The following is a 103,612-nucleotide window of genomic DNA, read 5'->3' on the forward strand; positions in this document are numbered from 1 at the left end:
TGCCAGCAGTCTGCTGAATCTTTCACACCCGCGGCCCAACGATGGTACTGGACCTGAAATTATTGGCCGTTTTTTTTGGAGTCTTTTAATGCTAAAATCAGTTCTTTAAAATCCATTTTCAAATGTTCCGAGCTAGCCCTGCTGATGTCGTTTGACCCCACATGGACTACGACAGTGTCAGCTCCCGGCATCTGTGGTAGAACAGTCGGAAGCAGCCTTGTTATGTCTGGTACTCTTTTGCCTTGGGAACTGAGATGTTTCTCACCATAGAGCTGCCTATGATGACAGCTGGCGATGTTGAATCGGCCGGTCTCTCAGGCAGCCTCACGGTTTGATGAGGGTGGGAGCTCTGAGGATATGAACCCGAGGTAGAAGCCACCGAAGAGGGAGACAGAACCGAGGCCGAAGACGCAGGTACCTCCAGATCCAATCTTGAATGTGAAGCCCCCAAGGAAGAAGGCGCCGGAACCTCTGGATCCAGGGCGGCAAAGCTGTTTCTGATCTGTGTTAAGTCCGGGCTCAACATCTCCATGGAGACCCCCGTTGCCACAGGATGCTTTCTTCGACATCCACAGCGAGTGATGTACCTCCATGGCTGGTTAGTTGGGTCAAGAACAGCTCCGTTCTCCAGGGAAGGGGGAGACGCCTTCGGGGATGGAACCCTGCCGAGCACTGGCCAGTCGGCTGTGGAGAGCCGACACGGCGGCAAAATTTCCGCCAGACCAGAGCGGAGTCCGGCTACTGGGGTGGAAGAAAAATAAAAAGTAGGTGGGCGTAGGTTCCCCAGTAGCTTGTGTAGGTTTGCTACTTGTTTGCTAAGAGTAGCCACTTCACTCCTGTCGTCCTCCGCAAGCAAGCAGTTGCTACATTGAAAGTCAACACGGTCCACATTGTCCTGGAACAAAGCAAAGTAAACACAGCTCCTGCAGCACTGGAAACGTCCAATAGCGACCTCCATTTGAGCCCGCCGAGCCAGCTAAGCTAATTGGGCTTTTGTGTCTCTCCCCCTATGCGGAATCTGGCAGGATCCCAGGACACACAGAGGGAGCTCACAGCAATTTAGCCCAACAGAGCCATAGGATCCAAAATAAAATAAAAGTATATAAAAACACTGTCCGCTTTTAAACCAAGGTCTTTAGTTCAGGTTTTGTTAATTAGCAGTACTGCTTGACTGCTTGTGGACAGACAGCTGGACGGACCCAGGTGATACCAGTTTAGTGAAATCAGGTGACCACTCTTAGCTGGGTTTATGACCTGGGGAAAGAGTGACTGAGGTTTGAGCCACCTAGTCATAGACTAGGCCAAAAGGCTCCTTAACAGCTACCCCCAAGCCATAAGACTCCTGAACAATTAATCAAATGGCCACCCGGACTTTTTAAATTGACACGCCCCCCCATTTGTTTTTACACTGCTCCTACTTGCTGTTTATTATCTATGCATAGTCACTTTACCCCTACCTACATGTACAAATGACCTCGATGTCACAACGTCCACAGGTGGCGCCTCTCCCCGTTCGTTCGGCGTTCGTTGTCGCCGGCCTACTAGCTGCCACCGATTTCCTCTTCTGTTTTCGTTTGGTAATGTCTGGTTAGGGTAGCACCTGTTTTGTGTTTAGTAATTAGTGGGGTATTTAGTCTGTCTGTTTTGTGTTTGTGCGGGGTTGTTTCGTGTCTGTTATTGTAGGTTGGAGGATTTTCTTTTCTGGTCCATTATTATTTTAGCGTTTTGGCGTTAGGGTTGCTGGGCTGTGTCCCGATATATTCAGAAGACTGTGTTAGTCTTCCTCTGTTTGAATATTTTTCCCTGGCCTTTTCGGCATGTTATTTTGGACTGGGTTTTCCTTCATTAAAGTAACTACGTGTTTCACGTACCTGAGTCTCCTGCGCCTGACTTCACCCCTCCTGCAGAACTATTAGCTGACACTCGACTAACCTGTACCCCCGCACATTTACCTGGTACCAGTACCCCATGTTAATGGTCTCATTTAATGGTATTTTATATTGTTACTTTATTAAAATATCTATATTTTTTTACTTTAGTTTAACTCTATTTTCTTAAAACTGCATTGTTGGTTAGGGGCTTGTAAGTAAGCATTTCGCGGTAAGGTCTACACTTATTGTATTTGGCGCATGTGACAAATACGATTTGATTTTGTTTCAACTTGTGTGACAGCAATCCTAATTTAACCCCAGACCTGTCTCATTCTAAGTAATTAATATAATCCTCAAAATATTTTGTTGGGGACTTTGTCCCTGACCTAACCTCTGCCAATACCTCTCAGGCATTAGTAATGGATAAGAAGGATAAGGATAAGTAGATGACAACGCAATCAGATTGGTCAGTTCTGAAGAAAACCGCAACCCAACTTCATAACAGAAATGTAAATGTACAGTACCAGTCAAAGTTTGGACACACCTACTCATTCAAAGGTTTCTTTATTTTTACTATTTTCTACATTGTAGAATAATAGTGAAGACATCAAAATGATAAAATAACACATATGGAATCATATAGTAACCCAAAAAAGTGTTAACCTGTTTTGGATAGGGGGCAGTATTTTCACGGCCGGATAAAAAAACGTACCCGATTTAATCTGGTTAAACATATGACTATTTTACACCATTTTAAAGACAAGACTCTCCTTTATCTAACCACATTGTCCGATTTCAAAAAGGCTTTACAACGAAAGCAAAACATTAGATTATGTCAGGAGAGTACACAGCCAGAAATAATCACACACCCATTTTTCAAGCTAGCATATAATGTCACAAAAAACAAAACCACAGCTAAATGCAGCACTAACCTTTGATCTTCATCAGATGACACTCCTAGGACATTATGTTATACAATACATGCATGTTTTGTTCAATCAAGTTCATATTTATATCAAAAACCAGCTTTTTACATTAGCATGTTTTGTTCAGAACTAGCATACCCACCGAAAACTTCCGGTGAATTTACTAAATTACTCACGATAAACGTTCACAAAAAACATAACAATTATTTTAAGAATTATAGATACAGAACTCCTTTATGCAATCGCTGTGTCCGATTTTAAAATAGCTTTTCGGTGAAAGCACATTTTGTAATATTCTGAGTAGATAGCCCGGCCATCATGGCTAGCTATTTTGACACCCACCAAGTTTGGCACTCACCACACTCAGATTTACTATAAGAAAAATTGGATTACCTTTGCTGTTCTTCGTCAGAATGCACTCCCAGGACTTCTACTTAACACCCAATGTTGTTTTGGTTCCAAATAACGTCATGAAGCTGGTTGAGAGAATGCAAAGAGTGTGCAAAGCTGTCAAAGGCAAAGGATGTGTAACGTGTGTCGTAATGATCAGACCAAAACACAGCGGGAACGTGTATACTCATCTTCTTTATTACTCAAAAGAAGGAAAAAACTAACAAATCACGTATACAAAACAAACGAACGACACTAACAGTCCTGTCAGGTGCTCAGACACTAAACAGGAGACAACTACCCACCAATACCATAGAACAAACACCCCTCTTAAATAAGACCTTTAGAAGCAACGAGGAGCAGCTGCTTCTAATTGAAGGTCAACCCCATCAACTAAACATAGACATAGAACGACTAGAACTAACATAGAAGTAAACTAACAAGAACATAGCCCAAAAACCCCGGAACACTCTAAACAAACACCCCTCTTACATAATCACATAACCCAACAAACCCCGAACCACATAAAAAAAACACCCCCTGCCACGTCCTGACCAAACTACAATAACAAATAACCCCTTTACTGGTCAGAACGTGACAGGGTGGCTACTTTGAAGAATCTCAAATATAAAATATACTTCAATTTATTCAACACTTTTTTGTTTACTACATGATTCCATATGTGTTATTTCATTGTTGTGTTGTCTTCACTATTATTCTACTGTAGAAAATAGTAAAAAATAAAGAAAAACCCTTGAATGAGTAGGTGTGTCCAAACATTTGACTGGTACTGTACATTTTTTCCAGGCTAATCTTTGTTTAACCAGCTAAACAGCTGGAAAATGTTTAGAATTACCTTTCTAGCTAATAGACTAATGTTGGAGTTTACACTCCCTCTTTCAATTATAATGTGGGGAGATCAAAATAATGCAATTATCTACCAAACCTATTAATTTTAAAATGTTGATTACTTCCCCTTGCCATTGTCATTCACCTGATAAGACAAGACACGTGACATTTTTTTTTCTTCCGTATGCTGTGGGTGCTTGAATCACCGGTTTACCAGGGAGGTGGTCCCTGGGGGAAAAAAGTGTTGAAGATCGCCGTTTTTAGATTTATTATCATCTATTGGGTCCATTATTTTAGATGTACTTTCCCTCCACAATCTATTCAATAGAGACCGAGGAGAAAACTGCTTCTTTGATCCCAACAGGATGAAACTATTGGCCAGAATGGCCTCTTTCTCTGGGTAGAGAATTAAGTAAATAGAGGACACAGAAATACAAAGACTTTCAGTTGGGTTCATTCTTTTGCTATAGGAGGCAAGAGTTAGATACAAACCACTCTCAATCTTCAGTGTTTCGTTCAAATATTTTTTATTGAACACACACACAAGAATGGTGTATAGGTATAAAATACAGATTTACAGTTCTTATCTAAACATAAGAGAACAGACATTAACCACAAGACCCAGAGTTCTGGGCACAAAACAAATATTACAAAACAAGACATACAGAACAAGGACAGGTAGAAAGAAAAAGGGTAGATGTAACCCCCCACTTATACCCCCCTTTATCCCCCCCTTATTCCACCCTATTCCCCTCCCAACTGCTCGGGTGGCGGGGCCAGCACATGCTGCCCAAAGGTAGATTACCATATGACAATTGAGAGTGTGTTAAAAAGTGCAAATTCACAGCGCCGACTGGTCCAAGTAAGAGAGGAAAGGCTGCCAGATTTGATCAAATGTTGATAATTTATTGTTCAGAATATATCTAATTCTTTCTAAGTGTACAGTGTTTGCCAATTTGCTGAGCCATAATTTGGTAGAGGGCGCTTCCCTCCTTTTCCAAAACAACAAGATACATTTCTTTGCCGAAATGAGACTGTAAGAGATAAATTGTTTTTAGGAGTTGGTTAATCCGTTTAGGGAATCGGACACTCCCAGGATTATCAGAAGCGGGTCTGGGTCTATTGAAGTCTCCAGAACTTCAGAGAGGACCCCAAAAATTCCACACCAATACCCATACAAGTTAGAGCATAGGGCAAAGCAGTGGAGTAGTGTACCCTGCTCTGCCTGACATTTATCACACATAGGGGATGTACCAGGAAATATCCTATGCAGTTTGGTTTTGGAATAGTGTAATCTGTGTAATACCTTGAATTGTATGAGACGATGTCTGGAGTTAGTGGAGCAGGTGTGGATATACTCCAAGCTATCTTCCCAGTCTGCCACAGAAATATCAGTCCCTAATTCTTCCTCCCATTTTGCCTTAATGGCATCAGTAGAGGGTGCGCTAACAGATTGAAAAGCGTCATATATACGAGATATCAGTTTGTCTGAGGTGGGGCATATTTTTATGCATCCGTCAAACATGGAAGGTTTAGCATTCCCAAATGTTGGGAGGTGTTTTCTAACATACTCTCTAATCTGTATGTATCTGAAAAAGTTACTTCTGGGAAGATTATAAGTTTCCCTCAGCGATTCAAAGGAAGCAATATATATATATATATATATATATATCCTATATATAAATCCCCTATGGTACTTATCCCCAACTCTCCCCATCGCTCAAAGGTGTTATCAAGGTTAGAGGGGGAAAAGGAGGGATTCCTGGCAACAGGAAGCATGAATGATATTGGTCTAAGCTCAAAGTGGACTTAAATTTGCTTCCAGATTCGGACTGTGCTATGTATAATAGGATTGTTACGGTAAAGTGACATCTCCAGATTGACAGGTGACAAAATCACAGCACCAATAGAGAAGGGGTGACACTCCTCTCGCTCCATACTAAGCCAGCTGGGTGGCGGGTGTGCGTCATCCAGCAAAATATACAAAAATATATATACACTGCTCAAAAAAATAAAGGGAACACTTAAACAACACATCCTAGATCTGAATGAAAGAAATAATCTTATTAAATACTTTTTTCTTTACATAGTTGAATGTGCTGACAACAAAATCACACAAAAATAATCAATGGAAATCCAATTTATCAACCCATGGAGGTCTGGATTTGGAGTCACACTCAAAATTAAAGTGGAAAACCACACTACATTTTTCTGAAGATAGCTTAACTGGAAGATGTTCTAGCCAGGAGGTGTTTTGCATCCATATGGGCATTAATTCACTCTTGTTCCAATTTATTCTGTATCCCGAAAAGGTACCAAACAAATGAATCACCTCAAGAATAGCTGGAATACTATCTTGGGGTTCTGTTACATAGAGCAGAATGTCATCTGCGTATAGGGAAATCTTATTTAGAGTATCTTTAGTATTATAGCCGTGTATTGCTGCATGAGATCTGATCGCTTGAGCGAGAGGTTCAATAATTAGGGCAAAGAGCATAGGCGACAGCGCACAACCCTGCCTTGTCCCTCTGTAAAGGTTAAATTGGGGCGACAATGATTGGTTAGTGAGTATTCTCGCACAGGGGTTCCTATATAAAAGCTGGATCTAATTTATGAACCCATCTCCAATATTACATTTCTGTAGGACCTTGAATAGATAGGGCCACTCAACTTAGTCAAAGGCCTTTTCGGCTTCAAGAGATTTAACGGCAAGGTCCACGTTAGGTGACCTCTGAGAATACATAATGTTGAATAGATTGAAGAATGAGTTTCTGTTAGGGATAAAGCCGGTCTGGTCCGAATTCCCAATTAAAGGACCAATTTCCCAATTAAAGTGCTAAGCCTGTTAGCCAAAGTTTTTGCTAAAATCTTTTGGTCTGAATTAAGGAGGGATATTGGTCTGTATGACCCTACCTCTTCCGGATCTTTACCCTTCTTACGTATAATTGTAATAAACGCCTCATCCAAAGTGGATGGGCGAGCTCCATCCTCATTGGCCTGAACCAACATTTTGTGTAGGTAGGGAGAGAGCATGTTGCTGAATGTTTTATAGAATTCACCAGGGTATCCATCTGGGCCTGGGGTCTTGCCACTCTTTAGAGATTTTATTGTTTCTCTAATTTCTTCAAGAGATATTTCCTTATTCAGGAAGTTAGAGTCTTCCTGGTTCAGGGCAGGAAGATTACAGTCCTCCAAAAAGTTTTGCATAATTAAGGGGTTAGGATCCGCTTTAGATGTATATAAAGTCTCATAAAACTGACGGAATCTGTCATTGATGTCTTTGGGGGAAGAGAGTAATTCCCCAGATGCAGATTTAACTTTGTGAATCATTCAGTCACTCACATTTTTTCGAAGTTGTCTGGCGAGTAATTTGTGTGGTTTGTCACCAAACTCAAAATATTTTTACTTGGCATAGAAAAAAGATTTAGCAATTTTAGCAGAGAGGATCTGATTGTATTTACATTTTAAAGACATCATTTTTTAATGTTTCTACCTAGATGGGTGTCTAGCATTCTCCCTATCCAGTAAGTGAATTTGTCCCTCCAGTTCTACCAATTCTCTTCTGTTTTGCCTACTCCTGGCAGTCTGAAAGGAGATGATACAGCCCCTCAAATAAGCCTTCAGCATTTCCCACAGTAATGCTGGGGAAGTCTCTGTGTTGTCGTTGGTATCAAAGAAAAATGGAATTTGGTCTTTAAGATGTTCACAGAATGTTGGTTCTGTGAGGAGCTGAGGATTCAACCTCCAGACCCTCTCGTTTGGTACGATGTCACCCAATCTCAGGGAGAAGGTGAGTGGACTGTGGTCAGAGATTATAATATCATGATATCTCACATTACAGGTATAGGGGAGTAGTTTAGCATCAACCAAAAAGTAGTCAATTCGAGTTTAAACATTGTGAACATGAGAGTAAAAGGAGTATTCCCTACCCGTAGGGTTAGAGATCCTCCATATATCAAATATGTTTGAATTTTTATGTAGGTATTCAAGAATTCGCTTGAGTAGGAGGTAGGGGTTCGCCGGATAGAGGATCTATCCAAATATTGGTCTAGTACACAGTTGAGGTCCCCTCCAATGACCAGGTTAGTATGGGAGATATCTGGAATCAGGGCAAGGACTCTTGAAAAAAGAGGGGTTATCAATGTTTGGCCCATAGATATTTAGTAGAGTTACAGAAGTAGAGTGAATCTCTCCTATTATGATCACATAACGACCCTCTTTGTCCACAATAGTGGTTTTATGTAGAAAGGGAATTCCTTTCCGTACCAGAATCGCTGTGCCTCTCGTTTTGGCAGAGAAGTTAGAGTGATACACTTGCCCCACCCACTTACATTTAAGTCTGTTATGAGAATTGTTTTTCAGATGGGTTTCTTGCAAAAATATAATATCAGACGAGAGTGCTTTCAAGTGGGCTAGGACCTTGCCTCTCTTAATTGGTTCGTTTAAACCCTTGACATTCCAGGAAGTGAATGTAAGCCCCGCCCTCCTCTCATTTGTAGTTCCTATGGTGGCCTGCATAACATGTAAGTCACTAAAAAGGTAAGAAAGCGCACCAAACCATCACGATCAGCGTATGTAGCACCTACACCCGAGCAGTATCCAACCCACCCCTCCCACCTTGCCGGCACCTTAACTCTCCACCCTGTTCCCCTACTTTCCCCAACATTTACCCCTCCCATCAACCCACATTTAACAGGCATACACAAATAGGAGAGAAAAAAATATGAAAATAAAAATAATAAACACACTGTCTGGCCGATGCCAAAAAAGCACGGCGCGACCTCGAACAAGAGATAAAATAAAAATAAAATCCCAACTATACGTTCACCTCTCACTATCCTAGAACTTCTACTAACATCTGAACTGAGGAGGCTCCCGCGATTAAAGTGTTCAATTAGCATCTATTAAACCTAAACAGAATAAGTTGCAACTTAAACATATTGTGCACTTAATAAATCCTCATGGGGCTAGGGGGCAGTATTTTCACGGCCGGATGAAAAACGTACCCAATTTAAACAGGTTACTACTCTGGCCCAGAAAATAGAATATGCATATTATTAGTAGATTTGGATAGAAAACACACTGAAGTTTCTAAAACTGTTTGAATGGTGATCCCTTGAAAAACTACAGTGACATAGGATTTACGTTGCACCTCCTAAGGCTTCCATTGGCTATCAACAATCTTTAGGAACTGGTTTCATCCGTCACCTGTTACCGGGCAGAAAATTATGGCTCAGTCAATCACTGGCCAGTCTGAGGACAGGTGTCTCGTGACGCACCTGCACGTGACTTCGCTGTTTGTTATTATTCTTCTGGGATGAATACCTATTGCCCGGTTGTAAAATTATCGCAATTTTACATAAAAAAATACCGTAAAGGATTGATTGTAAACATCGTTTGACATGTTTCTACAAACGGTAATGGAACTTTTGAACATTTCGTCTAATGGATTTGCGTCCACGCCACATGGCATTGTAAAGTGTTCTGGATGGGTCAACAAAACGGACGTATTTGGACATAAATTATGGACTTTGCAGAACAAATGAACATTTCTTGTGGAAGTGGGAGCCCTTCCGAGTGCATTCCGCCGAAGATCAGCAAAGGTAAGAAAATATTTAGAACATAGTGTAACGACCCTGGGTTTATAAGCGCGGAAATCGACTCTGCCGCTTGAGCATGCTTTTGCGGCACAGTCGATAGCGCACCGGACCTCGGGCTAGGAGGTCGAGGGTTCGAGACCTGCTCCCTGCTGTTTCATTACAATATTTTTAGAGAATCGGTATTTTTGGACGCCGATTTGGACGCCGATTTATACATTTAATTTTGTATTTTTTTTAAAGACCTTTATTTAACTAGGCAAGTCAGTTAAGAACACATTATTATTTTCAATGACGGCCTAGGAACGGTGGGTTAACTGCCTTGTTCAGGGGCAGAAAGACAGATTTTTACCTTGTCAGCTCAGGGATTCAATCTTGCAACCTTTCGGTTAACTAGTCCAACGCTCTAACCACCTGCTTTACATTGCACTCCACGAGGTTACGTGAATGCAGTAAGAAGCTAAGGTAAGTTGCTAGCTAGCATTAAACTTTTCTTATAAAAAACAATCAATCAATCATAATCACTAGTTAACTACACATGGTTGATGATATTACTAGTTTATCTAGCCTGTCCTGCGTTGCATATAATCGCTTAGGTACACATTGCTCCAACCATAAACATCAATGCCTTTCTTAAAATCAATACACAAGTATATATTTTTAAACCTGCATATTTAGTTAATATTGCCTGCTAACATGAATTTCTTTTCACTAGGGAAAATGTGTCACTTCTCTTGCAGAGTCAGGGTATATGCAGCAGTTTGGGCCGCCTGCCTCGTTGCGAACTGTGAAGACTATTTCTTCCTAACAAAGACAGCCGACTTCGCCAAAGCGCATTTGCGAAAAAAGCACAATCGTTGCACGACTGTACCTAACCATAGTAGGCCTCCGATGTGGATTTATTGTCCTTTGGTCGCTTATTACTTGGCATTTTCACATAGAAAGTTCCAATATTGTATTAGAAAGAAACGTTTGTTGTAAAAAGTGCTATAAAGTACGTTAGGTTAGATTATTTCGCAAAAAAGTTGCAGGAGCCTCTCACACACAGCCATTCACTCCAACATGCTAGCTCCGCCCACCCAATCTTCAGTGTTTGAGGTAGTGTATAGAAATGATGTGGTCAAGAAACAGAAAGAAAACTCAGAAACACTGAAATAATAGTGTTAAAGCCCAGCTTAATCACAAAACTGACCAGATACATTGTCGTCGTTCATTAAGTTTTTGCAGCTTTATTAAGAATGGAACACAACAGCAGGACAGGAAGTCATAACACCAAAAAAAGGGATTACGCCCAATCAAATATCAGAAGAACCATATGCATCATGAATCATTGCATCCTACCCGTCACATATTGGAGCCGGGCAAAGATTGGGACTATTGACCACCGAGCAGATAACTTGGTAAAGTTTTGTCCCAGTCCGCAGTATTTCGATCTATCCTATTCCATCTAGATTAATGGGTCTGTTTTAGTTGTTATTTGAGAGGGCGATGCGGAGTACATGACTGGGTCATGACTGGTACATGACAAGGCTCAGGTATCAATCAGATACCAGTCAATAACAAACAAACAAACACCACAGTATTTACAGTACAGAGAGAGGCAATCAAAGGGTTACCTTCGTTACTTTTGATCGTAAGAATGGTATATAAAACAAAAAGGTATTACATTGCCTCAATGGATTATGTAAAAAAAACAACAAAAAAAACATACTGTATATTAACTTGCGAAGAGTCCATAATAAATAGTGACATTACATGAAGAGATAGCAAATATTAAAAATGGCATGTAAGTTGAATAATAAAACAGACCTGCTATTCAGGAGTCCTAAAGAAACATAACAAGTACAGTACAAAAGCTCTGGGTTATTTGAGACTGAAAGCTAACTAGCTCACTTGCATTAATTACATTTGTGCTTTATAAACAGAATACTAAAATGAGTATGTTCTGAGATGTAGAACAAGCTTCAAACTTTGCAGAACACATACACTCACATAGCATAGACACCCTGACACACACACACACACACACACACACACACACACACACACACACACACACACCACTGTCTTTATGTTTAGACAGTGAGAATAGGTTATCCATAGACATTCCAAGGATTTTCTGTTTCTAAGATATTAGCGACCGTGTTAGCGAGATAACAAGTATTACTGTTGTAATGGACCTGGGGTAAACAAAATCAACAACAAAGGAACAAATCCTAACTTTAGATATGTACGTGTGAACAATTCACTTTTTTTGCACTGATGTCAATAGGTCATTTGCATGAAAGTTTTGCACACATACAGTATCTCAAGTGAGATTTTAACCCAAAGAGACGGACTGAAATAGGTCAGGAAAAAATAAATGTCAACTATTGTTGATTGTGAGTCCTGAATGGTTGATCCACTCAGTCACAGGATATGTCAGGGGGTCCGGCACAGGGCATTATGGGAGGTGTAGTATTTGGTTCAGTAGTGGCTGTGTGCATCCTCTTCCCTCTCCATGTGTGCCTCTCCTCCATGTCTCCTGTGGTTCCTGCGCTCCCGGCGCTGGCCGTGGTGGTGGTTGCGGCGGTACCGGTGGGATCGCTGAGCTGACGGAGGGGAACACAGAGGGTACAGTGACAACATTTACCATCCTGTTTCTTATTGAGCCCATATTAGAGGGAATACACAAATGTTTATGGCTGACCTGGGTGAATAAAGGTTTGTTATCAAAAAAAGGTTGCATAACATAACCACTGTGTTTTTTTCAGAACAAAATCTGGTGTTTGTCACTCACACTTTGTGCAGATGATCTTGGGCCGGTCCCAGGTGCCGTTGGCCCGGCAACGCGCAGTGGGGATGTGGCGCTGGTAGAAACCTTCAGTACACTGGTAACGCACAACAGCATGTATGTCATAGTGGGACCGCCGACGGCCAATCAGATGGGCGTTCTCCATGGCGGGTGGGATTCCACACAGCACTGTCAGACGGGCCGACAATAACAAAAAAGTCTGTGTTGAGCAACAAAGCAAAAGCACAAGATACTGTATGTAGCTACAGATGTAGGATCTTAATTTGATGACCCTGTTGCAGGAGAATGCAATGCAGGAAAAGGCTTCTGAAGTTTGTAATTTCCACTTTGAAAAATGCATCAGCCCCTAAAACATTTCCATTAATTATAATACACATAATAATTCACATTTCCTGTTGATGCAGGATTAATTTCCTGCTGTTGGAAACTGGCTCAAATTAAGATCCTACATGTATCTGTATGGTATCTTGCTTGCAGTTCCTTTCTTCTCTCCCTAGGTTGCACTATTGCTACTGAATCCTACCTGAAGACAGTTGGCAAGATTGAGTGCTGCCCAAAGGGAGAAACTGGGTGCTCTGCAGTTGGTATGGAGCAGTGCCAAGTAATAGAGAGCCAAGACAGCTCCCATATTTTCCCCTCCCTCTTTCTCACTCTGCCTCTCCATCTATTTCTCTCTCTCTCCCTCGCTCTCTGCTCTGCCTCTCTCTCTTCCACGCTCTGTATTCAAGGAGCTAGGCTTCAGGCTATCTCATAAATCCTTGCTCCTGTTCTCATTCCACAGTGTCACAATTACATCAGGGTAACAAAGAGATGCATTTTGGGACTTCGTGGGCAGATCCGAGGGCAAAACAGTCACTGGCAATTTAATGCCAGCTTTATACAAGATGGCAAATGGTGGCTTTGTAGACCAAGTAATTATCCGTAGGGTGAGATAAAATGGCAACAGAGAGAGATGGAGTTTTCTGTTTAGATCAACTGGGAGTTAAAAAAGAACCATGCAATTCAGACTTCTGTGTTATATGTTTGTTTGGAGCTTTATACACAAGCATCTTTTCCCACATTTAGGCCTAGATTCAATCAGTTCAACCGTTAACTGGCGATAGCAGACACCTGCATAGCGGATGTTTTGGCGGTGTCGCAGGTGGAACTGTGTTGGAGCCGTCAAATCGGTGAGCAGCTGCCCCTGCGGTCATTGTCACGAAGCCACACCTGCCCCACTCCAGATAGAAGTTCAGAACGAGAAAGTGTAGGCTATATACAGTAGAAATAATTACACTCAAATTTTAAAATAATTAGATGAAATAATGAGGATTTCTATCAGCCTAATCTAGGTGTAGATTACATCTCATATTCCAGTGTTTGAATTTGTAAAGAAGGCTGCATGGGATTTCTGTTAATGTGACTCCGTGCAGCATGGCAATGTCCGCTTTAGGTATAATGCCGGGAGACACTTGGGATTTCAAATCCAATCAAATGTTATTTGTCAGATGCGCCGAATACAACCGTTGTAGCCCTTACCGTGAAATGCTTACTTACAAGCCCTTAACCAACAATGCAGTTCAAGAAATAGAGTTAAGAAAATATTTACTAAATAAACTACAGTGAAACAAAAACAAACAAGCAAACCAAAAAAAATCTAAAAGTAACAAGAAAATTACATAACAATAATGAGGCTATATACAGGGGGTACCGGTACCGAGTCAATGTGCGGGGGTACAGGTTAGTCGAGGTAATTTGTAAAGTGACTATGCATAGATAATTAACAGCGAGTAGCAGCAGTGTAAAAACAAAGGGGGGGTCAATGTAAATAGTCCGGGTGGCCATTTGAGTAATTGTTCAGCAATCTTATGGCTTGAGGGTAGAAGCTGTTAAGGAGCCTTTTGGTCCTAGACTTGGCGCTCCGGTACCACTTGCCGTGCGGTAGCAGAGAAAATAGCCTATGACTTGGGTGGCTGGAGTCTTTGACCATTTTTTGGGCCTTCCTCTGACACAGCCTGGTATATAGGTTCTGGATGTCAGGAAGCTTGGCTCCAGTGATGTACTGGGCCGTACGCACTACCCTCTGTAGCGCCTTATGGTCAGATGCCGAGCAGTTGCCATACCAGGCGGTGATGCAACCGGTCAGGATGCTCTCGATGGTGCAGCTGTAGAACTTTTTGAGGATCTGGGGACCCATGCCAAATCTTTTCAGTCTCCTGAGGGGAAAAGGTGTCGTGCCCTCTTCACAACTGTCTTGGTGTGTTTGGACCATGATAGTTCGTTGGACACCAAGGAACTTGAAACTCTCAACCCGCTCCATTTCAGCCCCGTTGATGTTAATGGGGGCCTGTTCGGCCCTCCTTTTCCTATAGTCCACGATCAGCTCCTTTGTCTTGCTCACATTGAGGGAGAGGTTATGAAACAATATTTCCAAAATCGTTATTTGCCGTGATGACTCAACTAAAGCCAAATGAACATAACATCCTGTTTCTAGCCACAGCCCAGTCGAATGCCACTATCCAATTGGAACCCGCTGTTTCAAAAACCCTTACTGAGGACGTTATTGCCATGTAAATGCATCATTGTTGTTTTTTACCTGTGCCTTTCTTACAGATGTAGGGCAGGTTATAGTTGCAGGGCACGTCGTTCCACTTGCCGTCCTCATGGGCGATGGTCACCACACAGTCCTCCCCGCCCGCGAAGAAGTTATCAGGCTGGTTCTCTCTCCAGTTCTGATATACCTACACAATACCACACAATTATGTTACATTGTAATCATTTTCTATTATACTGTAGTCATGCTAAATTGGCTTTAAATCTGTTATAAACTAATAATCACCCAGTTATACATCTGGAGTTACACTTTACACATATTATTCCAACTGTGAGGATCAAGTACAGATATATATCACATATATTCACAAACTGAGCATAATATGACGTATTATTGACAGAGAGGAATATCGAATCTCACCAGGTCATTGACATCAGTCCACTGGAAGTCCTCCTCCACGGTGCGGTCATTCAGGCCAATCCAGGCGTTATCATGGCCCAGACCATTGATGAACTCCTGCTCTGTTACTGAGGTGATGCTACTAAGATGGGCGCTGTGCACTCTGCAGTCCTTCTCTGCATCCTCCCAGGTGTGTCTGTGAGAGAAGTACCTGAAGTGAAGAAACAGGTAGATGTCATTTCAATAGAATAACATACAAGAAGATATTATTGTTATTATGTTGAGAGGTTTCTCGTGAGTAAGCATTTCATAGCAATGTTGCACTGTTTACACCCTGTTGTAACCTCTGTACAGTGCATTCAGAAAGTACTCAGACCCCTTGACTTCTTCCACATTTTGTTACCTTACAGCCTGATTCTAAAATGGATTAAATCGTTTTTTCCCCTCATCAATCGACACACAATACCCCATAATGACAAAGCAATGTTTTTTACATTTTTGCAAATGTACACTACCGGCCAAAAGTTTTAGAATACTTACTCATTCAAGGGTTTTTATTTGTACTATTTTCTACATTGTAGAATAATAGTGAAGACAAACTATGAAATAACACATATGGAATCATGTAGTAACCAAAAAAGTGTTAAATCTAAATATATTTTATATTTGAGATTCTTCAAATAGCCACATTTTGCCTTGATGACAGCTTTGCACACTCTTGGCATTCTCTTAACCAGCTTCATGAGGTAGTCACCTGAAATGCATTTAAATGAACAGGTGTACCTTCTTATAAGTTCATTTGTGGAATTTCTTTCCTTCTTAACTCTTACATCTAGACGTTCCACTAGCGGAACACCTGCTCCAATAGCCAATGATGGGCGTGGCGCAAATTACAAATTCCTCAAAAATACAAAAACTTCAATTTTTCAAACATATGACTATTTTACACCATTTTAAAGACAAGACTCTCCTTTATCTAACCACACTGTCCGATTTCAAAAGGCTTTACAACGAAAGCAAAACATTAGATTATGTCAGCAGAGTACCCAGCCAGAAATAATCAGACACCCATTTTTCAAGCTAGCATATAATGTCACATAAATCCAAACCACAGCTAAATGCAGCACTAACCTTTGATGATCTTCATCAGATGACACCCCGAGGACATTATGTTATACCATACATGCATGTTTTGTTCAATCAAGTTTATATTTATATCAAAAACCAGCTTTTTACATTAGCATGTGACGTTCAGAACTAGCATGCGCCATGCGCGCGACCCTTCTTTACCATTCGGATAGTGTCTGGGACGCACGAACAAAACGCCGCTATTCGGATATAACGATGGATTATTTTGGACCAAACCAACATTTGTTATTGAAGTAGCAGTCCTGGGAGTGCATTCTGACGAAGACAACAAAAGGTAATCAAACTTTTATAATAGTAAATCTGATATTGGTGAGTGCTAAACTTGCCGGGTGTCTAAATAGCTAGCCCGTGATGCCTGGGCTATGTACTTAGAATATTGCAAAATGTGCTTTCACCAAAAAGCTATTTTAAAATCGGACATATCGAGTGAATAGAGGAGTTATGTATCTATAATTCTTAAAATAATTGTTATGCTTTTTGTGAACGTTTATCGTGAGTAATTTAGTAAATTCACCGGAAGTTTGCGGGGGTATGCTAGTTCTGAACGTCACATGCTAATGTAAAAAGCGTTTTTTTTAATATAAATATGAACTTGATTGAACAAAACATGCATGTATTGTATAACATAATGTCCTAGGTGTGTCATCTGATGAAGATCATCAAAGGTTAGTGCTGCATTTAGCTGTCTTCTGGGTTTTTGTGACATTATATGCTAGCTTGAAAAATGGGTGTCTGATTATTTCTGGCTTGGTACTCTGCTGACATAATCTAATGTTTTGCTTTCGCTGTAAAGCCTTTTTGAAATCGGACAGTGTGGTTAGATAAAGGAGAGTCTTATCTTTAAAATGCTGTGAAATAGTCATATGTTTGAAAAATTGAAGTTTTTGTATTTTTGAGGAATTTGTAATTCGCGCCACGCCTATCATTGGATATTGGAGCAGGTGTTCCGCTAGCGGAACGTCTAGATGTAAGAGGTTAAAATCAATTTTTATGCCATTTTTCTCGTAAAAAAGCGATAATATTCTGACCGGGAATCTGCGTTTAGGAAAAAAGACGAAAGAAAATAAAGCATGGGGTCGACTCGTGCACGCGCCTAAGCCCATTGTCCTCTGATCGGCCACTTACCAAAGGCGATAATGTGTTTCAGCCAGAGGCTGCCTCGATATCATTCAGCTTTTTCCCGGGTTCTGAGAGCCTATGGGAGCCGTAGGAAGTGTCACGTTACAGCAAAGATCCTCAGTCTTCAATAAAAAGAGCCAAGATGAACAAGAACTTGTCAGACAGGTCAATTCCTGTATGGAATCTTCTCAGGTTTTTGCCTGCCATATGAGTTCTGTTATACTCACAGACACCATTCAAACAGTTTTAGAAACTTTAGGGTGTTTTCTATCCAAAGCCAATAATTATATGCATATTCTAGTTTCTGGGCAGGAGTAATAATCAGATTAAATCGGGTACGTTTTTTATCCGGCCGTGAAAATACTGCCCCCTAGCCATAACAGGTTAATGCGTTAGAGCCAATCAGTTGTGTTGTGACTAGGTAGCGGGGGTACACAGAAGATAGCCTTATTTGGTAAAAGACCAAGTCCATATTATGGCAAGAACAGCTCAAATAAGCAAAGAGAAATGACCATCCATCATTACTTTCAGACATGAAGGTCAGTCAATACGGAAATATAAAACATTTCGAAAGTTTCTTCAAGTGCAGTCGCAAAAACCATCAATCGCTATGATGAAACTGGCTCTCATGAGGACCGCCACAGGAATGGAAGACCCAGAGTTACCTCTGTCGCAGAGGATAAGTTCATTAGAGTTACCAGCCTCAGAAATTACAGCCCAAATAAATGCTTCAGAGTTCAAGTAACAGACACATCTCAACATGAACTGTTCAGAGGAGACTGTGTGAATCAGGCCTTCATGGACGAATTGCTGTAAAGAAACCACTACTAAAGGACACCAATAATAAGAAGAGACATGCTTGGGCCAAGAAACACAAGCAATGGACATTAGACTGGTGGATATCTGTCCTTTGGTCTGGAGTCCAAATTGGAGATATTTGGTTCCAACCACTGTCTTTGTGAGACGCGGTGTGGATGAACGGATGATCTCCGCATGTGTATTTCCCACCATAAAGAATGGAGGAGGAGGTGTGATGGTGTGGGGGTGCTTTGCTAGTGACACTGTCAGTGATTTATTTAGAATTCATGGCACACTTAACCAGCATGACTACCACAGCATTCTGCAGCGATACACCATCCCATCTGGTTTGGGCTTAGTGGGACTATCATTTATTTTTCAACAGAACAATGATCCAACACACCTCCAGGCTGTGTAAGGGCTATTTTACCAAGGAGGAGAGTGATGGAGTGCTGCATCAGATGACCTTGACTCCACAATCCCCTGACCTCAACCAAATTGAGATGGTTTGGGATGAGCTCTACTGACAATTCCTTCGACCTCATGGCTTGGTTTTTGCTCTGACATACACTGTCAACTGTGGGTCCTAATATAGACAGGTGTATCAAATCATGTCCAATCAATTGAATTTACCACAGGTGGACTCCAATAAAGTTGTAGAAACATCTCAAGGATGATCAATTTATTTATTTTATTTATTTCACCTTTATTTAACCAGGTAGGCAAGTTGAGAACAAGTTCTCATTTACAATTGCGACCTGGCAATCAATGGAAACAGGATGCACTTGAAGTCAATTTCGAGTCTCATAGCAAAGGGTCTGAATACTTATGTAAATAAGGTATGTTTTTAAAAATAAAATTTACAAACATTTCTAAAAATCTTTTTTTGCTTTGTCATTATGGAGTATTGTGTGTAGATTGCTGAGGAAAAAATATATATTTAATCCATTTTAGAATAAGGCTGTAACATAACAAAATGTGGAAAAAGTCAAGGGGTCTGAATACTTTCCGAAGGCACTGTAGATGACAAATAAACTTTGATTTGATTTGAAATGAATGTTTAGAGGCTTGTCGAAGTTTGAAGTAAAAGCTTTTTTAGAAGTTTGTAGAACGGTCTTATTTTCTCACGCACCTGTAGCAGTGGCCATGGAACTTCCTCCATCCATGTTCACAATTCTCAACGTCTAAGAGTAGAGGGAGAAAGGAGAGAGGTGGAGGGATGAAGGGAGGAGAGAGGGATAGGCGAGAGAGGTAAGTGTATGGAAGATGGGAGGGGGCAAAGAAAGACCGATAAAGGAGGCAATGAAGAGAAAAAGAGATTGAGTGAAAGAGATAGGGGAGGGAAAGAGATGAAGGAGAGTAGGAAGATAGATGAAAAGAGGGACAGAGTGAGAGGTGGATCAAAGGGAGAGAAGATTATTCTCATACCCTTTCAACCTTTCATCCAGTATTGTACCTCTCAGGACCTGCAAGGACACATATTAATGGTGTTAAAATCCTGTGAGAGTGAATGAAACACTAAACCTGCAATCATGGATTATGCATTTCCATTCTCGGCACACGTTGTTCCTTTCTCTGCATGGGGAGGACTCATTATTGTGCATTATGAGGACTCATTAATAACTAAGTGTTATGTATTCATTAATCCTCATTGCTATTAGTGTTTCTGCACACACGGGGGAGGACAAATGAGGAGTTGTGGGCGGCTGTCTGACTCTGAAGCCAGTGAGGTGTGTGTGTGTGTGTATGCACTTGTTTGAGTGCGTGTCTGCGCTCGTTTCAGTGTGTGCGCGTGCGTGTGTTTCGGTGTACATATATCAGGCAGCTCTCTGCAGCACAGTGACAGGTACAGATACAATGCCTGATAGCCGGTGAGTGATACTCCAGGGGTGCGAAGGTGAATGGCAAGGCACTGGAGCGACGAACTGCCCTTGCTGTCTCTGCCTGGCCAGCACCCCTCTCTCCACTGGGATTCTCTGCCTCTGACCCTATTACGGGGACTGAGTCACTGGCTTACTAGTGCTCTTCCATGCTGTCCCTAGGAGGAGTGCGTCACTTGAGTGGGTTGAGTCACAGACGTGATCTTCCTGTCCGGTTTTGCGCCCTCTCAGGCTCGTGCGGTGGAGATCTTCGTGGGCTAAACTCAGCCTTGTCTCAGGGTAGTAAGTTGGTGGTCTGTTGATATCCCTCTAGTGGTGTGGGGGCTGTGCTTTGACAAAGTGGGTGGGGTTATATCTTGCCTGGTTGGCCCTGTCTGGGGGTATTGTCGGACGGGGCCACAGTGTCTCCCGACCCACCCCTGTCTCAGTATCTATGCTGCAATAATCTATGTACCGGGGGACTAGGGTCAGTCTGTTGTATCTCGTGTCCTGTGTGAATTTAAGTATGATCCCTCCAATTTTCTCTCCCTCCCTCCCTCCCTCCCTCCCTCCCTCCCTCCCTCCCTCCCTCCCTCCTCCCTCCCTCCCTCAGGACCTGAGCCCTAGGACCATGCCTCAGGACTACTTGGCCTGATGACTCCTGACTGTCCACAGTCCACCTGGTCGTGCTGCTGCTCCAGTTTCAACTGTTCTTCCTGCGGCTAGGGAACCCTGACCTGTTCAATGGATATGCTACCTTGTCCCGGACCTGCTGTTTTCAACCCTCTCCTCCTCTCTACCGCACCTGCTGTCTAGACCTCTGAATGATCGGCTATGAAAAGCCAACTAACATTTACTCCTGAGGTACTTATTTTTTTTCACCTTTATTTAACCAGGTAGGCTAGTTGAGAACAAGTTCTCATTTACAACTGCGACCTGGCCAAGATAAAGCAAAGCAGTTCGACACAAACAACACAGAGTTACACATGGAATAAACAAAACATACAGTCAATAACACAATAGAAAAAAGTCTATATACAGTGTGTGCAAATGAGGTAAGATAAGGGAGGTAAGGCAATAAATAGGCCACAGTGGCGAAATAATTACAATTTAGCAATTAAACACTGGAGTGATAGATGTGCAGAAGATGAATGTGCAAGTAGAGATACTGGGGTGCAATGGAGCAAAACAAATAAATACCAGTATGGCGATGAGGTAGTTGGATGGGTTATTTACAGATGGGCTATGTACAGGTGCAGTGATCTGTGAACTGCTCTGACAGCTGGTGCTTAAAGTTAGTGCAGGAGATATGAGTCTCCAGCTTCAGTGATTTTTTTCAATTCGTTCCAGTCATTGGCAGCAGAGAACTGGAAGGAAAGGCGGCCAAAGGAGGAATTGGCTTTGGGGGTGACCAGTGAAATATACCTGCTGGAGCGCGTGCTACAGGTGCGTGCTGCTATGGTGACTAGTGAGCTGAGATAAGGTGGGGCTTTACCTAGCAAAGACTTATAGATGACCTGGAGCCAGTGGGTTTGGCGACGAATAGGAAGCGAGGGCCAGCCAATGAGAGCATACAGGTCGCAGTGGTGGGTAGTATATGGGGATTTGGTGACAAAACGGGTGGCACTGTGATAGACTGCATCCCATTTGCTAAGTATAGTGTTGGAGGCTATTTTATAAATGACATCGCCGAAGTCAATCGGATCGGTAGGATAGTCAGTTTTACGTGGGTATGTTTGGCAGCATGAGTGTAGGATGCTTTGTTGCGGAATAGGAAGCCGATTCTAGATTTAATTTTGGATTGGAGATGTTTAATATGAGTCTGGAAGGAGAGTTTACAGTCTAACCAGACACCTAGGTATTTGTAGTTGTCCACATATTCTAAGTCAGAACCGTCCAGAGTAGCGATGCTGGATGGGCATGCAGGTACGGGCAGCGATCGGTTGAAGTGCATGCCTTTAGTTTTACTTGCATTTAAGAGCAGTTGGAGGCCACGGAAGGAGAGTTGTATGGCATTGAAGCTCGTCTGGAGGTTAGTTAACACAGTGTCCAAAGAAGGGCCAGAAGTATACAGAATGTTGTCGTCTGCGTAGAGGTGGATCAGAGAATCACCAGCAGCAAGAGCGACATCATTGATGTATACAGAGAAAAGAGTCGGCCCGAGAATTGAACCCTGTGGCACCCCCATAGAGACTACCAGAGGTCTGGACAACAGGCCCTCCGATTTGACACACTGAACTCTGTCTGAGAAGTAGTTGGTGAACCAGGCAAGGCAGTCATTTGAGAAACCAAGGCTGTTGAGTCTGCCGATAAAAATGTGGTGATTGACAGAGTCGAAAGCCTTGGCCAGATCGATGAATACAGCTGAACAGTATTGTCTCTCATCATTGGCGGTTATGATATCGTTTAGGACCTCGAGCGTGGCTGAGGTGCACCCTTGACCAGCTCGGAAACCAGATTGCATAGCGGAGAAGGTACGGTGGGATTCAAAATGGTCGGTGATCTGTTTGTTAACTTGGCTTTTGAAGACCTTAGAAAGGCAGGGTAGGATAGATTTAGGTCTGTAGCAGTTTGGGTCTAGAGAGTCTCCACCTTTGAAGAGGGGGATGACCGCGGCAGCTTTCCAATCTTTAGGGATCTCAGACGATGCGAGATCCCTAAAGGTTGAAAAGGCTAGTAATAGGGGTTGCAACAATTTCGGCTGATCATTTTAGAAAGAGAGGGTCCAGATTGTCTAGCCCAGCTGATTTGTAGGGGTCCAGATTTTGCAGCTCTTTTAGAACATCAGCTATCTGGATTTGGGTGAAGGAGAAATGGGGGATGCTTGGGCAAGTTGCTGTGGGGGTTGCAGGGCTATTGACCAGGGTAGGGGGGCCAGGTGGAAAGCATGGCCAGCCGTAGAAAAATGCTTATTGAAATTCTCAATTATTGTGGATTTATCGTTGGTGACAGTGTTTCCTAGCCTCAGTGCAGTGGGCAGCTGGGAGGAGGTGCTCTTATTCTCCATGGACTTTACAGTGTCCCAGATCTTTTTGGAGTTTGTGCTGCAGAATGCAAATAAAATTTCTGTTTGAAAACGCTAGCCTTTGCTTTCCTAACTGCCTGTGTATACTGGTTCCTAACTTCACTGAAAACGTGCATATCGTGGGGGGCTATTCGATGCTAATGCCTTACGCCACAGGATGTTTTTGTGCTGGTCAAGGGCAGTCAGGTCTGGAGTGAACCACGGGCTATATCTGTTCCTGTTTAAAAGAAAATTGTGAGGAAAGCACTTTTAAAGAATAACCAGGCATCTTCTACTGACGGAATGAGGTCAATATCCTTCTAGGATACCCGGGCAAGGTCGATTAGAAAGGCTTGCTCGCTGAAGTGTTTTAGGGAGCGTTTGACAGTGATGAGGGGTGGTCGTTTGACCGCAGATCCATTACGGACGCAACCAATGAGGCAGTGATCGCTGAGATCCTGGTTGAAGACAACAGAGGTGTATTTGGAGGGCAGGTTGGTTAGGATTATATCTATGAGGGTACCTGTGTTTACAGATTTGGGGTTGTACCTGGTAGATTTATTGATAATTTGTGTGAGATTGAGGGCATCAAGCTTAGATTGTAGGATGGCCGGGGTGTTAAACATGTCCCAGTTTAGGTCACCTAACAGCACGAGCTCTGAAGATAGATGGGGGGCAATCAATTCACATATGGTGTCCAGGGCACAGCTGGGAGCAGAAGGTGGTCTATAGCAAGCGGCAACGGTAAGAGACTTGTTTCTGGAAAGATGGATTTTTAAAAGTAGAAGCTCAAATTGTTTGGGCACAGACCTGGATAGTAAGACAGAACTCTGCAGGCTATCTCTCGCGGTAGAATAGATTCAATGCATAATGAACAGACAAAGGTATGGTAGGATGTGAATACAGTGGAGGTAAACCTAGGCATTGAGTGATGATGAGAGAGGTATTGTCTCTAGAAACATCAATTAAACCAGGTGAGGTCACCGCATGTGTGGGAGGTGGGACAAGAGGGTTAGTGGAGGCATATTGAGCAGGGCTGGAGGCTCTACAGTGAAATAAGACAATCACTAACCAAAACAGCAATGGACAAGGCATATTGACATTAGGGAGAGGCATGCGTAGCCGAGTGATCATAGAGTCCAATGAGTAGCTGGACGGGCTGGAGACATGGCGATTCAAACAGCTAGCGGGCCGGGGATAGCAGGCTAGCAGAAGGGCCATAGAGGGAAGTCGCGATGGAAGAAGTCTGTTGTAGCCCCCTCGTGCGGTTACGTCGGCAGATCAGTCGTGGTGGATCAGCAGGGGTCCGTGTAGTAAAAGGGTCCAGGCCAATTGACAAAATGGGTATAGTAGCCCAAGAAATTGACTGATGGACCACTTCAGCTAACAGGTAACAGACCTGTTGCACCCTCTACAACCACTGTGATTATTATTATTTGACCCTGCTGGTCATCTATGAACGTTTGAACATCTTGAATAACAATCTGGCCTTAAATGGCCATGTACTCTTATAATCTCCACCCGGCACAGCCAGAAGAGGACTGGCCATCCCTCAGAGCCTGATTTCTCTCTAGGTTTCTTCCTTGGTTCCTGCCTTTCCAGGGAGTTTTTCCTAGCCACCATGCTACTACATATGCATTTCTTGCTGTTTGGGGTTTTAGGCTGGGTTTCTGTATAGCACTTCGTGACATCTGCTGATATAAAAAGGGCTTTATAAATACATTTGATTGATTGATAGATAGTGCACTGTGATGTTAGGCGCTGATACAGCTGTAAGCCGATACTGCACATAACGCTGATCAAGATGATCTGGATCACAGCCGGCTGCTGTACACTGCTGATAGCAGACAGGCAACATCATCCTGAACCCTGTAGATACTGTATCTAGGTATTTACTGTCGACACGTTTATAGAGCTAAACAAAAAACAGCAAAAACAGCAAAAACAAAACATCACAAATTGAGATATTATTTTCCATAAGGCTTCATGGTTAAATGTAAAACATGCCCCTATATAATTTGGAGAAGTGTATGTTAGATGAAAGTGTCTCTCTCTCCGTTTAGGCTGTGTGTATTGACTATAGTGTGTTTCCATGCTTGTGACATGTGTTGATCAGTGTGTATTCACTGTCTTACCCTTCTCACAGGTGTCTCCTGCGTAGCTGGGCAGACAGAGGCAGACAAATGAGTCGATCTTGTCGATGCAGGTGCCTCCGTTTAGACAAGGATTGGACTGGCAGTCATCCACGTCTGTTAGAAAAAACACACACAACACAGGTTGGAGAGTCCTAGAGTAACCATCCACTTTAAATCAAATCAAATTTTATTAGTCACATGCGCCAAATACAACAGGTGTAGACCTTACAGTGAAATGCTTACTTAGGAGTCCCTAAACAACAGTGCAGTTTAAAAAAATACGGATAAGAATAAGAGATAAAAGTAACAAGTAATTAAAGAGGAGTAGTAAAAAATAACAATATATACAGGGGGAGTGCCGGTACAGAGTCAATGTGCGGGGTCACCGGTTAGTTGAGGTAGTATGTACATGTAGGTAGAGTTAATTAAAGTGACTATGCATAGATGACAACAGAGAGTGGCAGTGGTGTGGAGAGGGGGGGGGGGCAGGCAATGTGAATAGTCTGAGTAGCCATTTGACTAGATGTTCAGGAGTCTTATGGCTTAGGGGTAGATGCTGTTTAGAAGCCTATTGGACCTAGACTTGGCGCTCCGGTACCGCTTGCCGTGTGGTAGCAGAGAGAACAGTCTATGACTAGGGTGGCTGGAGTCTGACAATTTTCAGGGCCTTCCTCTGACACCACCTGGTATATAGGTCCTGGATGGCAGGAAGCTTGGCCCCAGTGATGTACTGGGCCATTCGCATTACCCTCTGTAGTGCCTTGCGGTCGGAGGCCGAGCAGTTGCCATACCAGGCAGTGATGCAACCAGTCAGGATGCTCTCGATGGTGCAGCTGTAGAACCTTTTGCGGATCTGAGGACCCATGCCAAATCTTTTCAGTCTCCTGAGGGGAATAGGTTTTGTCGTGCCCGCTTCACGACTGTCATGGTGTGCTTGGACCATGTTAGTTTGTTGGTGATGTGGACATCAAGGAACTTGAAGCTCTCAACCTGCTCCACTGCAGCCCCGTCGATGAGAATGGGGGCGTACTCGGTCCTCTTTTTCCTGTAGTCCACAATCATCTCCTTTGTCTTGATCACGTTGAGGGAGAGGTTTAGACTAGTTCACGCAAGTTCACTGGCTATGCGCACAGACCTTGCACAAATACTTTTTCCGTAAATCAAGCATTTGACGACAGTGGGCGATTTGTGGAAAAATTTCAGCTAAGCTTGGTCTAAAGTTGATGATTGGGGATAGAGTAAAGAGAACAATGTCCACAGCTCTGACATTCTCCCAGAGGTGATTCATTGGTGTAACACAAAGGAAAGATTTTTCCTAGGTTTTCTATGTCCATCAACTGCAGCAGTGGTTGCTGTGGGTACAACACTTTTATTTGATTTATTTAACTAAGCAAGTCAGTTAAGAACAAATTATTATCTACGATAATAAATTAGCCTGGACTACGCTGGGCCAATTGTGCCTCGCCCTATGGGACTCCCAATCACGGCCGGCTGTGATGCAGCCTGGATTCGAACCAGGTACTGCAGTGACACCTCTTGCACTGAGATGCAGTGTCTTAGACCACTGTGCCACTCTAACTAAATTCATATCACCAGGAAATTGTATCCAAATCCTACCATTTTGAAGACCACTCTTGACCTTGTCTTTAGCCTAGCAGTAAAGAGCGTTGGGCCAAAGTCGAAAGGTCGCTGGTTCAATTCCCAGAGATGGCTAGGTGGATCACGATAAGGCAGCCCCCCGCACTTCTCTGGGGGGCTGGGTTAAATATGGAAGATACATTTTGGGTGAATGCATTCAGTTGTGCAACTGACTACGTATCCCCCTTTGCTTTCTTGCACTAACACGTGTCTTTTCTTACGAGCACTGACTTTGCCGATAGTAACTTTTACTCAATAAAGCAGCTATGAATGGACTGACTGTAAGTGCTTCTGGATAAGAGCTTCTACAAAATTACTAAAATGTAAAGGTAAATGTTTTGTAAGGGAGGAGGATAATTTAATTCTCAGCATGGCAACTCAAGATTACTGTGGATGTTTCTGTTTTCCTCTTCTTTGTCCCTTTCCTTCCTACTTCACGAATCAGGGCGCCCTGAGAGTACTTCACAGCCAATTCACTTATTTCATTATTCCTGTGCCAAGCTCAAGGTAGCGAGAGCCATCTCTCTCTCCCTCTCTCGCTCTCTCTCTCTAAATTCAATGGGCTTTATTGGCATGGGAAACATATGTTTACATTGCCAAGCAAGTGAAATAGATAATAAACAAAAGTGAAATAATCAAAAATGAACAGTAAACGTTACACTCACTAAAGTTTCAAAGAAATATAGATATTTCAAATCTCATATTATGGTTATGTACAAAAGGGAAAATAAATAAACATGAATATGGGTTGTATTTACCTCTCGTCGGTTTTGTGTTCATGTTACCTGATGAAATTGATGTACAATATGATCTTGTTTCCATCTGATGCACATTCAGATGTCATAAATCAGCACTGCAGAGCTCTCTCTGTCCTCTGCCGTGCCTTGATTGTATTAATGCTGATGATATCTGGTAATGTGCATGTACACCCTGGCCCATCTACTGTTGCTAGCCCCAATCCTGCTCTGATATCTGCTTCACTGATTTCTGCTCTCGTAAAAGCCTGGGTATTCTGCACGTTAACACTTGAAGCTTATTACTTAAAATGGATCAATGGAAGGTGTGGGTTCACAGCTCCAATCCAGATGTGTTGGTCGTTACTGAGACGTGGTTAAGGAAGACTGTTTTGAATACTGATGTTAACCTTTCTGGTTATAACCTTCTTCGTGCAAAACAGATCTTCCGAAGGTGGGGGAGTGGCTATCGTTACCAATGATCACCTTCAGTGCTCCGTTGTCTCCACCAAGTCTGTCCCCAAAAATGTGATTTGCTGGGTTTAAGCATTAAACATTCAAATAGCTCTTTGTTTACTGTTGCTGGGTGCTATCGTCTTCCATCAGCGCCGGCCTGTACCCTACCTGCCCTAAGCACTCTCCTGGCCACTTACACTAAGTCTGAATTTGTTCTGCTAGGTGACCTAAACTGGGACATGCTTAAACCATCTGACCAAGTCCTAAAGCAATGGGATTCCCCAAATCTCTCAGATTATTACCAATCCCACAAGCTATGACTCCAAACACCCAGAAAAGGCTACTCTCCTTGATGTTATCCTCACAAATAATCCTGATAGGTATCAGTCTGGTGCTTTCTGTAATGACCTTAGTGATCACTGTTTTACAGCCTGTGTTCGTAATGGCTGCTCAGTGAAACGACCTGTCCTGATTTGTCATATACGCTTGCTAAAAAACTTGAATGAGCAAGCCTTTCTTCATAAACTGGCGTCTGTAAATTGGTATAGAATCAGCTTGATCCCCTCTGTCGAAGACACTTGGACCTTCTTTTTTTATATTTTCAGTGGTATTGTTAACAAACACACCCCCATAAAGAAAATTAGAATAAAAAAAACAGGTTCAGCCCCTGGTTAGACTGTGAACTAGCAGAGTTACTCCACCTCAAGAATTGCATTTGGCGAAAGGCTCGGCACACACATACTCAGTCTGACTGGCTCTTGTTCAGGCAAATGAGAAATAAGTGCACTCAGGCTATCGGAAAGCCCAAAGTTTAGTTACTTTATTTTGTGTTAAATGCTCTACAACAAAGCTTTCTTAGTGTCCAAAAAGCTTTCTCTACCCTTAACCTTTTTCTAAACACCTCCAAAACAAAGGTCATGTGGTTTGGTAAGAGAATGCCCCTCTTCCCACAGGTGTTATTACTACCTCTGAGGGTTTAGAGCTTGAGGTAGTCACCTCATACAAGTACTTGGGAGTATAGCTAGACGGTGCGCTGTCCTTCTCTCAGCATATATCAAAGCTGCAGGCTAAAGTTAAATCTAGACTTGGTTTCCTCTATCGTAATCGCTCCTCATTCACCCCAGCTGCCAAACTAACCCTGATTCAGATGACCATCCTACCCATGCTAGATTACGGAGACATAATTTATAGATCGTCAGGTAAGGGTGCTCTCGAGCGGCTAGATGTTCTTTACCATTTGGCCATCAGATTTGCCACCAATGCTCCTTATAGGACACATCACTGCACTCTATACACATCTATACTTACTCTATACTGGTCATCTCTGTATACCAGTCACAAGACCCACTGGTTGATGCTTATTTATAAAACCCTCTTAGGCCTCACTCATCCCTATCTGAGCTATCTAATGCAGCCCTCATTCTCCACATACAACCCCGTTCTGCCAGTCACATTCTGTTAAAGGTCCCCAAAGCACACACATCCCTGGGTCGCTCCTCTTTCCAGTTCGCTGCAGCTAGCGACTGGAACGAGCTGCAACAAACACTCAAACTGGACAGTTTTATCTCAATCTCTTCTTTCAAAGACTTAGCCATGGACACTTACTGACAGTTGTGGCTGCTTTGTATGATGTATTGTTGTCTCTACCTTCTTGACCTTTGTGCTGTTGACTTTGCCCAATAATGTTTGTAGCATGTTTTTGTAGTGCTACCATGTTGTGCTGCTACCATGTTGTTGTCATGTTGTGTTGCTACCATGCTGTGTTGTCATGTTTTGCTGCCTTGTGTTGTTGTCTTAGGTCTCTCTTTTTGTGGTGTTGTGTTGTCTCTCTTGTTGTGATGTGTGTTTTGTCCTATATTTATATTGTATTTATTTTTTTAATTCCAGGCCCCCGTCCCAGCAGGAGGACTTTTGCCTTTTGGTAGGCCTTTTCCCTTTTGGTAGGCCATCATTGTAAATAAGAATTTGTTCTTAACTGACTTGCCTAGTTAAATAAAGGTTAAATAAAATAAATACAAATGTACAATGGTGTTCTTCACTGGTTGCCCTTTTCTTGTGGCAACAGGTCACAAATCTTGCTGCTGTGATGGCATACTGTGGTATTTCACCCAATAGATATGGAAGTTTATTTTACATTTACATTTAAAGTCATTTAGCAGATGCTCTTATCAAAATTGGATTTGCTTTGGAATGCTTTGTGTAATCTGAGGGAAATATGTGTCTCTAATATGGTCATACATTTGGCAGGAGGTTATGAAGTGCAGTTCAGTTTCCACCTGACTTTGTGGGCGGTGTGCACATAGCTTGTTTTCTCTTGAGATCCAGGTCTGCCTACTGCTGCCTTTCTCAATAGCAAGGCCATGCTCACTCAGTCTGTACATAGTCAAAGCTTTCCTTAATTCTCTCTCTCACAGAACTGGGTTCAAATACATGTGTATTTGAGTAGCTGGTATTTAATATACAGCTCAAAACAAGTACTTTTATTTCAGTATTTGAATTGTATTTGTAAAAACCAAATAATCTGCCAAATTGTATTTGAAACCGTGTGGCTCAGTTGATAGAGCATGGTGTTTGCAACGCCAGGGTTGTGGGTTTGATTCCCACGGGGGACCAGTACGGAGAAAAAAAAATTGTAAAATGTATGCATTCACTACTGTAAGTCGCTCTGGATAAGAGCGTCTGCTAAATGACTAAAATGTAAAAATACACTCCCATGCATTTAACCCAGGTGAATAGTATTTGAAATAAGTATTTGAAAATACTGTTTCCAAATACATTAAAATATTCAACAAATAAAACATCTGAATGCTTACATTTAAAAAAAATAAAAAATATTTAACCTTTATTTAACCAGGTAGGCTAGTTGAGAACAAGTTCACATTTACAACTGCGACCTGGCCAAGATAAAGCAAAGCAGTGCGACACAAACAACAACACAGAGTTACACATGGAATAAACAAGTGTACAGTCAATAACACAACAGAAAAAAAGAAAGTCTATATACAGTGTGTGTAAATGGCGTGAGGAGGTAAGGCAATAAATAGGCCATAGTAGCGAAGTAATTACAGTTTAGCAAATTAACACTGGAGTGATAGATGAGCAGATGATGTGCAAGTAGAAATACTGGTGTGCAAAAGAGCAGAAAAGTAAATGAAAACAATATGGGGATGAGGTAGGTAGATTGGGTGGGCGATTTACAGATGGGCTATGTACAGCTACAGCGATCGGTTAGCTGCTCAGATAGCTGATGTTTTAAGTTAGTGAGGGAAATATAAGTTTCCAGCTTCAGCGATTTTTGTAATTTGTTCCAGTCATTGGCATCAGAGAAGTGGAAGGAAAGGCGGCCAAAGGAGTTGTTGGCTTTGGGGATGACCAGTGAGATATACCTTCTGGAGCACATGCTACGGGTGGGTGTTGTTATCGTGACCAGTGAGCTGAGATAAGGCGGAGCTTTACGTAGTATAGACTTATAGATGACCTGGAGCCAGTGGGTCTGGCCGCGAATATGTAGCGAGGGCCAGCCGACTAGAGCATACAGGTCGCAGTGGTGGGTGGTATAAGGGGCTTTGGTGACAAAACGGATGGCACTGTGATAGTTTGCTGAGTAGAGTATTGGAAGCTATTTTGTAAATGACATCGCAGAAATCGAGGATCGGTAGGATAGTCAGTATTACGAGGGTATGTTTGGCGGTGTGAGTGAAGGAGACTTTGTTGCGAAATAGGAAGCCGATTCTAGATTTAATTTTGGATTGGAGATGTTTAATATCAGTCTGGAAGGAGAGTTTACAGTCTAGCCAGACACCTAGGTATTTGTAGTCAGAACCGTCCAGAGTAGTGATGCTGGACGGGCAGGCGGGTGCGGGCAGCGAACGATTGAAAAGCATGCATTTGGTTTTACTAGCTTTTAAGAGCAGTTGGAGACCACGGAAGGAGTGTTGTACGGCATTGAAGCTCGTTTGGAGGTTAGTTAACAGTGTCCAAAGGGCCGGATGTATACAGCAGCAAGAGCGACATCGTTGATATATACAGAGAAAAGAGTCGGCTCGAGAATTGAACTCTGTGGTACCCCCATAGAGACTGCCAGAGGTCCGGAAAACAGGCCCTCCGATTTGACACACTGAACTCTGTCTGAGAAGTAGTTGGTGAACCAGGTGAGGCAGTCATTTGAGAAACCAAGGCTGTTGAGTCTGCCGATATGGATATGGTGATTGAGAGTCAAAAGCCTTGGCCAGGTCGATGAAGACAGCTGCACAGTACTGTCTTTTATCGATGGCGGTTATGATATCGTTTAATACCTTGAGCGTGGCTGAGGTGCACCCGTGACCAGCTCGGAAACTGGATTGCACAGCGTAGAAGTTACGGTGGGATTCGAAATGGTCAGTGATCTGTTTGTTAACTTGGCTTTCGAAGACTTTAGAAAGGCAGGGCAGGATGGATATAGGTCTATAACAGTTTGGGTCTAGAGTGTCACCACCTCTGAATAGGGGGATGACCGCGGCAGCTTTCCAATCTTTAGAGATCTCGGACGATACGAAAGAGGAGGTTGAACAGACTGGTAATAGGGGTTGCAACAATGGCGGCGGATAATTTTCGAAAGAGAGCGTCCAGATTGTCTAGCGTAGCTGATTTGTACGGGTCCAGGTTTTGCAGCTCTTTCAGAACATCTGCTGTCTGGATTTGGGTGAAGGAGAAGCTGGGGAGGCTTGGGAAAGTAGCTGCGGGGGGTGCGGAGCTGTTGGCCGGGGTTGGGGTAGTCAGGAGGAAAGCATGGCCAGCCGTAGAGAAATTCTTATCGAAATTCTCGATTATCGTGGATTTATCGGTGGTGACAGTGTTACCTAGCCTCGGTGCAGTGGGCAGCTGGGAGGAGGTGCTCTTATTACACTTTACAGCATCCCAAAACCTTTTGGAGTTAGAGCTACAGGATGCAAATTTCTGTTTGAGAAAGCTAGCCTTTGCTTTCCAGACTGACTGCGTGTATTGGTTCCTGATTTTCCTGAGAAGTTGCATATCGCGGGGACTATTCGATGCTAGTGCAGTCCGCCACAGGATGTTTTTGTGCTGGTCGAGGGCAGTCAGGTCTGGAGTGAACCAAGGGCTATATCTGTTCTTAGTTCTACATTTTTTGAAAGGGTCATGCTTATTTAAGATGAGGAAATTACTTTTAAAGAATGACCAGGCATCCTCGACTGACGGGATGAGGTCAATATCCTTCCAGGATACCCGGGCCAGGTTGATTAGAAAGGCCTGCACGCAGAAGTGTTTTAGGGAGCGTTTGACAGCGGACCCATAGCGGATGCAGGCAATGAGGCAGAGGTTGCTGAGATCCTGATTGAAAACAGCAGAGATGAATTTGGATGGCAAGTTGGTCAGGATAATATCTATGAGGGTGCACATGTTTACGGCTTTTAGGGTTGTACCTGGTGGGTTCCTTGATAATTTGTGTGAGATTGAGGGCATCTAGCTTAGATTGTAGGACTGCCGGGGTGTTAAGCATATCCCAATGTAGGTCACCGAGCAGAATGAACTCTGAAGATAGATGTGGTGCAATCATTTCACATATGGTGGCCCGGGCACAGCTGGGAGCTGAGGGGGGTCTATAACAGGCGGCAACAGTGAGAGACTTATTTCTGGAGAGATTCATTTTTAAAATTAGAAGCTCGAACTGTTTGGGCATAGACCTGGAAAGTATGACAGAACTTTGCAGGCTATCTCTGCAGTAGATTCCTTACAACTCCTCCCCCTTTGGCAGTTCTATCTTGACGAAAAATGTTGTAGTTGGGGATAGAAATCTCAGAATTGTTGGTGGCCTTCCTTAGCCAGGATTCAGACACAGCAAGGACACCAGGGTTGGAGGCGTGTGCTAAAGCAGTGAGTAAAACAAAATTAGGGAGGAGGCTTCTGATGTTAACATGCATGAAACCAAGGCTTTTTCGGTTACAGAAGTCAACAAATGAGAGTGCCTGGGGTAACCTCCACATCACCCGAGGAACAGAGGAGGAGTAGGATGAGGGTACGGCTAAAGGCTATCAAAACTGGTCATCTAGTGCGTTGGGGACAGAGAATAAAAGGAGCAGATTTCTGGGCATGGTAGAATAAATTCAGGGCATAATGTACAGACAGGGGTATGGTGGGGAGCGGGTACAGTGGAGGTAAACCCAGGCACCGAGTGATGATAAGAGAGGTTGCATCTCTGGACGGGCTAGTTATGCTGGGTGAGGTCATCACATATGTGGGAGGTGGGACAAAGGAGGTATCTGAGGCATGTTGAGTGGGACTAAGGGCTCCGCAGTAAACTAAGACAATAATAACTATCCCAAACAACAGTGTGCAAGGCATATTGACATTTGAGAGAGACATAAAGCGAGGCATAAAGCAATCACAGATGTTGTTTGGGAGAGCTAGCTAAGGCAACAATGGGTAAGACAACAGCTAATCAGCTAAGACAACAACAACAACAGGTAAAATGGCGATGAAAGGGCAGAGGGTCGGTTAACTACACACAGGGACTGAGTTGGGGCCGACAAATAAACAAAAAATAAACAAAATGGAGTACCGTTATTAATGAACAGCAGGCATCAGCTATGTAGCCAAGTGATCATAGGGTCCAGTGAACAGCAATAGATGGAACAGGGAAGCCGCAGGGTAGTCGTTACTACGCTAGCACGCGGGAGACATGCCGTTTAAAGTTAGCAGGCCGGGGTAAGTAGAAGCGTCTGCTCCGATGTCCGGCGAAGGCCGTTTGAGGGCACAGTGGATGGAGTTAAGTCGGCGGACCAGTCGTGGTGGTACGCCAAGTCGACAAAGGGTCCAGACCAGATGGCGAAAGAGGTATTTGTAGTTGTGGTAATTTTGTTTGCTAGCCGGGAGATGCGCCTGACTCACGGCTAACTGGTGCTAGCTTCGGGGCAGGGGCATTAGCCACTATAGCCACTCGGTAGCAGTGTTGATCCGATGCACAGGTCCAGAGCTTACGGCAAGGATCCGGCGGAGTGGTGGATTCTAGCCGTGTTGAGGTAGAGTCCGGAAGGCATCGGCTGAGTAGCCGGATGGTGGGAGGTGGGCCTGCCTCAGGGATAGCTTCGGGGCTGGGTCACTCAGTGGCAGGTAGCTGTGATGATCAGAAGTAATGGTCCAGGGTTTACGGCAGGAATCCGGCGTTGTAGTGGAGAAAACATTCCGATGCTGGCAAGTATTATCCAGGCAAAAAAAAAACGTCTGGTGTCTGTGCAGTAGGAATGGCTGCTAGCAGTGTCTAACAATGGCTAAATAGCTAGTAGCTAATTAGCTGACTAGCTTCTGATGGAGGTTCTGGTTATAAGGTCTAAAAAAATAGCGGATCCGTGTCACATTGTTGAGGCGGGTTACCGGAAGGTATATTTAATTTAAAAATGGAAAAGAGATTGAAAATAAATTGAAATATATACAAAAAAAGACGAAAAATACAAAAGTACACGAGGACGACAAACCACGTCTGCACTGCTATGCCATCTTGGAAATCATTGAAAATCATTGAATGTATGTGAAAGTAATGAAGATATTTTAGTATTTAAACCCAGGTCTGCTCTCTTTCACTCCCTCTTGTCCCTGTTTCACTCCAAGAGGGCTTGCTATGACCCCTCAAATCTCTTCACATCGCACACAAACACAAAAGAGATATTTTGTTCACATTCAATAACAAATTCTGTATTCTCCTGAGGGCTGAGCTTTCTTGAAGAAAAAAAAAGAAATGTAATTGTATTTATTACATTTACTTGACAGGGACAATTCTTGGTCTTTATGTTACTACACATTTTGATGGTGTGGTCCTGTGTGGCTTGTTGGTGGAACATGGCACTTGCAGCGCCAGGGTTGTGGGTTCGATTCCCACAGGGGCCCAGAATGAACAAATATAAAAATCTATGCACTCACTACTGTAAGTTGCTTTGGATAAGAGTGTCTGCTAAATGACAAATGTAAAAAGGGAGGTTTTCTGACAGTAAGAAGAATTTCAGAAAATGAGAATAATGGCCCACAATATACAACTTCTCCTGTAAATCTATAGTATAATACTGGCAGCAGAGTTGCTAGCTAAATACAGTAATTTAGCTTCACAGCAGCGATGCTGTAAAAAAAAATTTTACTAAAGGAAAACAGTGCTGTATTATACAATACAGCATTATACTGTAAATGAGCCTACTGTAATCATTACAGCAACACAGCTGTATTGTATAATTATAGTAATTTGCAGGCAACTCTTACCGTAAATAGTTTTATGGTACCAATAATTGTACTGTAATGTGTATGGTAATTGAAATGAATGTAAGAATTAATAACATTGATTGAGGGGAGGCGGGGTTTGTATTTTACAATAGTTTACTGTAATTACATGGGATTGGTGCAAGCAGGTTGGCGGCTTGTTTTATGGTAACTTACTGGCAGCAAGTTACCTGTAAATTACTGTAAAAAAGTAGAGCATGTTACTGTAAATTCCAAATAACTTTAGTTCAACAGTGCTTTCTTTACAGTAGTGTACTGTTAAAACGCATTTTATTTGGAATTTACAGTAACATACTGTACTTTTTTACAGTAACTTACAGGTAACCAACTGGCTGCTGGTCAGTTACCATATTAATAAGTTCCAGTTTTTACAGTGTATGAATTACCTGCACTTCTAGAGGCCTTAAAAAAGGCTTCCAAACTTGCACCCCTATTACATTTAATTGTAGAGCCACTACTATAACATATCAGTTAAATTGGTACTGCACATCCACTCACGGGTACAACAAATGTAGCCTCTTACAAGCACACTTCAAAATATGTTAATGAGCCAGAAACAACAATACCATGCGCCAACTGGTGGTCAAAGGGTTTTTGGTGCTCCAGAAATATGGTAGGGTACTGTATTCTGTAGGGTGGAATTACAGTACACAGTTTTTTATGGAAACTCACTGGCAGCCATTTTTTGGGTGAAAAAAAAGGTACATTATGTTACCGTAAATTCCAAACAAACTTTGGTTTAATAGTGCATTACTGTAAAGAAAGCACTTCTTTACAATAATTTAACAAGTTATGTTTTTTACACTGTACCATTTAAAATACAGTACTTCTAATAAGGTATTGTTAAACCAACGTTTCATTGGAATTTAGAGTACAATTTACCAGTTACACCTAAAATCACCCAGAGTCCATTGCAATTTACTGTAAATAATTAATATGGTACATTGCTGTTAGATTTGTCTACTAATGTAAAACCCCCCAAAAAACACTTTGCGCCAGTAATATGGGTCAATTTGGGCTAGAAACAAGCTGTTTTCCCTTTAGTAATGTTGCAAACATATCAAATATGCTCTCAGTTTATTCAATATGGCACCCAGAAGCTGCAGTAAAGTGAAGCCTAATCATTGCAAAATAAAATACTGGGGTGATTTTACTCCTCTTCTTTTTTTTTTTTACTAAATTAGTATTTGAATCTACAGTAGGCATAAGTTATTTTTGTAAAGAAATACAGTATGTTAGGGTCATTTTTACAGAAGACTTCCAATTACAGTTAATAGCAGTTTTTCAGAATTTTACCCACAATTCAGTGTAATCTACAGCATTAATTCTGTAAAATAAAGTTACGGGATTTTACTGTGCATTCTAGTGTTTTACTGTTGAAATTGCCGAAAAGTCTTACAGTGCAAGTCTGACTCATAACACCATCTTCTTTTCTCAATTATGAATAACTGATCCAAACACACTGTCTATTACTGTATAATGGCTCAACTCAGAACATTAATTTCAATTCATCCTTCAATTCAAGGTTGAAAGGCACCAAATTGTGCTTTCAAAGTCACTTCAAGATATCGTATGTTCTGAGAGTTGATAAGGGCTTGAAAACGAAGTAAAAAAAAGCCCTCGGGAAGAATGTTGCAGAAAGGTTGTCAGACAAATCAAATCCAGACAGTCAAGACCTTCTGATGGGACCTTTGAACCATTAACCCCCAGTTCTGCATGTCTGGACAAACATAGCACATGGGCTTTGAATTCCACTGACAGGTTCTAGGCTACATAAAATAGAAATTAAATGTAAAGAACTGTCACTACACTCTTAGAAAAAAGGGTTCCCAAAGGGTTCTTCAGTTGTACCCATAGGAGAACCCTTTTGGTTCCAGGTAAAACCATTTTTGATTCCAGATAGAACCCTCTGAGGAAAGGGTTCTACTGTACATGGAACCCAAAACAGTTCTACTTGGAACCAATAGGGTTCTACTTAGAGCCAAAAAGGGTTCTTCAAAAGGGTTCTCCTATGGGGACAGCCGAAGAACCCTTTTAGGTTCTAGATAGTACACTCTTTGAAAAAAAGATATCACCAGAAAGTTGTTTTGCAGTACATACTTCCATGACTGTTCTAGGGGTGCATCTCAATAGTCTAAAATGGCTTCTGCTCTTCGTCACTTGTCCTTCATCAGAACTTCAATTCCATAGGCATCACTGTCTTTTGTCTCTGGTGATCACTTCACCCCAGCATGAGCTTGAACATCTCTTCCCCCCTGTAACCTTTCTCTCACCTCCAAGTCAACATTTGCCAACATACTGTACAGTATCAACCCACATGCATACACACACCTTGTCTCAAAACACACAACGCTTTTGTTCCATATGAATGTTTAATCCTGGCATGCGTAATGCAGAGGAGTTAGGGCTCCTGACCACTGGTGGAAAAAGTCGCCCCATTTGTCATACTTGAGTAAAAGTAAAGATACCTTAATAGAAAATGACTCAAGTAAAAGTGAAAGTCAGCCAGTAAAATTCTACTTGAGTAAAAGTCTAAAAGTATTTGGTTTTAAATATACTCTAGTATCAAAAGTTAATGTACAAGTATAAATTATTTCAAATTCCTTATATTAAGCAAACCAGACCGCATCATTTTTACATTCTTATTTATTTACAGATAGCCAGTAGCACGTTCCAACACTTAGACATAATTTACAAACAAAGCATGTGTTTAGTGAGTGTCAGATCAGAGGCAGAAGGGATGACCAGGGATGTGTGAATTGAAGACCATTTTCCTGTCCTGCTAAGCATTCAAAATGTAACGAGTGCTTTTGGGTGTCAGGGAAAATGTATGGAGTAAAATGTACATCACTGTCTTTAGGAATGTAGTGAAGTAAAAGTAAAAGTTGTAAAAATATAAATAGTAAAGCAAAGCATAAAAAACTACTTAAGTAGTAATTTAAAGTATTTTTACTTAAGTACTTTACACCACTGCTCCTGAGAGAGATAATACCGCAAATACTGATGCACACGCACACACACAGCCCTGCCTTGGCATCATGCTCTAAGCCCATTCTCTGTCTCACAGCTTTAGAAGCCAGCAGTACCCAGTTAGGCAAATATACTATATATACACAAAAGTATGTGGACACACCTTCAAATTAGTGGATTAGGCTATTTCAGTGTATAAAATTGAGCACACAGCGATGCAATCTCCATATACAAAAATTGGCAGTAGAATGGCATTACTGAAGAGCTCAGTAACTTTCAACGTGGCCCTGTCAAAGGATGCCACCTTTCCAACAAGTCAGGTCGTCAAATTTCTGCCCTGGTAGAGCTGCCCTGTAAGTGCTGTTATTGTGAAGTGAAAACGTCTAAGAGCAACAAACGCATTCTCTGGAGTTGTGAATCACGCTTCACCATCTGCCAGTCTGACGGACGAATTTGGGTTTGGCGGATGCCAAGAGAACGCTACCTGACCGAAAGCATAGTGCCAAATGTAAAGTTTGGTGGAGGAGGAATAATGGTCTGGGGCTGTTTCATGGTTCGGGCTAGGCCCCTTAGTTCCAGTGAAGGGAAATCGTAACGTTACAGCATACAATGACATTCTAGAGAATTCTGTGCTTCCAACTTTGTGGCAACAGTTTGGGGAAGTCCCTTTCCTGGTTCAGCATGACAATGCCACTGTGCACAAACGAGGTCCATACAGATATGGTTTGTCAAGATTGGTGTGGAAGAACTTGACTGGCCTGCACACAGCCCTGACCTCAACTCCATCAAAAAACTTTGGGGTGAATTGGAACACCGACTGCAAGCCAGGCCTAACTGCCCAACCTCACTAATGCTGTTGTGGCTGAATGGAAGCAAGTCCCTGCAGCAATGTTCCAACATCTTGTGGAAAGTCTTCCCAGAAGAGTGGAAGCTGTTATAGCAGCAAAGGGGGGGACCAACTCCATATTAATGTCCAAGATTCTGGAATGAGATGTTCGACGAGCAGGTGTCCACATACTTTTGGTCATGTGGTGTACCTCACCACAGCAGACAGGTAAATACAATGACTGTCTGGCGCTGTCTCATCTCACGGGTATTTACATTGACATTTTAGTCATTTAGCAGAAGATCTTATCCAGAGCAATTAGGGTTAAGTGGCTTGCTCAAGGGCACATCGAGAGAGCCTTGTCAGCTCGGGGATTCGAACCAGCATCCTTTCAGTTACTGGCCCAATGCTCTAACCACTAGGCAACCTGCCGCCCTGTTGCTATAAGATGGGAGATGATCCTGCAGGGTTTGTGAGTCTGGGTCAGGGCTGAGGTAGAGATATTAGTCAATCTTATGGGAGAAAGTCACTGAGATTCATAGTCACACAGACACTGTGGAGTGTAAAGTAATAAAGGGAAGGAAGTCGTATGACAACTGACTTTCTAGCATGACTCCTATAGCCAACACGTTCCTACCTAAAGTAGTTCATGTCCTGACAGTATTCTGACAGTTGCTGTAAGCTAAAGTCACCACACTGATAAACAACAGGAGTTGGTTTAGTTGGTGTTTCTGATCTAACCTTTCATTGTGTGTGTGTAACAAAGCCTTCCAAGTGAGAGCCAGCAGGCACAGAGAGGAGATTGACCTTGACAACCACAACAATACTTCTGACCCCTAGCCTCTAACCTCTAACCCCCAAACCCCTGTCTAAAGGGTGATGGAGAACTTGACCTTAGACCTACCACTAATATATTTTAAGGCTCAGTTACACACAAATACATGTGTGTGTGTGTGTGTGTGTGTGTGTGTGTGTGTGTGTGTGTGTGTGTGTGTGTGTGTGTGTGTGTGTGTGTGTGTATTGTAAACTCACCGATCTCACAGTTCTCCCCTGTGAAGCCTTGTGGGCAGTAGCAGCTGTAGCCCTTGCCCTGAGGTAGACACTGCCCTGCATGCAGACATGGGTTGGTCACACAGGGCTCCCCCACACCTGAGAGAGAGGAAGAGGGGTGGGGGGGGATTAGATGATGGAGAATTAAAATATTTTTCATTCATTCATTTTTAGATGCATGCAAGACTTGTCACTCTCGGACAGTCCTCACTCCTCAGAAAGGACATACCTAAATGGATGCAGATTCACAACTACAGAGGACAGAAGTCTACTGACATCATCAGACTTCATTCACTTTGGCGTACTGTCACGGTTTAAACACAGCTTCTTGACTCTATGGGGGGGACAACGCATTTGGTGAAAACGACTCAATATGAAATAGTAGCTGTCATCCGAGTCCACTTGGAGATAGTAAAGCACAGGAGAACTTAGCATATATATCTCCTGGATATCTTCCTGAAAGAGAGGAAGGGCAGTGCAGCTGAAATGACCATGGCAGCTTTCCTATTCTAATTTCAGTGATAAGCAAGACACCTGGTTTAGCTATCTAAGCACAACCAGACGAGGTACAGCAATTTCCTAAGGCAGTATGGTTGCGGGTCAAACAGTGTGCATTTAGATCTATGTTTTTACCATGCTGTTGTCAGATATAAGGTATTGAGATATCCTTAGACTGGAGGGCAGCACTCTTTTTCACAATAACCATCCTCAAGAGCACATACATGCATCTAGTAGCAACTAAACGTTGCCAAGAGCACATACACTTCTGATCCACCCCTTTCTCTCTTTCTCACTCCATATAGATTTGTTTCTCTTTCTGTAATCTGTACAATATATCGGCCCATAGCCTTCACAGTACACACACACACACACACACACACACACACACACACACACACACACACACACACACACACACACACACACACCTCTACGTAAAATTACTGAGCCATGCAGTTCATGCAGCTCTCTCCCTCGCTCTCTGCCAAATCCATTGACCTCTGCTATGCTAGACAGGCAGGGAAGTGCAACCTAACCACAGTGCTCTGCCGAGTCTGCTGTTACTGGGTTAAAACTCCACTGGCACCAGGAAGGACAGTCACACAGTGCATTGTGGATAGAGTAGTGATGGGAGTTGAGGGTGGTAGTGAACAGTCATGATCTGTATACACAACCATTCTGGAGTAATGCTGGTAGTGTGGGCATTACCATAACTATAACCAATGCTTCTACATAAAGATCTATTTTCCTGTTTCTTCTGAAAGACACTATGCCTAGACCCAAACTTCAATCACCCATCACCTTTCTCCTTGTCTCTGTTGTCATGGTTACCATATGGAATGTGATCCTTGGCAAAGAAATGGTATGGTACCAGATGTGGTATGAAGAATAGAGAACGGAACAGACCACCTACTGATCTCTCAGGCCCCCCTATAATTCATCCAATCATTGTTCACAGGATAATTAATCATTTCCATATCAACGGTCGCCATGACGCCTGGTTGTCCCCTAAGCAGCTCGTTAAGGAAGCTTGAGGTCTTTTGAAGGTACCGACTCACCCGCTAAGAATGTTCTGTTCCCGCCCTCTGACACCTAGGAGTGTGTGGATCTATGCGTGTATGTGTGTGTGTTCTTCCTTACATTGTGTGTGTGTGTGCGTGTGTGTGTGTATAATCAAAGTGGTTTGAATTTGCATTATTTTTATGCTAATTTCCATCTTGTCTCATTATGTCTGACGCTAAATAGCTCATCACTTTTAAACTGCTGATATGAATTATGATACAACATAATCATGATATATTGGAACGAACGGTAGAGGTTGTAGACAGCACAATGTTGTGGGTGTGTGTGTGCGCACATGCGACGTGCACATGCATGTGTGTGTGTGTGTGTATAAGAGACAGTGTGTCTACATGATTGTGTGGGTGTGTGTGTGTGTGTGTGTGTGTGTGTGTGTGTGTGTGTGTGTGTGTGTGTGTGTGTGTGTTTACCCATCACACAGAGGGTAAAAATCAATACCTAGGCTAGAGCTGGAACAATAAACCGAAAATTATTGACACCGACTACACCGACCACTTATCGTGGGCATTTTTCTGAAATCGTTCATTATGATAAGTAGCCTTTACTAGAGAAATGTGAAGTTTGAATGAAAATAAGTTTGCTAATATAGGTGATTGTTAAATGGGACAATTAATAGCTACAGCATCCTTGTCCATATCGCCCAGGCTATGTTAGCCTGCAGCCTGATTCCATCTTCTACATAGCAGACGTCTCTTAAAGACATCCTCACAATAATCATCATGCTGGCTATTCGTTAAGGCCAACAATACGAGACAGATAAACGAAACATCCAACAGGAGTAAAATAAAACACCACCGCAGTTTGCCATAGGAACTGAGTAAAGTAAATCCATGATATGAATGTGTATTTGGTCCATGAACATAGCCACTGTCCAGCTGTCGTTCTGCCTCTGGTTGGGTTAAAAGTAGAAGACACATTTCAGTTGAATCCATTCAGTTGTACAACAAACTAGGTATCCTCTTTTCCCTTTCCCTGTGCTACTGTACGCTTTGGATTATAGATGTATTTTCGCATTTCATAGCGATTGACCCACTGCGTTTATCCTTCTAAGGTCAATTTCGTGCTGAGGTCAGGTGCTAAGGCTAGCGATGTGTTGCTGCTACCGTGCCACTAGTATATTGTTCTAACAGTCAAGGTCAAGACTAGCCATCACAAACATCACTGTTTGGAGCCTTTATAATAGCCAGAGCACCAAGAAAATACTTTAGTGTGTGTGTGTGTGTGTGTGTGTGTGTGTGTGTGTGTGTGTGTGTGTGTGTGTGTGTGTGTGTGTGTGTGTGTGTGTGTGTGTGTGTGTGTGTGTGTGTGTGTGTGTGTGTGTGTGTGTGTGTGTGTGTGTGTGTGTGTGTGTGTGTGTGTGTGTGTGTGTGTGTGTGTGTGTGTGTGTGTGTGTGTGTGTGTGTGTGTGTGTGTGTGATTGTGTGATTTGTGTGTGTGTGTGTGTGTGTGTGTGTGTGTGTGTGTGTGTGTGATGTGTGTGTGTGTGTGTGTGTGTGTGTGATTTGTGTGTGTGTGTGTGTGTGTGTGTGTGTGTGTGTGTGTGTGTGTGTGTGTGTGTGTGTGTGTGTGTGTGTGTGTGTGTGTGTGTGTGTGTGTGCGTGTGCGTGTGTGCGTGTGCGTATAACACAGATTAGCCTACGGTGGCAGGTTGTTCATTAAAGTGAGTGGAGCAGAGAAATCAACAGGGCAGAGAATGAGCTGACAGGCTATGCCTTCACCTTGCGCCTGACACCAAGACATATGCACCAAAACACCAATAGACAAACAGACCAACCGACTCAGAGAAGCAGCTTGTTTTGGCCTACAGCTCTTTATGCAACTCTTGCTTATTCCTAGCCACAGTGAGAGAAGGGAGAGGGATAGAGAAATGAAGAGCAAAGGAAAGAGAGCTGTGAAAGCCTGAGAGAGAGTAGGAGAAAAAGAGAGAGCTAGAAAGAGAGGTGAAAGGTTGAGTGAGCGAGAGGGGAATAGGTTGAGAGAGACAAGGAGAGAAAGAGAGAATGTGTGAAGGTGTGAGAAAGAGATAGAGGATGTGATAGAGTTTGGGATAGAGAGAGAGAAGGGCCCTTGAGGCTTGTATATAAAACATGAGCGGCCTCTCCTGCAGCCCCTTATTGATTACACAGCCTGATGAGGTCCACTCTGATCCAGTCAGCAAAAACAAACATTATCCACCTCTCTACTCAGACAGAACACACAGAGAGAGAGAGACAGAGAGAGAGAGTGAGAGACCCAGTATCCCATGAGCTCCTCAATAGATTTTTTCTGCTTGTGTAATGGGGCTGCTAATGTACTGTATGGGATGGAAATAAGGAGTTAATACAGGTCAGTAAAGTGGCCCAATGCTTTCCTAGCCTCCTGAGGCTATCAACTCAATGAACAATACCACATAACATTCTCTGAAGTCCCTGTCAATACTATGCACTGTTATAACCCATAGTCTTTGGTTACATTTACTCATCACATCTCAGCCTCTGAGGAATACACAGCATATCTACCAATGATGTTTATAAACCCTAGATCGCGTATGCTATGTAATGGCCATTGAGAGGCTTTGAAGCCGCCAGTCGGCCATATTGGCACTCCCCAGTAGGAGCAGTCCTCTATAGGAATCAATGGAATTATACAGTATTTAAATGTAATGTTTCAAGGACAAAATTACATGTATTTAAGTATTTGTGTTGTTGTAGTGGGGACAGTAACATTAGTAATCTCAAAAAATGCTATGTTCATTTTTTTCTTTCTGTTTAGCTCACATTATATAATTTAACAGTATGCATTAAGGTGTCTATAATATAATAAATGTCGTATAAAATTTTTTAGACATGAATAAATGCATATGCTATAGCTTCCAAAATATATTTTTTTACAACGGTGGGTGAGTGCCAAGATGGAGACACGGTGGCTTCAACACAACACCCACTATCAGTCATCCAGTGTATATACAGTACCAGTCAAGAGTTTGGACACACCTATTCATTCAAAGGTTTTCTTTATTTTTACTATTTTCTACATTGTAGAATAATAGTGAAGACATCAAAACTATGAAATAACACATATGGAATCATGTAGTAAGCAAAAAAGTGTCAAACAAATCAAAATAGATTTATATTTTAGATTCTTCAAAGTAGACTCCCTTTGTCTTGATGACAGCTTTGCACACTCTTTGCATTCTCTCAACCAGCTTCACCTGGAATGCTTTTCCAACAGTCTTGGGAGTTCCCACATATGCTGAGCACTTGTTGACTGCTTTTCCTTCACTCTGCGGTCCAACTCATCCCAACCCATCTCAATTGGGTTGAGGTCGAGTGATTGTGGAGGCCAGGTCATCTGATGCAGCACTACCTCACTCTCCTTCTTGGTCAATTAGCCCTTACACAGCCTGGAGGTGTGTTTTGGGTCATTGTCTGTTGAAAAACAAATTGTAGTCCCACTAAGTGCAAACCAGATGGGATGGTCTATCGCTGCAGAATGCTGTGGTAGCCATGCTGGTTAAGTGTGCCTTGAATTCTAAATAAATCACCAACAGTGTCACCAGCAAAGCACCCCAACACCATCACACTTCCTCCTCCATGCTTCACGGTGGGAACCACACATGCGGAGATCATCCATTCACCTACTCTGAGTCTCACAAAGACACGGCAGTTGGAACCAAAAATCTCAAATTTGGACTCATCAGGCCAAAGAACACAGTTCTACCAGTCTAATGTTCATTGCTCGTGTTTCTTGGTCAAAGCAAGTTTCTTATTCTTATTGGTGTCCTTTAGTAGTGCTTTCTTTGTAGCAATTCAACCATGAATGCCTGATTCATGCAGTCTCCTTTGAACAGTTGATGTTGAGATGTGTCTGTTACTTGAACTCTGAAGTATTTATTTGAGCTGCAATCTGAGATGCAGTTAACTCTAATGAATTTATCCTCTGCAGCAGAGGTAACTCTGGGTCTTCCTTTCCTGTGGCGGTCTTCATGAGAATCAGTTTCATCATAGTGGTTGATGGTTTTTGCGAATGCACTTGAAGAAACGTTCAAAGTTCTTGACATTTTCCAGATTGACTGACCATGTCTTAAAGCAACTGTCACTTATCTTTGCTTACTTGAGGTGTTCTTTCCATAACATGGACTTAGTCTTTTACCAAATAGGTCTATATTCTGTATACCATCCCTACATTGTCACAACACAACTGATTGGCTCAAATGCATTAACCTGTTGGGTCTAGGGGGCAGCATTTGCACGTCTGGATAAAAAAAATGTACCCGATTTAATCTGGTTACTAATCCTACCCAGTAACTAGAATATGCATATACTTATTATATATGGATAGAAAACACTCTAAAGTTTCCAAAACTGTTTGAATGGTGTCTGTGAGTATAACAGAACTCATTTGGCAGGCAAAACCCTGAGACATTTTCTGACAGGAAGTGGATACCTGATGTGTTGTATTGACTTTAAACCTATGCCATTGAAAAACACAGGGGTTTAGGAATATTTTGGCACTTCCTATTGCTTCCACTAGATGTCACCAGCCTTTACAAAGTGTTTTGAGTCTTCTGGAGGGAGATCTGACCGAACAAGAGCCATGGAACGGTGATGTCCCATTAGACACCTGGCGCGCTAGTTCATGTTGGGTACCCTCGTTCCAATACGTTATAAAAGAGTATGCATTCGTCCACCTTGAATATTATTCATGTTCTGGTTAAAAAAGGCCCTAATGATTTATGCTATACAACGTTTGACATGTTTGAACGAACGGAAATATATTTTTTCCCCTCGTTCATGACGAGAAGTCCGGCTGGCTTACATCATGTGCTAACGAGACGGAGATTTTTGGACATAAATGATGAGCTTTTTTGAACAAAACTACATTCGTTATGGACCTGTGATACCTGGAAGTGACATCTGATGAAGAGAATCAAAGGTAATGGATTATTTACATAGTATTTTCGATTTTAGATCTCCCCAACATGACGTCTAGTCTGTATCGCAACGCGTATTTTTCTGGGCGCAGTGCTCAGATTATTGCAAAGTGTGATTTCCCAGTAAGGTTATTTTTAAATCTGGCAAGTTGATTGCGTTCAAGAGATGTAAATCTATAATTCTTTAAATGACAATATAATATTTTACCAATGTTTTCTAATTTTAATTATTTAATTTCTGACGCTGACTTGACTGCCGGTTATTGGAGGGAAACGATTTCCTCAACATCAATGCCATAGTAAAACGCTGTTTTTGGATATAAATATGAACTTGATAGAACTAAAAATGCATGCATTGTCTAACATAATGTCCTAGGAGTGTCATCTGATGGAGATTGTAAAAGGTTAGTGCATCATTTTAGCTGGTTTTATGGTTTTGGTGACCCTGTCTTTGACTTGACAAAACATTACACACAACTCTTGTAAATGTACTGTCCTAACATACTCTAAATTTATGCTTTCGCCGTAAAACCTTTTTGAAATCGTAAAACGTGGTTAGATTAAGGAGATGTTTATCTTTCAAATGGTGTAACATAGTTGTATTTTTGAAAAATTTGAATTTTGACATTTATTTGGATTCAAATTTGCCGCTCTTGAAATGCACCTGCTGTTGATGGAGTGCACCACGGGTGGCACGCTAGCGTCCCACCTAGCCCCAAGAGGTTAAGAAAGAAATTCCACAAATTAACTTTTAACACCTGTTAATTGAATTGCATTCCAGGTGACTACCCCATGAAGCTAGTTGAGAGAATGACAAGAGCGTGCAAAGCTGTCATCAAGGCAAAGGGTGGCTACTTTGAAGAATCTCAAATATAAAATATATTTTCATTTGTTTAACACTTTTTTGGTTACTACATGATTCCATATGTGCTATTTCATAGTTGTGTTGTCTTCACTATTATTCTACAATGTAGAAAATAGTACAAATAAAGAAAAACCCTTGAATGAGTAGGTGTGTCCAAACTTTTGACTGGTACTGTATAAATCATTGATTTCTAGCACTGTTGACAACATGAACCGTTGCAAAGAGAGCAAAATAAATCACCACAGAAATGTGTAGTGCAGGAATGCCTAAGGGAGAGGTTATATCCAGCTACAAGCCTCATTCATTATCAGGTGAGAAATGGCTCTGGAGAGAGAGACACTAAAGCAGGTGCTAGATTTACAAAACACAAACCTGCCTGTGAACTTAATCAGGGCTGTATCTATGGAGGCATGACTACCTTCCTAGTCCCTAGTTGGAGTACATATAGGATGGGTCTGGTACGAGGTGTATTGTAGGTGGAAACGCAACACGGTATTATCTCTGAATTGAAAAACAGATTGAATAACAGCAGCGAAGAAACAGCCGTGAGGATTGTACAGAGATCACCCTGACTGAGGCCATGATGGACAGAAATGGGAAAATATGTTGGTGTTTTGTTCAGCTTTGTGTGGAATTTTGTTGATAAAAAAATGTCAAATAATAATAGTGATAATTATATGAGTAATAATAATATGCTATTTAGCAGACGCTTTTATCCAAAGCGACTTACTGTTGTGCATGCATATGTCACGATGTGGCCCTTTGTGGGTGTATATCGTGGCCCCCCCCCCCCCTCTCTCACTCTCCCCACCACAAGTTTTATGACTTTACGACAGGTCATAAATACCTGGTAGAAACTGCCATGCGGTATTGAGGGAGAGAGTCTACCACAGGGCTGCCCAACCCTCTTCATGGATATCTACCGTCTTGTGGGTTTTCAGTTAAACCCTAATTTAACACGCCTAATTCCACAAATTTTCTGCTCAACAAGACCTTAACTAGCTGAATCAGATATGCTAAATTAGGGTTGGACTGAAAACCTACAGGACAGTAGATCTCCAGGAAGAGGGTTGGGCAGCCCTGGCATACCAGAACAAAGGCCTTCTCTTAGTTCAAAACTCCTATTCCACAAAATGGGAGAATGAAACAATATTTCTACTTTGAGAATGTGGGAATGGTCCGTGGACACTTAAGGGACAGTCATGACGAGTTTCATTTGGTGATCTCATGAAGGACAGGAAACACACATAACTGTATATTTTATAGTGTACATTTCCCAGCTGTCAGGTTTACATCTAAATATTGTGAAATGGATGTGATTAAACATGAAACTATTTGTGAAAAGATGTAATGTGATGTTAACCTTCTAAATCAGAGTATGGATTTTCATATAAAGATGAACTAGTCAGTCAGTGGCCACACCCCGTGAGCCCAGAAATCACATTAGGCATCATAGAACCGCCCCTTCTTCCACGAGTATAAAACACCATCCTAAAAAATATACATTAAGTCAGAATGCCAGGACGGAGTTCCCACGTTGGAATGGTTACAATTCTATAGGCCATCGGAGACCATACAGCTGTAGTTTTGGCGAAACGGCTGGAAATGGTTAAACTCTGAGACTATCGATCACTACAGAATAAGAGGAAACCTTAGACCTATAATTACTGGTCTGCAACTAGAAATTACGTAAGTCTAGAACGAGAATACCGACAGCCGCCGAAGCATCTATTCTTTGAGAACATTTCCGAATGGTACTCTGAAGTATAACCACCGACAACCATGAAAGACATTGTGACTTCTGGGAAAGTTAACCAGAGATTGATGAACTCTACAGGATGATTGAGGATTCCAACAGAGAAGACAACAACGACATACGAGCAGACATATATACATTGCAATTATTCTCGAATGAGCGGCCGTTCATGTGCGAAGGATTAGCATTTCAATGAACATAATTATCCACTGTGTAGTGAATCCATTTTGTCTTTCCCGCTCTCTCAGTCCCCACCCCTTTCCTTTGTCTACCAAGCCGTCATATCGGCTTAGCCCACTAGGGACTTTTCTATCATTGTTAGTAACCAATATCTACTGTTATGTATTTCTGTGATTAGTTAGTTAGCCTGTTAGGGCTAGGGGGCAGTATTTGCACGGCTGGATAAAAAATGTACCCGATTTAATCTGGTTACTAATCCTACCCAGTAACTAGAATATGCATATACTTATTATATATGGATAGAAAACACCCTAACGTTTCTAAAACTGTTTGAATGGTGTCTGTGAGTATAACAGAACTCATTTGGCAGGCAAAACCCTGAGACAGATTCTGACAGGAAGTGGATATCTGATGTGTTGTATTACCTTTAAACCTATGCCATTGAAAAACACAGGGGCTGAGGAATATTTTGGCACTTCCTATTGCTTCCACTAGATGTCACCAGCCTTTACAAAGTGTTTTGAGTCTTCTGGAGGGAGATCTGACCGAACAAGAGCCATGGAACGATGATGGCCCATTAGACACCTGGCGCGCGAGTTCATGTTGGGTACCCTCGTTCCAATACGTTATAAAAGAGAATGCATTCGTCCACCTTGAATATTATTCATGTTCTGGTTAACCTGTTAGGGCTAGGGGGCAGCATTGACACGGCTGGATAAAAAACATACCCGATTTAATCTGGTTACCACTCCTACTCAGTAACTAGAATATGCATATACTTATTACATATGGATAGAAAACACCCTAAATTTTCTAAAACTGTTTGAATGGTGTCTGTGAGTATAACAGAACTCAAATGGCAGGTCAAAACCTGAGAGATTCCTTTACAGGAAGTGGCCTGTCTGACCATTTCTGGAACTTCTTTGCCATCTCTATCATTTACTAAGGATCTCTGCTCTAACGTGACACTTCCCACGTCGTCCATAGGCTCTCATAGCCCGGGAAAAAGAGAATGTCGTCATTCCAGCCCCAGGCTGAAACACATTATCGCCTTTCTCAAGTGGCCCATCAAGAGACACTAGCTTATGCGCGTGACCCCGACCGCCCCCGCCTTTGGGATTTTTTCCTCTGTTTGCCGAAAAGGAGATTCCCTGTCGGAATTTTATCGCTTTTCTACGAGAAAAATGACGTAAAAATTGATTTTAAACAGCGGTTGACATGCTTCGACGTACGGCAATTGAATACTTTGAATTTTATTGTCAGGAATTGCGCCAAGCGCGACACTTCTTTACTATTTCGAATAGTGTCTGGAACGCATACGAACAAAACGCCGCTATTCGGATATAACGATGGATTATTTTGGACCAAACCAACATTTGTTATTGAAGTAGACGTCCTGGGTGTGCATTCTGACGAAGACAACAAAAGGTAATGACATTTTTATAATAGTAAATATGATTATGGTGAGTGCTAAACTTGCCGGGTGTCTAAATAGCGAGCCCGTGATGCCTGGGTTATGTACTTAGAATATTGCAAAATGTGCTTTCACCAAAAAGCTATTTTAAAATCGGACATATCGAGTGCATAGAGGAGGTCTGTATCTATAATTCTTAAAATAATTGTTATGCTTTTTGTGAACGTTTATCGTGAGTAATTTAGTAAAATGTTAGCGAATTCCCCGTAAGTTTGCGGGGGGTATGCTAGTTCTGAACGTCACATGCTAATGTAAAAAGCTGGTTTTTGATATAAATATGAACTTGATTGAACAAAACATGCATGTATTGTATAACATAATGTCCTAGGGTTGTCATCTGATGAAGATCATCAAAGGTGAGTGCTGCATTTAGCTGTCTTCTGGGTTTTGGTGACATTATATGCTGGCTTGAAAAATGGGTGTCTGATTATTTCTGGCTTGGTACTCTGCTGACATAATCTAATGTTTTGCTTTCGTTGTAAAGCCTTTTTGAAATCGGACAGTGTGGTTAGATTAACGAGAGTCTTATCTTTAAATGGCTGTAAAATAGTCATATGTTTGAGAAATTGAAGTAATATGATTTTGAAGATTTTGAAAATCGCGCCACAGGATGGCAGTGGCTGTTACGTAGGTGGGACGAATTCGTCCCGCCGGTCCCATAGAGGTTAAAAAAAGGCCCTAATGATTTATGCTATACAACGTTGGCCATGTTTGAACGAACGTAAATATATTTTTTCCCCTCGTTCATGAAGGAAGTCCGGCGGGCTTAGATCATGTGCTAACAAGACGGAGATTTTTGGACATAAATGATGAGCTTTTTTGAACAAAACTACATTCGTTATGGACCTGTGATACCTGGAAGTGACATCTGATGAAGAGAATCAAAGGTAATGGATTATTTACATAGTATTTTCGATTTTAGATCTCCCCAACATGGCGGCTAGTCTGTATCGCAACGCGTATTTTTGTGGGCGCAGTGCTCAGATTATTGCAAAGTGTGATTTCCCAGTAAGGTTATTTTTAAATCTGGCAAGTTGATTGCGTTCAAGAGATGTAAATCTATAATTCTTTAAATGACAATATAATATTTTACCAATGTTTTCTAATTTTAATTATTTAATTTGTGGTGCTGACTTGAATGCCGGTTATTGGAGGGAAACGATTTCCTGAACATCAACGCCACAGTAAAACGCTGTTTTTGGATATAAATATGAACTTGATAGAACTAAAAATGCATGCATTGTCTAACACAATGTCCTAGGAGTGTCATCTGTTGGAGATTGTAAAAGGTTAGTGCATAATTTTAGCTGATTTTATGGTTTTGGTGACGCCTGTCTTTGAATTGGCACAACATTACACACAACTCTTGTAAATGTACTGTCCTAACATACTCAAATTTATGCTTTCGCCGTAAAACCTTTTTGAAATCGTAAAACGTGGTTAGATTAAGGAGATGTTTATCTTTCAAAAGGTGTAAAATAGTTGTATGTTTGAAAAATTTGAATTTTGACATTTATTTGGATTCAAATTTGCCGCTCTTGAAATGCACCTGCTGTTGATGGAGTGCACCACGGGTGGGACGCTTGCGTCCCACCTAGCCCATAGAGGTTAGTAAATAAATAATTAAGCCAATTTGTATATTGCTGATTCATTATGGAAACTAGGGTTGGTGCAGATATCCAAGGGTTTGCGATGTTCAGTAATGAGAACTGATGAGGTAACAAATAATTAATAGAAGAGTAATTGATCAGATATGAAAATATCTGTAGAGTTATATTCAGAAAACATTTTCTGTGGTGCCCCGACTTCCTAGTTAATTAATGTTTACATGATTTGTTTAATCACGTAATAATTAAACCTAGAGAACTGATTTGATATAAATAAGTCTTCACATTTAATGATAGTCCAGACACGACACATTGATTTGTTGTATGGGTGGCCCCAACAAGAATCAAATCCACAACCATTGGTGTTGTAAGTGCCATGGTCTACAGACAGACAGAACTTACCAGCTGAGCCCAGAGTTCTGTTCCTTCGGTTGAATCCCGCACTCCTGCCACCCTCCTCGTCCAGGTTGCTAGGCAACCCGGAGCCCAGTGTGTGAGACCAGGCTGTATCTTCTTCCACTGGGGGTCCGGAGGGCAGCGCCAAGGGCCCACTTTCTGGACCCTCACCTCCCTGCTCTCCAGATCTCTCCACTGAGACCGAGGAGAGGGACGATGAGGCCTCACTGGAGCTTCCTTGGATGACTGAGGCTGATGGTGGAGGGGCTAGAACTCCAGTACCTGGTCTGGATCGAGGGGAAGAGTCTCTGCTGTCTGACCCAGCTGTGGAGCTGCTGACTGGGGGTTGAGTTGTGCTGCAATGGGCCCCTGACTGCTCCTTCCTTGTGGTTCTCTCGTTGGATGGAGGGACTCTGATTATGGGTTTGCTGGTTCCAACGGGGAGACGGGTGAACTGGATCTCCCCTCTCGCGTCTTCGGAGGCCTCCTCAGCACTCCCCTCCTCTTTCACTATCCCTCTCTCTCTCCCAACACTGGCCAGGCCATCTGCTCTAGTCGGAATAGTGATAGCATCTCCCTTTCTCCTATAATCCGGCTGGGGCGAGATCTCAACTTCTGATGGGGCCACACGTACCAACGTCCCCCCTTTGGGCCGAGTGGTGTCTGGGACAGCCTCCCATCCTCCAGGGGTGGAGGAGGAGACAGAGGACTGGCTCTCTGAGGCTGGGGTAGAGGTGAGCAGGGCTGGGGAGGACGAGGGCTCACCAGTGGGTGGTATATCATCTAGTTCCCCCAGCCCTAAGCTATCCCACCACCCACGACACCATGAGAGTAAACCTGCAGGGGGAAGAAAGAGAGGAAGTTAGAGGAGGCAGTGGGAGAGATAGAAAGGAGAAAGGAATGAGAAGAGGGAAGAGGCAGGAGCTGTAAGAAGAACAAGAGAGAGATCCTGCCAGAGCATAGCGGAAAGCATATTGTGTATTCACTGTTCTCCCTGAGATACAAAACCAATACCTCTAAGCCTTTGTCTTCTATTGTGCTGCTATTTATTTTATAGTTTTACCATCATTACAAGAAAAGGCTTAAATAATGCAGACAATAATGCCTAAGGTTCCCTTCTCTGTTAAACATGTATGCCTTTGGGTTGAATGGGGCCAGAGAACATACCTGTATTAATGAAGCCTAGACTACTGAAAAGGGCAGAAAGACAGTTTCTGACCCAGACTAACATGCAAGCACACACTCACAAACACAGTCTCTCTTTCTCTCTTTTCTTTCTCTCTAGCTGTTTGTCTCAGTATCACAACCAAAATAAAGCAAAAAGTCTGCACTAACCTGGAGCAGGAGAGCCAGGAGAACCGGTGGGCACAGTCCTGCTCTCAGTCAGAGTCCCCTCCGTAGTTCCCTTTCTCTCCACCTCCGGACTGCCTGTTCCTGTGGTACCTTCTGTCACCCCTGCCAGGTAGTTCCACGGCTTCCACATGGACTTCACTATCTTGGCCATCACCTTTAGACAGAGACCACAATACAGCCAATACAATGAATTTACTGTAATACAATAAACAATACTTGAGCCACAAAGTGCCTGTATGCCAAAGTACCCTGATGATACAGTACATGTAATCAACCGATATTGTAAAAATGTAGCAACCTTTCTGTCAGTGGGGGCTGAGGTAGAGGGTGATAACTCCTCTTTCTGTGTGGTAGAACTTGGACCGTGGCTGGGGGTGGCTGGAGGTCTGAGGAAAACTCCAGAGTTAGGGTCCATGTCTCCCAGGTCTCCCCAGGCTAGAGAGCTCTCTCCTGGGCTCAGCTGCAGGGTGACATACCCCTCAGAGGACTCTGAGGACCAGGGGTCTGAAGCTGAGAAGATCAACACATTGAATTACAGTAACAATAATCATCCAAAACCAGGTGCTTTGGTCAAAAGTAATGCTCTATATGTGCAACAGAATATAATTTAGATGTGGTTAAAGTTTCTTACAAGAGCGGGCCTCTTCCTCCAGATCAACCAATCCTGACCAGTTCGAAGGTGTGAGGTCATCAGAAGGTGAAAGGTTACGGCTCCCTGTGAAGATGGGAGAGAAGGGAGGATTATTAATAAAACCTTCTTGCCATTCAACCATGTTGAAAACCCATTACTCTACATCTATCCATTCATCTCCACACCCACCTGTGGTCGGGGGGCTGCCGGTGGTCTCAGTAGCCAGGGAAAGGCTGTCTGTTCCTGGAGTGTCTGTGTCGCTGGAGCCGGTCAGGTAGCTCCAGGGCTTCCACAGAGACGCGTAGATCTTAGAGATGGGGCCTGGCTTCTTTACATTCCCTGATGAAACCATAAGGAATTGAGGAGCATGCATGTGCAGGAGATGTTACAACCCAATGAATGAACAATGACCGAGGGTTCATGGTCAGTATGTGCAATAAATTCCTGTCTAATGAATCATCTCTCTCCTCCTCTCTCTTAAGCTCTCTTCCACTGCCTAGAAGTCTATCCAGCAGTTCCAGTATAACAAAGGTTAAGACAAGAGGATTCTAATATCCCATAACTCTTTGCATAAATTAGGAATAATTCTAACAAAGGGACCAGCTATGCTATAGTAGTTTGCAACAGCGGTGGTCTCATGAATCAAATTATTTTCCAAAGATTCCTCATGGAATTATTAGGTTGCCTTAACCAGTGTTGCTATAGTTACGTCCTTGGCAACGCATGTCATGGTGGGCAACAGCATCGTCATGCTTACTTCACAAACCATCAATTTCAATGACATGGCGATTCAGTAGAGATGGTTAAGTCATACAGTAGCTACACCTCTAACAATAATTTAATCACTGAATGGGGGAAAGGTCTTGGATGTTTGATCTCTTGGACTCCAGATCTGGACTTCATTCTCACCTCTGTAGCAATAGGCATCATAGAGCGGCGTGGGCTCCGGAGCATTGGCACATCCGCTGCTGGTTGTGGTTTCATTGGTGTTGGGTACGACGGTCCAGACCCCTGGCTGGTCCCCTCCACAGCCCTGCCTGGGCTGGGTGATAGGGTAGCGGACACTGCCATCAGAGAGCCAGCCTGGAGCACAGCTGTCCAGCCCAGCCTTCCAGGCCAGGTAGAGCTGCCCCACCGTGGCCAACTGTCCCCCCAGGGAGATGCAGCGTTCTGAGGCAGAGGACAGAGTCAGACGCCCTGGGACCCATGAGTGGAATACCTCACCTGGATAGAGAGAGGTGAGGGGGGAGGGAGAGAGAGAGAAGGAGAGAGAAAGAGAGGGATCGAGAGAGAGGAGGTTCTGACTCAGATATCTTTATTGTCCTTTCACAAGCCTACAAATTCACAAGGAAATTTTATTAAAGTGACTCAGGAGTGGAAGTGAGATGTTTCTGTGTGTGTGTGCCTGTGGACATGTGTATGCGTGCGTACAACCATGCGTGCGTGTGTGTCTGTCTCACCGTCCAATTCCCTGGCGAAACAGTAGACATCAAACAGCTCATTAGGGTCTCTCTTCCCATAATTCCTCACACCAGCCGAGTACTCCCGTTGTCCATAGCAACCACGCTCTGGTGACTGGATAGGATAGCTGTGGAGATAATATTAATAGGATCAGAGTCAGAAAACTAGGCTCTGTGTTTGCACCAGATGTTCAAAATATCAAACTATGGCTGTCCTCTAAACAGTATATCTGTTTGTATTGTTGTATTGTAAGGGAGTGTTTGGATGTGACAGGGGTGACTGGGCCAGCTCTGAGAGTGTGTGTGTGTGTGTGTGTGTGTGTGTGTGTGTGTGTGTGTGTGTGTGTGTGTGTGTGTGTGTGTGTGTGTGTGTGTGTGTGTGTGTGTGTGTGTGTGTGCCCTCACCGGACAGTCTGGTCGGAGAGCCATCCGGCAGCACAGTTGGCATAGCCATTGTAGAACACTGCCCACAGCTGGGTCGGCGTGGCGATGAGGGCGGAGTTCTCCTGACAGGCCCACTGGGCGTCATCGAATGAGAGGGCATAACGGTCGCTAGGAGACCGGTAGTGGAACACCACACCTGAGAGGAGAGACACGGAGGTGAGGTGACTGACAGACACATTCTCTCTCTCTCTCTCTCTCTCTTGTACTTTCCTCTTTCTTGATCAACACCGCAAGGACACACACATACAGCACACATATTCACAAAAAAAAAAACAAGCACTCAATTTGAGCAGCGTACGACACAGCCACACACAGGTTTGGGTTGTGATGCCAAGTGTGTATTTGTCTCAGACAAACAGATGGGAGCTTGTACAACCAATTAGATCATTAGGATGTTCATTCACTGATGAAGGTCACCCAATGAAATGTTACTCTCCGTGTGGAATTGTAAGACACTAAATGATTATGCTAATATTAACATGGGAATGTAGAAGATGTTTTTTCTAACTTTTGTTCCCTCCTCTGCATCTGCAGTAGAATATCGGATGTCCGTGATATAGCCCTACTTTGATAGATTATACAGATGCACTGGTTGGCAACCAAATAGGTTCACTGTCCCCATTCTGAACAGATCAATTGGAAAACCTCTGTTCTTTTAGCTGCATTTCATGGAAGAGCAGTCACAGGGTACTTGTCATTGGTATTCAATCCATGCACTTAATATTAATTACAGTGTTACGGACTGTTAGTCTGTTAATATGAATCCATAATGAAAACACAAACAGAAGCAGAGAAAAGTAAGACTGGAGAAAGTAATTGTGATATTGATATGATGAATCAATGCAATTAGTGTTGAATAAGATAAAGGAGGCTTTGTCCCAACACTCAATGGGAAGGACCAATGGTCATTAAGTAAAAGGTCACATTTTCACACTGAGGTTTCTAAGACGCCATTAATGATCATTTGAAGGGACAAAGAGCTTGGTTATCCACCGTATGGATTTGTCTAGCTTTCAGAAATATAATAAGTAAGCTTTTTCACTATTGATGAACTCTACTCCACAACTGTAAAAATGAGAAGTGATTCACAAAACACACTAATTAAATAATTCAAAGATGATACTTCTTGTAATTGTTGCAAACAAAGATATACTGTATTAAATCGGAGAGAAAAAAAGGTCTCAACTTCAATTACAACAGCATACAGTCAGTTACAGTATAAACTCCTCACCCATGACCACAAGGGGCAATACGTCTCGCTCGTAGTTGTCTCCCATGACAATCTGGCAGTGGTAGGTGCCTGTGTCGTTGCTACGGAGGCCTGAGATCTCCATGGTAGCATTTAGGTTGTTGGCAGCGTATCCAAGCAACCTGACCCGCCCAGCGAAAGCCTTATTCACCTTCACCACGTCACCTTTGGCAAAGAGTTACAAAATATTCTTTTGTCTATGAAAGTGTATACTCTACATAATTTGGTCATAATGAATGGCCTGTTTATTTCATAGTGTATTACACAAATCCAAATGTGGCATGTTTAAGTGTTGATTGAAATTAACATCCTGCTGGTTGAAACAGTCTACGACCATGTTGGTTGAAACACTATCATTGATTCATTAGCTTTAATTTAAGACTATTGTTACTTTCTTTACCTTTGGCTGAGAGTACCATCTGCTCCAGGGGACCCCCCTTTCCTCCACGTGGTACCCAGGTTTGGGTCCACTGGATATGGGGAGGCTGGCTGGAGGGGCTGGGCTCACTGGGCTCGTGGGTGAAGACACAGGGGAGGTGAGCGAACCCGGCCAGTGGCTCTTGTACGGTAGGGTGGATGACTCTATGCATGTTCACTATGGAGGCTGCCTCGCTCACGCCTATGGAGAGGAAGAAGAAGAGAGACAGGGTCATGAGGGAAAAAGGGATGAAGAGATCAAATGTACTCCTATGCGTTCACTCAATATGGCGGCCGATCTACCCATCATTGACTTGAATGGTAATTCTATTTCTATGTAAGATCCTGAAGTAAGCTAAGACAGACAGGAGTAAAGGTTAGTGTGACAGCGACATGTTCCATCAGTTTGGTCTATTAGAGCCAAGCCAATTATCTATTGAGAGAGCAGAAGAGGAATGAGAGGAGCTGACATTCCAGGGAGCCATCTGATACTGAACCAGACCTCTGGGATTCATTACCAGCGTAACACTCAGAACGTTCCGGAACCCAACTCGGTGAAACTCCATTCCAGCAGAGGTGACACAACAGCGCTGTGTAGAGTCTCACACACATACACACACTTGCAGATGCACACGGCACGCACGCACACACACAGGCACACACACACTTGACACTTGGCTGGGTAGACGGATAATTAATTCCAATTTCAGTATGCTTATTTCATCACATTCATATCTGCATTCATACACCTGCTTTCCCTCTCTCTTTCTCTGTCCCCAGATCCCTCTGTTTCTTTTCCCCCTCTTTCATTCTCTCCCCTCTCTACCACTAACCTCTCTGTCCCCCTTTCCTCTCTTTTTCTCTCCCTCACTCCCTCTCCCCTCCCCTCTCTATGATTTGATTGGCTGTAAAAGTGTCGGGACGGTGTTTTCCGCACAAAGGACAGGGTTCATCAGTCTGCAGGTGGGCATCAGTAGTTCTCTCACTCCAGATGCCGTGAGATACAGCCTCAGGGTAACCATGGAAATGGGAATACCGGTAAAGGCCAACTACAAGGCTAACCCAGTAGATATCTCCGATCTCCATTTAGATTGGAACGTTTTCACAAGTGGAACCCCCTAGAGAGAATCCCCATGTCAGTATTCTAAAAATCATACCGCTTTATCCCCAAACCAGAAGGAATCACAAACACTGTTTGGTACGTGGAGAGAGAGAGAGACAAACAGATGAAGACAGATGACTGTGAATGGAAAAACATATGGAATTGACAGCAGAAAAGAAAGGAGGGAGACTTCTAAAAATGGAAACAAGGGTGGAGATGACATGGAGGACTTTTATTGTCATCAACAGAAGCCGCTCTCCTATTGTATGCTTGTCAGAGTGGCAAACCATGTATAGAACTTGCCAGTATTAGGCCTATGAAGTGTCCTTCAAGGATGTATTGTTCATATAATTTGGCTCATTCTTGTCCCTGCCTATTACTAATGGTTGACAAGTTTCATGCAGTGTAGCTCTGACATACAGGAGCCCTGACAGTGATATGAGAGAGAAGCATGTTATTCAGTTGTGTCTGTTCTGCTACTGCATAGCCGTCTTCACTTGTGCCGGGCTAGTCAAATCAGATGGTTCCTCAGCTTCATGTCAATAAGTGATAGATATACAATCACACACACATCATAGCCCAGCAGAGTCAAAGACCTCGAGGCATTCTCTCCCAGCAAATGCATGCCTTTCCATCCACCAGCCATCCATCTATTAGCTGGGATATCCATGGCAACAACAGCTGGAGGATAGTGTCCAGGTAGTGGTGTGTGGGGAGAGGTTAGGTAGGAGAGTGATATACCGTAACCTGTGAGTGGCCTCTGAGACCCTTCGCCCATCTGAGCAACAGAGAGCCATAACACACACGTACATGCACGTGTGCACCAGACACACAAGCACGCACGCACACACATATACATATCTAAACACACACACTTAGAGACACTCTCTCACACTCAAGTACATTACAGTATCTGCTTTTGAGCCAAAATCCCATTAAGTTCTTTCAAATAATGTAGACCATGAAGGAGACGAAACGAGGAAAGAATGGTAACTACAGATGTAGGGTCTTAATTTGATCACTCTTTTGTTGCTGAGAATTTTCCTGCATGGCAGGGAATGCAAACCTGTAATGTATTAGAGGTTCTAAAGGGCTTCTAAAGTTTGTAATTTCCACTTTAATGTCAGACTTGATGTATCAACATTTTTTATCAACTCCTACAAAAAATAATCCACATAATAATTCACATTTCCTTTTGCTGAATGATTATTTTTCTGCTGTAGCAAACTGGGTAAAATGAAGATCCTACATCTGTATCTAAGCCTATTGGGACACAGTCAGTTTGTGGTTCCTCTAACATCATAGGTTTTAACCACATGCTTAGATAGACTTCCAACACAGAGTCATGCTGTCTTCGTTGCTCCAGCACAGTACAATTTGACGCAGTGTAATTGAACAGACGGTCAACTAAAGTACCGTCAATGGGTTTGGAACAGTTCCAGTACAGTCCCACAGAGCCTGTCTGCAAACATCCACAACATGTTTCTCAGTTACAACATTCAAACTACACAATAAAAAAGTAGTAGTAATCAACATTACTACTGATCCGAAACTTGTTAGCCGGGGCGAAATGTTCGGCTTCTATTTTCTGAAAATGTGCCTGGGATTTCCAGCAGCACTTCATGTTGATGTGTTGTCCACCAGCTTCCCAGAAACTGAGGGCTGAAACCAGTGTGCATGTCAGACTGAAGGATGAGCACCGATAAGAGCACTCACCTAGGCCAGCACACAGAAGCAGCAGCAGAGACAGGACAGCCTGTCGACCAGCTACATGCACAGCCACTGCCATCCTGGACCTGCAAAGAGAGAGAGGGGGGGGTGAGAGAGAGGGGGTGAGAGAGAGAGAGAGAGAGAGAGAGAGAGAGAGAGAGGGGGGGTGAGAGATAGATAGATGGAAAGAGAAGGCGAGAGAGAGAGAGCGAGAGAGAGAGAGATATGGAAAGAGAAGGGGAGAGAGAGAGAGAGAGAGAGAGATGGAAAGAGAAGACGAGAGAGAGAGAGAGATAGATAGATGGGGAGAGAGAGAGAGAGAGAGAGAGAGAGAGGGGGGTGAGAGATAGATAGATGGAAAGAGAAGGCGAGAGAGAGAGAGCGAGAGAGAGAGAGAGGGGGTGAGAGAGAGAGAGAGGGGGGTGAGAGATAGATAGATGGAGAGAGAGAGAGAGATAGATGGAAAGAGAAGGCGAGAGAGAGAGAGAGAGAGAGAGAGAGAGAGATGGAAAGAGAAGACGAGAGAGAGAGAGAGAGAGAGTGAGAGAGAGAGAGAGAGATAGATGGAAAGGGAAGACGAGAGAGAGAGAGAGTGAGAGTGAGAGAGAGAGAGAGAGAGAGAGAGATAGATGGAAAGAGAAGGCGAGAGAGAGAGATAGATGGAAAGAGAAGACGAGAGACAGCGAGAGAGAGAGAGAGAGAGAGAGAGAGAGAGAGAGAGAGAGAGAGGGGGTTGAGAGATAGATAGATGGAAAGAGAAGGCGAGAGCGAGAGAGAGAGAGAGAGAGAGAGAGAGAGAGAGAGAGATAGATGGAAAGAGAAGGCGAGAGAGACAGAGAGCGAGAGAGAGGGGGTGAGAGATAGATGGAAAGAGAAGGCGAGAGAGAGAGAGAGAGAAAGAGAGAGAGAGAGAGAGAGGGGGGTGAGAGATAGATAGATGGAAAGAGAAGGCGAGAGAGAGAGTAGGGGGAGAGCGAGAGAGAGAGAGAGTGTAGGGGGAGAGCGAGAGAGAGAGAGAGCGAGAGAGAGCGAGCGAGGGAGAGAGAGAGAGAGTGAGAGGGAGAGAGAGAGAGAGAGAGAGAGAGCGAGAGAGCGAGAGAGAGAGTAGGGGGAGAGCGAGAGTAGGGGGAGAGCGAGAGAGAGAGAGTAGGGGGAGAGCGAGAGAGAGAGAGTAGGGGGAGAGCGAGAGAGCGAGTAGGGGGAGAGCGAGAGAGCGAGAGAGAGAAACAGATAGATAGATGGAAAGAGAAGGCGAGAGAGAGAGAGAGAGAGGGGGATAGACAGAGACAGAGACCATTAAGATTCACGTTGCATGGTTAAAGTAGTATTTGTCTGTGAATCTCTCACTCTCTCTCTTCCACTTCTCCCCAGGTAGACACATTCTGTAGGTCAATGAGCTATGAGCATGTACACTGCGTGTTCCGTGTGTCCTGTCCTGTATTTATTATACCTCATGTTGCATCCCCTCACCAAAGAGTGAGCTGCATAGACATTAAAAAGCTTATTTTGTCTCCATTCTTCTATTGTATTATGCAAGAGGACGGAGTCTTTGTGGTACGCCCTGTTGAGCTGCTAGATCACTTTCAATGTGAGCAGACATGGCGACCTTTGACCTATCCTCCATGTTGGAAATCCTGAGCCACATGAGGAATGAGCCTCTGGCAGACAGGGAGTCATGCAGAGAGCCTGGCTGCGAGCCCAAACCCTCTCAGTCAATACAGAAAGACAAGACAGAAGTAGCATTGACAGTAGAGCATCTAAGAATGGCCGAGGGGGATGGAGTATTCAAAGAAATGGAATGTGAGTTTGGTATCTTTGTGGTATAGGAGTTTATGTGCAAACTGACAAAAACGTTTTATTCCATCTTTCTCCCATTCCTGAAAATATGTCGCCTCTTCGCCTACTGTACAACCACGCAATAAAATCAGCTCTGAATTTAAATGGTTTAGAGGACATTTCCATAGGATGAATAAAATCAGCATTCAAAGGGTGTATAGACAAGATACGTAAAGATCAAGTGATTTGTGCTAAGAACTGGCAACCAGGAAATCCTGTGTTCAGACGGTTTTGCATTTACCAGGGTAACTCCAGTCATGTCCAATGAATTTCTGCTGCTCTGAGGTGACTGTAATTGTATTTCGGCAACCCTTTCAGAGTGGGCCTGCCATCAAGAGGGTAAAGATAAAGGTATTTCGTCATGGATAGTAAAGTATTGTAACACATTCCACATTTAAGTGTCATTCAAAAGCGACTGTCCTTTATGTAACAGAGTCCTGGTGGTCTGTGGAACCCTAGGCAGGGGTTGACTGGTATTGGTGAGACCCCACGGTGCCAGACACTCAAGTTACACTAACACAGCATTTCCCAAGCCATGGATCGGGACCCAAATTGTGCACCATTGCAGATTCATCTCGAGGCACATCTTCAGTTTGGGGTCCTGGTTAGAACTGTTGGTTATGCTCACTGGGTGGACCACGGGTCATGATGATGGCACAAAATAGGATGCACCATGTCCGCTCTAAGCAAGGTTAGAGACGAGGCTAGAGAGCAACAGTAGAGGGTATATGAAAGGCCTCGTAACGACAGCCACTGCAGTCACAGCCAGCATACTGAGCAGGAGAGTATGAACATCACTATAGATACCATACAACTCTCCCCTCCTATACACGGCCCACTCAAGCCTTTGGTTCAAGGGATTTTACAACTCACAGTGATCCTTGTGGACCTGAACGCACCAACTGTGTACTAACCAGCCTCACCCTATTGACTACAGCCATTGGATGTTCTTAACGCCTTCTTTTAAGACTCCTTTCTGCAAGCCTTCCTTTATTTCACATGCAGAGTTGTTTTAGGCGGAGAAAAGAACTCAAGGAGGCTCTAGAATGTGTCGGCGAATGGGGCTGTCCATTCCGTCCATTCTGATTGTATGGGCTGAATACAAGACAGTCTAAGAGGGCCGACAGAGCATGTAGTAGAGATCCAACCAGGCAACCACCACTGTGATAGACAGGTCTGGGAGAAGGGAGATACTGTCTTGCTCTGTGTTGAGCTGCTGTCCATCAGTGCAGAACAGCAAAGGCCTTCACTATCATTACTTCAGTAGGAAAGGAAGCCTAGCCCTGTGCCCCCCTCCGCCTCAAAGCATTGACAGTAGAGCATCTAAGAATGGCCGAGGGGGATGGAGTATTCAAAGAAATGGAATGTGAGTTTGGTATCTTTGTGGTATAGGAGTTTATGTGCAAACTGACAAAAACGTTTTATTCCATCTTTCTCCCATTCCTGAAAATATGTCGCCTCTTCGCCTACTGTACAACCACGCAATAAAATCAGCTCTGAATTTAAATGGTTTAGAGGACATTTCCATAGGATGAATAAAATCAGCATTCAAAGGGTGTATAGACAAGATACGTAAAGATCAAGTGATTTGTGCTAAGAACTGGCAACCAGGAAATCCTGTGTTCAGACGGTTTTGCATTTACCAGGGTAACTCCAGTCATGTCCAATGAATTTCTGCTGCTCTGAGGTGACTGTAATTGTATTTCGGCAACCCTTTCAGAGTGGGCCTGCCATCAAGAGGGTAAAGATAAAGGTATTTCGTCATGGATAGTAAAGTATTGTAACACATTCCACATTTAAGTGTCATTCAAAAGCGACTGTCCTTTATGTAACAGAGTCCTGGTGGTCTGTGGAACCCTAGGCAGGGGTTGACTGGTATTGGTGAGACCCCACGGTGCCAGACACTCAAGTTACACTAACACAGCGTTTCCCAAGCCATGGATCGGGACCCAAATTGTGCACCATTGCAGATTCATCTCGAGGCACATCTTCAGTTTGGGGTCCTGGTTAGAACTGTTGGTTATGCTCACTGGGTGGACCACGGGTCATGATGATGGCACAAAATAGGATGCACCATGTCCGCTCTAAGCAAGGTTAGAGACGAGGCTAGAGAGCAACAGTAGAGGGTATATGAAAGGCCTCGTAACGACAGCCACTGCAGTCACAGCCAGCATACTGAGCAGGAGAGTATGAACATCACTATAGATACCATACAACTCTCCCCTCCTATACACGGCCCACTCAAGCCTTTGGTTCAAGGGATTTTACAACTCACAGTGATCCTTGTGGACCTGAACGCACCAACTGTGTACTAACCAGCCTCACCCTATTGACTACAGCCATTGGATGTTCTTAACGCCTTCTTTTAAGACTCCTTTCTGCAAGCCTTCCTTTATTTCACATGCAGAGTTGTTTTAGGCGGAGAAAAGAACTCAAGGAGGCTCTAGAATGTGTCGGCGAATGGGGCTGTCCATTCCGTCCATTCTGATTGTATGGGCTGAATACAAGACAGTCTAAGAGGGCCGACAGAGCATGTAGTAGAGATCCAACCAGGCAACCACCACTGTGATAGACAGGTCTGGGAGAAGGGAGATACTGTCTTGCTCTGTGTTGAGCTGCTGTCCATCAGTGCAGAACAGCAAAGGCCTTCACTATCATTACTTCAGTAGGAAAGGAAGCCTAGCCCTGTGCCCCCCCCCTCCGCCTCAAAGCATTCGACCAAGTCTTTCAGTGGGATTTTCCCTTAAAGTTTGCTTTGGAGGATTTTCGGCACTTCCAAACCTAAATGGAAATCGAAGGATGAAACTGCTATGCTCCACAAGAGAAATTGAAAACCAGTGAAATACACAGCATTGATCCATCCAGCTTTCCAGCCCATGTTTGACTCCCTACGATCGCATACATCTTGTGGGCATGAGCTCTCTCCCCGGCCTGCTCTCATTACCACAGATATGAGCAGGCTTGTGTGTGTGTGTGTGTGTGTGTGTGTGTGTGTGTGTGTGTGTGTGTGTGTGTGTGTGTGTGTGTATATCTACAGTATATCAACGCCTTCCAACTCATAACATAAATAGAGTCAGCAGTGACAGAGGGCCGTTAAGTCCCTTTAGTTAATCAACCCACTAGCTGCTCCGGTCTCGATTCATGATACCCAGGCACCTCAGAGCACTTCATCTGTCTCAGTGACACACACACAAACACACACAAATTACCACCAGCCCAGTCAGAATGCTCTTTCTCAGAGGGGGCAAAAAAAGAAATGCGCGCACACACACGCCATGCTGACACACGTCACACATACAACACGTAAAAACCCTGCATGTTCTTCGTTGGATCTGCTGTCCCCTCTACCTGGCCTTGGATAGAATATCGCTCGTCTCCTCCCACTGGCAGAGGACCTACAGTGCCTTCAGAAAGTATTCATACCCCTTGACTTTTTCCACATTTTCTTGTGTTACAGCCTGAATTGAAAATAGATTAAATGTAGATTTTGTGTAACTGGCCTACACGCAATAACCCATAATGTCAAAGTGGAATGATGTGTTTTTAGATTTTTTTTTACAAATGAATAAAACATGAAAAGCTGAAATGTCTTGAGTCAATAAGTATTCAAGCCATTTCTTATGGAAAGTCAAAATAAGTTCAGGAGTAAAAATGCTTAACAAGTCACATAATAAGTTGCGTGGACTCACTCTGTAGTGCAATAATAGTGTCTTTAACATAATTTTTGAATGACTACCTCATCTCTGTACCCCACACATACAATTATCTGTATGGTCCCTCAGTAGAGCAGTGAATTTCAAACACAGATTCAATCACAAAGACCAGGAAGGTTTTCCAATGCCTCACAAAAAGATAAAAATACACTGAATATCCCTTTGAGCATGTGAAGTTATTAATTACACTTTGGATGGTGTATCAATACACCCAGTCACTGCACAGATACGGGTGTCCTTCCTAACTCAGTTGCCAGAGAAGAAGGAAACCGCTCAGGGATTTCCCTATGAGGCCAATGATGACATTAAAACAGTTACAGAGTTTAATGGCTGTGGTAGAAGAAAACAGAGGATGGATCAACAACATTGTAGTTACTCCACAATACTAACAAATGACAGAGTGAAAAAAAGGAAACCTTTACAGAATATTCCAAAACAATCCTGTTTGCAATAAAGCGCTACAGTAAAACTGTAAAAAATGTGGCAAAGAATTTACTTTATATCCAGAATACAAAGCGTTATGTTTGGGGAAAATCCAACACAGCACATCCCTGAGTACCATATTTTCAAGCATGGTGGTGGCTGCATTATGGGTATGCTCGTCATCGGCAAGGACGAGGTTATTTTTTTTGGGGGGGGCTTGGGGGGGGGGGAATAGAGCTAAGCACAGGCAAAATCCTTGAGGAAAACCTGGTTTAGCATGCTTTTCAACAGACACTGGGCGAAATGTTCACCTTTCAGCAGGACAATAACCTAAAACACAAGGTCAAATATACACTGGAGTTGCTTACCAAGACAACATTGAATGTTCCTGAGTGGCCAGATTACAGTTTTGACTTACAGTGCATTCGGAAAGTATTCTGACCCCTTCCTTTTAAAAAAAATGCTGTCATCTTACAGCCATCTTCAAAAATTGATAAAATATTTTTTTCTATCATCAATTTACATAAAATACCTCATAATGACGAAGCAAAAACAGGTTTTGCAAATGTATTAAAAATAAAAAACTGAAATACTTTATTTATATAAGTATTCAGACACTTTGCTATGAGACTCAAAATTGATCAATGTTTCCATTGATCATCCTTGAGATGTTTCTACAACTTGATTGGAGTCCACCTGTGGTAAATTCAACTGATTGGACCTGAAGCCATGAGGTAGAAGGAATTGTTCGTAAAGCTCCGAGACGGGATTGTGTTGAGGCACAGATCTGGTGAAGGGTACTAAAAAATGTCTGCAACATTCAAGGTCCCAAAGAACACAGTGGTCTCCCTCATTCTTAAATGGAAGAAGTTTGGAACCACCGAGACTCTTCCTAGAGCTGGCCGCCCAGCCAAACTGAGCAATCGGGAGAGAAGGGCCTTGGTCAGGGAGGTGACCAAGAACCCGATGGTCACTCGGACAGAGCTCTAGAGTTCCACTGTGGAGATGGGAGAACCTTCCACAAAGACAACCATCTCTGCAGCACTCCACCAATCAGGCCATTACGGTAGAGCGGCCAGACTGAGGCCACTCCTCAGTAAAAGGCAAATGACAGCCTGCTTGGAGTTTGCCAAAAGGCACCTAAATGACACTCAGACCATGAGAAACAAGATCCTCTGGTCTGATGAAACCACGATTGAACTCTTTAGCCTGACTGCAAAGCATCACGTCTGGAGGAACCCTGGCACCATCCCTACCGTGAAGCATGGTCGTGTCAGGACCTCAGACTGGGGCGAAGGTTTACCTTCCAACAGGACAACGACCCTAAGCACATAGCCAAGACAAAGCAGGATTGGCTTCGGGACAAGACTCTGAATGTCCTTGAGTGACCCAGCAAGAGCCCGGACTTGAACCCGATCAAACATCTCTGGAGAGACCTGAAAATAGCTGTGCAGTAACGCTCCCCATCCAACCTCACAGATTTTGAGAGGATCTGCAGAGCAGAATGGGAGAAACTCCCCAAATACAGGTGTGCCAAGCTGTAGCATCATACCCAAGAAGTTGAGGCTGTGATCACTGCCAAAGGTGCTTCAACAAAGTACTGAGTAAAGGGTCTGAATACTTATGTAAACATGATATTTACGTTTTTTTATTTTTAAAGACATTTGCAAAAATTTCTAAAAAACAGTTATTGCTTTGTCATTATGGGGTATTGTGTGTAGATTGATGAGGGGGGAAAACAATTTAATCAATTTTGAATAAGGCTGTAATTTAACAAAATGTGGAAAAAGTTACGGGGTCTGAATACTTTCTGAAAGTCTGTCTACGCAATGATCAACAACCAACTTGACAGCAGTTAAAGAATTTTTAAAAGGATAATGTGCATAGTGTGCAATGTGTATTGCTGCAGAATGCTGTGGTAGAATTCTGGTTAAGTGTGCCTTGAATTCTAAGTGTCACCAGCAAAGCACACCATAACACCACCTCCTCCATGCTTTACGGTGGGAAATATAAATGTGGAGAGATGTGTATTTTACTTGAACTCTGAAGTATTTATTTGGGCTGCAATTTCTGAGGCTGGTAACTCTAATGAACTTGTCCTCTGCAGCAGAGGTAACTCTGGGTCTTCCATTCCTGTGGCAGTCCTCATGAGAGCCAGTTTCATCATAGCACTTGACGGTTTTTGCGACTGCACTTGAAGAAACTTTCAAAGTTCTTGAGTTGTTCCGTATTGAAATGTCTTAAAGTAATGGATGGACTGTCATTTCTCATTGCTTATTTGAACATTTTCTTTTTACTTTGTCATTATGGGGTAGTGTGTGTAGATGGGTGAGAGAAAAATCAGGCTGTAACAACAACATTTGGAATAAGTCAAGGGGTATGAATACTTTGTGAAGGCACTGCAAGTCTCAATGCCTCCTGGGAAAAGGAGGTCAGTAACTATTCAATAGTGTTTCATGAGTTAATTAAGAGGACACTTTCCTTGACAACAACAACCTGGGGAAAAGTTGCAAGCCCCAGTTGATGCAACAGACTATTAAACTTCCCTTGATATTTCATTACATGTCAATCTAGGAAGAGATGAACGAAGAGAAACAAAGAGGACGACAATGGAATGTTCAGTCATTATGACTGTGTGTGTGTGTGCGCGCGCACGTGTAAGTGTTTGGCTTTTATAGAGCAAAGCATTGTTTTATAAAGAGAAACTGTTTCATAAAGCAAAACTGTCAGACGTTGCTTCATGTTTTTTTTCTCTCACTGGGGATCTGGCAGCTGAAAAATGACTTTCCTCTCTTTCCTCCTCCTTAATCATGTCTTACAAAAACAATTACCTCTTCAGAGCGGCGGAGGGCTCCAAATGATGGACAGACTAAGTGAAGGGTAGAGAGCTGAGGCGAAGGCCACTTTAAAACCAACTAGTAAAATAATGCCAAATCGAACTGCCAATTTGAAATTTAAAAGCTCTTTGAAAATGGACAGGCTGGCACAGGTGGTAACCTGGCATAATGCTATTCGCATTGCTATGATACGGTGTGGACTGGGGCTGTACCTCACAGGTGGTCTTGCACTTTGACATTGTGGATGGGTTTTAATTGCTATACTCTGTCTTCTAGGAACAGAACATTGTTTGTGCCATAATCTTGAGTAGGTAATGTGCTAGCTAATATTTTATCATCTGTGAGAACATTATTCTTATTCCCTATAGGTTCAGCATGGCATTGTGACATAATAACAGGAAAGACAAAATGACTCAGCAACAGAAAAATCTAAGTAATGGGTACATTTGTCTAGGAAATAGGAAGTAGACAGAGAATTGCACAGTAATTACTTAAGACATTATCAGAAGTAGCTACCAGACTACAACCCTGCAGAGGACAAGTTCAACTCTTTGTTTCTGTCTAAAGTAACTAGACCGTTTGTAAGTATCATACGCCTTGGAGGTGCTCAGAAATACAGAGAGTACGTTTCGTATGGCTCTGAGACCAGGCTGAGAGGAAAGGAGAGGAGAGTAGAGAAATCAGAGAGGAAAGGAGTCAGAGAGGAGAGGAATCAGAGAATTAAAAAAAATGTACAATGCTTCTGATATGATGGAGGGAGAGTTTAGTTTAATTGAATCCCCATTAGCTACTGCACATGTAGCAACTACTCTTCCTGGTGTCCACATAAAACGTACAAATACATGACAAAGTACAGAGCAGTTATATACAAATAACAACATAAGATATTACATTAAATAAAATACTAATACATAAAATAATTATGTATAGGAAAGACACCAAGAGACAACAAAAATACTATTTACACACTAGTTATATATATATACATATTTGTGAGAGAAAAGAGGAGAGAAGGTGAGAGGAAAGATAAGAAAAATAATTAAGGTTTAGGACAAAGAGAGAGAGTTAGACAATTATAATTACAAAAAGATGCTATCGCAGAAAAAAAAGGGTTCCAAAAACATTCTCCAGCTGTCCCCATAGGAGAACCCTTTTTGGTTCCAGGTAGAATCCTTTTGGGTTCCACGTAGAACCCTCTATGGAACGGGTTCTACATGGAACCGAAAAGGGTTCTCCTATGGGGACAGCCAAATAACCTTTTTAGGTTCTAGGTAGCACCTTGTAGATGCAAAATGACTGCCAAACTGATGTGGAAAAGAGACATCGCAGCTAGGCAGTAAATCTTTAAAATGGCATCAATCACAAGTAGGTCACATAAGTGATGATTTCCATTGGGCTTGATGATTATTGGAGTAAATAGCCTGGGACCATGCAGCAGTAAGCCCCACAATATTGAGGTTACCGCCCAGAACATAAGCATGACAGATGGTGGTTGATCAAGCCATCTACAGTAAGTCTACTCAATCATACTGTACTAACCATACTGTAACAGCTTACCAGCCGTCCATACCCCTCTTTCTGTCTCCCATGTCCTCACATCTTAAGTGGGGGGAGTGAATGGGACTACTATATTTAACTTACTGTTAGTCTATACAACCATATGGCTCTGCAAATAAAATATATTATTATTATTGCTACCCAAACAAAGACCATAACCCTCTGTCTCCTTACATCTTAAGTGGGGGAGTGAATGGGACCACTGACTAACCTACTGCAACATCCTCTTGTCACCGATCTTATGAGATGAGGTTCAAATGAAAGGCTAAGATTTGGCCTAGCTGCGTGCCAGAGACAGACACACAGTAACCTCATCTGTCTAGAAGATGGTCCAAAGACTGCCACGTCTAATGACTCTGAGGTCATTAAGATTTATAATGCTTCATATCATTACTGAGGAGCAGGAGCCTAATTACAGCGTTATCACATTACACAATGCCTACAGATACAATACCATATTGATCATATAAATATGGAGATATATATATATATATATATACACACACTCAACATACTTATCAAATAAGTATTGCTATATATAGCATAACTGAGCACAGTGCTTCTATATGACTTATGTGCAATAAACCCTGGTGTGCTTTACTCAGGTGCTGCGAACCTGAGAGAGATACAAAGGCATAGTGGTATAGAGCCCCTTGTGGAGCTATACAACTGCAATGGAACTATAAACATTTCATTTATCAGTGGAAGACTTTCATGCAGTATGTGTGTTATTGTGTGTGTGTGTGTGTGTGTGTGTGTGTGTGTGTGTGTGTGTGTGTGTGTGTGTGTGTGTGTGTGTGTGTGTGTGTGTGTGTGTGTGTGTGTGTGTGTGTGTGTGTGTGTCTTCACTGACAGCAGGGAGCTGTCAGTGAAGACAGATGCAAAATGCACTCAATCAACGCAGCTCAATCAACCTATGTACTGGATTTGTGTTAAAAAGCAAGTGTAACCAACTTTGTAACGCTGTGTGAGAGATGGTGATGAAGACAGAGAGAGAGAGATGTGACAGAAGGAACAGTCACAATACAAATGAATAGCAGCAGATACAGTTGAAGTCGGCTGTTTACGTACACATAGGTTGGAGTCATTAAAACTCGTTTTTCAACCACTCCACAAATTTCTTGTTAATAAACTATAGTTTTGGCAAGTCGGTTAGGACATCTACTTTGTGCATGACACAACAAATTTTTCAAACAATTGTTTACAGACAGATTATTTCACTGTATCGCAATTCCAGTGGGTCAGAAGTTTACATACACTAAGTTGACTGTGCCTTTAAACAGCTTGGAAAATTCCAGAAAATTATGTAATGGGTTTAGAAGCTTCTGATAGGCTAATTGACATCATTTGAGTCAATTGGAGGTGTACCTGTGGACGCATTTCAAGGCCTACTTTCAAACTCAGTGCCACTTTGCTTGACGTCATGGGAAAATCAAAATAAATCAGCCAAGACCTCAGAAAAAAAATTGGAGACCACAAGTCTGGTTCATCCTTGGGAGCAATTTCCATATGCCTGAAGGTACCACATTCATCTGTACAAACAATAGTACACATGTATAAACACCATGGGACCACGCAGCCGTCATACCGCTCAGGAAGGAGACACGTTCTGTCTCCTAGAGATGAACGTACTTTGGTGCGAAAAATGCAAATCAATCCCAGAACAACAGCAAAGGACCTTGTGAAGATGCTGGTGGAAACAGGTACAAAAGTACCTATATCCACAGTAAAACGAGTCCTATATCGACATAACCTGAAAGACCGCTCAGCAAGGAAGAAGCCACTGCTCCAAAACCTCCATAAAAAAGCCAGATCACGGTTTGCAACTGCACATGGGGACAAAGATCGTACTTTTTGGAGAAATGTCCTCTGATCTGATGAAACAAAAATAGAACTGTTTGGCCATAATAACCATCGTTATGTTTGGAGGAAAAAGGGGGAGGCTTGCAAGCCGAAGAACACTATCCCAACCGTGAAGCACTGGGGTGGCAGCATCATGTTGTGGGGGTGCTTTGCTGCAGGAGGGACTGGTGCACTTCACAAAATAGATGGCATCATGAGGGAGGAAAATGATGTGGATATATTGAAGCAACATCTCAAGACATCAGTCAGGAAGTTAAAGCTTGGTCACAAATGGGTCTTCTAAATGGACAATGACCCCAAGCATACTTCCAAAGTTGTGGCAAAATGGCTTAAGGACAACAAAGTCAAGGTATTGGAGTGGCCATCACAAAGCCCTGACCTCAATCCTATAGAAAATTTGTGGGCAGAACTGAAAAAGCATGTGCGTGCAAGGAGGCCTACAAACCTGACTCAGTTACACCAGCTCTGTCAGGAGGAATGGGCCAAAATTCACCCAACTTATCAAATCAAATGTATTTGTCACATACACATGGTTAGCAGGTGTTAATGCAAGTGTAGCGAAATGCTTGTGCTTCTAGTTCTGACCATGCAATAATATCTAACAAGTAATCTACCAATTCCACAACAACTACCTTGTACACAAGTGTAAAGGAATGAATACGAATATGTACATAAAAATATATAAATGAGTGATGGCCGAACGGCATAGGCAAGATGTAATAGATGGTATGGAGTACAGTATATACATATGAGATGAGTATTGTAGGGTATGAAAACATAAAGCAGCATTGTTAAAGGTGGCTAGTGATACAATACATCAGGATGGCAAGATGCAGTAGATGGTATAGAGTACCGTATATACATATGAGATGAGTTATGTAGGTTATGAAAACATTATATAAAGTGGCATTGTTTAAAGTGGCTAGTGATACATCTAATTACATCAAGATGGCAAAATGCAGTAGATGGTATGGCGTACAGTATATACATATGAGATGAATAATGTAGGTTATGTAAACATTATCTAATATAAATAATATAAAGTTGCAAGTGATAAATTGATTACATCAATTTTCCCATTATTAAAGTGGCTTGAGTTGAGTCAGTATGTTGGCAGCAGCCACTCAATGTTAGTGATGGCTGTTTAACAGTCTGATGGCCTAGAGATAGAAGCTGTTTTTCAGTCTCTCGGTTCCAGCTTTGATGCACTTGTACTGACCTCGCCTTCTGGATGTTAGCGGGGTGAACAGGCAGTGGCTCGGGTGGTTGCTGTCCTTGATGATCTTTTTGGCCTTCCTGTGACATCGGGTGGTGTAGGTGTCCTGGAGGGCAGGTCGTTTGCACCTGATGATGCGTTGTGCAGACCTCACTACCCTCTGGAGAGCCTTCCGGTTATGGGCGGTGCAGCTGCCGTACCAGGCGGTGATACAGCCCAACAGGATGCTCTCGATTGTGCATCTGTAAAAGTTTGTGATTGTTTTTGGTGACAAGCCGAATTTCTTCAGCCTCCTGAGGTTGAAGAGGCGCTGCTGCGCCTTCTTCACCACGCTGTCTGTGTGGGTGGACCATTTCAGTTTGTCCATGATGTGTACGCCGAGGAACTTAAAAACTCTCCACCCTCTCCACTACTGTCCCGTCAATGTAGATAGGGGGGTGCTCCCTTTGCCGTTTCCTGAAGTCCACGATCATCTCTTTTGTTTTGTTGACATTGAGTGCGACGTTATTTTCCTGGCACCACACTCCGAGGGCCCTCACCTCCTCTCTGTAGGCCGTCTCGTCGTTGGTAATCAAGCCTACCACTGACCCAGGGTTTCGAGCTTAATTCCTCTCATCTGCAAACTTGATGATTGAGTTGGATGCGTGCATGGCCACGCAGTCATGGGTGAACAGGGAGTACAGAAGAGGGCTGAGAACGCACCCTTGTGGGGACCCAGTGTTGAGGATCAGCGGGATGGAGATGTTACCTACGCTCACCACCTGGGGGCGGCCCATCAGGAAGTCCAGGACCCAGTTGCACAGGGCGGGGTCGAGACCCAGGGTCTCGAGCTTAATGACGAGTTTGGAGGGTACTATGGTGTTAAATGCTGAGCTGTAATCGATGAACAGAATTCTTACATAGGTATTCCTCTTGTCCAGATGGGTTAGGGCAGTGTGCAGTGTGATGGCGATTGCGTCGTCTGTGGACCTATTGGGTCGGTAAGCAAATTGGAGTGGGTCTAGGGTGTCAGGTAGGGTGGAGGTGATATGGTCCTTGACTAGTCTCTCAAAGCACTTCATGATGACGGAAGTGATTGCTACAGGGCGGTAGTCATTTAGCTCAGTTACTTTAGCTTTCTTGGGAACAGGAACAATGGTGGCCCTCTTGAAGCATGTGGGGACAGCAGACTGGGATAGGGATTGATTGAATATTTCTGTAAACACACCAGCCAGCTGGTCTGCGCATGCTCTGAGGACGTGGCCGGGGATGCCGTCTGGGCCTGCAGCCTTGCGAGGGTTAACACATTTAAATGTTTTACTCACATTGGCTGCAGTGAAGGAGAGCCCGCAGGTTTTGGTAGCGGGCCGTGTCAGTGGCACTGTATTGTCCTCAAAGCGAGCAAAAAACTTGCTTAGTCTGTCTGGGAAGCTTGTGGAAGGCTACCCAAAACGTTTGACCCAAGTTAAACAATTTAAAGGCAGTGCTACCAAATACTAATTGAGTGTATGTAAACTTCTGACCCACTGGGAATGTGATGAAAGAAATAAAAGCTGAAATAAATAACTCTACTATTATTCTGACATTTCACATTCTTAAAATAAAGTGGTGATCCTAACTGACCTAAGACAGGGAATTTTTACTAGGATTAAATGTCAGGAATTGTGAAAAACTGAGTTTAAATGTATTTGGCTAAGGTGTATGTTAATTTCCGACTTCAACTGTAGCTAGGGGCTGTTAAGACGCCTGCGCCGGGTCCGTTACTCCAGCTGTATGTCTGGTAGGGGTCAGAGGTGAACGGCTATAGGTGAGAGGTCAATGTGGCTGGTAACATCAGGTGGAAGGGATCAGGTGCATGGGCAGTGGCTTTGGCCTAGATTCAATCAGATCGAGAGTTAACCTACGTTGGCCGACATCCACATAGCGGAAGTTTTGGCGGTGTTGGAAGTGGAACTGCAGTATGAGCTGACAAATTGGTGAGCGGCTGCTCATGTGTCACAAACCACTCCCTTATTATACATACAGGGTTAAAGTTCAAACGGCGATAGAAAGTTTAAGCTCTATCGATGATAGAAATAATGTCAGTTTTCATGTTAATTTGGATGGAGGAATTATAGCCTCAGTCTAATTGAGGTGTAGACAATAGAATAATACGCATTTGAGTGTTTGAACTTGTAATGCAGCTGCATGAACTTCTAAAGCGGTCGCATGGCATTTCTCAAAAATCGGCGATATAGTAACGCAAGGAGCCGCTTGTGGATTTGACAGCTCTTACGCAGTTCCACCTCCGACACGCCAAAACAACCACTATGTGGGTGTCGGCTATAGCACGGATCTGATAGGATCTAGCCCTTCGACTTTAATCCACCCACTGGGAGAGATGGGGTGCATCCAAAAGGGCACCCTATTCCTTATATAGTGCACTATTTTTGTAGTAATATAGAGAATAGGGTGCCATTTCATACATAGCCATGGCCAGAGAAGTGGCCATCAAAATGTAAAAAGAAATTATACATTCAGGCTAAGAGGTGCTGGTGCCACAGAGATAAACTACTTCCATTTCAATGGCTGCCACTTCATCCAGGAGTTTACATGTTTAATGACACGCAGAAGAGGTGCTCAGTCCACAGAATATAAACTAGGTGCATAAAAAAAAAAAGAGTTCTACCACATACTAACATTTATTGCAGATAGAGCCTTGGTCTGAGCAACGGTGCGTCGGTAATAAACGTCATATATTGAACGTGCATGAAAGTTGTCATCGTGGACTTCTTTATTCTCATAAGAAATAACACAGATGACCAAATTCAATCATCATTGGACACCATGATGTGACTAGACCCTGGGGAGTAGCACTTAGTTTATGGAGATCATATGGAGGTCATATGGAGTCTTCTGGCAACCAGTATACAGAGTAACACAAGGGTCAATAACATGATAATATGGTAATTTAGCCTTTATCCAAAGCAACTAAAAGTGTCTTATATGGAGTGTATGTACTGTAGCTCATGTCGGAATCATTCTTCAACTCTGGTTTCGCAAGAGCCAACCAGCTGAGAAGCTCCAACAAATGTGGAGCCATCAGAAATGTGTCAAAAAGCTTGCTATTGAGCAGCTCAAACAGGAATACTAAACGTGATAGCATGACCTTCAGCATCTGCTACCAGTCAATACCAGAGAAAGGAGGCTCTCCGCTGACAAGAAACAAAGAGAGAGGCCGTTCTCTTTGTGTGAGAACCTTTTAGCTGTGGTGCCGTTGTCTTATCCAGGCCTGTGGTGATTGGTTTTGGGGGGGGGGGTCAGTCCTTCCCAGGGTGCAAATAGTAAACTTGATTGATGGCTCGATTCGTCCAACCCCCCCTCTGGGTTGCTCGTCATTGGAGACTTCACAGCAGGGGAAATGGAGAGAGAGAATCTGAGGTGGAAAATCTCTCTCCCTCCCCTCTTCTTGAAATTGTTGAAATTCAAGGCAGAGTGAGGTCTACGTCATCAATACATGGGAGCTCAAAGATTAACATCTGCCAAAATGGAGAAAATAAATCTTTCACTCAAAACTGTATTTTCAGTCCGATTCAATCGTATTGCATACAGAACATAATGGGTTCACACAATGGTAGCCACAATGCTTTTCTTCTTTAAAAAAGCATACGAAATGGTAGCAAAGCCAAATCCAAGCACAATATGCATCACATACAATCTAAAAGGTAAATACCAGGTAAACCCCTCACAGGTAGATGCCTCCAGTTTTCCATATAAGACACAATATCTGCATGCATGGGAAGTAGATTCTAAACAAAGATACTGCATCATAGCCTACATTTCTATGGTAGGTTTACTTGAATATGTCACAATGGAACTGTCCAGGTTAAAACCTGCCCAATAAACAAGACAAGACAAAAAGTGGCCTATTCCCCTGTTGTTTGTGTCACAATGACCACATGATTAAGTTGTACAACTCTACAGTACCAATCCTCTGGGCTTTTGATACAGTTCTTAGTGTGTCAAAGGTTGTGGGTTCGAGGGACTAATCCCCCATATTTTTGCATTTGCTCAATGCTAAGCAAGTACAACATTAAAAACCCAATTATGAAATAGTTAGTTACACAATAACACATAATACACAACACACATTTAGAACACACACCCCAAGCCCTTATATGATGATTATCATAGCACTTTCTCAAAAACAACTCAAACCACTTCACACTGTATAGTTTAAATCCCATCCCCCACTAATGTGCAGCAGTTTCATACTACACAGTTCACAGTAACAGACTCCGTGCCTGAAAATAACGTCTAGCTGTTGATTATCATAAACCACAACCTTCTGGCCACTGAAAAACGTCCAAACTGGCAACCGAATAGAGACACTCCAGTCTCTTAGATAGTTAATCATTTCATATCCTCTCCAGGCACCTGAAATATATTAGTTTCCAGGGTGTGCTGACGCTGATATTTTCTGCACATATTGGCAACTAAAATCAACATGTTGCCAGTTCAGAGACACGTTGCCAGTTCAGCCCTTCTCTATCAAAACAGCCCTTCCTGATTGTGCTCAGTGGGCCTTTTCCGCCTGTGCTCAGTGATTCTAAAGAATATCTTGAACATTATAGACCTACGGCTATTTCTGAGATGCCATAGGTCCGTATTCGCATTTTCCAACACAAATCAGTGATTCTGGGCTATGGTCCACGTATAGCTTTGGGAATTTTCTTGGGAATAATTTATCTTGGGGAATTTTCCTATTGTGAAAAATGACCAATATTTCTAGCCACAACCCTACCACAATTAGCTGTGGGGTAGTGGGAGTTGGCTGCACAAACACTGGTAAAGGTTACACTAGCATAGAGTAGGTTGCATAGTAATGGCATCTGGCCCATGCCGTGGTTAACCAGCCTGCCAGTAGATTTGGCTAGCCTAGCACACTCCTTTCTCCTTCAGCAGGTCAGCTCCTCCCAGGGGAGGCATCCAGCCTGTCTCTGATCTGATGAGGGTGTGAGGGAGGTCTGTGACGCCTCTGGCGGTGGTCTAGGAAACCCAGGAGTGAACTCTCCCGCACGCACCCAGACAGAATGAAAGATGCATGGGGGCCACTGGAGAAGTTTCAGTCTGGTTGGTAAGGTCCTCATGCTCCCTGGCTCTGTCTCAGTTACTGACTCTGTTTCCTCTCTTTCTCCTCCCTCTTTCATTATTGTCTTCCATCTCTCTGCCTGCTTATGTCTCCTCTCTCTCTCTCTCTTTCCCTCCTTCCCCCCATCTCTCTGTGTGGTTTCACAATGGCATCAGCCCAAACTCTGTATTGGAAAAGCTAGTTAACCTCGCCATGCTAAACTCTCTTCTTTACAAGGCCTATCAAAAAGAGGTTGGCTACTTTATACTCTAGACCACTGGTTCCCAACCAGGGGTACTAGGACCACTGGGGGTACTTGGCCTATCTACATGGGGTACTTGAGAAGACTTATGAGACCATAGGACTACTGGTCAAATGGACATGAGGGGGTACTTCAGGGGTACTCCGGGCAGAGAAAAATTATATTGGTGGTACAGTAACCGAAAAGGTTGGAAGCCACTGCTCAAGACTAGAATAATGAATAGATAGACAAGGCTTAGGGCACTCGGACAATCTCACACAATAGACCTCATGTCAAGGTGACTAACACAGCTCCGCTTCCTAAGACAAAGTGATTGGGACATTTTCATTAACAAGCTCTACTGTATGTTTAAGACTTTTAGAGCATTGAGCACCAGTGTGAAACATGCCTAGCTGAAGTGGATATACTTTAGTGCATTGGAACAACTTTGGAGTAGGACTATGTAATTCGTGACCACTATGCAGGAATGTTTGTACTTATATCCACAATGGTTTCCATCATTCTGATGCTGCTAATATTTTTACCCTGTTTCTTTGCCTCTTATTTATCAAATGAGCACATTGACAGATTACAAGGCATAAAGTACATTTGAAATGGACAAATATTCTGTATGCCACAACAGCAACCTCTTCTATCTTTGCCTAGGAGAATGTTGGCAGAGAGACAGAACTAGTTCTAACATTGTCCTTTATCTCTCTTATCGCCTGTATCTCTGATGTCATGCCCAGGCCAGGCTATTGGGGTTACAGACAGCCACACCTCTGATTGGCCCCTGAGAGGTTATGTGGGTGGGACCATTATGCATAATGGAGAACATGACAGCTGGGCAGGTGTTCTGATCACTGATCTATGTTCCATCAGCTGTCTGCCAAACGATCCCTTTCTCCAGCTCTCTTTTTTCTCTCCCTTTATCTCTCACTCTCTCTTATTTCTTCCACACACACACACACACACACACACACACACAACATTAACTTGAGGACCATTATATATTGAGGATGCTCTCTTAAATGCCACAAATAAAATGTAAGCCATTGCCATAATGCCTCTTACACATTAATGGTAGCCTGCGGTATCAGATAGTTGTGTCTCCCATTTGGCCCCTCCAGAGAAAGTATATTTCCCTCTGAGTCTCCCGAGACAAGCCCAGAGATCCTTCGGTTAGAAGAAGCCGTTTGGGGGACATGCGGGTCATAAAATGAAAAGCTTGGATCTAAATCCTTCAAAAGATCACAAGAAGAAGCTACTGCAAGCTTAGTGAGGGTGGTGTTTAATAGCAGATGTAGAGGTAGTCATGGTGATCATCATTGATTAGCTTATAGATGCCCACATCCTTCCTGCATGGTATTCAACACAGGTCAGAAGGAAGATCAGAAATAATCGCTTAGAAAATGCATAACATGTCCATACAAAAGTCCTTTTAAAGTAATGTATTATACCCTATGGTGTTTATAAGGAAAGCAGGATCCTGCTATGTCATTTTCCTGGTAGAACACATGAAAGTAGCCTACTCCTTATACAAAAATGCATAACATGTCCATACAAAAGCCCTGTTAAAGTCCTTATTATACCCCGCTGGTGTCTATGCAAAGCAGGACCTGTCTATGTAATGTTCCTGTTGGAGCACCTGAAAGTACTTATACTTGGGCTGAAATCTTTGCTTGGTTGGCCAAGAAAGGCTTACAGAGCAAGATGCATCAATTCCATCCCCCGTGTCCAGGCGCCGCTGATGCACCAGTCTGCATGCAAGCTATTATCCAATTTTGTTCAGACAGGGTTAAATAACCACACATCCTATATCAAACAAATGAAAAAGTAGACAATTCACAGACAATTAATATGTTCAATCTTACCTGAAAGAAGTTTTTACAAATTCCGCAGGAATGTTAGAGCGGTACGTTGCGCTTTTGTGCAGGTGTTTCAAACGTAGCCTACCCTGATGCTCCAATCGTACAGTCTGACTGTCAGCGATGAGTCGAATGGGTGAAACAGCAAAAACAATAACCGGTAAGTGAGCAACAACAAAAAAGATTCAACGCGCTACACCTTCAGCATATAGGTCAACTGTCTGCTCCACGACTAATATTCAGCATCTGCCTCATGTCCAATTTGGAGATATCTGATCTAAATCGTGATAGACGCTTGGCGCAGGTGCTCACTCCCTGTACACCGGTGGCGACGCTGCGGGTGAGGAGCTGAACCGGTTTGAACAAAGAGGCGAGCACTGACAGACAGACGGTTCCATCATTCAATGGAAAATAAGAGGGGGAGGTGAGGATTGATTTTACATGACCATAATCCGATGCCATACATAAACCTAAAAGGTTGATCCCTTGTCTCTGAATTAAATTAAAATTGGCACATCATGAGATTATAACTAGACTGGAGATCTGAGTTAAGTGGTGGAAAAAGTACCCAATCGTCATACTTTAGTAAAAGTATAGATACCTTAATAGAAAGTTACACAAGTAAAAGTGAAAGTCAGCCAGTAAAATACTACTTGAGTAAAAGTCGAAAAGTATTTGGTTTTAAATGTACTTAAGTATCAAAAGTAAAATAATAAATAATTTCAAATTCCTTATATTAAGCAAAGTGGACAGCACCATGTTCTTGTTTTTAAAATGTATGGGCAGCCAGGGGAACACTCAAACACTCAGATATTATTTACAGATAGCCAGGGGCACACTCCAACACTGACATTATTTACAGATAGCCAAGTAAAGTACAAATACCCCCCAAAAAAGACTTCAGTAGTACTTTAAAGTATTTTTACTTAAGTACTTTACACCACTGGTTTTTAATAGTCCCGTCCCAATCACCCCATACCCCAGTTTCCCCCAACCACTTAAAATAGTCAGTGGTGGAATAAGTACCCAATTTTCATACTTGAGTAAAAGTAAAGATACCTTAATAGAAAATGTGTCATAGGCATCGTAAGGATAGGACCAAGGCGCAGCGGGTAAAGTGCTCATCTTCTTAATTTATTTAAAGAAAACACTTAAACAAAATAAACAAATGACGAAAACAGTTCCATAAGGCTCCCAGGCTATACAGAAAATAACCACCCACAAAACACAAGTGAAACAAACACAACCAGATATGGTCTCCAATTAGAGACAACGACAACCAGCTGCCTCTAATTGGAGGTCATTGCCAAAAACCCAACATAGAAATAGAAAACTAGATATAAACATAGAAATAGAAAACATAGAACGTAAACCAAAAAACACCGAAACACACAAAACAAACACCCCCTGCCACGCCCTGACCAAACTACAATGACAAATAACCCCTTTTACTGGTCAGGACGTGACAAAATGACTCAAGTAAAAGTGAAAGTCACCCAGTAAAATCCAACAAAAAGTATTTGGTTTTAAATATACTTAAGTATCAAAAGTCTGTTTAATTGCTAAAATATACTTAAGTATCAAAAGTAAAAGTAAAAGTATAAATACTTTCAAATTCTTCATATTAAGCAAACCAGACAGCACGATTTTCTTGTTTATTTTATTTTACAGATAGCCAGGGGCACACTCCAACACTCAAACATGATTTACAAACAAAGCATTTGTGTTTAGTGAGCCCGCCAGATCAGATGCAGTAGGGATGACCAGTGATTTTCTCTTTAAGTGCGTGAATTAGACCATTTTACTGTCCTGCTAAGCATTCAGAATGTAACAAGTACTTTTAGGTGTCAGGGAAAATGTATGGAGTAAAAAGTACATTATTTTCTTTGGGAATGAAGTGTAGTAAAATTAAAAGTTGTCAAAAATATAAATAGTAAAGTAAAGTACAGAAACCCCCAAAAACTACTTAAGTTGTACTTAAAACTATTTTTACTTAAGTACTTTACACCTCTGAAAATAGTTCTAGGCCTACATAAAAGTAAATGCACCTCCAGTAATTAATGTATCATTCATTTTGTTTGTGTAGCCTATGTATTCTTAATGCCAACTAAAATGCATCTTATTTCTCATATTCAGGCTTAAAATAGTTAATAAAACACGTAACACATATTTCTACCTCACTGATAAGTGATATAATTGTTAACACCTAGTAAAACAATGTTAGTGGCTGTGAAATTGCACATGTAACATTAGTGAGCACCCTGCCCTTCCTTGTCAATGCCACAGTTCTCTGGCAGCCAACATAATAAATGCCTTATAGACGCATAGTTGTCTGAGATGTATCATTTGGCTAACTCAACATGGCAGCAGCCCACATTGCAGCACTGCAGTGCAGTGGGGTTAATAGCAACGCATCTGCATCCATCCTCGTTATAAACCACAACATAAGAGGAAGAAAACTTCTCTTTGGTGTTGACATTAGGCCCAATGCTGCATATTTAAAAATATATGGCTGTGGGTTGTGTATCTAGTCGTGTCTTAACGGAGGTAGTTGTTTGGGTGTGTGGCTTCAAAGACACCAATTAGAATAGTCACACAGCAGATAAGTCTGCTTCCATGACATTGAACTCAAGGGAACATAGTGTTCTGAAAAAAGGTCACTCTGTGTCCCTGAACATGACAGGTTCTGCATTATTTATCCATTCAGGTAACATGGTCAGGAAAAAGCCAGGGCCTTTATGACTAATGATAGTCACTCCTGTTAACTTCTCCGGATCTCATAAAGAGAGCTAACTGTTGCTAAATCAAAAGCGTACGGGGATCAGAATTTAAAATAAACAACATCACTTGTATTTACCCTCAGTTAAGTACAAACAGTCCTTTGATAGAAAGAGGGTAGTTTGTTGATGTATCTCAGAGTGATGCAAAACAACGGATATATTGAACAGTAAGAGGTCTGACTAACTCTTCTCTCTTTGCGTTACTCATGCTCATAGAAGAAGACTGGCGGACGAGCCAACAAAGATATAGAAGTTGAAAAACGACCATCATTGATACATTTACATGTGTGTAATGAAAGATGTCGGCATCGAACTCCTCATTCTACTGAAAGACTGTACTGACTGAATATGATCCAAATCTTTTGAAATAGTTTGACAGTTGAGTAGACGTTGGAGAGTTTGCCAAACCAATAAAAGCTATGTCCATTTGGATTTAGAATAACCTAAATGACAGTGTACGTGACAAGATAAGTCTTTCCAAATCTTTGAGTTATCTGACTTGTTTTATGAACAAGAAAGTAGAGGAGACATGGTGCTCTTCACTGATGTCAATGAATGAATGGCTCTCTCTCTCTTTTTCTCTCTCTCTCTCTCTCTCTCTTTCTCTCACTATTTCTCTCTCTCTTTCTCTCTCTCTCTCCATCTCTTTCTTTCTCTCTCTCTCTCTTTCTCTCTCTCTCTCTCTCTCTCTCTCTATTTCTCTCTCTCTCTTTCTCTCTCTCTATTTCTCTCTCTATTTCTCTCTCTTTCTCTCTCTATTTCTCTCTCTCTTTCTCTCTCTCTTTCTCTCTTTCTTTCTCTCTCTTTCTCTCTCTCTCTTTCTCTCTCTCTCTTTCTCTCTCTCTCTCTCTCTTTCTCTCTTTCTCTCTTTCTTTCTCTCTCTCTCTGTTCTCTCTCTCTCTCTTTCTCTCTCTCTCTCTCTCTCACACACACACACACACACACACACACACACACACACACACACACACACACACACACACACACACACACACACACACACACACACTGAGGCTGATCAGTGCAGCCTAGTCATGTGTGGTGACTTTTAGAAATGCCAGGTGTCTACCCAAACAGACAAACAATGTCAATCGCTCACCAGCGAGAAGGCAGCCATTCACAAACAACACTATCTGGTCTACCACACAGGCTTCAAGACAATAATTCTCACAGGATGATCTGCAATAATGATAGAATACAAATAGGGTTTCAATCAATCACCTAATGTAAGCAAACACCAAAACCAGAAGGAATCATCATAGACACGGTAGAAACTTGAGGGTTTGCTCTCCTACTGAAAAATGATGGCCTAAACCAAAGCCATGCTGTATATATGGCCCTGGCAGAAACCACACTGACATTTGGCTAGGAGCAGGATGGCATTTTGGTGTGTGTGTGTGTGTGTGTGTGTGTGTGTGTGTGTGTGTGTGTGTGTGTGTGTGTGTGTGTGTGTGTGTGTGTGTGTGTGTGTGTGTGTGTGTGTGTGTGTGTGTGTGTGTGTGTGTGTGTGTGCCACAAAGGAGCAGCCTGGGCAACAGCCTCCACCCTCCAAACAGAGAGAGAAACTCAATTAAAGGGATTCTCCTGTACTTTTGCATACCTTTCAGCCAGTGGTTCTGCAAGTAGCGCTCACGAGCCAAAAGTGGAAATTGCATACTACGTCGCATAGATACAGTTGAAGTCGGAAGTTTACATACACCTTAGCCAAATATACACTGCTCAAAAAAATAAAGGGAACACTTAAACAACACAATGTAACTCCAAGTCAATCACACTTCTGTGAAATCAAACTGTCCACTTAGGAAGCAACACTGATTGATAATACATTTCACATGCTGTTGTGCAAATGGAATAGATAACAGGTGGAAATTATAGGCAATTAGCAAGACACCCCCAATAAAGGAGTGGTTCTGCAGGTGGTGACCACAGACCACTTCTCATTTCCTATGCTTCCTGGCTGATGTTTTGGTCACTTTTGAATGCTGGAGGTGCTTTCACTCGAGTGGTAGCATGAGACGGAGTCTACAACCCACACAAGTGGCTCAGGTAGTGCAGCTCATCCAGGATGGCACATCAATGCGAGCTGTGGCAAGAAGGTTTGCTGTGTCTGTCAGCGTAGTGTCCAGAGCATGGAGGCGCTACCAGGAGACAGGCCAGTACATCAGGAGACGTGGAGGAGGCCGTAGGAGGGCAACAACCCAGCAGCAGGACCGCTACCTCCACCTTTGTGCCAGGAGGAGCAGGAGGAGCACTGCCAGAGCCCTGCAAAATGACCTCCAGCAGGCCACAAATGTGCATGTGTCTGCTCAAACGGTCAGAAACAGACTCCATGAGGCTGGTATGAGGGCCCGACGTCCACAGGTGGGGGTTGTGCTTACAGCCCAACACCGTGCAGGACGTTTGGCATTTGCCAGAGAACACCAAGATTGGCAAATTCGACACTGGCGCCCTGTGCTCTTCACAGATGAAAGCAGGTTCACACTGAGCACGTGACAGACGTGACAGAGTCTGGAGATGCCGTGGAGAACGTTCTGCTGCCTGCAACATCCTCCAGCATGACAGGTTTGGTGGTGGGTCAGTGGTGTGGGGTGGCATTTCTTTGGGGGGCCGCACAGCCCTCCATGTGCTCGCCAGAGGTAGCCTGACTGCCATTAGGTACCGAGATGAGATCCTCAGACCCCTTGTGAGACCATATGCTGGTGCGGTTGGCCCTGGGTTCCTCCTAATGCAAGACAATGCTAGACCTCATGTGGCTGGAGTGTGTCAGCAGTTCCTACAGGAGGAAGGCATTGATGCTATGGACTGGCCCGCCCGTTCCCCAGACCTGAATCCAATTGAGCACATCTGGGACATCATGTCTCGCTCCATCCACCAATGCCACGTTGCACCACAGACTGTCCAGAAGTTGGCGGATGCTTTAGTCCAGGTCTGTGAGGAGATCCCTCAGGAGACCATCCGCCACCTCATCAGGAGCATGCCCAGGCATTGTAGGGAGGACATACAGGCACGCGGAGGCCACACACACTACTGAGCCTCATTTTGACTTGTTTTAAGGACATTACATCAAAGTTGGATTAGCCTGTAGTGTGGTTTTCCACTTTAATTTTGAGTGTGACTCCAAATCCAGACCTCCATGGGTTGATAAATTGGATTTCCATTGATTATTTTTGTGTGAATTTGTTGTCAGCACATTCAAGTATGTAAAGAAAAAAGTATTTAATGAGATTATTTCTTTCATTCAGATCTAGGATGTGTTATTTTAGTGTTCCCTTTATTTTTTTGAGCAGTGTATTTAAACTCAGTTTTTTCCAATTCCTGACATTTAATCCTAGTAAAAATTCGCTGTCTTAGGTCAGTTAGGATCACCACTTTGTTTTAAGAATGTGAAATATCAGAATAATAGTAGAGATAATTATTTATTTCAGCTTTTATTTCTTTCATCACATTCCCAGTGGGTCAGAAGTTTACATACACTCAATTAGTATTTGGTAGCATTGCCTTTAAATTGTTAAACTTGGGTAAAACGTTTCGGGTAGTCTTCCACAAGTTTCCCACAATAAGTTGGATGAATTTTGGCCCATTCCTCCTGACAGAGCTGGTGTAACTGAGTCAGGTTTGTAGGCCTGCCTGCTCGCACATACTTTTTCAGTTATGCCAACAAGTTTTCTATAGGATTGAGGTCAGGGCTTTGTGATGGCCACTCCAATACCTTGACTTTGTTGTCCTTAAGCCATTTTGCCACAACTTTGGAAGTACGCTTGGGGTCATTGTCCATTTGGAAGACCCATTTGCAACCAAGCTTTATCTTCCTGACTGATGTCTTGAGATGTTGCTTCAATATATCCACATAATTTTCCTTTCTAATGATGCCATCTGTTTTGTGAAGTGCACCAGTCCCTCCTGCAGCAAAGCACCCCCACAACATGATGCTGCCACCCCAGTTCTTCACGGTTGGGATAGTGTTCTTCGGCTTGCAAGCCTCCCCCTTTTTCCTCCAAACATAATGATGGTCATTATTGCCAAACAGTTGTATTTTTGTTTCATCAGATTAGAGGACATTTCTCCAAAAAGTACGATCTTTGTCCCCATGTGCAGTTGCAAACTGTAGTCTGTTTTTTTATGGCATTTTTGGAGCAGTGGCTTCTTCCTTGCCGAGTGGCCTTTCAGGTTATGTCGATATAGGACTCGTTTTACTGTGGCTATAGATACTTTTGTACCTGTTTCCTCCAGCATCTTCACAAGGTCCTTTGCTGTTGTTCTGGGATTGATTTGCACTTTTCGCACCAAAGTGCGTTCATCTCTAGGAGACAGAACGCGTCTCCTTCCTGAGCGGTATGACGGCTGCGTGGTCCCATGGTGTTTATACTTTTATACTATGTTTGTACAGATGAACGTGGTACCTTCAGGCGTTTGGAAATTGCTCCCAAGGATGAACCAGACTTGTGGAGGTTACAATTTTTTTCTGAGGTCTTGGCTGATTTATTTTGATTTTCCCATGATGTCAAGCAAAGAGGCACTGAGTTTGAAGGTAGGCCTTGAAATACATCCACAGGTACACCTCCAATTGACTCAAATAATGTCAATTAGCCTATCAGAAGCTTCTAAAGCCATTACATTATTTTCGTGAATTTTCCAAGCTGTTTAAAGGCAGTCAACTTAGTGTATGTAAACTTCTGACCCACTGGAATTGTGATACAGTGAATTATAAGTGAAATAATCTGACTGTAAACAATTGGTGGAAAAATTACTTGTGTCATGCACAAAGTAAATGTCCTAACCGTCTTGCCAAAACTATAGTTTGTTAACAAGAAGTTTGTGAAGTGGTTGAAAAACAAGTTTTAATGACTTCAACCTATGTGTATGTAAACTTCCAACTTCAACTGTATGTGTACCATGTCATTACTCTCTCTCTCACTCTGCTGTGTGTGCGTCATGTGCATGTTGCTAGCTGTCACTCATATTGAGAGGGGCTGAAGCTCATCGGTTGAACTCAAATTGCTAGGGTGCTGGCCCAAGTGGGGCGAGATTTAGGGGAAATGTTGCAGCACAGCTTCCAGAAGAACAGTTGCTTTCAAACTAGGGATTTCGTGGCTAATTGACAGTAGCTATGCTCATAGATTATCCATGTACTGAATGAGCTACACATTGACACATACAGCCCAAAGTGAGAGGTTTAAAAAATACTTAGTAATCGCCAAAGTTCTGGAGCATGTCTTTAAGCACCGATCCGCCTAGGACATAAAATTCAGATCATTCAGGAAGTGGCAACTGTGTGTGTAATTACCCTACATCCAGCTCACAGTCCCTATAAAACCCAGATGGAAGAAGCAAAGCTGAGGGACATATGCACATATGTGCTTTCTATGTCTTCTTTTGAAGAGGCCACACATCCACACACACACACACTGGCCTTTTATGTAACATCACGTCCTTTCATGCCTTCCAAGAGCACTCTCTTTTCTGATTTTGACTTCATGGTAGCAGTTATGTATAGTACACAGAGAGATCACCCACACAATTCTCTTTACACTGCACCAAACATGAGTGACGATTTCTGCTGAGTATGTCATTGTAACAAACTACACTCACATGATGAGCAACTTTGCCTGAGACCTGGATCCCAGAGCTAATGCCTTTTTCTTGGTGGGCTAACATGGTCTTGAGTCACACACACTGTTCAATTCCCTGTAGCTTACACCCAAGGTTCCTGTGCAGTTGTTAGACCATGTAGTTGTAATCAAGCCAGCCTATAGGCTGCTTGGGAGTTTTAGTCTCATTGCATCAGCCTGGTTGTGATGTTTGGAGAGGCAGGAGGAAAGGTTCTACCCACATCTTGTCAGGCAGCCTCTGCCTCAGTACTCACCATATACAATATATCCGTAGACAGGAATTCTATGACATCACCCTATCTAGGGTTCTATACCTTTGGTACGTACTTTATACTCACTCCCATTACTCTACATGCAGGTTGATTCCTATTGCATCTGGCTGTATGGTGTAGCCTACATCTGCTCTGCACATATTCATAGAGCCTAATTAATTGTTGTCGTCTGTCTTGTCTGTTTGTCGATCCAGATTTCTATTCTCTTACTGATATTTCCTCTCCCTCTCTCCAACTCCTCTCTGTCTGTCTTTATACAGTAGCAAGAGCCAGCGATCCAACCATCTTTTGTTTGGCTGAACAGTGATCAGATGGCCTTGGTTGGTTTCTATGTTCTCACAGCTTAACAGGCTAAATTCTTTAACCAAAAGTAAACGTGCTGAACATCTTTTAAAACACCTACACAATCGCTTTCTCTCAATTCAATGACCCCAGTCGAGATTGGTTCTGTTGTAATTTACAAACGTACAAAACTGACATAGGAACAGACAGCATTGAGGAGCTGACCATTGAGTGATGTACTCTTCTGTGCCTTTTCGTCCTATACGTCCTATACAAAGAGATACACTGGAAACATTGTGTACAGCCAGGAGTTGGAACCGGTTCAGGGAACAGAACTGAAAACCAGAAAATAAATACATTTTTCAAGGAACAGAATCAGAACCGGGAATGAAGGTGATCTATACTGTTCTGGAACAGAACCATTATTTTAAAAACATGAGAACTGTTTAATAACGTTATTTTACATTACAGGGGTTTCTTTCCAGTCCCACAAAAAATGCGACAAAGATCTATGCAAAGCCCTAACTCTGTCACTCAGAAACGTATTCCAGTGTCTGCCTGCCAGCTGCAAATCCTTGCCAGTGTGTGTACACGTGTGTAGGCTACCTGCCCCTCCCCCTCTGAAGCATAGGCTACTGTAGCCTACTGATGTTACAAGTGTGATTCAGAAATTAGGGAGAGAGATTTTGAATTGAAGAAGAATGGATTAACTTTTTCAATGCTAGTTAAGGATACTATAGGTATCATGTTTCACATTGGATTTACTAACAAAAAGGTAAGACGTTTTTATTTTAATTCTGGTGCCGCTTTGCACACAGAAGCTTGTTAGCTAACTAGCTAGCTAGTTCTGGTCCAATGTTAAGCCAACTCTCTGAAGTTCAAAGACATTCAAAGTTACTTCATAGAAACCACTCCTCCGTAGGTATAATTCTGTGTGCCTAATTCAGATAATGCATGTCATAACAAGATCCCCACCGCTTCAAGCCAATCCTCCTCCTCCTCCCTCTCTCGCTCTCTCCCAACCCGCATCTCCCACCCTACACTTGTCTGTACAATGCATGTAAACAACTATAGCTTGCCTGCCTCTCTGCTCCATAGCAAGCTGCTCTATCCGCACTGACTGGCGAAGTCATTTAATATTGAGACAAATTTAAAAAATGTATTATTTCAGAGGTTTTAAAAGGAACAGAAAGGAATTATATAAACCATAACTTTTTTGGTTTCGAACCAGCTGATTACTTTATGTTGCTGGTCAGAACAGTGGAACGGAACGAAAAAATTCTGTTTCTGTTCAGAATAAATGATTGGAAAATAATTTCACTTACAACCCGTGTGTATAGCTAGAATGTCACGCCCTGACCTTAGAGATCTTATTTATTCTCTATGTTTGGTTAGGTCAGGGTGTGACTCGGGTGGGAATATCTATGTTTTCTGGGAGTTTTGTGGGAGGTTATTTTCTGTTTAGTATTCTGTTACCTGACAGAACTGTTTGCTTTTCGTTTTGTTATTTTGTTTGTGTTTTTTTGATCAATAAAAATCATGAACACTTTCCACGCTGCGCTTTGGTCCACTCATTCCGACGAGAGCCGTTACAGAACCTCCCACCAAAGATGGACCAAGCAGTGTGGCCAGGAAAGTTGGACATGGGAGGAGATCCTGGAAGGCAAAGGACCCTGGACGCGGATAGGGGAATATCGCCGGTCAAGGGAGCAGATGGAGGCAGCGAGAGATGAACAGCGACGAGATCGGGAGTCACAGCAACGACGGAAGCCCGAGAGGCAGCTCCCCCAAAAATTTGGGGGGCACACGGGGAGATTGGCGGAGTCAGGGTTGAGACCTGAGCCAACTCCCCGTGCTTACTGTGGGGAGCATGTGACCAGTCAGGCACCGTGTTATGCGGTGATGCGCACCGGAGATACGGTGCGCATTCACAGCCCGGTGCGCTCATTGCCTGCGCCCCGCATTTGCCAGGCTAAAGTGAGCATTCAGCCAGGACGGGTTGTGCCGGCTCAGCGCTCCTGGTCTCCAGTACGCCTCCTCGGTCCAGGATATCCTGCGCCAGCTCTACGCACTGTGTCGCCAGTGTGCCTTCACAGCCCAGTTCGTCCTGTGCCAGCGCCCCGCACTTGCCGGGCTAAAGTGAGCATCCAGCCAGGACGGGTTGTGCCAGCCCTACGCTCCAGGTCTCCAGTGCGTCTCTCCAGCCTGGTACGCCCTGTGCCTGCTCCATGTGTGACAGGTTAAAGTAAATACTCATAGCCTGTTATACATTAAAAAGTATTAATAAGTTCATAGTATGTGAGGATCTTAAAACATCTAAGGTTAAAAAGATCATGCATTCTGTATTAGTTGATAAAGATTGATAACATTCATATAATTGTGTTAAAAAGTTAAAATCCGTCAAGCGTACAAAGGGTAAGAATTGTAAAAGGAATGTGTAAACGTTATATTGATGACTTTATTTTGTGGTGCCTAATTGAAGGGGAAAAGTGTTCATCTGTGATCTACTAAATGCTCTTAATCTATGAGCCTGAGATCGATTGCTCTGGTCTCCACCCAAGTTCGCGGGGAAATCGCAGGTTTTTCCTCATTGCACTAAAGGTTATTGAGGAAACAATACCGTATCATTCTCGTGATTATTTCTCCCCTTTTTCAGGTACGTTAGTGATGATAAAACAGAGTAATTTAAATGTAATAACTCGCTAACATGTCAAGAGTGTTTAAGGTGTGTCTTAGTAACATCTTGAGGAAGTTAGAGTTAAGTTTTGCAGAGAGTAATATGAGCCCTGCTCGGTTGCAGCGAAGGCTAGCTTTGTACTGAGAGTAGCTGCCATTTTATGTCGATCGTCAATGAACATGTGCGTTGTTAATAACATATTTTGCGGTGTTGTTTGTATAATGGTTTTTCAAACACTTTATTGACTGTTGATAAATTGAGTTATGGTTTACTGAGTTAAAGCTTTGTGCTTGACAGTTACATTGAAATTAGTATATGTTTCAGTGAATTACAGTGTATACTGTTGTGACTTGAATAAGCCTTGTACCCTACAACACTAGCTCTTTCCTGTAGATCTGTTGTTCTGTAAAATGTGTTACTTTTGTAAAATTATTGCACTAAAGGTTATTGAGGAAACAATACCGTATCACTCTCGTGATATTTCTCCCCTTTTTCAGGGGCGTAACACATGCACCCGGCCTCCAGTGCATCTCCCCAGTCTGGTGAGACCTGTTCCGGCTCCACGTACGAAGCCTCCAGTGATGATCCATGGACCGAAGCCTCCAGTGATGATCCATGGTCCGAAGCCTCCAGTGATGATCCATGGCATGAAGCCTCCAGTGAAGATCCATGGCCCGGAGCCTGTAGTGATGATCCATGGCACGAAGCCTCCAGTGATAATCCATGGCCCGGAGCCTCCAGTGACAATCCATGGCACGAAGCCTCCAGTGATGATCCATGGCCCGGAGCCTATAGTGATGATCCATGGCACGAAGCCTCCAGTGATAATCCATGGCACGAAGCCTCCAGTGATGATCCATGGCCTGGAGCCTCCAGTGAAGATCCATGGCGCGGAGCCTACAGTGACGATCCATGGCACGGAGCCTGCAGCGACGGTCCCCTGTCCGGAGCTTCCTGCGACGGTTCACAGTCCGGAACCTCCTGAGACGGCCCTCAGTCCGGAACCTCCTGAGACGGCCCGCAGTCCGGAACCTCCAGCGACGGCCTGCAGTCCGGAGTCTCCAGCGACGGCCTGCAGTCCGGAGTCTCCAGCGACGGCCTGCAGTCCGGAGTCTCCAGCGACGGTCTGCAGTCCGGAGCCTCCAGCGACGGTCAGCAGTTCGGAGCCTCCAGCGGGGGTTCCCAGTCCGGAGCCCCCGGTGACGATCTACGGTCCAGCGACGATCCAGGGTCCGGAGCCTCCGGCGACGATCCACGGTCCGGTTCCACGAAAGTGGGGGGAGCCCCAAGCAGAGGGGGATCGGCGTCCCGCACCAGAGCCGCACCTTTGGGGGGGGGGTACTGTCACGCCCTGACCTTAGAGATGTTATTTATTCTCTATGTTTGGTTAGGTCAGGGTGTGACTCAGGTGGGAATATCTATGTTTTCTATTTCTTTGTTTTTGAGCCGAGTGTGGTTCCCAATCAGAGGCAGCTGTCTATCATTGTCTCTGATTGGGAATCATACTTAGGCAGCCTGTTTTCCACCTGAGTTTTGTGGGAGGTTATTTTCTGTTTAGTATTCTGTTACCTGACAGAACTGTTCACTTTTCGTTTTGTTACTTTGTTCGAGTGTTTTTTTGATCAATAAAAATCATGAACACTTTCCACGCTGCGCTTTGGTCCACTCATTCTGACGAGAGCCGTTACATAGAAATTGTTTTTTCAAACATTGTTAGCAACTGGATATTTATAGACTGAAAACTCAAAGCCCAGGAGAAAAGGGAACTCTGTCAAAAAAGTTCACACATTCTGTGGATATTTCACTTTGTTTGCTACTGAAATCATAGAGGACCCAAACGGCTCTAAAATATCAATATCCACACCACCACCAATGCTGTTTAAACATATAAATGTGAAAAGAAAATATGGAAATTAATTTGATTTAAAGGGCAATTTTCCAGAGTTCATTAGGTGGAAATGAAGCAGCGTGTCCAGAAATTGTGCATGCATGTTAGGACTGCAAAACAAAGGAAATGAGTTATGAAAAACGACCTATTTCTATTCCTGTATGGTAATGTGATTCTTTACACAATATATTGTATCAACAAATCCACCTTGCATTGTGTGTCACATCTTTAATTTTATGTTTATGAAAATGAACTCTAGATAGAAAATGTGTCTATCTAATTACAAAACAGATGGGCTTGCCTGTGGTCATACACCTCTCTCTCTCACACACTCACCTTCCTCTCTCTCTGGATGAAATTACCCATTTGCTTGGGTCTTCTAATTACAAGCAATTTGTAAGCACAATACAGAAGCATGTGTCGGGCATATTTTACACTTGGCCCCAAGCCCCAACCGTACAGACTATATAAACACAGCCACAGTAGGGAGACATCACAAGGGCATATTGTACTGTAACATGAAAGAAAGAATATACACACATCCCTCTAGGTCAGGTGCTGGGTATAAAAACATCAAACGGCTAATGATATATACAACAAAGATATGCTCCCAAGGATGACTTATTGGTGAGATACTCAAGATATTAACACGGTTTCCAACCTCCCAGGGATCTTTGTTAGGACAAGTATCTGGCATACAATACAGTAAACTCTCACATACAGTGTATTCAGAAAGTATTCAGACCCCTTCACTTTTTCCTCATTTTGTTACGCTACAGCCATATTCTAAAATGTATTAAATAAAAAATTTCCTCACCAACCTACACACAATACCCCATATTGACAAAGCGAAAACAGGTTTTTTAGAAATGATTGCATATTTATAAATAATAAAAAACAGAAATAGGACATCTACATAAGTATTCAGACCCTTTACTCAGTACTTTGTTGAAGCACCTTTGGCAGAGATTACAGCCTCGAGTCTTCTTGGGTATGACACTACAAGCTTGGGACACCTGTATTTGGGGAGCTTCTCTCATTCTTCTCTGCAGATCCTCTCAAGTTCTGTCAGGTTGGATGGGGAGTGTTGCTGCACAGCTATTTTCAGGTTTCTCCAGAGATGTTCGATCGGGTTAAAGTGCGGGCTCTAGCTGGGCCACTCAAGGACATGCAGAGACTTGTCCCGAAGCCACTCTTGAGTTGGCTGTGTGCTTAGGGTAGTTGTCCTGTTGGAAGGTGAACCTTCACCCAGCCTGAGGTCCTGGGCACTCTGGAGCAGGTTTTCACAAAGGATCTCTCTGTACTTTGCTCCGTTCATCTTTCCCTCAACCCTGACTAGACTCCCAGTCCCTGACGCTGAAAAACATCCCCACAGCATGATGCTGCCATGCTTCACTGTAGGGATGGTACCAGGTTTCCTCCAGGCGTGTCGCTTGGCATTCAGGCCAAAGAGTTCAATCTTTGTTTCATCAGACAAGAGAATCTTGTTTCTCATGGTCTGAGAGTCTTTAGGTGCCTTTTGGCAAACTCCAAGCGGGCTGTCATGTGCTTTTTACTGAGGAGTGGCTTCCGTCTTGCCATTCTACAATAAAGACCTGATTGGTGGAGTGCTGCAGAGATGGTTGTCCTTCTGGAAGTTTCTCACATCTCCACAGAGGAACTCTGGAGCTCTGTTAGAGTGACTATCGGTTCTTGGTCACCTCCCTGACCATGGCCCTTCTCCCTCGATTGCTCAGTTTGGCTGGGCGGCCAGCTCTAGGATGAGTCTTGGTGGTTCCAAACTTATTCCATGTAAGAATGATGGAAGCCACTGTGTTCTTGGGGACCTTCAATGGTGCAGAAATGTTTTGGTACTCTTCCCCAGATCTGTGCCTTGACACAATCCTGTCTCGGAGCTCTACTGACAAGTATTCAGACCCTAATAAATTCATTAGGCCCTAATTGATGGATTTCATATGACTGGGCAGGTGCAGCCATGGCTGGGGAGCCAAGCCCAGCCAATCAGAATGAGTTTTTCCCCACAAAATGGCTTTATTAAAGACAGAAATACCTATTCTATGAGACTTGAAGTTGAGCTCAGGTGCATCCTGTTTCCATTAATTATCCTTGAGATGTTTCTACAACTTGATTGGAGTCCACCTCTGGTAAATTCAATTGATTGGACATGATTTGGAAAGGCACACACCTGTCTATATAAGGTCCCACAGTTGACAGTGCATGTCAGAGCAAAAACCAAGCCATGAAGTCGAAGGAATTATGTAAATAAGGGATTTCTGTTTTTTAATACATTTGCAAAAAAAATCTAAAAACCTGTTTTCTCTTTGTCATAATGGGGTATTGTGTGTAGATTGATGAGTATTTTATATTTAATACATTTTAGAATAAGGCTTTGATGTAGCAAAATTTGGAAAAGGTCAAGGGGCTGAACACTTTCCGAATGCACTGTATATGTGCATTACAGATACAGCATCAGCATATAACTGCTTACCGGGCATACAGAAACATAGCTTGAAGATATTGAAACATAAAAGTATGAAAATACAGCACAGAAAATATATACAAAATGTCCTGATAGGCCACATCCTCATTCTGAGACTGCCTGTCCTTCATCTGTCCATTTTCCTCTGGCATCGATCCATATATTGCTCTCTCCATCTCTTCATCCATTTGAGTATTCTGCCTGACTAGGCTGTGTTATGCGGAGATTATGTAGATAGGGGCTCTAAATTGATCAGCATTACAGTCACTTCTCGCAGTAACAGCATGCTGTATCTGTATCACCACCTCGTCCTTGACTGGGCGCTACATCACCTCAGAGCATTGGAGGATTTTTGTAGTGTCTGCGTCCGCTGGGGGACATGGGGAGCAGGGTTTGAATACAGCTTTAAGGTGTGCAGGCTTTTGTTCCAACTCAATACTAACACATCATATTCACCTTATCAAGGTCATTAGTTGATTAAAGTGCACTACATGACCAAAAGTATGTGGACACCTGCTTGTCCAACATCTAATTCCAAATTCATGGGTATTAATATGGAGTCGGTCCCCTTTGCTGCTATAACAGCCTCCACTCTTCTCGGAAGGCTTCCCACTAGATTTTGGAACATTGCTGTGGGGACTTGCTTCCATTCAGCCACAAGAACATTAGTGAGGTCGGGCACTGATGTTGGGCAATTAGACCTGGCTCACAGTCAGCATTCCAATTCATCCCAAATGTGTTCAATGGGGTCGAGGTCACGGCTCTGTGCAGGCCAGTCAAGTTCTTCCACACCGATCTCGACAAACCATTTCTGTATAGACCTCGCTTTGTACGCGGGGGCAAGAAGATGGCGCCGACAGATATGGCAGCTCTGCTTCCAGATCCTAAGCAACTTTCCAGTATTTTGTTATTTTGTGTGTTATTTCTTACATTATTAGCCCAGATAGTTTTTTGTGTTATTACATACAGCCGGAAATAACTTTTGGATATCAGCGGTAACTCACCAGCATTACGACCAGAAACACGACTTTCCTGAATTTGATCCTTGGGTCATACCCCCAGGGCAATTTAACTTATCCCAGAGGCCACTCCAAGACGCCACCTGTGGAGAAGAGGTATTCGGAGTGGACTTCTAGTCTGACTCAGGAGGCGTGCACACCATCCACCGCTTCCGAGTATTTTAATCGCTAATGTTCAGTCCTTGGACAATAAAGTAGACGAGCTCAGACATCAGGTACTGTAACGTACTCTGTTTCACGGAATCATAGCTCTCTCCGGATATACTGTCCCCATCCATACAGCCAGCTTGGTTCTCAGTACATCGCGCAGACAGGAATAAAGAACTCTCTGAGAAGAAGAAAGGTGCGGTGTATGTTTCATGATTAACGACTCGTGGTTGATTGTGATAACGTACAGGAACTCAAGTCCTTTTGTTCACCCGACCTAGAATATCTCACAATCAAATGTTGACCATATTACCTCCCAAGAGAATTCTCTTCGGTTATAGACACAGCTGTGTATATTCCCACTCAAGCTGATACTACGACTGCCCTCAAGGAACTACACTGGACTTTGTGCAAACTGGAAACCACATATCTGAGGCCGCATTTATTGTAGCTGGGGATTTTAACAAATTTGAGGAAATTTGAGGAAAACACTACCGAAGTTCTATCAACACATTACCTGTAGTACTCACGCTACAAAGACTCTCGACCATTGTTACTCTCTCTTCTGGGATGGCTACAAGGCCCTCCCCCGCCTTCCCTTCAGCAAATCAGGTCACGACTGCATTCTGCTCCTCCCTTCCTATAGGCAGAAACTCAAACAGGAAGTACCCGTGCTAAGGTCTATTCAACGCTGGTCTGACCAAATGGAATCCATGCTTCAAGGTTGTTTTGATCACACGGACTGGGATATGTTCCGGGTTGCATCTGAGACTAACATTGACGTATACGGACACAGTGACTGAGTTCATCAGGAAGTGCATAAGGCATGTTGTTCCCGCTGTGACTAAAACCTACTCAAACCAAAAACCGTGGATAGATGGCAGCATTTGGGCAAAACTGAAAGCGCGAACCCCAGCATTTAAACACGGGAAGGTGACTGGGAATAGAGTTGAATACAAACAGTGTTGTTATTCCCTCTAAGGCAATCAAACAGGCAAAACGTCAGTACAGAGACAAAGTGGAGTCGCAATTCAACAGATCAGACATCAGACATATGTGGCAGGGTCAACAGACAATCACGGATTACAAAGGGAAAACCAGTCCAAACGTCTTCGTCCCGGACAAGCTAAATACCTTCTTCGCCCACTTTGATGATAACACAGTGCCACCGATGCGGTCCTCTCCCAAGGACGGTGGGCTCTCGTTCTCTGTGGCCGACGTAAGTAAGACATTTAAGCGTGTTAACCCTCACAAGACTGCCGGTCCAGATGGATTCCCAGCTGCGACCTCAGAGCATGTGCAGACCAGTTGGCTGGAGTGTTTACGGACATATTCAATCTCTCTCTATCCCAGTCTGTTGTCCCCACATGCTTCAAAATGTCCACCATTTTTCCTATACCCAAGAAAGCAAAGGTAACTGAACTAAATTGCCACATAGCACTCACTTCTGTCATAATGAAGTGCTTTGAGAGGCTAGTTAAGGTTCATATCACCTCTACCTTACCTGACACCCTAGACCCACCCTAATTTGCATACCGCCCCAATAGATCCACAGATGATGCAATCGCCATTGCACTGCACACCTCCCTATCCCATCTGGACAAGAGGAATACCTATGTAAGAATGCTGTTCATTGACTATAGCACAGCCTTCAACACCATAGTACCCTCCAAGCTCATCACTAAGCTCGTGGGCCTGGGTCTGAACCCCGCCCTGTGCAATTGGGTCCTGGACTTCCTGACGGGCGTCTCCTAGGTGGTGAAGGTAGGAAACAACACCTTCACTTCGCTGATCCTTAAACCTGTTGGGGCTCGGGGGCAGTATTGAGAAAATTTGAAAAAAATACGTGCCCATTTTTAACTGCCTCCTACACCAACTCAGAAGCTAGGATATGCATATTATTAACACATTCGGATAGAAAACACTCTGAATTTTCTAAAACAGTTTGAATGGTGTCTGTAAGTATAACAAAACTCATATTGCAGGCAAAAACCTGTGAAAAATAGATTTAAAAAAATGTGAATTTTGTGACTGTACTATTTAGTGTCATTGTTTTATAGATACCATAGTGAGAAAGGATTCATTTCGCAACACCTACGGCTTCCACTAGATGTCAACGATCTTTATAAAGTTGTTTGAAGCGTCTATGATAAACAGAGAGCAAATTAGAATGCAAGGAAGTTGACATGTCATCACTTCATTTTTTTGCGCCTGCGCATAAATCTGAGAAGCGTGAGTTTGTCATTAATTGTTTATCAAGACATAGGATAGGTTGTGTGAAAATATTACTGATGTTTAACGTTAAAAATGGACCAAAAGATTAATGCTAAACAAGGTTTGACATGTTTGAACGAACGTAAATAGATTATTTACTAGTTTTTTTTAGCTTTTCGGCGTGATTTTACAACCCCCCCCACCACGTTTTGTGGGAGCATAATGAACGCTAACTACTTGGTGTTATTTGGACATAAATTATGAACTTTGTCAAAAGAAACCACATTTGTTCCGGACCTGGGAAATCCTGGCAGTGCCTTCTGATGGAGATAATCAAAGGTAAGGGGATATTTACAATGTTATTATCGATATTAGATGATGCTAACTGTATAGCATAGCTTATTGTTCTTAGCATAGCACCCCGTTTATTGCAAAATGTGATTTCCCAGTAAAGTTATTTTGAGATCTGGCCATTCGGTAGCAATTACGAGATGATAATATATTATTCTTTGAATGACAATATTATAATTTACCAATGTTTTCGAATAGTAATTTTGTTATGTTCACCGGAAGCATTTCAGAGAAGAAAAAATCTGAATTTCACGCTACTGTAAAATGCTGTTTTTGGATATAAATATGAACTTGATGGAACAAAAAATGCATGTATTGTATAACATAATGTCCTAGGAGTGTCATCTGATGGAGATTGACAAAGGTTAGTGCATAATTCTAGCTGGTTTCTGCTTTTGGTGACGCCTGACCTTGAATTGAAAATGGATGTTTGTACTTTTGTGGCTATGTACTGTCCTAACATAATCTAACTTTATGCTTTTGCCGTAAAGCCTCTTTGAAAATCGAACAATGTGGTTAGATTAAGGAGATGTTTATCTTTTAAATTGTGTAAAATAGTTGATTGTTTGAGAAATTTAAATTATTACATTTTTGATGTTTTGAATTTCCAGCCTTGTTAGCAATCCCGACTCGGGGTTCATTGCTAACCTGTAGCCCCAACAGGTTAATTGAATCCTACAGACGAAGAACCGTATATGTGACATTTTTCAAAAAAACGAGATATACATGAAAAATCATTATTGGACACCCTTTTTCTA

At 42.9% G+C, this 103,612-nt stretch overlaps 1 protein-coding gene across 1 annotated transcript; it reads right to left on the bottom strand.

Moving 5' to 3' along the window:
* Window positions 1–10,838: 10,838 nt before the first annotated feature.
* On the bottom strand, window positions 10,839–83,499 carry ncana (neurocan a). The gene is made up of 19 exons (XM_014192009.2): window positions 83,143–83,499; window positions 62,500–62,579; window positions 59,665–59,883; window positions 59,247–59,429; window positions 57,977–58,151; window positions 57,572–57,699; window positions 57,021–57,335; window positions 56,301–56,450; window positions 56,112–56,195; window positions 55,779–55,990; window positions 55,463–55,634; window positions 54,134–54,964; window positions 41,339–41,455; window positions 25,424–25,537; window positions 19,558–19,609; window positions 15,381–15,570; window positions 15,003–15,147; window positions 12,413–12,595; window positions 10,839–12,224 (listed from the first exon to the last, which is right to left on the bottom strand). Exons 2-19 carry the CDS (start codon window positions 62,570–62,572, stop codon window positions 12,100–12,102), a joined length of 3,468 nt encoding a protein of 1,155 aa, XP_014047484.2. The 5' UTR covers window positions 62,573–62,579; window positions 83,143–83,499; the 3' UTR covers window positions 10,839–12,099.
* Window positions 83,500–103,612: the final 20,113 nt, after the last annotated feature.

Source organism: Salmo salar, chromosome ssa03, assembly GCF_905237065.1.
Source record: "Salmo salar chromosome ssa03, Ssal_v3.1, whole genome shotgun sequence".
In the NCBI taxonomy this organism is placed as follows: Eukaryota; Metazoa; Chordata; class Actinopteri; order Salmoniformes; family Salmonidae; genus Salmo; species Salmo salar.

What these genes read in the sequence shown, in the direction of transcription:
- ncana (XM_014192009.2), bottom strand. Translation starts at nt 62,572, where the DNA reads ATGGCAGTGGCTGTGCATGTAGCTGGTCGACAGGCTGTCCTGTCTCTG. An exon ending in CGGCAGCCCCCCGACCACAG is followed by an intron (nt 56,196 to 56,300) that starts GTGGGTGTGGAG and finishes CCATCTTCACAG; the next exon opens with GGAGCCGTAACCTTTCACCT. An exon ending in CATCTGTAAGAAAGGCACAG is followed by an intron (nt 12,596 to 15,002) that starts GTAAAAAACAAC and finishes CCCGTCTGACAG; the next exon opens with TGCTGTGTGGAATCCCACCC.